The sequence below is a fragment of the Urocitellus parryii genome, chromosome 2, assembly GCF_045843805.1.
Source record: "Urocitellus parryii isolate mUroPar1 chromosome 2, mUroPar1.hap1, whole genome shotgun sequence".
Classification (NCBI taxonomy): domain Eukaryota; kingdom Metazoa; phylum Chordata; class Mammalia; order Rodentia; family Sciuridae; genus Urocitellus; species Urocitellus parryii.
In genome coordinates, this window is record NC_135532.1 from 223790177 (window position 1) to 223932031 (window position 141855).

The 141855-nt window shown below is 48.6% G+C and overlaps 3 protein-coding genes and 2 long non-coding RNA genes across 8 annotated transcripts in view; 3 read left to right on the plus strand and 2 right to left on the minus strand.

Moving 5' to 3' along the window:
- Positions 1 to 12446: 12446 nt before the first annotated feature.
- On the minus strand, positions 12447 to 33734 carry Wdr4 (WDR4 tRNA N7-guanosine methyltransferase non-catalytic subunit). The gene is made up of 11 exons (XM_026410096.2): positions 33547 to 33734; positions 32178 to 32243; positions 30837 to 30980; positions 23669 to 23825; positions 22794 to 22906; positions 21052 to 21112; positions 20146 to 20244; positions 19225 to 19289; positions 18348 to 18531; positions 17632 to 17701; positions 12447 to 16115 (listed from the first exon to the last, which is right to left on the minus strand). The coding sequence occupies exons 1-11, from the start codon at positions 33633 to 33635 to the stop codon at positions 15922 to 15924; spliced, it is 1242 nt and encodes a 413-aa protein (XP_026265881.2). The 5' UTR covers positions 33636 to 33734; the 3' UTR covers positions 12447 to 15921.
- A 153-nt stretch (positions 33735 to 33887) lies between these two features.
- Positions 33888 to 49753, plus strand: LOC113197660 (uncharacterized). The gene is made up of 3 exons (XR_003302735.2): positions 33888 to 33972; positions 36502 to 36613; positions 49634 to 49753. It is a non-coding gene; the product is annotated as an uncharacterized LOC113197660 (long non-coding RNA).
- A 7372-nt stretch (positions 49754 to 57125) lies between these two features.
- Positions 57126 to 68478, plus strand: Ndufv3 (NADH:ubiquinone oxidoreductase subunit V3). 2 transcript variants are annotated; one of them, XM_026410101.2, is made up of 4 exons: positions 57126 to 57301; positions 58464 to 58584; positions 64880 to 65968; positions 68150 to 68478. In XM_026410101.2, exons 1-4 carry the CDS (start codon positions 57254 to 57256, stop codon positions 68311 to 68313), a joined length of 1422 nt encoding a protein of 473 aa, XP_026265886.2. In that variant the 5' UTR covers positions 57126 to 57253; the 3' UTR covers positions 68314 to 68478. The 2 variants fall into 2 exon arrangements, with proteins under 2 accessions (XP_026265886.2, XP_026265889.1); XM_026410104.2 differs by lacking the exon at positions 64880 to 65968 and having other exon boundaries at positions 57161 to 57301.
- A 22508-nt stretch (positions 68479 to 90986) lies between these two features.
- Positions 90987 to 96509, minus strand: LOC113197649 (uncharacterized). The gene is made up of 3 exons (XR_003302734.2): positions 96324 to 96509; positions 92278 to 92456; positions 90987 to 91441 (listed from the first exon to the last, which is right to left on the minus strand). It is a non-coding gene; the product is annotated as an uncharacterized LOC113197649 (long non-coding RNA).
- Positions 96510 to 96828: 319 nt separating this feature from the next.
- Pknox1 (PBX/knotted 1 homeobox 1) overlaps positions 96829 to 141855 on the plus strand; it is a 55695-nt gene continuing 10668 nt past the window's right edge. The window contains exons 1-9 of one of the 3 annotated variants that reach the window (XM_026410074.2): positions 96829 to 96907; positions 116798 to 116990; positions 119174 to 119284; positions 122620 to 122747; positions 126412 to 126583; positions 128505 to 128675; positions 134356 to 134455; positions 135378 to 135475; positions 140599 to 140727. In XM_026410074.2, coding sequence (XP_026265859.1) covers positions 119234 to 119284; positions 122620 to 122747; positions 126412 to 126583; positions 128505 to 128675; positions 134356 to 134455; positions 135378 to 135475; positions 140599 to 140727 — 849 coding nt within the window. In that variant the 5' untranslated portion in view covers positions 96829 to 96907; positions 116798 to 116990; positions 119174 to 119233. Of the gene's footprint in view, positions 96908 to 116797; positions 116991 to 119173; positions 119285 to 120361; positions 120380 to 122619; positions 122748 to 126411; positions 126584 to 128504; positions 128676 to 134355; positions 134456 to 135377; positions 135476 to 140598; positions 140728 to 141855 lie in introns of those variants that run through there. The other 2 variants (XM_077795061.1, XM_077795062.1) reach the window with 2 other exon arrangements.

Here is a 141855-nt window from a genome sequence, read left to right on the forward strand (position 1 = left end):
ATGACAGTCTGAATCTGCTGATATAAACACGAATTGAAAACTGCCCAACTAAAACACAAGTTCTAGGAAACAATAAAAAACTGGGGAATTAGTCATTTGGTAAATCAGATCTTCATAGAACTAGCATTTAGCAACTGGCCCAGAGGAAAGAGTGAGTTAGAACCGAAGTCCAGGTAAAAAGGGAGGGAAGTCATCCTTCCAGTTCCTGGGGGGCTTTCCTTGAGTGGGAGGGTCGGGAGGACCACCCAGCTCTGCACCCTGCAGAATGGTGGAACAAGCTGACCACCCCTGGACTAGAGGATGTAGGGGACACAGGAGGCGCAGGGGATGCAGAGGACTTGGGGAATGCAGGGGTACAGGGGATGCGGGGGAAACAGGGGGTGCAGGGGATGCGGGGGACACAGGGAATGCAGAAGATGCAGGGGGTGCAGAGGACTTGGGGAATGCAGGGGTACGGGGGTGCAGGGGATGTGGGGGATGAGAGGGAGGCAGGGGGATGGGTCCTTTGCATATTCAAAATGTCTCAAGAAGGTGAAGCAGGGGCTGGGGTTGCCTAGCACGCGAGAGGCACTAGGTTTGATTCTCAGCACATGTAAATAAATGAATAAAATAAAGGTCCAGCAACATCTAAAAAATAATTTAAAAATGGTGAAGCAGTAGTAGTATTGGAGGAAGTGCTTTGATAGAGGGAAAGGGCCAGAACACAGGCCTTGAAGGCCACACATGGGTGGTGGCATCTAATCCAGTGCTTCAAAAGGACTGGGAACTGAGACACTCCAGTTTGCGTGCTTCCTTCCCGGGGAAGAGTCCAGCACTCCCCTCTGTCCCTCTGCATCCTGGGTTTTGTCTTCTCTGCTGCTGGGAACGGGTCAGGCGTCCTCTGAGGATCTGCTCCACTCTCACCACGGCCTGGAGGATGTGTGCCGCCCTCCCTAAACCAGGCGGTGATCGATCGCACAACACTGCCAATGCCCTGAATGCCAGAGTGGTCCCCCTCCAAATGGTCAGCTCATGTGGACAGCAAAGCCCCATTCTTGGCTCTAGGCTTGCTTTAGTTTATGTGGCTGCAAAAACCAAGGGGGAGGCTGGGGCTGGGGCTGGGGCTGAGTGGTAGAACGCTCATCAGGCACGTGTGAGGCACTGGGTTTGATCCTCAGCACCACAGAGAAATAGATAGAATAAAGGTAGGTATTGAGACCATCTACAATTAATAAATATATTTTTTAAAAAAACGAGGGGAGGAACAATCTTCCAGCCCACTCGTGACCTAACCCTCCCATCTCGGGCACCAGACTCAGGGGCAACACACCCTCACACACTTCTTCCCTCGGGCCAGGCAGGCTTCCTCAGGGCTTTCTGAAGGGGGACTTGAGCATCTGGGAAACGTGTCCTTGCCATTCTGTCGGCCTGTCCCAAACCCCACACGGCAAGCCATCTAGCCGGGAGCCCCAACTCTGCTTTGAGGCTACAGGGACTCCGACCCAGTGACCAGAGGAGTGGCGAGACTCCAGTGAGACAATGTGCAGGAAGGGCCGGTCCACAGGAAGCAGCCTACACCCAGCAAGAGGATCCCAATTCAGTGGGACACAGAGGCCAGCAGCAGGACGCAGGCCTAAAGCACCTCCCTCTCCCAGGCACAGCGTGGAAGATCACATCCTCCATCAAGCACGGCCCCGATGCTGTTTACAGGCTCACCCCAAGGGGGCCGTGTTCCCAGCAGCAGGGTCTGTCACTCAGCACCCGTCTTCCCACACACCCTCAGGTCAACTCCTTCAGCTGAGTGAGCCGAGCCTCTTGCTCCCTGAGCTCCGTCAGAACTGCACTTCCCGGAGTTACTTGCTGACTTGACAAAGATGCTTCTGACATCCTCACATGACATCCTCACTTTTTTAAACTAATTAACAAAGTTCAAAGCTACTGTCTGGGGCTGAGGGTGCAGCTCAGTGGTAAAGCACTTGCCCAGCAGGCAGGCAGCCTGGCTCAGCTGGCAGCACTGCAAGGCACTCTACACCTATCCCACACGCACACACCTCAGGCCGTTCTAGCTCTGACTGCTCCCTTCTGGGTGCTGCTGTTGCTAAATGTTCTAGTCTACCTTGGTGTGTGGTCTATCATATATATATATATATATATATATATATATATATATATATATATTTTTTTTTTTTTTTTCCTTTTTCAGTAGTTGATGGACCTTTACTTATTTATATGTGGTGCTGAGAGCGGAACCCAGGGCCTCACATTTGCCATGTAAGTGCTCCGCTCCTGAGCCCCATGCTCAGTCTCAGCCCCACCCAATCAGACCTCTCACTTGCTATGGAAGTGCTCTACCCCTGAGCCTCATGCTCAGTCCCACCCAATCAGACCCTCTAAGTGATACTTTGCACATCCACTCTCCAGCTCCTCCTGCACCTCTGCTTCTGCATCTGGACGCCTGACTGAGCTTGCTCTTCTTGGTCCTGCTGTGCAGCTCCCCTCATGGTGAACTTCTGTCTTTATTCCACCCACCATGGTCTGGGTTCAGTTTGAGTGGGGCCCCAAGCTCAGTCCGCAAAGCAGCAATATGAAGGACCTTTAAGATGTGGAGCCTCTGCCTTGGAAGGAGCTAAGCCTGGTCTTGTGGAATGAAGGCACTCTCATGAAAGCGGCTGTTACAAACACATGCTTGGCCCCTTCTGCACAAGGCCAGTTCCCTTTCCATTTCTCTATTATGTTCTGACACACACAGGGGCCCTCACCAAAAGTCAAACAGATGACGCTGATATTGCACTTTCAGCCTCCAAACTGTTAGCTAAATAAACCTCTTTCCTTTATAAAGTACCCAGATTCCAGCAATTTATTATAGCAACAAAAAATGGACAATACACCATCTTAGTCCAAGAAAGGTAAGTTAGCCATGTTTGTGGTTCTAGTTTGGCAGTTATTTTTTTTCCTTTGTATTCTGATTATTCTGTGACCTTATAGTTGCTTCACTGCCACTAGACATCAGCTATTAGTCCTAACTGCCATTTAGCTTCTCTTTCTCTATTTCTCTCGAAGGGATTATTTAAATCCAGGGCCTTGCACACACTAGGCAAGTGCTCCACTAATAAACTACATCCCCAACCCTCGGCTTTTCTCTTTGCTTGCTTTTAGGATTTTATTTTTGTGTCCCCACTAGTAAGTGTGAGATGTGTGAAGACACACACAGGGGACGGAGAGAGGCAGGCAAGAGAAGACCTGAGAGGAACTTATGTTCACAGCTGAAGATGCCCCCAGCACAAGAGAAAAACCCAGAGGTGGTGGGGGAGCCGGGGCAGTGGCGAGCAGCTTCCCTGCCACGCTCCTCACTGTAGCCGGTGAGCCGTGGGCAGGGGCGGACTGGAGACCTCACCGGCTCATGTGGAGCTGAGGACAAAGAAGTTAATATTTCCCAAACACTTCACAAGGCCCAGCACCGTGCTTACCGAGGACTGCCTTCCAGCTCTGTCAGTCTTGGAGCTGAGCCCTGTGGAGCATGGTGGCTGCTGGTGTGCTGGCCAGCATGGCTGCCGAACAGGGAGGAGAACAGGACATTTCCCTCCCTCTGGCCCAGCTGGCACTCGGGACTCCCCCCCTGGGGAGGTCGGCCTTCCTGCGGGCCGAGTCCCATTTCCCCTCAACAACACCCCTGTTCATTTTGCTGTGACCTTGACCCCAGGCCATTTGTCGTTTCCAAGGAGACTGTGCCAATTATCAGGTCTGCTGTCCCATGGCCACATGCTCTCCAGGATGCCCCCAGGAGGCAGTTCCATGGGGCTGTTAGGGCAGCAGAGCAACACGTGCGGTCAGTCCTTGAGTGTGCACAGCTGGCAGGGCAGGTAGGGCGCTCGATGCTGAGCCCAGCCACCTGGCCATCTATCCACACTCAGGGCTCCTGTCTGACAGCAGCATGGCTGGCATCACGCGGTCTACTCATCACCAGGCAGTGGTAGTCACTCCATTGGGGCCGTGCTTCTGTGACAAATGTCCTGTCCATCCGAGAAACAGAACACGCAGCCTACAAAATGGGGAGGCAGGGAAGGAGGAGGACCCAGCAGTAAGAGATGGATGCAGTGAAGACACAAGCTGGCGGAGCTGAGGCCAGACGCACCAGTAATCAGGTTTCACATCCACACAGAGGCTTGTCAACTCAGATTTCTTAGCGCAGAAGACAAACAAGTCCCAGCCATCTGCTGTTTACAGGAGACAACCTCAAATGCCTGCACAACAAAGCCAGAGCTGGGAAATGGCAGAAACATGACCACCTCTGACATGGGGGAGGGTGACTGTAGGCCAGCGAATATGCAGGACACGTGCTCTGCGGGGGTGGGGGTGGGGTTCTCCCAAGGAAAGGCAGTGAGCCACCAAGGGGCACTTCAGAGTGCGTAGGTCCAGGGAGAGCAAATGCGAGCGTTTTCCACTCGCTGCCTTCCTCCTGCTCTCCGCCTCTCACCCCCCCCCCATTCAGTCTAGAAGCCGCCGGCCGGAGTAGAGGTTGGAACCCAGAGGTGTGGGGCCCACGCAGAGGTCGGCAGCATCACAGTGATGAGCTGAATGTCCCCCAGGACTCAGTCGTTGGAGCTGCAACCCCCATGTGGGCGCATCTTTAGACAGGGTTTTTAGGAGGCCACTAAGTGAGGTGTAGGGCTGGGTCACTGTAGGACTTCAATGGCCACATAACACAGTGAGACAGCTGCCATCTACCAGCCAGGCAGAGAGCCCGGACCAGGAACCCACATGATGGCACCTGGGTCTCAGTGCCTCACCCTGGACAGGACAGTAAGTGCCTGGTGCTCAGGCCACGAGGTCTGTGGCCCTCCGTTTGCATGCAGTTTATCAACCTTTCATTATCTCTGGATTTTGAGTCATAAAGACTTTTGTAAAGTGAGAAACTCCCATTTCCCTCCAGTCTTTATGTGGGTTTTGCACTTCCTATTGCCCGTGGACCTCATCTTGTGCGTGGGAAGAGATACAGACCTCATCTTCTCCACAGGCCACCCAGGGGCCCCTGCACTAGTCTGTAAAGACCCATCTTGCCTACTGGCAATCTGAGGTGCCACCTCTGTTGCATACTAAGGTCCCACATTCACTGGGGCTGTTCACGGTTCTCCTCTAGGCTGCTGGCCTACCTCAGTTCCCATCAAGGTGGCCTCATGGAGCATGTCGATGCTATCGGGGTTTTATGTTCCTCCTTTGGCAGGAGCTGCCTTGGATGAACATGCCTTCAAGTCCTGATGCCCCTGGCTCTGACCAATTACTCCATTTCATAGTGACTTGGGCGTTGTCCCAGCGTGGACAGCAAGGGGTGGCTCCAGGAGTAGGCGTCACCCACAGGGGTTGAGCTACACTCACCTGTGCCTCTGTAATCGTACCCCTTTGCCCTTTTGGGGATGGCACATTCACAGAACCTCCCCTTGTGCGTTCCCTATGTAAGAATAAAGATTCTGGTGGCTTTCTTTTTCCACAGACCCTTAAGGTCGCAGAGCTGTCTTGGATTACTGAAAAGGTGTTTCTGTGTGGTTGTATGCTTCCTTTGTCGTTTTCTTGAGTTACTGCAAGGGTCAGATTTTGTGAACCCAGCATTAGGTCACCAGCTAGGATAGATGGCGACACTCCTTGTGTTTGTCCCTGGCTAGGTGCATGTGTGGGTTTCCACTGTTGTTTCTGAGACAGGGTCTGGCGGTGTTGCCAGGTTCCTTGAACTCCTGGGATCAGCGACCGCCCTCCTCAGCCTCCCAGGTGTCCGACTCTGGCAGCACCACAGTGCCTGGCTTCCTGGCTATTTTTGTATGACCGTTTTTTCCACGTGAATTTCAGCATCCACTGGCCTCACTCTGTAAGATAACTCGCTAATATTTTTGAGACAGCTCTAAATTTATAAAGTGGCAGGCTTGTGTTTGCTCTCCAAGAGTAAGGCACATCTTTCCATTGGTTCAACTCAATGTTCAAGACTGTTTAAAGTCCCCCTGTTGAGGTCTGCACCTTTCTCATTAGGTTTATTCCCAAGCAATCTATTCTGCTGCTCGGGCAAGTGGCTTCCCCTCTACCACAGCTTTTGTCTCATTTTGCATCCAGCGATTTCACGGAAGTTGGTCTGGCCACCGATTCTCCAGGGTGGTTCAGAGATGCTGTGTCACCTGCAAGCAGATGCAGCCCTCCTTCCTCTCCAAGTGTTGCCTACGCCCCTGGCTCCTCATCTAACTGCACTGGCTACACCCCTGGCACAGTGGCAAGTGGCTGGTGAGCATTCTTGCTTGTCCATGGTCCTAAGGGAAATGGCACTGGTCTTTAAGAAGGAAGAACTGACTTTGGGGTATACGCAGTCTACTGCATGGAGAACGCAGCCAGCAAGTGCCTAATAGCAAGAGAGTCTCAAATTCGCTCTCTTATGTGATAATGGCTTTTCAAGATATTTTGAACTCTTTAAATTTTATTAAGGTTGGAAGGAAACTGCTGAGAGCCATAGCTGAGTCGGAATGACACATGGCATTTTTGCCAGAACAGAGTGGTTGAGAGGTGAAGCCTCTCGGCAAGCCATTGAGATGATAATGGTTATGTTAAGCTGTGTATTCAATTGCATATTAGACCCCTGCTGGCCACCTTGGCCCTTTGGAGGGGATTCCCAGAGAGTTCCCATTGGTTGGGGAAGTGCCGGAGGAGGGATTTCCGGTTGGTGTGTGGAGTGTGTGGAGTGTCCTGGGGGAAGGCCGCCTGCTTGGTGTTCGTGGGAGTGCGAAGAACAAAGGAGTTCCTGTTTTGAACCTACAAGGCTGTGTGGCGGCTTGGTTATTTTGTGTCCAGCCAGACTGCGGCAGGAAATGACATGCTCGGGGACGAGGTGGCTGCACAGGGGCCTTGACTATACAGTGCCACAGAGCTGGCTGGAGTGGAGTCAAGCTGGTGGCAGGCTAGTGCGTGGCCACCTGCCATCTCCCCTCCTGGAGCCAGATTTGGTCTTAAGACAAAGCAAAGCCAGCCGGGTCTGTCATGGTACAACCCACTGTGACAACAGCACAAGACCTGGACAAGACAGCTGTAAACCCACTCTGTCGTCTTTGACTAGAGCGGTTCCTAAAAGGAGTCCTGAGCTCGGCTGCTGATGGCAGAGGTGCAGCTCCACCTGATCTGTCTGAGTGATGGTCTGGATGACTAGGCTGAACGCACAGGCACTCTCAGCGGCTCTGTGGCCCTCCTGGCTCTCAGGACCCAGCCCATCGCCGGGGAACATGCCCCTGAGGGACCCACAGCTCCGCTGCCAGCTCTTCTGCCTCCCAACAATCCCTGTCCCCGTGTCAAGCCAGCAAAGAACAACTCAGAGGAACCATGAAGACACCTTCATTATTTCAGTTCTTTCCTTTCTTTGCTATGAACTTGGAACCAGCAAAACTCAACACCAAATGTAGAGCTTGCAATTTTCTGTTTCAAAAACTGGCAAAGCTTACTGTGAATCCTCGACAGCCACTCTGCTTCCACAGCACAGGAAAGAAGTCGGGCTTCAGAGAGACTGGGGGGCGGGGGAACCTCACCGGCTTCTGAGGTGGACTCGGTCTTCGCACTCCTCTTCCTGTCTGCCCTCAGCCCCATCAGGATCTTGTTCTGCTCTCAGCCCCACATTCCCGCCTCCTTCCAAACATGCCACTCTAAAGGCAGCTAAGAAAGCCCTTCTAAACACTCTGCGGAGAGATCATGAGGAGAAGTGCTGGCATGCGTGGCTGCGAGAAAGTCTGTATTAAAAAGAAAGTACTGTGGGAGTGCAGCTCAGCTCAAGAGCGCTTGCCCAGCATGTGCAAGGCCCAGGCTCAAGCCCCAGCATCACCAAGAAACAAATAAATAAATGAAAATATTTACAAAGCCAAAAGTCAAACTGGGGAAAAACTGCCAAGTCACAGAAAGGTCACCTTCGAATCAGTCCCCGTGTCCCATAGGCTGTGCCAACTGGACAAAGATGTTCACAGATCCTTGAGAGAAACACGCTGCAGGGTGGGTAGACAGCCACACTATCTCAGGCACCTGGATCACCCTGCACAACCAACTGGACAACGGGCAGCACAGGCCTGTGGTCCCTGAAGACAGGGAGCCACCTGCTCCCAATCTGGTGCCCGGCAGCAGGGGGGGCCCCGAACTGCACCATCCATCAGAGACAGAGACGACTCTCCCAGGCGAGGCGGCCGAGGCTGGGCAGAGCACCTGAACAGAGGGAGCAAGCGGTACAGGAGACGTGCTAGGGGTCTGCAGACCTGGGTCTGAATGCAACCTGCACACAAGGAACCTCCTCCCAGGCCAGAAAGAGCAACTTTAAGAAAAGAACAATTCCCAGGAGCTTAAGGGTCAACTCCCAGAACTACACAGGCCAGGCAGACGTCCCTGAGCATGAGGACATTCAGTGGGGAGCAGCAAGGCCACCCTTGAGAAGGGGACTGACTGTCCCCTGGGAAAGTCTACTCCAGTCCCACCCCAATGAGCTTACACACAAACCCTGCGACCAGACCAAGCACCAAGCATCTCACTGCCTGCCGGGGGGGAGGGGGGAACCACAGGAAACTCCATGTCCTGCGAGAAGCCATCGTCAGACCCCACTCACTCTCAGCAGTGGGAAAGTGCATCCTGGAAACGCAACAGACTAGCAGAAACTGACCTAGATACGACACCGACTACGAGTGAGCAGAAAAGGAGACAATTACCTTATACATGCTCCACGTGCTCAATACGTGGAGGCATGGCCACGACAGGAAGAGAAAGGGACACAAACCAACCTCCCAGGGAAACCCTCAGGCTGAAGATGCAGAAGCGGAATCCACCAAAATGAACACTTGCAGAAAAAAGCCTGAGGAACCTGAGAGATCCATTAACGAGGAAGTAGGTCAGATCAAGCCGTCTACACAGGGGCTGGAACTGTGGGAGTAGGGGGTGGGGGGGCACTGGCAGCCGAATCACTGGAAGTTTTCTAAGTTTCATAAAAATAATAAACTTAACAATTTTCACCAACCCCCAAGTCAGATACACACACACTCAAGGCTTATAGATCAAATCACAGTTAGGCAGGGATGAAGAGAAAAAATCTTAAAAGTGGCCAGGATCAAGGACACGATGACAGAACAAAGAAGGTGTGGGCATCAGAAGGGACGAGTCTGGAGGGAGGACTCTGTGCTGCACCTCTCCGTCAGGGTGTGTGGTGTGCTCACCTCGCTGTGCAGCTGTGCTCCCTAGAACCAGGCCCTCCTGCAGCTCCTCCAGCTCACTCTGGTGACAGACTTGGCAGTGCACCCACAGGCAAAGTGCACCAGGGCTGGCTCCAGGATACCAGAGCAGGGCAAAAAGGACGCACAGGAGCTGAGAGCAAGGCGCTGGCAGAGCAGAGGCTGCTGCAGACACTGAGCAGGGCAGAGGCAGGGGAGCAATGAAATGTCTTGCTGGTCCTGTCTGTCAGAGGACAGACAGAGCCTCAGCACTTACATAAATCAACTCAGGACGGATGGGGGCTTACGTAAGAAATACAAAACGTGAAACTTTAAGAAAAACTATAATAGAACTTCTGTAACAGAACTTCTGTGCCACATAGGGCTAGGAAGAGTCCTTACCCTTGACATCAAAAGCACAACTCATTAAAAGAAAAATTAATGAACTACTGAATCAAAATTCACAATGCATGCTTGGCAAAGACCCTGGGTTAGAAGGGTTACGGAGCAAACTGTTTACTGCCAGAAAACATGTGCACACCAGAGGCCTGACAAAGGGCCTGAAGATGACCCTCAAAACCCAAGAGCAAGGTCCACTCCAGACAGAACACTGCCAGACACGAGGAGACACGAGGAGAACAGACACAGCAAGTAAGCTCCTGAGAACACGGTCCCCGTCGTGCCACCATGGAAACGAGAGTCACCACAGCCACAGGACTCGCGCATCAGAAGGGCCAAATAAAAGGTGATGACCTCGGACCCTGGCCAGGACACAGAGAAGCTGCGACGAGGGCAGGCCATGGGGTGGGGGAAAAGGGTGCAGCTGCTCAGGGCACAGAGTGCGCGCTCAGCACCCACCACCTGAGACGAGGACCTGCTCCCTCACACCCAACCAATGGGCACAGGAACGTCCTCAACTGCTCCACGAGCAGCAGCCAAACCCCGACGCAGCTGGGCGCCACAGCTGCACTGGAACCAATGGAACCAAGTGCTGAGGCTGACCAACGACACAGCACATCCTCACAGACCCCTGCATGCCGCACAGGGCCACTCACAAGGCCACCCTGCAAGGCCCCACTCAGACAGCATCCCTACGGTCGGATCACAGAGAAGGAGAAAGACACTGGCTGTGGGGGCAGGGCAGAGGGAGGGAAGCGTCCGCAGCCCTGTGGCAGAGCCAGGGACCTGTGACGAGCCGCTGTGCATCTTGACGGCGGCAACACCTCACCACTCTACACCGTGAAAACAGCACATGGGACCAGAATCACACACAGGTGCAACCCCGAGAAGCAAGATGGCACAGCCACAATCACTCCCAAGGACACGGGCTCAGAGACACGGCCTTCCGTGCCGTTTCCTATAGCACGTAGAAGCACCAGCACCTCAATGGCTTTACCATCCTAGACAAAGTATTTTTAGAAAGAAAAAAAAAGTCAAGAAGACTTCTAACAGCTGACCTGCACCACAGCAGACACAACACGCTCCCAGACAGGAGAGCCACCCGACAGGGAGGCCCGGGTCCACCAAGGGGAAGGCAGGCGCTGGGAACGGCAATGTGAGGAGGTGTGAATTCTCCCCACTTTCCCCTTTTTAAAGGTCAAAGACTAAGACGTGGCTGTCTAGGAGAACCTTCCGTGATGATCAAAACGTTCTCGCTCCGACTTGGCAGCAGTCACCAGTGTGACATAGAAGCTGAATGTCAAACTCCATTTAAGGGTTCTAACTTGGGCTGGGGCTGTAGCTCAGTGGTAGAGCGCCTGCCTTGCACACATGGGGCGCAGGGTTCCATCCTCAGCACCACATAAAGATGAATAAATAAAAATAAAGATACTGGGCTGGGGATGTGGCTCAAGCGGTAGCGCGCTCGCTTGGCATGCGTGCGGCCTGGGTTCGATCCTCAGCACCACATACAAACAAAGATGTTGTGTCCGCCGAGAACTAAAAAATAAATATTAAAATTCTCTCTCTCTCTCTCTCTCTCTCTTTAAAAAAAATAAAAATAAAAAAAATAAAGATGCTGTGTCCATCTACAACTAAAATTTTAAAAAAATAAATTTTTAAATGTAATCACTAAAAAAAAGTGATTCTAACTTAAACGCCAGGTGTGGCAATGCCTGTGGTCTGGGATGGCACTGGAAACAAGAAACATAACGAGTCCTGAGTCCTAAACCACCTGGCTCCGGGAGGTGCTGGGACTCACAGGGTCCTCAGTCACACACCGCGCCTTTCAGGGAAAGGAGGCGGAACAGCCAGCGGGAAGGGCACACAAGGAGAGCCTGGGGAAACCAGACGGCCCCCAGTGTCCCCTCCTGACGAAGTCAAAGGAAGTGCCAGGTCCCCCAGCGAGGAGTGACCACACAGGTGGGACACGGTCTGCCAGGGAGTGGTCAGGCTGTCACAGGGAGTCCTGGAGTGCTGCAGATTTCATATGTGGCTCAGATTGCCATTCCACTGAAATCCAATACTGGGGACAAAAAAAATGCACTTACCCAAACCAGGAAAAACCACATTAAATACACAGACATGAAAGCAAAGGGATAAAGAGGGAAACCCCCGCTGAGCAAGCACAGGCGAGCTGCAGCGGGGACGCACTCCAGAAGGACATCTGAGCCGAGTCACAGGCTGCTTCATGATGGGTGAGCAGACACACAAGGTTTGTGTGCACCCAATGTCAGGGGAACTGCTCACACGGTGGAACAGCACCCAAATCCAAACCCAGACCAGGACAGTAAGCAAGGGTTCTGTAACTGACAGCTGTGAACACACCAAGCGCCAACCATGTTCTTCAGGCAGATGTGGCCAATCCTACCTTCCCGCTGCTAGAAGCCTCCAGCCGCGACGAGACAGGGGAACCCTCCTCTCACACACTCGTGCAGTGACCAGCGTGGCCAGCCTCCGAGGCTGCCAAGTCTGAACGGAGCACGGGGTGAGGCCCACTCTGAGCTCATAACGCAGACAGAACAGAGAGAAGTGGGAAACCAAACGACTGGCTGGTGAGCCACACCTCCAAAGACCCACACGCCACACACCAAAGAAGCCATAGGGAATCAGGACAGCACGTGCCTGTGCACAGGGGACGGCAGAGAGGCTGTGGGAGACCAACCGCAGGAGCCCCTGCCAACGGTGGCCTCCCAGATGGGTGCCAGCAGGGGCCTCAAATCCTCACACAGCGGCCTCTTTGTAGACCACTGGAGTGTCCTTGTGACCTCGAGGCTGACTTCCCTCAGGTGAGTAACCCAACTGAGTGACACAGCAGAGAACCCAGCTCAGGTCTGGACTCCGCGGGGCCCCGCCCACCAGTCAATAAATCCACATCTGTGCTTTGGTAAAAGAACACTTCAGCACACGGAACTTCAAGGCCCATCTCGCATCATCAACCTCAAAAGCTGAGTGTGAGCATACCTGACTCTACGTTCTGTGGTCAGGATGTGAACTAGCACAGGTGGATTGTCTTCTAAAGCACACACGTGAATGACCACAGCCAGTGAGTCCACTCCTAGGTGCAGTCGTCCTCCACACCCACAGGCTCTGCAGACAGGGTCAGCCAGTGTGCACTCAAAACTACGTGGGGGGAGTGACTGCCAGCAACCCTGCACAGGGTCCTGCCTATCGTCGCTCCCCAACCCACATGGTAGAGCAACTGCATACCTGCACGGGCACTGCACGGGCACTGCACGGGCACTGTGAGTAAGGGAAAGGCGCCTTGAGCACAGGAGGACGTGCGGGGCTGTGTGCAAATACCACCGTACACACAGGATTCGTGCATCTACAGACCGTGGGGTTTTGGTGGGCGGGGGACGGGGTCCTAGAACCAATCTCCCACAGATACCAATGGAAACGCTTATGTGTGCCAAATGACAGGTACTAGAGCGTGCACCACAGCACTTCACCAGACTAAACTGGAAACCGTCCTAACGTCCCTCAACAGAATAGCATCTGCACAAAGCACGACACTTAACTAGCAGGAGGAACGACCCATGACCACTGTGGCATGTGGATGACTCCCAGAGAGGGCCAGCAGAGAAATCAGAGCGGCAGCAGGGGATGACCCACCGGCCACAGGCCTGGCACGTGTCAGGGCAGTGACCAGAGGGGACACGGGGGTCTCAGCATTTGTGTTTCCTGTACACTTTTCAGTTGTACACCCCACACACTCCACAGTCAAAATGAAAACACAAGCCAAGCGTGCAGGGCTCAATATGATAACCACATGTTTTTTAATCCATGAAAGGGGTTGTCCCCAAAAGTAAACACATACCAACTAAAAAACAGAAATGGGCTGGGGCTGGGGCTCAGTGGCAGAGCACTTGTCTCACATGTGTGAGGCACTGGGTTTGATCCTCAGCAACACAAAAAAATAAATAAAATAAAGATCCACTGACAATAAGAACAATTTTTAAAAAAATAGGAACGATGAAACAAGGATAAAATTCTAAGGGAGCGTAAGGGCAAATCTTTACACAAGTAGTGAAACTGATGCAGAAGCGGTCGGGTGGCAGGGCAGGATCTGAGCGAGCTGCCCAGCGAGCAGGCATCGGGGGAGGGAACAGTAGGGGGGTGCTGCTGCGAGGTGAGGGGTTACAGAGAGCATGTGCACTGGGGTGATGCCAACCTACCACAGGAGAAACTCCTGGGACATCTGGGAGCACCTGAGCGCAGGCTCTCAGAGCCAGCTGGAATAAAGCCCCCCATTCTGCTAGGAATTAGGGGCCCTAAAGGCAGGGAGCAAGCCCAGGACCCCACAGGATATGAGGTCCAGCTGGAAGCCACTCCTGGCCATGGGGCCAGGTGAGCCAGAGCCACTGAGCAGACAAGAGGACAGCCCTGTGAGAGGGAAAGGCAGTGCCAAGAGGGCACGTGGCCAATCCACCTGGAAACCAGGCAGCGAGCGCTGGGCAAAGGCGCACTCGGATCCACGTGAGCACGTGGACAGCACCACTCAAGTGTGTGTACAGCAACTTCTGTGAGAGTGACCCAGTGAGTGGACCCTGGGGGTCACTTGGGTGTCGGGCCGGGAATACCACCAAACACCATGGCCTCTGGAGAAAGAAACAAGGTCAGGAACCACGGGAGGGGAGACAGCAGGCCACAGATGCCCGTTGGCCTATCACCTACGGGCATGACTTTGGTAAGGATCAGAGTGATTTAGAGCAACCACTGGGAAGACGGGTGGTCCCGCCCGACTGCAGCCTCTCCTCACATCATGCCCGTGGCTCTGCAGTACTGCCCTGAAGCTGTGTCTGTGAGTCTCCTCACCAGACACCGAAGGGGCCTGGCCACCAACCCGAGCGCTGGCTGGAACAACGTGGACGGAGGACCGTGTCTACTCTGGCTGGGAGGAGGAGCCAGGTGAACAGGAAAGGTGTTTCCCAAGAAGCAAACCAGTTCATTTTTTTAAACACACAACTTAAACAGGATCTCAAGGGGGACGAGAATCGTCCGCTAGCGCTCCTGGTCCTGCCACACCTGCTGCCACAGCACCAAGCAGAGCCCAGGTATTAACAGCCGAGACAGGAGGATCGTAGTCTGAGGCCAGCCTCAGAAACCTGGCAAGACACTGAATCAAAATAAAACGTAAAAGGTGGGGGGCCAGGGAGAAGGGAGGCTGCAAGCTCAGAGGGTTCCCAAAACACCGGCATGGAGGAGACCACACCTGAGTTTCTCCTACACCAAGAACTGCACACCACCACTGAGGACAGGCCTGTTCAGAGGGCCTGCAGCACACAGGACACGGCCCCTCCACACAGCAGCCCCTCCTGCCCGTGAAGGCGAGTGGGCCCAGCCACTCCACAACACTGCTGCTTCCAGGCTGGGGTCCAAGGAGACCAGGGCACTGGGGGAGAAGCCAAAGCTCCGTAACTGCTGGTGCACAGCAGAAATCTGCTTAAATGGCCACGTCCTCACCCACCCACGCTGGGCCTGGGTCTGAGACAGAATCACGGAAAGTGGGCAGAAGCTGGGTTCAGTGGCCAGGCTGGCACAGCCACGACCTGCACTGAGAAACACGACTTCCACACAGCACCCACCTCACACCTGGGCCAGCTCCACACACTGCCCCACACACTTGCAGGAAGCCACAAAAGCTCCCCTTCGTTAGAACCCCCTGCCACTCTGCAGAGTGAGCAGAGTCCAAGTCAAAGGCACAAAAACACACGTCACCAATCACTTCCCTGTGAAATGAGGTCCTCGCCAGGGCCACATCCACAGACGCCTTCAACAAAGTCCCCTCCTGTGCCAGCGCCATCCAGCTCCCCCAGGGACACATCACTGCTGCGCTGCACATAGCCACTCACCACCCAGCTACTGCACACATGAATCAGGGACAGCACCCCAGAGGAGCTGCACGGCAGCACCCACGAGGAGGCACTGTGAGGGCAGAAAGCCAGGCTGTGCCTGATTTCCCAGGAGGAAGACGCACCTGGCAGACAGCACTGAGGACACAGCAACAAAGTAGCCGCCAGCGCCACGGGTAGTATATTTCCTCCAAAAGGAAGACACAGTGCCCAAGGCACTCCCACCACCCTGTGCAGACTCTCCAGCTCAGCTGTCACTGCATGGCTTCCCGGTGGGGAGGAACGGACTCCAGGCAAGAGCCTGCACCCAGCAATGAGGACACTCTAGAGCCTGGCGACCACAGACTGTCCACTGAGCCAGTGGGACCTGGCTGCCACCTCTTCCCTCTAAAGGGAGGTGCTGGGCCAAGAGCTGCTTGTACTGTCAGTGGGGAGCCCCGCCAAGACAGAGGTCAGCAGCCCAAGGCTGCCGGCCCTGAGCGGGCCTTTTTGGTCCCTCCAGGGGGCCCTGGAGGAGGGCTCTTCCGGCGCTGCTGCTTCTCCAGCTGCTGCAGCAGTCTCTCCTCCTTCTTCTTCAGGTAGGAGGTCATGTTGTCAAAGGTGGCCTTGTACAGGCTGCGGAAGCCATCTGCAGCACCAACAGAGCCTGTCATGGGGACAAAAACAGACGCCCGTCAGGACTCAGCAGTTGAATGCAAAGAGTCAGAACTCAGAATTCTGAGAGGGCCACCATGATGCCTGCCTCCTGGTGTCTGTACCCTGGGGACTTGCTTCTAACAGAATGAGGCAAAAAGGAAAGGGATGGACGTGGAAAACCAGGGCACAAAGGCACTTTCCTGAAGGCTGTGTGCTGTCTGGCAAAGGCCAAAGGGCAGGGAACAGTGGGCCACCAGCTGTGAGAACTCAACTCCACTCACAGCAAGGAAGCGAGCAGGGTGGACCTGTTGGGGTAGACTCAAGACAGCGGCTCCTTGACTGTAGCCTACAAGGCCTCTCTTGAGTTGTGCCCAGACCCCTGACCCACAGAAAGACAACTGGGACACATGGTGTTAGGAAGGCAAGTGTGGAATGATCTGCTATGCAGCCACAGATGTCCAAGGCCTGCCGTGGTCCAGAGGCCTGAGGGCAGCCATAGGTGTAGCCTGGCAGGCATGGTCTCTCCTGGCCAGGAGACACCCAGGGCACTCAATGACTGTAACCAGCGGCTGTCCTGCATCACCCTGCACCTAGGCACGGCTGCTAGCATCCTGTGGCAACGCTGCTGCTCTGGGGATGCTCAGGCCGAGGTGGGCCTCCCCAACACCATTCCCACCCCTATCCGGCAAACAGGCCATTTTTGTCTACAGAACACCTTAGAAAGTGATGGCAGGCTTTGGCCTGAGTCCATGTGAGGTGATCCTCAGCAGGACAGGTCTGAGCCAGCTAAGGCCCCTGAATAACAAGAGGGTAAGGGGGCAGTAGGTGCTGGGCGTTGAGCTGCGCCTGGGGGTCCCCACACAGTTAGCCATAGGGCCCATTGAAGATGCTGCTAAAGTAGATCCAGACCACGCCAGGGTCCACACCTCAACTTCCAGCCAGGATGGGAAAGAGCAAAGGAAAGGTGGGGAGGCAGCGCACAAGCCACCCACAAACCCACAAAGCTTCACAGAGGACACTTCAGGGCACTGCCACACAAATACCTCCAAAGCCATGTTTAAGTCCAAACCCTTTAAACTCTAAGGAACCCCAACTCCAACTGGAAAAGACTGATTTTGGAGGATTTCTTCTGAGCAATATAGGCTGGGTCTGAACAGTCCTGCAGACACGGCCACCTTCAGTCTCTGGTCCACAAAAGCATGAGGGAACACCGGCAGGTGAGGCAGCAGGTTCTGCGCCTCAGGGGGCAGACAGAGGTGGCCAACACTGTGGCAGTGTCCTCTACACCTGGGCCCCAGGCCAACCAGCAAATGTGGCCCACAGCCTTGACCGCCCTGCTGCATCTGCAGAGGCATGGGCCAGTGGCCTACAGCCTCTTCACCAGCACAGGGCCTCCTGCTGTCAGCACAGGGCTGCCCCACGCCTGCCTGGTGTGTGGAAGCTGGCCTGCGTGTGGCGTCCACTGCAGTGAGCCTGTCCTGAACTCTGGTCTAGGGCCTGATGAGCAGCCCCCTGCAGGTTCTTACCTTCCAATATGGCCCAGTGTCCACGGAGATGACTGGCCAGCCTCTGTAACACAGCACTTTCAGGAACAGACTAGAGGTGACAAAGGCCCCAATAAGAAGGTGGGAGACACCGGCGACAGCAAGGAGGAGGCCAGGAAGCAGGTGCCAGGAAGCTCCCTGTGAAGCCAGTGGGGCAGGACCTGGGGCTGGGGTGCGGACGGGCCACCCCGGCAGCACTGGGCCTCCCAGTCAGCTTCTGCGGGCTCGTGCTGCCAGCACAGGCCAGGGGCTTGGGCAAAGCGTGGAGTTTGCCAAGGACATGATCCCCCTCCTCCCGGTCCCTGGCATGACGGGGCAAGGAGGCGGCTAGGCCTACTGCCCAAGCCCCGTCCTCTGCCCCAGGGGCTCCACGTGTTCCAAGTGCCCACCAATAGCAATAACTGAGCCTGCACACACAAGGCACAGACAACACTATCCCAGCTTCTTGACTGAAGTACGTGTGGGCCAGGACGTGAAGTCCCAGGGAAAACCCCTGATGGCAACCCCTGCCCCAAGAACATGCCCACACCACAGCGGGGACAGCAGGGCTGGCCCTCTGCTCCCTTCACCCTGGGACACAGCCTGGGACTCAGACATGATCAGGCTCAAAGGGCTCAGGGCAATGAGAAAACCATGGCTGCCCCACAGCCCCAGTCTTACAGGACAGAGGGCCCTGGACACAGGCTGCTCAGTCTCACCTGCCACTGGCCACGCACAGGCCTCCAGAGCACCAGGGGGCTTTCATGGCAGTCCTGCAGAACCCACAGGCCCTGGGTCTCCTCAAACGCCACATCCCACACCCGGTGTGGAAAAGTCAACTGCTGTCTGAACGCCAGCTGCTGTCCACTGGCCTCAAAATGGAAGATGAGGACCACAGGGAGGCTTTCCAGGAGAGAGAGGATGGTTATGACCGCACCGCAGGCCTGTGGGGCCTGACACGGCTGCAGCTCAGCCCTCACCCGACAGCACCACCCTCAAGACCAACACTGGGAGATGCCCCAACCAAGAGCCCCAACTGAGGTACCCGAGCACCTGTGAGGTGACAGGCTTTTGCTGTCCATGCCCCAGAGTTCTGGGGCAACTTCTTACACAGCAAGCACTAACCCACACAGGACAAAGAACAAAGAATGAGGATGGCCACCCCACCCACAGAGCCGTGCACAGAAGCCTGGGCTCTGGGCAGTACCTCCCCCCTCTCCAAACCTACACCCTCATTCCCAAGATGAGCCAGGACTGCCTCCCCAGACTTGTCACAGGGCAAACGTAGAAAGCACCAGAAGACCTGTCCTAGCTCCAAAAGTGTCTGTGATGTCTCCACCCTAGCATGGCAGGCTCCACTGGGACCAGCTCTGAGTGGCGGGGACTGGAGACCACAGAGGCCATGGTGACCTGTAAGCTCCAAGGTGGAAAGCCCACCAAGAGCGCCAGGACTCATGTGCCACAGGGAGCACAAGGGGCGGGGCTGCACCAGCAGCACTGCCCACCCCTCCACAAGGACACAGGCAGGACCACTGAGCAATCCATCTGCCTCCCCTCCTGATGGGCTTGTGGGACGGAGAAGCCACTGTGGCTTACCTGTCACACAGAAGTGCCACACAGCTCTCCTGGGCCCAGAATGCAATCCTGGATGCGGCAAACCTCTGCAGAGAAAAGCGGCTCTGAGTCAGTGCCGCCCCGCAGGCTGCACACTCCCTCACAGGAAGGCAGAGCCCCTAGCGCCACACTCCCCAGCCTCAGCAGGCGAGGCAGGGTGGGCACCCAGAACACTGTGGAAATCAGTGGGAAAGAAGGGAGCAGCTGGCTCCCCCTTCCTCTCAACTCCAAACAAGGGGACAGCAGGAGCTTCTCCTTGGCCTCAGCAGACCCTGCAGGCCTGTGCAATGCCTTCAAAGCCCAAGAACTGCTGCAAAAGCTAGGGGAGGAGGAGCAGGGGACCCGACTCCACACAGGCTCTACTCTCCCAGCATGGGAGACGACAGAAACAAAGACAGAACCCTGAGGTTCGCAAAGCAGGGGACAAGGCTTACTACTCTCCTGGCCAGCAGAGCAGAGGGCAGAGGCCACGCCACCCTGTTCTCACGCAGAGCAACTGGCCTAGTGGGGAACGTGATCTATTTCTCAGGGAGCGCCTGGGTGCAGCCCCGGTGCCAAGACACTCCATAAAGGACAGAGCACTGTGGTGGGCTGCCTGTCCTGCCACAGACGAAGCCAAGGTGAGGCCCCTTACTAAGCACCACAGTCTTCTCCACTTCCAAGTGGGACTAGAGGCTTTTCTCTCATTTGCTGTCTGAATGCACAAAGTAAGACAATTTGTTTTCCACCTATGTGACTGCATGTGTTCAGAATTAGAAATGCTGTACATGATTTCTCCCAAACTGGAAGAACGCTGGCACGGACAGCAAAGATGTGTCTGACAGATAACTCTCTGCACACAATGCAGGCACCTGGAGAGTCGCCCTGCACACACCCAATCACCCAGACAAGTGCTGCAGCTACCTTGGGGCCCTGAGGCTCCACCGGCTCCTGCAGGCTGGCCAGGTCACAGCACTGCAGCTGGCGGCCACTTCTGTACTCCCAGAGCCGCAGGGTGCAATCCTGCAAAAAAAGACAGTTTAGCACACAGGGTCGCAGCAGGCCTCCAGCTCCACAAGAGCCAGTCATGTGTTGGGTGGGGAGGGAGATGGGGATGGGGGGTTACATGACCCTGAAGACAGCTGGGTGTGGTCAGGGGTCAGGGCTGCCCTTGTGAGCTAAAGGTTCTCTGTAAAGATGCAAATGTCCCAGCAGCACTGCCCACCCGTCCTGGGTATGTTGCCTCCTACCACTTGGGAAGCTGAAGCAGGAAGACTGCAAGTTCAAAGCCAACCTCAGCAACTTATCAAGGCCCTACCTCGAGACAAAAATAAAAAGGGCTGGGGATGTGGCTCAGTGTTGAAGTGCCCCTGGGTTCAATCCTTAGTACCAAAAAAGAAAAAGAGGTGAATGTCCACAAGTCACAGCACGATGGGATAGGAATCCAAGGCAGCCAGACGCCATGTGCCAGGAGGTCCTAACCCAGACCTGCTGTGCTGGGGCCAGGTGTGCACACATGCAGACGCTCACACACCACAGCCACATCCACACACACCTCCCACACTACACCAACCAGACTACACACACACATGCACAGACAGCACACACACCACACATGCCACAGACTGCACCCAGCCCCAAATGAGTGACTGTGGGCAAGGAGCAACCCTGGGCAGTTTAAGATGCAGAAAGCAAGTGCCATCTAGTGGACACCATGGGGGAGCAGGGATGCATGGACCACAGACAGAGACAAATTCCTCTGCTCCCAAGGCTCTCCACCTTCCCCAAGCAGCAGCCAGTGGTGGGCACCTGCTGAGCACTGGCACTCACCCCTGAGGAGGACAGCAGCAGCTCAGGATGGCTGGGCACCACGAGGATCCGGCTCACAAACCTACAGTGGGACAAGAGGCCACCTTTCACCTCAGGAAGGGAACCCTCCCTCAGCCCCCACAGGACGGCTAGTGCTGTGGAGAGCCAGGTGATGGCCCCTGGCATCAGGACATGACACCATGTCCTTCGGGGTCCCACAATGCAACGACCTCCACCTCGTGTCCCTCTGCAGCGGCTCTGACTGGCAGCACCCCAACCAGCTCCCTGAGCACCTGCCTCTACCCAAAATGCCTGCACCCTTGGGGGGCCAGACAGCAGAACCACACCACAGATCAGACCCTGAGGGTCCTCGACATAAGCAGCCAGGGATCAGAACCCTGGGCGGCCCGGCCAGTCACCATGCTCACCCTGCACCAGCAGACGACTCACGGCGGCAGCCACTCTCCCATCCAAAGAGCCACAGGGGGCCCTGAGCGACCTGGCTGGCCAGGAAGCCCCTCTGCTGGCAAACACAGGCCGACAGCTCCCTGCCCTTCCCCACCTCTAATGGGGTGCCCTCCAGTGATCGCTGGGGCAAGGGCTCCCAGGCGCTTCCTTGTTCCCATCAGACAAAGCCTCTCCAAGTGTCACCCTGGCCTGGGCCCAGGGGCGCCGTCTGCCAGGGAACTTCGTTCCTAGACTCAGGTCCTCCAAGAAGAAAAAGCCCACTGGCAAGCATCCCATAAGCACTCACGTCCCACCAACAGGCATCCCCCAGGCCCTCGCGTCCCACAGGCACACTTGTCCCACCAACACGCATCCAACAGGCACTCAGCAGCAAAGAGCATGTCCCAACGCACACGTCCCACCAACAGGCATCCCCCAGGCCCTCGCGTCCCACAGGCACACCTGTCCCACCAACACGCATCCGACAGGCACTCAGCAGCAAAGAGCAGGACTGGCTTCCACGGGCTGGAAATCAAGCTCAAGGCCAACTGCTGTTCACTTATTAAGGCACTGAAAACGCACCGAGATCCATCAAGCAGCTCCTGCACACCACACACTGCACTGCAGGCTGGCACCAAGAGGATGCTGGAATATGGGGTGACAATTACCCACGGCCACAGAGCTCGGGAGGGCTCCGTCCAACAGAAAGAACGCAAGCCATCCAGGCAGTCAGCTGAATGCTTTCCTCTCATGAAACTGTACCCAGCCTCTGGCCTGCACTCACTCTGTGTGCCCCAATGAATCCTGGAATTTCCAAATCCAACCCTATTCCACCCACCCCAACCTCCACAACCCCCCACTTCCAGACCACCTACCTTCCTCTCACCTGTCCCCACATCTATGGTACCAAGTCCTAGTGAGTGCCCCTTCACACCCTCCCACAATGTCCTGCTTGGGTCCACCCAAGGCAAGACAGGCTGGTCCTCGGCCCCTAACACACCCAGCTCTTAATGGCCAACATGGGCACTGACCAAGGAAGGAGTTCTCCAAACAAGGCCCCTCACCAGCAGCGTGGACACTGGGTGAGGGACAGCACACAAGGCAGCAGTCAATGCCTCTCACACGTCCCTTCGCTCTGGGCATCCGTGGGCCCCCTCACTGGGTGAGTGCTAGGACAGCCACGAGCTGGGCAGGGCCAGCAGAGGAAGAACTCGTTCCTTTGGCAAAGGGGTTTCGGTGGTTCCAGGTGGGGGGCCCTGCTGTTCTGCCACCAGGTCCCCACTTATCTGCCTTAAGCCCGAAGTCCCTGCACTCACTCTGTGTGCCCCAGGCAGAAGGCCTCAATGCTGTGTGGTGCAGCGGCCCAGCTGACGCGGATCTTCTCATCCCGGTCAGCAGTGAGCACGAAGCGGTCATCAGGACTCACAGCCTTGTGTCACCAGGGGTCAGAGAACAAAGAGACACTCGCTGGCCACTCCGCAGTACCACAGGACCCCCATCTTCTCCCATTAGTCCCCTATGGAAGGCCACCTCTGAGGCCTACATAAAACTGTGCCCCACACCAGGCCTGGAGCTAGACAGGGGGTCCTGCCCCTCCTCTCACCTCTGTGAAATCACTGGGGCTCCCCCTGCCCCCCATGGGTCTCCAGTGTCCCCAGCCCTTCTTCTTCAGCCCAGACAAGGGCAATTAATCCTGGAACATCCAAACCCAACCCTTATTCCACCCACCCCAACCTCTACAACCCCCCACTTCCAGACCACCTACCTTCCTCTCACCTGTCCCCACATCTAGTAGTCACCGAGTCCCAGTGAGTGCCCCTTCACACCCTCCCACAATGTCCCCACTTGGGTCCACCCCAGCTCCACCACTCTCCAGATGGCTGGGAAACACCAGGTTGGGGCTGGGTCCTGGGAGAAGGCCTCAGACACATGGCACTGCTCTGCTTCCCACCTCCCTCCCCTCTGTCATCCCAAGCTGGAGTCCCCAGGAAGCTGTCCTTCACGTCTAGAACCACACAACCCCCTCCTAACTCACCGGTCCCCTTCCATCCTGCTGACCACTCCACCTGCCTCGATTCCATTCTAAGCTCCTCCTGCTCTGGGAGAGCCCCGGCTCCTCCCCTTAGACCCTTCAGCCTCTGCCCTACCAGGGCGTCAGCTGGAGCGGACAAGTCAGCGTGCCCCTACATACCACGTCCAGCAGCATGGACAGGTGCCCGAGCTCCAGCCTGCCACCTCCATGGGGCTCCAGCACCGAGAAGGAGTAGACGTCTCCAGACTTGTCGGCCACCAAGACCCTCTCCTCAGAGGCTGTGAAGGTCAGAGCTGTGCACCTCCTCACCACTACCCTGAAGAGCAGAGACACACGGGTTAGCAGCCACAGGTCAGCTCAGCTGCAGGCCTTCACACCTATGCTGCCGGCCCCCGGCCCAGCTAGCCTGGTTCAGCTTGGAGCTGTCCACTTTACAACTGTGTGGAAGCATACCCATACAGTCACTCTTTGTTTCCTTCTGTAGAATATATTCAATGCCTTACACAGGATGTTCAACACCCTGCAGTAGAACCAGGCTTCAGTGCACGATTTTACCAGCTATAGGCTCAGGAAAGCGTCCTTAGCATTTAAAGCAGGTGAGGCTAACGAGGATGCTCTATAGATTTGGTGTGACACATGTATTTTCAGCCTAAGGAGTTTACTGGGACGTGATCCCATTCTAAGTCCAGGGGCCTCTATGCCCTGTTGCCTATGGCAACACATGTGCCCATCCAGCCAGGGAAGATGATGCCAAAATAACAAAGCAATGCTGAGAACCACATCACAGCCAGTGCCCTAGACTGAGTGCAGCTCAGTGGCAGAGCACTTGCCTGGCACGCACCAGGCCCTGGGTTCCTCCCCAGCGCGCACACACAAAGCCCATGCCTTGGACTAATTTTACTTCAATAATTTTTCCTCAAGAAAATTGCTCCTGGCCAGATGTGGAAGTGTACACCTGTAATCCCAGTGGCTTGGGAGGCTGAGGTAGGAAGATCAAGATTGCAAAGTTCAAAGCCAGCCTCAACAACTTAGCGAGACCCTGACTCAAAGTAAAATATAAAAGGACTGGAGATGTGGCTCACTGATGAAGCATTCCTGGGTTCCATCCCTGGTATCAAAAAAAAAGAAAACAAGGAAGGAAGGAAGGGAGAAAATAAATGATTCTTGGTGATAAGACCGGAGTGGCAGATACAGGAGTATGTGATGTAAAGTCCTCTCAGCTCAGCTGTATGTTTGAAACCTGCCGTGACGTAATGCTGAGGAAACTGCCTGTGGCCCCAGAACCTTTGCCATGCCTGTGCAGGAAATGTGGGTGGGCTTCACCAACATGAGAGGGCCACTACCAGGGACAAAAGCAAAGGCCACCATCTGGGGCCCATGGTCCTTGACTCTCCACACCCACGGGCCCACCTGACCTCCCACTGTTCTCCACAGCCTCCATGAAAAGCTGCTGGTGCTGCTGCATCCCACACATATTGCAGGGGTGTCTCACTCCTGCAGGTGCCAGGGCACCATCCCTCACCCAACACAGGCCAGCAGCGAAAATGGCCCTGAGTCCCCACAAGTCCCTGGCTGGAAGGCCACAGTTCAGCAGGGAGCTCGGGAGCGGGTGGGGCACCACTCAGTTGGCACTGAATTCAGCACACTCATAAAAACCTCTGATCTGGGTTGCCAAGGCCTGCCACATCTGCCAGCTGGTTCTATACGAGACGCAGCTACGTTCAAGCCTCTGCTTAACCAGGGTCAGCACTCTGAGTAGCAAGATGCCCATCACTCTCCAGGCAAGGCATCTGGGGTTCCACCCCCCACAGCACAGGGGGCTCTCCACAGCAGGCTCCACCTGCACTTCATCACAGCCCGCCCTGCTGAGCCCATGCCCCGGAAGGGCGAACTCCAGCAAAACAGGCTCCCTGCAGATGGGCCTCCAGAAGGGGGGGTGTGACGGGGTAAACACAGAGGAAACAAAGAACAACAGAAAGATAATTAGGCTCTGGGGCAGGATTAATCAAAATTCTTTCTCAGAGCACGCCACAATGTCAACAAACAGCCCGCACTGTGCCAACAAGGAGCCAAGCAGGCAGCTCCAACAAAGCCCTACCTGGACACCAGGACACACCTCCCAGGAGTCTCCACCCCAGGACAGCGGCACAGATGCAGCCCCCAGCTCCACAGGATGCTTTGCCTTGTGCCAGCTGGGAGCTCTCTGCCTCTCAGTTAGGTCTGTCCCCACAGTGACTAGGATGCAGCTCAGCTGCAGGGAGTGGACTTAAGACTCCAAGGGAGTTAGGTGGCACAATGGGACAGATGTCACCATTGTTAAATATCCCAGTTCCCAGGACCCCAGAGAACTGAGGCAGCGGCCCCAATAACCGTCTCATCCTGTCGGGGCCTGGTCTGGGCACTTCCCCTTCCATCCACAGAGTCACTGGATTCTTATTAGAGCCCTACACAACAGAGCAAATGCTTGGCTCTGCAGGGTCCCTCAGAGCTAACCTGGCTCAGCCTGAACTGGCACTGCCCCGAGCCTATCTCCAGAGCTGCCATCCCAGGCCCTGCCAGGGCTCCGAGGGCTTCAGATGCCATACCCACACTGGCCCCAGTTCCCCAAACTCACATTCCCAGCCACCAGACTCCCCGCCATCCCAACACCTGCAGGCAGAGCAAACCCAGTTCTGACTTCCTGGGGCTCTGCCCTCTGGGTGCCAGTACCAATCTCTAATGGGTACTCTCTGGAATGAGGTGATTTCATGTTCATAAATGCACATCAAAGAATACAAAAGAGGGCTCGGGTTGTGGCTCAGAGGTAAAGCACTCTTGCCTAGCATGCGTGAAGCACTGGGTTCAATACTCAGCACCACGTAAAAATAAAGATGTTATGTCCATCTATAACTAAAAAATAAAACACAAAAGACAAAAAAAGTAAAAAGCAAATGTGCATGTCAAAATTGAAGGTACCATCTGTCACCCGGTGCCCTCATCTTCAATTCCTTGGCCTCAGTTCCAGGGCAGGAGAGGGTCTCCTGATCTGCCTAGGTCCCAGGTCCTCTGATCTCCTGTCACTCTAAATTGCCACCTGAAGAAGAACCACTGTTGCCCACAATTTCCACCTTGGCTTTGCTTCAAACACCCCCAATGTAAGTCTGAAAGCAGCAGCATGCCAACATGGGAGTGACAGTCTGGTCCCAACTCAATTGAGCCCCCAGCAGCATATGACCTCAGCCAGTCAACTACACATAAACTGCAGGTGTGTGGAACCCCAAAATTAAACTGCACTTCAAATACATTAAAGATAGGCATTTTTACCAGGCACAGCAGCAGCTATTCAAGAAGCTGAAGCATGAGGATTGCAAGTTCTCTGCCAACCTGAGGGACTTTGCTAGGTGCTGTCTCAAAATAAAATAGAAAGGGTTAGGGATGTACAGGTTACATTCAACTTGCACTCAGTACCACCAAAAAAAAAAAAAGATGGACATTCTTTTTTGAGGAGGGGATCCATCAGAAGGGTCTGTGCTCCCAATAAAATGTCACTAGGCAGACCCCCCTCAGTGTGACTGGACTGGCCCCCACACACCAGTCAGCTGCTCACTCCATGCATGTGGTTCTGCGCTCTCATGTCTTAGTGCACGGTAGCTCCCACTGTCTGATGAAACCACCTCATCTTGCTCTCCCTTCTCATCCTCATCCTTGCCCCAGAAATCTCTCCTTAGACCCACAAAGAGAGGGTAAAGACCCAGCACTGGAAATTCACAAACACCAAATTTTAAGGAATTTAAAAAGAAGAAAGCTGAAGAATTTGCCAGTAGGTCTTAGGAGGAAGGTGGCAATGACTACACATCTGTCCACTACCACACACACCCCAAAGGGCCATTCACCCTACAGTTCCATCCAGAGACGGTGACAAAGTGCCTCCTGCTGGGCTCAGGGGAATGCCAGAGAAGAGACCATGTGAGGGCGACCCCAGGCCCTTAATGGCTCAAGGCCGCCAAGCCACAGCACAGGGTACCCAGGGCTCACTAGCTCCCAGGCAGGTGCTTGCACCTGCCCCATGTCCACAGCAGAGCTTGGGCTTTGCCACCCACTGTCCCCACTGCAGCCATCACACCATCTGCCCTCCACACCACCTCATGCCTACATACACAAAGTCACCCACTGGTGTCAGTTCAAAACCAGAAGCACACCTGTAATTAAAGGGAGAAACGATCAGGTGCCAATTGGTGTGCTCTGCCAAGGTAGTACTGCCCACCTCCGAGTTCATCAGGTCTTCAAGGGATCACCGACATACTAACTTCAAAAAGCAGACCCAGAGCACCTCTCCACAGACAACTGCAGGCAGCATGAAGAACGACTGGCCTCATTCCCGTCACTAATGAGATCCACACACTGCCCGCGGGACTGGCTGGCACTGCAGGAGTCCTGCCCCTGAGTTATCCCATCTTATCAGCCCCACAGTCACACAGAACCCCCCTCGAGAATCCTCGTCCCAACACAGGTGCAGGGACCCAGACTCCCAGAGTGGCCCGATCCCTGCGAGGCCCAGGCGCTGGCTCTTTTATCACAGAGTATAGTCCAACAGCAGGGGAGACACATCCCAGATGGCTGTGTGGGGGAGAGGGGGCCCTGGCCCCCCCCGTGCTGAACACAGCAGCACACCCTGTGCAGGCCTCGATCTTGAGAGAAACGGGAGGAGCACACCAGTGTTCCTGCACAGGGACGCCACCAATGCTGAGCTCAAGGGGACCGCTTTCTGTTCCCATCCTGCACTTCTCTGTGGTTTCCAATTGTCTGAATGAACCAAAACCAAAGGGAAAACATGATAAAAGCTATGTGGTAGCCTATAGTCCAGGGGAGCCAGGCAGAATCAAGAACTCACTCTGCATTTCCACAATTAAGCCTACAACTTTACCACAGCTCAGGACTCGGGAGACCATGTTGCTAGGGTCCCACACAGTGCAAAGCAAGTGTACTGAAGACACCATCCAGTCCCCACAGCTATCAGCATATCATACCCTGTGTCGCGCCAGCAATGCCGAAAGGCCCAACAAACCTTCTGTCAGCAAACGCACTGAAACCACCAGGAAAAAAACTGTTTCCTAACACAAACAGGGCTCCTCACTTCCTTGTGTGTGGTGCTGGGAATCAAACCCAGGGCCTTGAATATGCTCAAGTGCAATGCCCTGAACCTGCACCCTGGCCCCAGCGGCACTCTAGACTCTGGAGCTGGGTATAGCTCGCCCATTCACCAGGTCTATGAGACAGCGGGTTGGGGCAATCTGAGCTCTACAACATCCTGCTGCTCAAAGTGTGGCCTGGCAGTGCTGCCATCACCCAGGAGCACCTGAAATCAAACTGGGGGCTGGAGACTGGCTGAGACAGGCTTGGCATGCACCAGGCCCTGCGTTCATGAAAGCCCCAGTGCCAAAATACATACACAAGCAAACCACAGCTGGTCCGGCCCAGACCAGTGCACGTCCAGCCTGCATGATCACAAGGACTAGGTGGCAGCGTCTCCCTTACATAGCCAAAGAACTGCCCTTGGCTTGTTCAGATCATCTCATTTATAATATCTTTTTGAGACCAAAGCCCCTTGGAGACTCCGTAGGGGTCACAAATAAACTTATCAGTATTAGGAAAACAAGATCAACTGTTATGGGCTCAACCTTCCCCACACCCCTGTGTTGAAGCCCTGACCTACCCAGTACCTCAGAATGTGCCTCTATTTGAGCAGGGCCTTTACAGAGCCATACAGATTCAACTGAGCCCTGTTCCAACCTGACTGCCTCCTTATAGGAGCTCGAAACACAGAAACACACAGGACAGATGACCGCGTGAGGACACAGGAAGAAGCTATGTGCAAACCAGGACAGGGGATCCAGGAAGGACCAACCCTGAGACACCTTGATCTCCAACTCCAGCTTCCAGGACGGAGAACAAACGTCCATGGTTTCAGCTGCCTGATGAGAGTCACCTTGCTAAGGAGCACGAGCAGACTGAACACCAACCTTCTGCCTTGCCTCCCAGGTCCCCACAGGTGGTCAGAGACCCAAAGTCAAGACCAGCCAGCTGCAAAGCCCCACCAGGCCGGCAGGAGCCCCGTGGGAGGGGCCAGTTCGCAGTGTTCACCTGGAGACACTTCACTCTGCCACTCTGTGGGAAGGAAGATGAGGGACCCTGGCACATCACTGGATATCTGGGTATCCTTTTGTTTAATTTTGATATGTTGTTAAATTTCCAAATTATGTACACCTACACACAAAAATGTGCATCTGCCACACAAAAACACACACTATGAATACTAACAATGAAGCAATATTCAACAGGCCTGTAGTTTTAATCTGACAAGAAAAGAGGGCAGGGTGAATACTCTTGCTTTTGATGCCACCTGGAATATGGCTTCTTACTCTTACCTTAGAAAATCAGATAAAATAAATATCTAAAAACGTTGAATCCAATAATTTGGTATGAGCCAGTTACAAAGGGAAATCCCTGAACCTTAGTAGCTGAAGCATGGCAACCTACATGTTTACCTCTGATTCTCAAGGGAGTCTCAGGGAGGACAAGGAGGGGCCCAGGCCTGACTCTGTCCATGTGTTTGTGAGTCACAGAAAAAGCAGAATGATACAGCTCTCACTCTCAAGAACAGGCACCAGGAGAAGTCAGAGATCTGCCCATGCACCAGTGACATCCACCTCCTCTCACAAGGACACAGTGGCAGCAAACAATGGTGGTGGCTTGGGAAGCAGATTCACAGCACTGCAGGGTCACCCCCTCACAAGTGGCAAAGATGCTTTGAAGAAGGGGCACAGCTGCACTTAGGCAGGGTGCTCCCGGAGTGGCTTGGCGAGAGCGCACGGCAGCACACTGCACTCCTGCCTGGGGCACGGGCTGCACTGGCCCCTTCGCTCTTCCAGCAAACAGAAAGACCGCTCTGGACCCACCCAGCCCCAAGTGCCCAGCAGGACTCACTCGAAGCCCTGACCCGGCTGAAAGCCTTTGCCTCTAGCAGACACAGGGCTGGGGAATACTGTGTGGGAGGTAGGATGGCACAGTAGCTGGGGCAGCAACACTGCCACAGGAGGACCCAGCAGAGACAGCCCTGCCAAGCCTCCTGACCTGAAAGCAGCCAACTCCTCACCACCGAGACCGTGCCAACCCCACAGGAATCTAGGATCCTATCAGTTAATACCATAAATCCCTGGATCAGTGTCTAACCCACAGCTGGGACGCCATCTTGGTGCTTATTACTATGGTAACTGTCACTATTGCTACTGACATGCAAGAACAAGGTGTGAATAAGACATCTTAATGATTCGACGTTAACATTTCATACCTGACACTCAGACATTGCCATGGTTTTGTACGGAAAAGAATCAGACGCTTACTGTCATCAGTTAAAGCAAAATAGCTGCCAGATGTGGAGAAGGTGGACGCTAGAATCATGTCGCTCCCCTGATCCATGGGCCGGCCATCCTCCCTGGGAAAAAGGAAGAAACAGTCAGCCTTGCTGGGGTTTGGGCGAGGATACCCGAGGAGCAGGTGCTAAAGGCTCGGTCCCACCATGGTGCTACTGGGAGTGGTAGCCCTTAGAGACAGGATCTTGCCGGGATGGTGGCACAAGCCCACAGTCCCAGTACTCGGGGAACTGAGACGGGGTGCTTCAGCTCAAGTTCAAAGCTAGTCTGGGCAACACAGCAAGCCCTGTCTCAAAAAGAAGAAAAAAGAGGTAGGAGGTATTTACATCAACAGAGGGCATGTCCTTTAAGGGGAACGTGGGACCCTGGCCACTTCCTTACTCTCTTTCACTTCCTGGCAACTACATGAATAGTTTGGCTCTGCCATATGCTCCTGCCATAAAGTGCTATCTCAGCACAGGCCCAAAGCAACAGGGCCAACTGCTTTCAGGCTAGAACCTAAAAAACTGTGAACTGAAATAAACCTTTTCTCCTTATAGACTGTTAATTCCAAGGATTTGTTACAGCAACAGAATCCTAGCTAATAAAGGAAAATAAGATTGCATTCCTGGATGGCTAGCCTTGCCAATTTATAAAACAGGCAGAGGCAGAAAATGCTAATAGTTAAGTGGTTCATGTAGTCAGAACATAAAGACATATTAAAGGGACATGAGAAGGTTCAAAAAAAATGCTGTATTGTTACAATAGTTACATCTAACTAACTTGACTGTCTCTTAGCAAACATGCTAGAACCCAGAGAGCTGGACTGGAAAGACCCTCAGAGATCATAGAGCCCACACCCTCGTGCACATGGACTAATCCAAGACAAGACACCTCGGTTAAATCAAACTGAAAATAATTAAGGACAAGTTGACCCAGAAGACCGAGTGAACTAAAGAAAGCCACCATGCAAAACAACTGCACACTCTGCTTTCCTTATCTTTGAATTAGGTGACATTAATGTCCTGCACATGACCTCTACAGATTTCAAACTATTATTTCATAGGAACCAATACTGACAGAAACTAATTAAATTTCCTTAATACCTAATTTGAAAGTTAATTCCATGTTTCTTTCCTAAGGTGAAACTTAAGCTTATCCACAAAACCAGGTGACAGAAGTTAAGAATTCAGCAAGGCAACAATTACTTTTTCATCTAACAGTTCCCCCCCCCCCAACTGAATCCATCAGGCCCTGAACACTCTTCCCCATCACCTCACCCTTTATTTTCTTCTGGCTTCTTTTCTGCAGTACTGCAATCATATGTGAAGAGGCTGTCATCATCACTAAAAAAAAAAAAAAAAAAAAAAAAAACATAATAAACACTTCTAACAAAGATGCAGGGTTTGAGGTGTTTTTACCCTTGGAACAAAAAAGTTTGTACATTTGCATATTCATTAAATTCTGAGTCTTATCAATGAGAAAAAAAAAACTGTACTGGTACTACACAGCACAAGAGACTTCAGGAGCTCTGTTTGTTTAACCTTCTGTTTGGATATGTCATACACAATCCACAAGATTCTGTCCAAAGAAAACCAACCAATTCACTCTAAGTTAAAAACTCAACCAGAATTAATATACTGTTCTTTTAGGCACTAGAAAATCAACAAAACGTGATTACAAGAAGAAATTGTGGGGCTCGGGTTGTGGCTCAGCAGTAGGTAGAGTGCTCGCGTAGCATGTGGGAGGCCCTGGGTTCAATCCTCAGCACCACATAAAAGTGAATAAATAAAGATACTGTGTCCAACTACAACTAAAAAATAAATATTTTTAAAGGAAGAATTGTGTTCTGATACTGCAGTTATTCAGTGTGATTTTGCACCCAAATGTAAAATAGCCATTACTTGTTCAGAAAAATGTCTCCTACCGGAAGAAAGCTGCAGTGCCACCGAAGCACCTACCAATATAGAAATCACCCATCTTCCCTACCAGACCCTGAGCTTTCTTGGGTCCCACCCCCACTCCCGGCACACAGAAGGGATCTTGTACATGCTGATAACGTTTAAAGTGACAGCACCCAAACGATTTGCTCATGGAACACTGCATTGCTGCAGAAAGAGAAACTGTCTTCAAAGTCGAAAACTCTGCCAATCAATAAGATTCCGCCAAAGGCAAGCAGCGGGTCGTGTCTAGCACACCGTCGGTTCACAAAGTCATGTATTTGGGGCTCTGAGCCCCAAACTAACTGGAACACGTCACAGGTTCGTGCGCAAACTTTTTGTGCAATCTAAATGTGGCATCGAACTGCAGAGCGTACACTTTACAGACAAGCTTTCTCTTTCAAGTATAAAAGAATCAAACCCACCCGGGAAAGGACACTGGAGACCCGAACCATAGCACTAAAGCCCCGGGAGCGCATGCCCACGTGACCCGGGCCGGCCCGCCCTCTGGCCGCGCAGCCGCAGCAGAACCCGGAAACAAACGTGCGCGAGGTCCGACGCCGCCCGGCGCTCGCGGCTCCACGTCGGCTGGCGGTGGGCTCGCGGGCCGCGGCAGGGCTCCTGGAGTCACCCCGGCGGACGCACCCACGGAGGCCGGGAAGTAGGGTGTCCAGGGCCGCCGCGCCCGCACTCCCGCCCACTCCCTCACCTGCTCGCAGTGGAGACGGCCAGGAACCGGCTGCCACCCCGCACCACCAGCGCCTGCCCGCACACCGCCAGCGCCGCGCAACTCGCCATGTGCGTGCCCGCCGCTCCGCCACCCACGTGTGCCGCAGGGCGCTCCTTTCTACCGGCGCCGGCCAGTTACATCATGCGCAGACGCCGCGAGCTGACGTAATCCCCGAGCGCCCGTCCTTGAGCGTGCGCAGTAGGTGCGGCCTCCTTCCCAGTGGTGATGAGCCCGCGCCCGGCTCCGCGCAGCTGGCCCGACCTGCTGCGTTCTGGGGTTTTCCTCCAGACCGACAGGGCGATTCTGGACCTTTGATGGGAGCCCGGTACCTACTTGGTGCTGGTTCGAGTTAGTGCCAGCGCCCGGGATGGGGCCGCGGGTGTGGGTGTCGCCATGGATTCGAAGGTACTCCCCCTCCCACAGTCGAAAACAAGCCAAAGACGCCTCAAACTCGACGTCTTAAAACTGAAAGTGATGTTTTAAGTATGAACCGCTATTTCCCAGTGTCCCAAGATGCCTTAAAGTCTCGTCGGATGCCAGCATGAAGCCCAAAATCGGAAATGGCGTGGTCCCTCCTAGGTTGTCTGTGGCTCCTCTGAGGCAGGTCCTCCACGTCCCAAGACCTACCAGACTAAAAAGATGGTCCTCCACACGTCGCTGCTGACCTCACTATGGTGAAGGATAACCACAGTCATACTCACATGGAGAAAGGCAGGGAGTGGAAGCACAGAATCTCTATGCAAAGCAATTCTGGAAGCCCAGGGAAGAGTTTTCAGGCCCCACAGCAGTAGTGTACTCCTTGGCTGTATTAGGTTGTGGTAGGGACTTTCTCAGAACAAAGAAGATATACACCCTCGGTATCAATGTGCACACTCCACAAGCTCAATTCACAATAGCTAAACTATGGAACCAACCTAGGGGCCCTCAACAGATGAACAGATGAAGGAATTGTGGTGTATATACATATTGGAATTTTCCTCATCCATAAAGAAGAATGAAATTATGGCATTTGCCAGTAAATGGGTGGTACTGGAGAATATTATGCTAAACCGAAATAAGCCAGTCCTGAAGAACCAGAGACTGAATATTGTCTCTGATATGCAGATAATAATTCATAATAAGAGGGGTTGGCTAGGGACAAATAGAAGCACTTAGGATTAGACAGAGGGGGGGAGTATGGGGGTAGGAATGAGTAGAATTAATCATACCCTATATGCATATATGATTGCACTACCTGAGTAACTCTACATCATGTACAACCAGAAGAATGAAAAGTTATACTACATTCATGTATGAAAAAGTTTTTTAAAAGAAACACTGTTGCGTAAAAATAGAATGCCAATCAGACTGTGTATGACCTTATATGGGAGACAAAGAGCTGGCAAGTAAAAGAGGAACTAACAAGAGTCCTCAGCTTTTGGATACAAATCCACTGGCACTAATAAACACTGCTTCCTGCTGAACACCCAGTGCCCTGTCTCGGAGAATCCCACAAGGTAGACTCAACCATGAGTGGGTGAGCAAGTAAGGAAATAAGAGACCACTGAAAGCCACAGGGAGCCTTATCTGACAGATAAGCACCTATGGGGGTCCTTGTATGTTAAAACCTATGCCTGCCTGCCTTAAGAAAAATTACCATTTCTGGACCATGTCATCATTTTCTCCTGTAACGAAGTCCCCAGAACCCTACCTTATCACTCTCCAATTGCCCTATTAGCCAAACATCAAGACCCTCATATTTCCTGATCTATTCAAAGGTAATGAGTAGGTTAAGGGGGTAGGAACTTTAGGCAAAAACAGGAGTATTCAGTTTCCATAAAAACTTCTACACTATGAGCACCACACCATGATCTGTTGGATTTTGCTGTCAGTCAAAAGTCAGAAGGTGGGGTTGGGTGGGACTCTGAAAATTTTTCTGGGCTCCCAATAAAAGTAGAAGGTAGGAGAGGCATGCAGCCCCTCACCCCTCTGAGAGCACTCACTCTCTCCTTTGAGAGTGTCCTCTTTTCCCAACCCTTCTGCTCTGAGCCTTCTACTCGTGTCAAATCTTTTTGACTTGATAACAAGAGTCAGGGTTTGAAGGGGAAGCCATTGCACTGCTTCAGTTTCCCAGAAGCCCAGCCCTGTCCCAGTGGGACCAGAAATCTGCCCCAAGGTACATCTTAGCCTGCTTCTTTCTTCTGCCCTCTTGGGTGTCCCTTCTTTCCCAGCTTATGATTGTTACCGGTTCTCTGAGATTTGCACACTTCCTTCACACTCAGCATGTGAAGTGTGTCAATATTCTGAACAGACAATAGGGATGAAATTCTTTTCACATCTTTTGGTGACGGTGCCTATGTTAACTAATACTTGCACTTAAACTGGTTTTCACCCATCTTAAAAACATACATTATATACATTCAAACATGAACAAAAATTTTCTCATAAAATTAACCTGAATAAAATGCTAGATGTATGAAAATTAAAGAGAAAACTTTGTTTTATTTGATTATCATTGTGGATTCATGGCTTTGTCACAGCCTAAAGTGCCTTAATGAACTGTCACTATTATCTCTTCAAGCTCAGGCAGTGGAAGCTCCTTGTGGCTGTCTCCTGAGTCCCACTAACATCCATCTTTTGAAGGATCCCTGCTCCCAGGCAGCAGGAACCCCAGGATCACCTTGATTTCCTGTTCTTCCAACCAAGATAACAGTAATTTTCCAAAGACAGCTGAATTAAAGCCTAAAGTCTAGGAACTGCTCCGCACTCCTGGATACCACTGCTCATAGGACAGGGGTGAAGAGTGCAAAAAGAGATTGTTTCTGAAAGGCTCAGAGCCACATCAGGAGTTCCATTTTACTTTCACCATTATGTGTGACATACTTGCTGAAATTGTTAGTCCTCGATCCACATTGTAATTCCTTTTTAAATTCTTTTTTTCTTGTATCATGTTAGGATTTGAACATCTGTGACCACTCCAAAATTCCTGTTGGAAATGGCCCCCAGTGCAGCAGTACGAACTCATCCAGGAGATGACTAGGCCATGAGAGCTCTGCTCTTTGAACAGGTTGGTGCCTTACCAAGGGGCCTTGGGGGCAGGTCTGTCCCTTCTATCATGTGGGGACACTCGGTCCATCCCCTCCAGAGGATGCTGCACTCAAAGCGCAGCACTGGAAACAGAGAGCAGCCCTCTCCAAACACAGTAGCCATGAGGGGCTCATCTTGGTCTTCCCAACTGCAGAATGGGGGAAGTACGTTTTCATGATGATAAGTGAGCCCGCCATCTGTATTTTACCATGTCAGCTCACATGATCTATGACCCGCTGCGGGGTCGCTCTCTTCCTCCAGCCTCGCTGAGTTGTTATAAATCAGATAAAATCTTTTACCTGAGTGAGTCATTCCAGTGATTTCTAGTACCTTCAAAGTTGTGCTTCCATCACTCCTGCCAATTTCAGAACATTTGTGTCACCCCCAAAGCAACCCTAAGTAGTGACTCTGATCCTCCCCGCCCTCTCCAGCCCCTGGCAACCACTCACCTCTTTTCTGTCCTGCAGACCTTGCTGTTCCAGGCATTTCATTAGACACGGGGCAAATTTTGTGATGACCTCCTTCACAGAGTTGATATTTTCAAGGTCTCACAAGGCACTTCACTCTGTGTGGCTAAATCATAATCCATTGAGTGGGTATAAAACATTGTTAGTTCATCAATGGGTACGTATCTTTGGTATTTCCACTTTGGGTCTATTTTGAATAGTGCTGTTACGAACATTCCTCTAGGGAGACAATTGCAGGGTCTATGGTAACTCTGTTTAACTTCTTGTGGGGTTGAACCCGAGGTTCTTTACCACTAACCCACACCCCCAGCCCTTTTTATTTTATATTTTCAGACAGGGCTTCACTAAGCTGCTGAGGGTCTCACTAAGTTGCCCAGGCTGGCCTTGATCTTGCAGTCCTTTTGCCTTATCTTCCTGAGTGGCTGGTATTACAGCATGCATCACTGGGCCCAGATGTGTTTGAAGTTTAGAGGAACTGACAGACTTTTCCAAAGTTTCTACACAGTTTACATTCTCTGCAGTACTATTTAAGGGTTCAAGTTTCCCACTCCCTCACCCACACTTGCTATTAACTGTTTTTGTGGTTAGTCAGCTTTTTGTTGCTATGACAAACACCTAAGAAAAACAATGTTGTGGAGGGAAGATTTATTTTGGCTTATGATTTTGGAGTTCTCAGTCCATGGTTGGCTGACTCCATTCCTTTGGATGTGAAGTGAGGCAGAACATCACGGTGAAAGGGCATGGCATTTTAGGCCACCCAATTTGGGGTACTTTGTTATGGCAACCCAATCTGACTCCTACAACTTACATTTTCATATGCTAAAACCAAATCCCCAAGGTAAAGGTATTAAGAAGTGGGACCCCTGGGAAATGAGGGAGCCCTCAGGAATGGGATTATGATAGTGTTAGTCGGTCTTCTTTCACTGTCTCCAAAATGCCACTAGGCTATTTTCTTGGTTGATTTGTCTTTCTTCTTACTTAGGAAACCAACTTAGAGGAGGAAAAGTTTCCTCTGATACATGGTTTCAGAAGTTCAGCCCTCTGTCAGCTGAATCCAATGCTCTGGGCCCAAGTGAGGTGGAGCATCATGCAGAAGGGCTGAGAAGGAGAGCTGCCCTCCTTATGGTGGCCCACAAGTAGAGACAGGGGAAGGGGTCACAGGGAAAACGCTCCCTCCAGGGCATACCTCCTCCAGCCTTGTCCCACCTGCCTACAGTTACACTCAGCCAGTCAATTCAAGCTAGGCTGGACCAATTGGGTTACAGCTCTCACAATCCAGTCATTTCACCTCCAAATATTCCTGCATTAACACAGAAGCTTTGAGGGGACACCTCAATGCAAACCACAATATTCTACCCTTGGTCCCCCAAAATGCATATTTATCTCACCATGAAAAAATGCATGTAGTCCATCTGCAAGAGTTCCCATGGTCATAATGCGTGTATCTCCAAGAGTTCCCATGGTCATAACAGTTCCAGCATGCCCCAAAGCCCAAGCACAAAGTCTCCTCTGAGACTCACGTGAGCTCCTATAAAACTCAAAAGCAAGTTACATGTATCTAAACCACATCTTAAGCAATAAACACCCAACAGACCACAGCCCTGAGGGCCCCTCTATTTGGATCTCTCTCCATTCCCCCACAGAGAGCCACTAAGCTATTTTCTTGGTTGATTTGTCTTTCTTCTTACTTAGGAAACCATGTGTTCTTGATACTAATTTCATATTGGTTAATAGTTCCCAGTTTATGGTTTGTCTTTTCAGTTTTTATAGTGCCTTGTGCAGACATTTGGATTTTAACTTCAATAGATATTATAATTGCTATCAGAGTTTGGACTTTTTATGTCCATAATCAATTGCTGTTTTGTTTTAGAACTTTAATTTAGCTAGAAATAATTTTTATGTAAAAGGTATAAGGAAGGAGTTATGTTTTCCATTTTCTTTCTTTCTTTTTTCTTTTTCTTTCTTTCTTTTTTTTTTTTTTTTTTTTTTTTTAGTATTGGGGATTGAGCCAAGTACTTTACCACTGAGCCACATCCCCAGCCCTTTTTATTTTTTATTTTGAGACAGGGTCTTACTAAGTTGCTTAAGGCCTCATTAAATTGCTGAGGATGGCCTCAAACTTTCGATCCTCCTGCCTCAACCTCCTGAGTTGCTGGGATCACAAGTGTGCACCACCACCTGGACTTTCCATTTTCATCATCACTTATATCAACACAACTGACGGAATGGTGTGGCCTTTCCTAAATGATCCATGGTGATCATTTTGGATCTATGACCTCCCATTCTCTTAGAGCCACGACTGTTGACTAAAGAAATACCAGAAACATGTGGGCAATGAAGAATTAAGAAAAACACAAACACACATAGGGAGAAAAAGCTGGGTCCCAGTGGGAAAGCCATGCCTTGGAGAGGCTTGGCTGACCTGAAGCTACTTCAGAAAGTTTATATTGTATAGGTTTCATGATCAAAGGTAAAGTTCTGAAGGACTCGGGTCTGGCGAGAGGTTAGGGCCATCTTGTTTGCTCAGAATTCACTATCCCTGGGAGAAGGTGCTAAACTTAAGGCATCAAATAATAACAGCTCTGTACTTTGCCACAGAGACTTCTCAGGGCAACATTACCATAGCAACTGGGGCATCTGGAGTTGCACCTATGCACAAGCAGCTCCCAGTGCAAGCACAGCCACGAGAGAGTCAGAAGATCTGATTCAAATCACCACTCTCCACAACGTGAGGTTTCCACATGGGTCCCCCTGGACCCTGCTGTGTTCCACTGTCAGACAGTGCATCCCTGAATCACTGGCACCTGACCTAACCACACGAGCAGCATATTGAGTTTGGTATCTACTGAGACAAGGCTTCTCACTCCCCACCCCGTCGGTGCCCTCACTATTCATGGCCTTTGTCCTTCCACATAAATATTATAATTAGATTGTAAAGTTCCCCCCAAAGAAACCCTGTGGGATATTGATCAGAGTGTAATTGAATGCTAAATTGTTTTGAGGAAAATCCAATATCCACCATACTCAAAAGTACCTTGGCTCTTCATTTATTAATAAGCTCCTTCTCATGTCTCTCAAGAAAATTTGTCATGTTTTCACTTAAAGTGCAAAATTTATTTTCAGCAAAAAATGTGGGGTTTACTAATGTATTGGAATCCTTTTAAAATTCTGTTTTACTGAGTTGGGCATAGTGGCATACACCTGTGATCCCAGCTACTCAGGAGGGAAGTGGATCAATATTATGGAGACAATTTTGGCAAATAACAGAAAGGCATTTTTAAAATGAAATTTTAAAAATTTCAAAAGTGGGGGACATGGCTCAATGGTAGAGTAGTTGGCTAGCATGCCTGAGGCCCTGGACTCAATTCCCAGTACTGCAAAAAAAACCACCAACCCTCTGTCTTCTCTGCTTCTCACCTCTTCCACCACAGGGTGCCATGTGGTGTGCACATTCCCACCAAGACTGAAAGAACGATCAAGGCTTGCTGTTGAAGAAAATGCCCGTTTATTGAGGAACAGATCTGAATATTTATGGAGCTGGGGTGGTTTGACAGTTGGCATGGGGTGCTTTTTTATTGGTGGGTAAGGATCAGGTGAGCCAGCAGGGCTAGTTTGTTTGGTGGGTAAGGATCATGTGAGCCAGCAGGGCTCACCATTGGATGGCAGGATCATGTGAGCCAGCAGGGCTCACCACTGGACAGCTCTTCTTGGGGGATGGGGAAGTTAGTCTTTGGAGCCAGGGTGACTCCCAACACTCCCCCTTCTTTGTTATTAAATGAGAGTGGACATCCACTCATTCTGGCTGCTTCCTGCTGTGATGGGGCGGCCTGGGAGAATCAGAGAGAAGGGAAATAAGGAGCCCCACAGGAGGGCAGAGAGGACTGGTATAACTTCAGGAACCAGATCAACGAAGGTTCCTTGCCACCACAGATCCATGATGATGATGTCAGTCCATTTGGCATAGGTCTCAACTGGAGGTATCATCAGTAGCCAGGAGTTGGTAATTCCTGAGGAGAAGCTGATAAAGGCTTGATTACAATTTTTTTATCCACCTGAGTCTGAACAAACTTTATGATAAAGGGAAGGAACAGGCACAGGGAGTTTTTATAGCCCAAATCTAATGGGGTCTCTGGGTCTGCAAGCTGCGTTGTTGGCACAAGGGGGGTTAAGTGTTCAGCCTTGAGCAGGGGCTTGGGCATTTGGGCTTGAAGCAAGCAGGTGATAAAGAACCAGACAGAGGGTTTGAGAAGCCAGGTCATCCTGCAGCTAACTTTGTTTGGCATGACCTGTAGACCAGCCTGTCCTGCACCTAACACCCTCAATTCCGCTCTTTATTCCTAGTCCAATCTAGCTCCCTCCCCTCTCTATTAAGGCTTCTCTTCAAACTTTCTCCTACCTGGGTGTACCAGCTTGCTTCTCTCTTTGCCTTTCTCGAAGGAGGCCAAGGGAGGACAGTGGCCCATTGTTACCATATTTCCCTTTGAGAGCAGTCAGCTCTCTCCAGGTTTTATGTGAAACACCTCAACCTTAAATACTGATACTTGAAATTCTTATGAAACTGGGAAGGTAAACAAAACACACGTTTCTCCTTAGGCCCAGAAGGTACCTGGTAAAGTGCTCTATTAAGATCACACTTATTCAGGGGTCACCATGCACTGGACACCTAAGTGGTTTGTCAGAAGGACAACACACAACGGTCCCACTACGGGCCAGATCCAAGCAAGTGGGGGGGGGTCTGGCTGGAGGGGGCCCTTAGGGTCACTTGCCTTGAATCTTCAGACATAGGGTGAAGAGAGGACCCAAGAAGGGCCAGAAATGAGGGGGAGCATTGACAAGAGTACTCAATGACAGGTGACGATCCTTGGCTCTTCTGATGAAGTTGTAGGAGTGCCGGGATAAAGCCTGGAAATGTGAATCCACGAAGTAAGTTGGTTATTAGACAGCTTGAGTTTGGCCGCCAAGGGAGTGCATATAATCACCTGAGCAGGACCCTCCCATTTTGGTTTTAAAGGGGTGGGCAATAGTAAACAAGTTGACCAGGTGTTAAGGAGGTAGGGTTTTGAGAGAGACTGGGGTCAGGAGGGAGCCAGTCTTGATAGCGCCAGAGTTCAAAGTGTAGATGGAAGAGGAGGGGCAGGGCATCTGTAGGCAATCTGGGAAAAACAAGGGGACATATGACTTTGAAAGGTGAGAGATTAGAAGGCTTCTTTGGCAAGGCCCTAATGTGCAATAAAGCCAAGGGAGCACCTTTACCCAGTCCAGGCTTAATTCCATGGTGGAGCTTGGTGAGGGTCTCTTTAAGGGACCGACTGGTCCTTTCAACCTTTCTGGAAGCCTGGGGGCGGTAAGGGCAATGGAAATGCCAAGGGAGTGATAGCGCGTGAGCCAGTCCCTGAGTTATCCCAGAGGTGAATTCTGGCCCATTGTCTGATTGGATAGAAGTGGGCATCCTGAAGTGGGGGATTTACGTGAGTAAGCAATAGATCAACTATCGTAGAGGCCTGTTTGTTAGAAGTGGGAAAGGCTTCAACCCATCCTGAAAAAGTATCTACCAATACAAGAAGATATTTTATGTTTTTTACTTGGGGCATGTTGGTGAAATCAATCTGCCAGTCTGCAGCTGGGGTATGACCGCGGGCCTGATGAGAAGGGAAAGGTTTAGGTTTTAATGGAGTATTGGTATTGGTTCTCTGGCAGATCTGACAAGCGGAAGTCATCTGTTGTAAGAGGGTCTTATCCCATGGGGAAAGGGTGAAAAGGGAGTGAAGGAAAGTAGTGAGACTCTGTGGACTAGAATGGAATAGAGTGAAGAAAATCAGGAGTGCCTAAGTGGCAGGTTCGAGCTGCAGAGATTGGTCATCACCGAATCCTGACAGTCGAAGCTCTCGTCCTGGATGGAGCCGGAGCTGTGGGAGACCTTGGCCAAGGCTTTTCAGGACTCCTCCTGGAGAGGCTGGATACTCCCAGGGCTGGAAAGATGGGAGAGGAAGGGGAGGGTAAGTGTCTCTCTAGTGGCTGAGTCTTAAGGTGAGAGGACTAGGACTTTCAAATCTATGGTGGCCCAAGGAAGGAGTCCCTGAGGGCCATCATAGCCTTAAAGGCTGTGGTGGGGTGCTTTCCTCCCCGCAGGTGAGCAAAGAGATTTGCCTGACGATAATCAACATATTGCAAGAGGGTGGATTGGGGGCACTGGGGGGTGAAAAGAGTGGAGGTCGGAGGCCAAGGTTTGTCCAAAGAGGTGTGGGCTATCTCGAAATCCCTGAGGAAGGGCAGTCCAGGTTAAAGGCAAAAAGATATCCTTAAATTTATGACTGAGACGTGGGTGGCAGTGTGGGGGATCTGAGACAGCAGAGTGTATGGGATGGGAACCAAAGGATGTATGGGCCTAACGGAGGTGTTGATGAATCGTAGGTAGGACCCGTTGGGCTTTTCTACCGCTAGTATGGAAGTATTGTAAGGAGAATGAGCAGGACGGAGGTACCCCTTGATAAGAAGGTCCTGAATAATAGGTTGTAGGTCCAGAAGAGCTTTTGTGCACAGGGGGTATTGAGCCTGATTGGGGAAGGTGTTGGGATCTTTGAGATGAATGTTAACTGGTGGGCAGGAAACGGTGGAGTGGGTGTGGGTATCCCATACAATTGGGTCACCAGGTTAGTATGGTATTTCATGTCGGCCTCACAAGTGGAGCAGAATGGCCAGTCTTCTGCCAGAAGGGCCAGAAAAGATGAACAGGCCGATTCTGGGGCCTGACTGATGCCAGGAGCCCGGATGTTGATTGTTGTATTGAATTTAGAGAGAATATCTCAGCCGAGCAAAGGAACTGGACCTTGAGGCATAAATAGGAACATCTGAGAGAATGGGAAGTTGTCTATGGAACAGAGTAATAGGGGAGTCTTTCTTGGATAGATGGTCTTTCCTCCTACCCCGACAATAGGGGAGGTGGACGGCACTGTTTGCCCCCAGAGTTCTGTCAGGACTGAGAAGGTAGCCCCAGTGTCAAGGAGAAAATCAATCTGTGTCCATCCACCTGAATTCGCACCCTGGGTTCCTGTCTATTGATCATTATGGCCGGGGACAAGGACCCAAGGCACCGTCAATCAATTGCCATGCCCAGAAGGTCAGAGGGTTCCCTGGCCATAGGCCTCCTCTCCTATGGGATCTAGGATAGTCAGAGCCCCAATGACCTTGTTGTTGACATTTAGGGCATGGGGTAAGTGGAGTGCATGGTGCAGGGCATGCCCTGGTCCAATGTCCCTCCTTGCCACACTTGAAGCAGGCACGGGGGTGGGGGGGGTGGGAGGGGTTCGGTGATGTGCGGCAACCTGAGGAAGCACCCTGCAGGGCCTGAGCGAGCATAAAAACCTTAAAGGCTACCGCCACGATCTCAGTCTGGGGGGTGGCAGGGCCTTGTTTGAGCTTTTTTAGTTTGGCCCAGATGTTGGGGTAGCTCTGCCAGAGGAAATATGTCATAAGGACATGACAGCCATCTGGGGTTTCGGGAGTTTGATCTGTGGCAGCAAGTGGCCCCGGAGGGTGATTGGGATTAACTCAGTGAGTTTCATCCGCATGGGCTCTGGCAAGTTCCCAGACTCTGGTACGTTCCTCAGGAAGAAGAGTATTAGCCAATAACATAGAAGTGTGGCTATAAGCCTGGAGGACCCACTGAAGCTCTCTTATGTAAGTGGTGGGGTCTGTGGGAATGAGCCCAACCTTCGCTCGAGCTGCATGGAGTCATTCATAGAGAATGGGATATGTACTCAGATAATGCCCTCAGGTCCAGCAACCTCTCTTAAAGGGGCCATGGTTTGTGGTACTAGGGACAGGACCTAGTTTGGGGGGAACTTAAGGTATCGGCTGAGTCAGGGGGAGCACCTGAGGGGCTGGATGGAGCCGACAGGGGAGGTCGGTAGGGAGGGGGTTCATCTGCTGGATAGGTAGGGATGAGAATGAAGAAGAGAAAAAGCCTCAACATCTCCTTCCACTTTTTCGAGCACTCACAGAAGTTAAACAGATCTCTGAGAACTGGGGGATCTAGGGATCCTCCTAGGGGCCATTGACTTTGACCGTCTAATTGATAGTAAGGCCAATCTTGTGTGCAGAATTTAATAAGAGGGAGTATGCTGGGAGGGAAGAAAGGCCCCCATAGGTCAGGAGAGGGACAAGGGTGGTTAAGAGGGACAGGGGTGGGGAGAGGGGAGTGCCTGTTCTTCCACCCCTCAGGACCTCCTGCTCATGAACCGGGTTCCAGAGAGTCCACCGTGACCGTGAAGGTCATGGTGGGGTGCGTTCTCTCCTCCAGACTGGGCGTCAGACGTTTGCTAGATGATCACGGTAAAAGCCCCTGTGTAGCCCATCTGAAGTTGGATACCTGATAGGGGAACTCACTGACTGAAGGGCCGGTGTTGTGTGAGTAGTAGCAGCGCTAGAAAGAGTGGATGAGGACAGCAAGCCTTGAGAGAGGGGGCCCTCAAGCAGCGAGGCATTCCTCCTCCCAGGTTTCGGCACCAATGAAAGAATGATCAAGGCTTGCGTCGGAGAAAATGCCCGTTTATTGAGGAAAGCTCTGCATATTTATAGAGCCGGGGGTGATTTGACAGTTGGCATAAGGTGCTTTTTTATTGGTAGGTAAGGATCAGGTGAGCCAGCAGGTCTAGTCTGATTGGTGGGTAAGGATCATGTGAGCCAGGAGGGCTCACCATTGGACAGCTCTTCTTGGGGGATGGGGAAGTTAGTCTTTGGAGCCTGGGTGATTCCCAACAAATACCATATTGAATTGAATCCCCGTTACAAGCTATGAGGAGGTATGACCAGGTGGGACAATTAAGAGGCAAAGGTATGTGAAGGTTCTGCCCCCATGAATGAATTAGGGATTAGATGAGTCTGTTACAAAACCCAAGTTGCCTATGTGTCTTGGATATTCACCTCTCATCCTGGGAGCCCTGAGCTGCCTCTAGACTCTGCAAGTTCTCACCAGCAAGAAGCTCTCACCAGATATAGACCTACCACCTTGGACCTCCCAGCATCCAGAGCTGTGAGCTGAATGGATCTTTATTCTTTGTAACTTTCCCAGTCTCTGGTATTGTATTACAGTAGCAGAAAACAGACTAAAACCATGCTAATAACTTCTTGCACTAAATTCCCTCTGTCATAAATACCTGCAAGGACTTCTATTTTCCTGATTAGCTCTGTCTACTACACCCACCCAATCCCTGTTCAAAGTCCTTCCTCATTTGCAGCAAGTAGGGGAGTTCCTTAGAACCCAGTTCCTTCCAATGAGGTGAAAGCAGAAGATGGGAGTAATAAGACTTCTGTTTTCCTTGCAAAAAGAGATAGCAGGATAGAATGACCTCTGAGAGTTGGCAGCCAGGACGTACTTTGTGAGTGTGTGTGTGTGTGTGTGTGTGTGTGTGTGTTCATTCAAGGCTCTTTGATCTGGACACTCTCATCGTTCTGCTCAGTAGTTCTTCAAATGTGGTCATTCTATCCTGCTCCTGCTGCCCACCCTGACGTGTCAGGTATGAGGACAAAGCCCACATTTGAAGAACTACTGAGCAGAACAATGAGAGTGTCCAGATCAATGATCCTTGAACACACACAGACACACACATACACACACATCCTGGCTGCCAACTCTCAGAGTTCTCACAGCGTGGAACAGAGTAAGCCTTCCTTTTCAGCCATTCTCAGACATGTTTTCTGATACTTGCACCCAAGTCCATTCTCATGGGTAAAGTTACAAACATACCACTGGTGAAAAATAACAGCTTTGTTTCTTCCTTTCTGTTTTAGTCATTTTTTTTTTTTTTTTTTTGCTATTGTGACTAAAAAATGTGACAAGAACAGTTTTAAAGGAGGAAAAGTTTATTTGGGGCCCATAGTTTCAGGTGGCCAACTCCATTGCTCTGTGCCCCAAATGAGGCAGAGCATGATGGTGGAAGAGTGTGGAAGAAAGCAGCTGGGGACGCGGCACCAGGAAGCATGCAGAGAGCGCTCCCCTCGCCAAGACCGAAATGCAAACTGCAAAGGCTCCACCCCACAGGGACCCAGTTCATCCCTATGAGAGGGTTCATGCACTGATTTGGTTGTAACTCTCATACACTTTCTTGCATGGTCTCAGTCTCACACATGAACTTTTAGGGGACACCTAATAAACCCTTACACTTTCTAAATTCTGATAGATTTTTCTTTTCTTTTTCTGTTACCTATGAACTGAAATTTTTCATTCCCCAAATTTGGGGCATTAGTTTTTCAAATATGTATTCTTCTTTATTATCTTTTCCTTCTCCTTCTGGAACTCCAAAGAAATAGGTATTAAAAATTGTATATTTTAAAAATAGGTATTTCAAAATTGTCCTGCTGGTTCCTAAGAGTCTTCTCTTGCTTTCTTCACCCTCTTTCTCTCTAGTCTTCAGAATGAATTATTTCTATTGACCTATTGTCATGTTATCTAACTCTTCCTTCTATTGTCTCCAATCTCTAGTAAACCCATCCAGTGCAGGGTGTGTGTGTGTGTGTGTGTGTGTGTGTGTGTGTGTGTGTGTGTGTGATTTTAGATTTTGTGTTTTTCAGTCCTAGACTTTTCACTTGGTGAGCTTATATTCTGTTTCTTTAATGAGATTTCTTATCTGTTCATTCATTGTGAGCAAAATTTCCTTTACATTCTCTTTTTTTTTTTTTTGGTGGGGGGGTACTGGGGAATGAACTCAGGGCACTCAACCACTGAGCCCATCCCCAGCCCTATTTTATATTTTATTTAGAGTCAGGGTCTCACTGAGTTACTTAGCACCTCATTGTTGATGAGGCTGGCTTTGAACCCCCGATCTTCCTGTCTCAGCTTCTCAAACCACTGGGATTACAGGTGTGAGCCTCCATGCCTGGCCTGCATTCTTTATCTTACTTTATCAAAGTTCTTCTCTGCAACCTGAGAAAGCATCTCACTGACTATGATGAATTTTATGTGTCAACTTGACTGGGCAAAGGGAAGTCCAGAGAACTAGTAAAACATTATTTCTAAATGTGTCCATGAGGCTGTTCCTGGGAAAGATTTAGCACTTGAATTAATTGTGCTGATTTTACTCACTTCTTGGTCATATAGTAGGAAACCTCTTTATTATCTAGAAACAAGAAGTCCCAAAATGAGGCTCATTTGTCCACTATATACACTACATATACAGCAAAGCAAAATGCACAGACACGTGGAAAACTGGTATCTGGGAATGTCCAGGAATGGACGCACTAGCATATCACCTTTTGCAATCACTTGGCCCCCACCTCTTCCCCGGCACTGAACAAGTACAGAAGATATCATCCTGCTTACAGAGGTGGGTCAACATCTCCATTCCCCAAAGACAATTTTCATATGGATTTTAGCAAAAACATATTTACAAGTGGTATTTCACTACCTCTACATTTCACATACATCAGGACTTCGAAACATCTAGATAGGCTAGGTGTTTCAAGTAAAAATGTGATTTGTCCACTGTGTACACGACAATCTTGAACAAACTGCACACATGTAACAATAGTTCTAATTTGAAAATGTCTTCAAAATATGAGTGTTCTGACTCTTCATGAACCTAGTGGTCTACAGTGCTCAAATTTTCAGAGGACAATCTTATCTAAGAAATTTAACACAAAATGTACCAAATTTATGTTTACTAATTCTACTTTTGTCTTACACTGGCAAACTCTAACATCTAGAAACACCAGGTGTTGACTAGGACTCATTTGTCCTTTATGGACACTAGGTTCACAGCAACGCGAAACAGATACGCAGTCGTGAGGCTACTTGTGCCTCTTTGTAAGCTCACTGGTGGGGCACTCCTTGTCTTTCCTCCTCCTCTGGAGAACCAGTGCACAATGTGTACCACTCAACTGAACAGGGATGTAGCTATTTCTCCAAAACAACATTTCATAGGATTTTAATTTTTTTTGCTGTGCTGTGGACAGAACTCAGGACCTCACACCAAGCGCTGTATCACTGAGCTACCTCCCCAGGCCTTCATAGGAGTTTTAACAGAAATTCACAAAATGTGTTACATTTTATTAATTCTACTTTTAACATCTATTAGGTACTTCAAAACATCTAGAAATACCAGATGATTCAAAAAAGCACTTAGCATTGCCAACCTTATACAGCAATGGAGAAAATACACACGCAAAACAATGGCTACAAGGGCAAAACGTCCCTTACACGTGACTCATATGGCACAGGACCTTCTCAAGGCTCCATGTCACCCATTGAACAAGTGTGGAGGAGTGTTATTCCTGGTGCCACTCCTAGAGGGGGTCTCACAACTCCATTTCAAAGTCACCTGCAGAAGACACTTGTGTTCTGTTTTTTTACCAAATGGGCATTTATCTTCTAACTCTATCACACGTTGGCAACCTCTTCACTTCTAGAATGGCCAGATGTAGCAAAAGCTGAAAGCAGCTTTTTCATATTATATACACACAGCTGTGGAGAGCAGGCTGGGCCCTACTCAGGAGTCAGAATGGCGGTTTTACCTTCTTTCTGTTATTTGTGGTTTTAGTCAATTTCTGCATCGCTGTGACCAAAACACCTGACAAGAACAACTTTGAGGAGGAAAAGTTTGCACAGGCTGCACGGTCTCAGAAGTGCAGCCCACAGATGGCCACTCCATTCCTCTGGGCTCCAGGTGAGGCAGCACATCATGGGGGAAGGGCCCAGTGGAAAAAAGTAGTTTAGCTCGTGGTGGGGTCAGAAAGCAGAGAGGGAGAAGGAAACGGGCCCAGGGCAGGTGCACCAGTCCAGGACTCAACTCCCAGTGGCCTGCCTCCTCCAGCCACATGCCCCCTGCCTACAGCTACCACCCAGTCAGTCCAGCCAAATGAGGGTGACCTGATTAGCTCACGGCTCTCCAAATCCAGCCATTTCACCTCTGAACTCTCCTGCATCCACAGGGGCTGTGGGACACACCTTATATCCAAACCCTAACATCTGTATGTTTCTTTTGCCAACCAATCCCTCGTGGGACGAGACCCTGTATATTGTAGGGAATTTGCCTTCCCAGCAATCTTTCACCCTCAATCTGCATGAATCAGAGGGGTGCACGCCTTCTAGCATCCAAGTTGGGTTTCATTCCAAATGATTTGCTCCATGGCATAAGCCAGACCATGGCAGAGTAAGTGTTAAGTCTCTGTTCACAAGTCTTTGGTATGGATGCTGAATTTTATCTATATTGCCAAATGGCTTAATCTATTTGAAAAAAAAATTGTATATGCCCAATTATTTTGCTAATTGTCCTTTTACTCATTGAATTCCTTATTTAATGAATGAATCCTGCTGACTATGCCAATTGTTGTGAGCAAGCTATATCATTAACATAGACCAAACACATCTGTATATTCCACAGTGTCAGAATTTATCAAATAACAGTAAATTTACATACTACACCACTTTCATGGGTGGCAGTCCACAGGACCCTCGTGGGCCACCTGGCAGTCACAGGCTGAGCAAACACAGGCTCTTTCCCTCCAGTCTCCATCTCCAGGATCTATGTCACTTGAGTCACACATCGTACTTTGCACGGTGATATATAAATAGGTCACAGGAGACCAGAAGGTTAAGGCAGTTGGGGTTTGCAGACTCTGAGCCAAGAGCCCAGGCAGAGAGAAAGGTAACTGCAGAGTCAGGGTCCCTACAGGTGGTCAGACTCTAACAAGCCAGTTCCACAGAGTTGTCAAAGCAGAGGGTCTGGGCGGATGGCAGTTTCAGTTTCAGAGCATCAGCTTGGAGGGGGTCCTGTGTGGTTGTCACAGGCAGGAGAAATGGCTCTCTGCTGAAACCCAAGGACAAAGATTCAGAGGTTCGACACTGTGGCAATTTCCTGGGCAAGACCCATGACAAGTGACAAGGTTACATGGTCAGAGTCCTACTGTGTCATCTTGAGGGGTTCCTCCTTTTGTGGGTCTTAGGAGAGGTTGATAAGCACCCGTGTCTGGAGTTCCTGCTATGATTTGGGATGACCACCTGTCCAAGTGCTCCTGATTCAGTTTGATAATTTGGCACATATTAGTTATTTATCAAGTTGTGCCTTTTGGTAGTGCCAGGCAGATGGTGGTTGTTTACTTGTACAAACAAGGTGTGGAGTCACCCTACCTTGGCCCCGATACTCAAGATGGAGTAGCTGATAGCAAACTACTGTTTTACAGAATGGAGTGACTCAGCATTAAGCCCAACCTGAAAATTGCTGTTCTATAGGTTACAGAGTAGCTCAGAGCAGAACCTGGCCTACTATCCACAACAGGCTGCTACAGATGGCCAACAAATCTTCCCATAGGGTGGGGGTACTTCCACTTGGCCAAATGTCATATGTTTCTCTAGCATTTCTCTCTATGGTAGAAGGAAGAGCAGTCCCATGATGGCCACCTGTTGCCAACTGGTCTACCTGTGCTCCTCTGGGCTTTGCTCACCTCCAGTAATAGGGACAGACCGATGCAAGTGGTGGGAGCACGAGGTTAGGGAGTGATTCTATGAAATGGCCCACTGTACTGACCCCATATACTTTCTTTTCCAAGCAGCAACTTACCTGCAGCCCTGTCTGGCTTACGTGGACAGGATATGTCACGTTCCTTAGAAAACTCCCTGTTAGGACTGAGGATGTAGCTCAGTTAGTAGAGTGTTTGCCTCACATGCACAAGGCTCCAGGTTCGATTCTCAATGCCACACACATACATGCACACAAACTACCTGTTATATGCAGCTGGAAATAATGTCAAAATGTCAACAAGAGGAATCCAAGTTACTCTGAATGGGGAGAATTTTGTGACCCTTTTCACAGACCAGATCCTGAAACTCAGGGATATAAGGATAATTCCTCCTAACTGTAAAGCTGTAACAACATATGGTTAAGAATCCACATAGAACCAGACAGCATGGGTCAGCATAACCTAGAGTAATCATGGCAGTGTGGACTTGAGAATCTGATGTCACCTTGCTGTCAGCCAAAAGTCAAGAGGTGGACCTGGGCAGGACTCTCTAGAAACTTTTCTGGGATCCCCCAAAAACTGGAGTGCAGGAAAAGCATATCATCCCTCTCTTCTCTGAGAGTACCCACTCTCTCCCCCGAGAGTGTCCCTTTTCCTTTTTTTTTTTTTTTTTAATATTTCTGACATGGGATTCAGAAGTAAAGATTCTTTTTTTAAGAGAGAGAGAGAGAATTTTAATATTTATTTTTTAGTTCTCGGCGGACACAACATCTTTGTTTGTTCGCGGTGCTGAGGATCGAACCCGGGCCGCACGCATGCCAGACGAGCGCTCCACCGCTTGAGCCACATCCCCAGCCCCTCCCTTTTCCCTTTGATAAAGTCATGCCTGCTACTCTAAGTGACATGTCTGAAACCTTTCTGACTTGACCACAAGCATGGGGTTTGAAGGTGGGGGCGGGCAGTCTTTGTGCTACCTAGGTATCCTAGAAGGCCCCAGCCCCATAACACTGGGCCTTCATTCCTTGCTGTGGGACAAGGTAAGGTCTTGTCTTTGACAGAGCAGACACTACAGGGCCCTGGTCTGCGCAGCTCAGATGTCTAAAATGGCTGGCCTTTGGGCATCCGTGAGCCTTCTGTGTTCACCTGCTATCCTGGTCCATTCTTTGCCCCACACACTGTGGCCACTGGGGGTGCCTTGTTCTTGGCTCCCCCTGGGCCAGAGATCCAGCAGCCTACAGGGTCTGGGCTCCAACATCCTTGTCATGAGGGTCAGGATGGACTGAACTGGGCCTGGTGGGTGAGTAGCCACAGAAACCTAGAGTGTGCAGGCCACCTTCTCCCTGCCCAGCTCCCCAGGAAGCCTAAGGCCAGGGGAGCAGGCCACACTTTCTTACTGTACTCTACCAGGACTCATTCCATGTGTTTTAGAACAGTTTCAGGTACATGGAATTTAACTTTCCTCATTTTAACTTAACCTGAAAAATCTTCTAAATTTGCATTCTCTGCTGAGATACCCATTTAAAAAAAAATGTAGTCGTGGATGGACAACATGTCTTTATTCTGTTTATTTTTATGTGGTGCTAAGGATGGAACCCAGTGCCTTCTATGTGCTAGTCAAGCACTCTGCCACTGAGCCACAATCCCAGCCTGAGACACCCATTTTTATTCTACCTAAAAAAAAAAAATCATACTCAGTAAGGCATAATATATCTAACTACCCTAGCCAATATTCCCCTGACAGTGCTGGGGTCAGGCAAGTCAAGAAAGTACTCTACCACTGAGTTGCACTCACAGCCCAGAGCTGATATCTTAAAATCACAGTGTGATGGAAAGCACTAAAGAGATCTTAATTTAAGATACATAATTAAATGCTTTTCATTTACATAAGATAATGCCATGACATATCTCCTTTGAGGCTTAACAAGAATTCATGCATTTGACGGGTGCAGAACTGAGGCCTGAGGGTAGACAGGGTGATATCTAGTGTTTTTACTTCTCTCTTTGGCTCCACAGCTTGAAGTTAAATGGTCAGGGTATAGACCCAGTGATCCTCCAGTTATACAGTTATTTTAAAAATAAACTTAAGCTGGGCATGATAGTATAAGCCTGTAATCCCAGCTACTTTGGAAGCAAGGCAGGAGGATCTCAAATTCGAGATTAGTCTTAGCAACTAAGCAACGCCCTAAGCAACTTAATGAAACCCTGTCTCAAAATCAAAAATTAAAAGAGGGCTGGGGTTGTGGCTCAGCGCTAGAGTGCTCGTATAGCACATTCGAGGCGCTGGGTTCGATCCTCAGCACCACATTAAATAAATAAATAAATAAATAAATAAATAAAATAGATTGTGTCCAACTACAACTAAAAAATATATATATTAAAAAAATAAAAGAGCTGGTTATGTGGCTCAGTGGTAAAGTGCCCCTGGGGTCAATTCCCAGTACCCCTCCAAATTTTTTTTTTAATTTACCCTTAGGAGACATGAGAAGGTATTTGTGATTTATAAAGCAATGAATATATATATTTTTATCTAAAAATCCTGGGTCCATTGCTTGCTAGTGCTCCAAGAAAAGAAGATGGTGCCTACAGGAGCTCTGGGCAGAGAACTAACAACTGCAGGAGTGCCTCTGGGGCAGCACAATCTCGTCCAGTCTTCTGATGACTGGAACTTACAAAGTCATCCTCCACAAACACTCGTGAACCACCCACTGGCCTCTGCTACTTTGATTTTTCTGCAGTAACTTTAATCTGACTCTTGAAGCTGACCTTGACCTTCCCACTCTCTCTGGCTACTGTGGTTTGGATCTGGAAGGTCTGCAGCAAAACTCACGTGTCAGGAACGCAGTAAGGTCAGAGCTAAGTGAGCAGATCAGGAAGGCATCCCATATCTATCAAGCTGTCCATTTTCTGTTGCTGTTTAAGAAACCTTATGGCTGGATGACTTATATAGAAAGATGTCTGTGCAGCTCCCAGTTTTGGAGGCTGAAACTCTAAGTGGCATGGTGCCAGCTCTGGCAAGGACCCCTCATTATGTCACATCATGGTGGATGGCATCACCATGGGAACACAAGCTAGAGGGCGAGACCACATGGTAAGGCAGGAAACCAGAGAGCAGGGAGGAACCAGTCTCACTCCTTTTAAAAAAAACCCTCTCATGACTAACCAGAGTCATGAGAACTACATTAATTCCCGCCAAGGGCAGCACCCCCCAGTGACCTAATAACTTCCCACTCGGACTCACCCCTTAAAGGTCCCATCACTCCCACATCACCATGCCAGGACAAAGCTTCTAACACACAACCCTCGGGACAAATCACATACAAACCATGCACAATTGCGACAGGCAAAGTGTCGGGGGCCGTCATGCTGAGTGAGCAGCATTTTCCTTCCCGTGATCGGTCACTTTTGTAGTGATCTGGCCACATTCATAGTGGCCCTAGACGGCTGCCCCGATCCTCAAAGTAGCAGAATGTGTCTTCATGCATCCCCATGGATCGAGCTACGCTCACCTGTTCCTTTGTGATATTACCCCCTTGCCCTGTTTGAGATAGAATGTTCCATGGAAACTCCCTTCGTGTGTCCCCTTCTCTTACTCTGCCCTTGGGTGTGGCCTTCCTAGATGTCAGTCCAAGCTGCTAACAGCAGACATCATGAAGCTAGACTCAGCCCCCTGAATCCTCACCCCTTGCCTCATTTGAATGGCTTTTCTTCAATAAAAGGGTCAGCACACACTCCCTCTCTTTTTCTACAGACCCTTAAGGTCAGAGGAGCTGTAGAGAACCCCAAAGAAAAAGGTATATCTGTCTCTGTGCGGTTATTTTGTGCAGCCCAGTTCCCCTGAAGTGACCCTGAGTGTTTTAGTCGCGAGGAATGCGACAGGCAAGGTCTTTATTTGTTCTTGAGTCTTACATCTCTAGAAAGATGTCTAACTGGGGCTGAATGAGTCCTCCTGGTGGTGGTGTGGGAAGTGGGGCCTCCAGTTACCACAGAGAAGGTGATGTGGGTCTTCCAATTCCAGTACAGGTTCCCCAAGTGAAAGCTGTGGCTGTCACCTTCAGGTTTTGTTTATTTTTGGGTACCGGGGACTGAACTCAGGGGCACTCGACCACTGAGCCCCATCCCCCACCCTATTTTGTATTTTATTTAGAGACAGGGTCTCACTGAATTGCTTAGCATCTCGCTATTGCTGAGGTTGGCTTTGAACTCGAGATCCTCCTGCCTCAGATTCACGCCGGCTGCTGGGATCAAAGGCCTGAGTCACCACACCCAGCCTATCACCTTCAGTTTTGTTATTCACTGGTCAAATGAGCACACCACACATAGACAAGCAGGGACTGCCCCTGGTTTTGAGAAAGAGTCAATCCTTGTGTTAGCATGTTTTACTTTGTTCTTAAGAACTAAGGACTGTCTTCTGACGGTGACCCTAAGTTTGTCCTCTTTGCCTTCCAGGATGGCCACTATTGCATTTACTCCAAGCCAGATTCTGCTTGGATGCAGGTCTGGGTAGGGACCTCTGTTTGCCAGTATATCTTGCCACCGGCAAAACAAATCTCCAGCCCTGTCAGCGATCCCTTTTCAATTGAATTGTTGGTGGAAGGGCCTCTTCCCCCGTGGAAGTTGGAGGTGTGACAACATTCATCTTCCGTGAAATATTTATGGGGCACTGGACATGGAGTAGGGGAGATGAGGCAGGAGACCACTACTCAATGAAACATGAAGGAAGCTGATAACTAATAACACCTACTCCACAACTAAACTATGCCCAATGGGTGGTGGGATGTTTGCACTGATAAATTTTTAGGTAAACTAAAGCATCAATTTCCAATCTAATTCTGGTGTTAGCATTGTCTTGGGCCAAAAGCAGGCCTGTTCGTGCAGGATGGACGATGACTGGTGACCACCTTGATGGTGTCTGATCAGACTCCGTAGTTGTAGCTATGGAAGGAGACCAGGCACGTGGTATGGACCCAGAGATATGGTGCTGAGGAGCTTTAAAACCCACAAAACGTTCGACGTGGTGACGTGAACCTGTAATCCCAGCAACTCCAGAGGCTGAAGCAGGAGGATCACAAGTTTAAAGCCAGCCTCCGCAATTTAGCCAGGCCTTAAGCAACTTAGCTAGCCTCTGTCTCAAAATTTAAAATAAAAGGGCTGGGGATGTGGCTCATTGGTTAAGCCCGGCTGTGTTCAATCCCAGTGCCAAATAAATGAGTCCCACAAATCACAAAGGACTTTCAAATAGGACCATTAATGCTATTAAGGGCAGAACTGATGAGGCTGTGCACCTGGGAAAGTTTTCAGATTTAAGATAGGAAATTGGCAACGAAGTGAGATAAAGGGGAAAGCCAGATCCGTTCTCCGCATACAGCGAGAAGAGGGGTGCAACTCCCCCAAAACACTTCGGATCTTCACCGGGCCCCAACAGCTGCGCGAAGGGCACCTTGCACCACGGGAGCCTGCACACTCGATCCTACCAGGTCCATATCTGCCCCGGGCGGGCCGCTTAGCGCTGAGGCCTGCGGTTGGTAGACTCTGGCTGGGGGTGTGGCCTAGCCTGCGGCTGGAGATGCGCGCGCAGGCCCTCGCCCCTCGCCCCGCTCCTCCTGCCCTGGGATTGGCGAGCTCCGGATCCGGGGCGATTTGGGGACGGCGGGTGCGCGCGCGGGGCGTGTCTCCCGTGCGACCTCGGCCTGCGCGTCTCCGCCATGGCTGCTTCGCTGGTGCTGCGGCGAGGACGAGCTGGGCCGCTGAAGGTACGGAGGAGTTCCCCGCTGCGCGGCCCGGAGCGCGCAGGGGCCCGGCGAGGGCGCGCGCCGGCCGCACCCGCGGACCCCTCGTGCCGGGCGGTTTGGGCTCCGACGCCGCCCTGGCAAGGTGGCCCCCTGCGCGGCGCCGCCCCGGCCGGGCCGGGTCACCTGGGGAGCTGCGGGAAGGTGTGCATCTCCCCGGGCGTCCCCGCTGCGCACGGCGTGGAGAACCGCTGTCCGACGGTGACTTGTGCCACCCTCGCGGCTCCCGTAAGGACAGTGCCCATATTTAGCCGAAAACCAACCGTGGTTAAGTGAAATAAGGGCACTGGCTGACCCGGTAACTACCTGGTGGCCACTGAGGAGGAGGTCACCCCTGCGGGCCGTGAAAGGTCGCCTTCTCTGCGAAAAGCTAAGGCCGCTAGTTTCATTTTAAAATGGATCTTATTATGAAAGCGGTATTTGCCTTTCCCCCTCTTGGAGCTGGGATTGAACCCAGGCCTCAAGCGTGCGTTCCCTGTCACTGCGCCACACGCCCAGTCCCCAGAAGCAGTAAGTAGTCACTGCTAAGTAAAGTACAGGTGAGGGAGGAAACCATTGTCGTGTCCACTGTTTATTTACTCCTTTAAGTTCCCAACGTTTTTTTCAGTTTTGCGCGTGCATATACTTTCCCTGCTTACAGTCAGGGTCCAAATGTTTTCACATCTTGTTCTATGGCCAGCATCTAGAGCATCCGACTGTTTAACACGCAGGCCTTATTGATTACCTGCTGAGCGGATTCACATGGTATTTTTCATTTCTGTTGTAAGTACTTCTGAATCAATTATTTATGTACATCATTTTAAATTGCAGATTGTATTTTTGTTTGTAAGTATAGAAAAAGTTTATAAAAAGAACAAAATGTATTTTGAAAGTTAACAGAGTCGGAGATGACAAGAGTGTACATCACAGATGCTAACAGTGATTATCCTTGAACCTGGGCATTTTCTTGTTGCAACTTTTTTGTATTTTCTAATGTTTCCATGATATACATTTATTATGGAAATTGGAATAACCTCTAGTTCCTTGACCATTCATGTGTAGTAGTAATATATAGTATTCATATGTTGTAATAACTGTTTTAAATGATAATACTCTAAATATCCATATTTATTAACTCTCTTGTCAGACTATGCTCCTAGAAGCACGAGTATTTCGAGGATTTGCCTCTACAGCTTCTCTCTGTGCGGAATCAGGGAAGAATGAAAAGGGACATTCACTAAATCCCAAGAAGCAAAGTCCACCAAAAAGTAAGATTTTAATGATAATCATAAGGGACAGAGAATGCCAAGTAAATACCTAGTCAGCCTTCCATGCATGCAAATGAGGTTTATTAGCTACATAACTTATGGCTCTTCATCCTTGCCATGTCCAGATCATAGTCAGATATGAGGGCTGTCACAGATCCAAACACATGAGAAATGGTACTTTGACTCACATCAACCCTGAACTGGTCTTTTTGTTTTCTAAACACCCACCTCCAACAAGTGGTACCAAGCATTAGTCCTCTGAAGTACTTCTATGTCCTCACCATGGACCTCACTAGTGTGAGGTAGAGCAACTACACCCTTATTTTCCTCCCCAGTTTTGATGGACTTTTTTTTTTTTTCAATATATTTATATGCAGTGCTAAGAATCGAACCCAGTGCCTCACACATGCTAAGCAAGCACTCTACCACTGAGCTGCAACTCCAGCCCCTTTCCTTCCCAATTTTGACTTTCTTCTCTCTCTTTGAAACCCTGTGGTGGTTCCCCAGTTTGCTCCGTCACAGACCAGGATTGTGGGTATCATTTTAGGACTGTGGAGAAGGAATTAATAAGAGCAGGCAGTTTTCCACTGTGACTCCTTCTGCTAAGGCATAATGTCTGACCTGTTTCCAGCTCTTTACACAATCCTTTTGACTTTTACCACTAGTTTTTAATTTTGTTTCTTCTCCCTGAGTACCAATGTATCATGTCCTTATTGAAGAGCAAAAGGAAATGCAGCAGTGAATTTTAAATGCTTCTCTTCTGGGATTACTTTTATTTTCTATTCTCTACTCCCCCTCCCCCTCTTTTCCTTTCTGCAGTGCTGGAGTTGGAACCCAGGGCCTCATGGATGCTTGGCAGGCACTCTGCCACTGAGCTATATTCCCAGCCCCTTGTTCATCATTGATGATTGATCATGATCTAGGTCCACTTAATTTAGCTTTTATTGATGAAAACTTAGTTTACTCTAGAAAGACTATGCAGTATTACTATCTTTGCAGGTCTTTTATCCTCATATGGGGTTGTAGAATGATAATTGAATTTGGTCTTCCTTTATCAAAATACCATTTCTTCAGTTTGAGTGTCTGAAAATGTCTAGATTCTTTTGCTTGTGGTCTCCTTGACCTGCTCATAGAACATTGGGGGGTTTTAAAAGTTTGCACCTGTAGAGAGTGCCAGCCCCACTTTCACGCTGCCCACCTAGGCCGGGGAGACTCACCATCTTGGTAGTTTCTGCATGTCCTGTTGACCTGAGGCCTGTATTGCACAGGAACTTTTTAAAATTCTTTTTTATACCAGCCTCATTTTTAAATCTGATGTTCTTTTCCATCTGAATGCATTTTTTAAAATGTATGTTTAAACATAAGAACTCTTCTTTTAGTACAAATAATCTCAATACCAGTACCACGCCTAAAAAATGTTTGTTACGAGTATGTCAGTTATGACACATGCCTGTAATCCCAGCAATTTAAGAGGTTGAGGAAAGAGGACCTCAAGTTCAAGGCCAGCCTGATCAACTTAGTGAGACTCTGTCTCAAGATAAAAAATTAAAAAGGGATAGGGATGTAGTTCAGAGGTGTAGTGCTCCTGGCTTCAATTCTCAGTACTTAAAAAAAGAAAGTTATATTCTGTATTATACTTTTTGTTTGTGCAAACCCAGGGCCTCATGCAACCTGGCACATTTTTTACTTATGTCAGTACCATCATCCTTTCCTTTGGTGAATTTTAACCTTGTGTCAGTAATCCTACCTCATAGATTTATGAATCTGAACTAAGTGAATTTGAAAATATCATGGCAGAGCCCAGAGCCTCCTATTTAGAAATGTGCTTCCACATTGTCAGTGGGAACCGTGTACTCTGTCCTGGGACGGTTGGGGTGCCATCATGGGATGGGAATGCTGAGCTGGGAGCTGGCCTTGGGCCCCTGTGGAGCTTTTGTCGCTAGCTAGCTGTGGCATCCTTGTGGGTGTCTGGGCCTGGGTCCTTCCGGCTTGAGTGTCCAGTGTGCTCCCTCCCTGGGTGGGAGTTATCACATGCTCATGGGCATGTGATAACTGTGAACTTCATAAATGACAGGGGGCTTTTGGGTGGGAAGACAGCTTTCAAATGTTTGGGGTGCATATTACATTTACATCTCATAAAGCAATCTCTGTACAAAGAAAAAGAAAGAATGCTTCTAAACTGGAGCCTGCATTTCCCCGGAAGTGTCAGTGGTAGGAAAGTGTAAGTTTCAGTCATTCTTTTCTCCACCATGGTGCATGGTCATCTTAAACCCTCCTACCCCAAGCTGGCTTTAGCAGCTCTGGTGGAAGTTTTCTGCATGCAGATGGGGACCCTAAGTACTCACCCTGGGGCCACATCTCTAGCCACAGGGTCTGGCTGGGCTTGCCTTGGGCTACAGAAGTTGCTCTGCCTTGTTCTGGAAGTTTCTAGCTTCTTTTTGCACATACTTCCTGAGGGAAGCAGTAGGTGAGTGTCAGTCCAGGGTATCCTCCCAGGGCCACTCTTGGGGAATGTCTGGCTCTGCAGGTTTGTCATCTGCTGGATCCTTTCACCAAGCTGAACTTTGAGTCAGTATAAACCGTTGGCTGGGTAATTTCCATGTGGCTTTTTAAAGAGTATGCTGAGAAACCAAAGTTGATTCCAAGTCCTATCTCAGGTTTAAAAGTGAGGATATTTGGAAATAGAGATTTGATGTATTTATTTTATAGCCATAATACCAAGTGCTCTTCTGAGCACTTTCCCCTTATTATCTGTGTGTCCACAGACAAGCCTGTGTGTGGATGCTGCTGTCACCCTGTGTCACCAGTGAGGCTGAGATGTCACAGAGACAGCGGCAGGGAGTCTAGGTTTGCCCCCAGGCATTATGATTCATAGTCTATATCTTATTTACTATACTATATTGCTGCTGAAAAATCTCCATTCTCATGCGTTTATTAAAAGAAAAACTTTTTATGTCAAACACTATATAATTACCCTATAAAACCTAAGTAACTTCAGCCTTCTATGTCATGTTTAGATGACCTTTGCTTCTGAATGTGCTTTGTATGCTGAATTAGTTTTGTGATCTGTTGAAAAGATTTGGAAGTGTTTTGAGGTGACTAATCTGTTTAAAATACTATAGTCATCCTTGCTTTTGCTAAAAACCTGAAGGTCATTCCCTCACTTTTCAACCAAGCCAAAGAGAATCAAGAAGCTTAAGTTCTGTTTTGAGAAGAGAAGTGTGAGGAGAACTGCTCCCTGGTGACCACAGACCTTTATCTCATGCGGCTTCGTGGTCTTGAGAGTGAGCTATGAGATGGACCTGCCCCGTGAGGCTGATTGAGCAGCCAGGCATTCTGTTACTTTGTCTTTGAGGAAAGCCACTGTCGCATTGTCAGAGGTTATCACAGTCTGTCTCTGGACATTGAATGAGAGCAAGCACTGGGGTGAAATACTTCTGTTCAGAGCAAAGACCACTTTTCCTTGATGTGATAGAACTGCCTTCTAGGCGACATCAGTTCTGTACTGTGAAACTCAGACCTGGTGGGGACCCTGGGCTTGCTAGTTAGTGATGCAGGCAGCTACAGATCAGCAGACAGGTTTCCTATTGAGCCATGCAGAGGAGGCTGGCCTTGTGCTGTGGCAGGGCAGACACACTGGCTCTTGGTAAAAAGCAAAATCGGTTCCTGTCCTCTGTTAGCCTTTCCCTGGGGTGTTCTCAATAGCTAACTCGGACAAAAGGAACTTGAATGCGTTTGTTTCATATAATGAAATTTCCTTTTTTTGTCTTTGGGGTTTTTTTTTTTGTTTTGTTTTGTTTTGTTTTGCAGTGCCAGGGATTAAACCCAGGGCCTTAGGCATACTAGGTGATCACTCTACCACTGAGCTACATCCAAGCCCTTAAGGTTTCCTTCTCAAATAAAATATCTAAGTTGTATCATTGTCAGTCCCATCTGAAATGTTCTTTCCATTTTCTGTAGGTAATAAATCAATTTATAATGTAGGTTGGGTTGTTTTTGCTTTGTTTTGTTTTTTCTGCTAAGGACTGAGCCTAGGACCTTGTGCTAGGCTGGCACTCTTATCACTGAGCTCTACTTTCAGCCCCAGTGGAACCCAAGTTTTGGGATGAAACTTAATTCCCCCCTTCTGCTGGCAGGTGACGCTGGCAGGTGGGGTTTGGGTAAGGCTGCGGTCCTCTGCAGCTCTCAGTGGCTGGCCCCGCCCTCCAGTGTTGCAGCAACCCCAGCAGTGCACTGTCAGTTTCTTCTTTCTGGGTTTTTATCTTGTGAATTCGAAGAATGAAATCCATAGGCCAAGATGAGTGAGTGTAAGAGCAGCATTTTTAGAGAATAGAAACAGGAACAGAACTCTTGCAGTGTCACCATTAGTCTGGTTTAATAACATTACACTTTTTAATATATGCAAGGGATAGGGAAATAGCTCAGTGGTAGAGTACTTTCCTAGCATACACAAGGCCCTGAGTTCAAACCTCAGCACCTCACATACGCACAATGTCTCGGTAGATTTTGAAAGATTCAATCCTTACCATCTTTCTATTCAAAACAGCCCATGTAAGATAGCCTTATTTTTAATTTAATTTTTCATACTTGGAAAATTCATTCAAGTCAAAAGAGAGATGAATCAGTAATCCAGGTGAGTGGCTGGCAGGGTTTGAAGGCTGGAGCATCTTAGACACAGCTGTTAGGAATTTCTGAGCTGGGCAGCTGGGTTCAGAGAGACACAGCAGAAGCCAGTGTGCACTACCCCTTCGCTCACCTTCCGTTCAGCGTGACCTGCAGCTGCGTGTGCACTCTGAAAGTCCCCTGCACCTGCATCAACACCTGCTGGGGTGGGGTTCCGAGTGCAGGGTCTGAGTCCGAGGTTCCTATGTGGCTTGGTGGGCATGGTGGTGGTGGGCTGGGGTGATTACAACAGTCACCCACACTAGCCCTCGGGTCGTTTCTCCTCACAGTGCTGTCCCCCTCTGGCTGGCCCGTGTCCAGTGGCTTGTTCTTTTTTCATTTTTGTTTGTTTGTTTTTAATATTTACCTTGTAGTTGTAGCTGGACACAATACCTTTATCTTATTTACTTATTTTTATGTGGTGCTGAGGATCGAACCCAGGGCCTCACATGGGCCAGGAGAGCGCTCTACCACTGAGCCCCAGCCCCAGCCCTCTTTCTCTTCTTTGATCTCACCATATCAGTCTATTAGTCTTTGGTTCCTGAGCTCAGAAAACTCTGCTGGGTACTGCTAAGCCAGAGTGGTTGGGAGGACAGGTTTTACCCTAGAGAAGTAGGATAGATCTGTTTTCAGTACAAAATAGGTGCCTGGCCTCTAGGAATCTGGATATAAGTCTGCTCACCTGTAATAGTTTTCAAAGTTTTGTTTTAAGTTTGAAAGGTAATTTTAAGAATGTGTCTTATACTTTTCTTCTGATTTATGTGGTTAGAAAACATTTATTACTAGCTGACAAAATTAAATTAAATTAGCTCTAATTAATATATTACTTGATTTCATTTTTTTCATCGATGACCATGAAATATAAGACTACTTTTATTATATTAATACTTATCTTTTTTTTTTTTTTTAGAATTTAAAATCCATTCCAAGTGATACCTATGATATTATATTATTTAGACCTTTTCAGTATCGTAGTACTTTTTTTTTTTTTTGGCTCAAGATATCCCCAAATGACCTGTGTAATGGTAAAGGACTTTTCTTCCTTTTCAGGGCAGTTTTACTTGAACTGCACCATCCTCTCCCACCACCCCCACTCTCACACACATGCATGTGGGGACCCCAGTCCCTACCGGGCTCCTGTATGTACTTTCACTGTTTGGTTGGGGTTTTTTTGTATTTGTTTGTTGTTGTTGTTATTGTTGTTTTTAATATCGGAGAAACACCAAATATTTGCTTGATTTTAGGGATTCAAGGAAATATGCAATTATAAAACTTCAGTAGTCATCTAAAAATATCTTTATTGGATGAAATAGTTTAAAAATAACTATAACCAGAGAAGCCATCAGTGTAGAAAATGCATGCAGTTTGTTATTCCTGTTGGTTTAAAAAAAAAAAATCTCCATCTTTAATGTTTTCAGCAAGAGAGGAAAGTATCTCCAGTTCTTAGCTGCCAAGCACACAGCTTGGTTGTGTCCCTGGAGAGCCTTCCCAGGGGACTTGTCTTCGGTTGGTTACACTGAAGGTGTTATAAGTACTGGGTTGATATGCAGTGAAATGTCGATGACTTTGACTAATGAGTTTAAGTTGTTTCATTAAATAGTAAAAATAACTTCCTCTTTATGCCGTTTCCTAGATGTAGTGGAGCCAAAGGAGAGGGTCAAGCCACTAACCCCCCAAACAGCAGCTGCGCCACCTGACAGCCTGTCTCCACCCCGTTCTCCCCTGCCCTGTGGGAGCAGAGGCGGGACACTAGCTAGCCCCCACCCCAGTGGCAGCAGGCTGCTCTCAGAGGAAGGGCCCCTGCGGCGTTTTTCGAGGAAGACTTTGGTAGAATTTCCTCGAAAGGTCCTGCCTGCATTCCAAGAGCAGGGTTCTGACTCCAAGGTTCATCAGGTTCCTGGGAACCAGAGGGATGACTCGTCCTCCTCCTCCTCCTCCACATCCAGCTCCTCCGATTCAGAGTCTGACGAGGAGGGGGATGTCCCAGAAGTTGGTCCCCCAGGGGTGAGCAAAGGCAAGGGACAGTTTTCAAAGCCAGAGGCCACCCGCCCCTTTGAGAAGAAAGACCCCAAAGCCACAGCATCTGCAAAAGAGAATACTGGGGTGCAGAGGCCACCCGTGGATGTCACCTACCCAGGGCAGCCCCGTCCGCTGAAGAAGACGGGGCCCTCCACCAAGTCAGTAAAGGACAGAAAAGAAGCCAAACCAAAACCCACCACACCCAGCTCACAGGCCAGTGAAGAGATTTTGAAGAAAACTGTAAAGAAAGAAGAATTGCAGAAAATATTTAGTTCCAATGAGACAGATGAAGAAAGCCAAAAGCCATTTGATGTTCAGGACACTTTACCTGGCCACACAAAAGCTGGACCTTCAACACAGCAGAGTGGCGGCCCAGTGTTCGCAGCGCAGACAGAAGAGGCCAGGGCGCAGGATCAGCGGCCAGCTGCCGCCCCTGGGGCCCAAGGCAGACGCCTAGAACCTCAGGTGCCTGGGCCTGGTTGGAAAGCCTCTTCTCCCCTAGCCAGAGAAGAAAACGTGGGGAAACAGGTCACGGAAAGACACTCAAAGGCCAAAGGGGGCATCTTGGAAGATCAGGTACCAGTGAGAGACGTGAAGAAGGCAGACGTCTCTGGAGAGAAGGCCGCAGGACCACAGCCTGAGGAGAGGGGCCAGGCCACCGAAGACACAGCGCCCTGCGGGGAAGCCCAGGGCCACACACAGGGTACACCTCGCCTTGTTAGACTCTTATCCTTTGGGGTGGCTAGACTCTAACACACTATTCTGAATTTCTGCTTGCTTAGAAAGAAATATTATGTTAATCAGCGTCTAGTAGAAACTAGGTCTGCAATGTGTCCAGCTAGGCAGAGAAGGACAGATTAATTACAGATAATGCACATCTTTATACAAAATCCTAAAATATTTTACTTTTTCTGATAACATTTTTAAAATTTTTTATTGATGCATTATAATTATACTTAACAGTGGGATTCATTGTTACATATTTGTACATGCACACAATATGACAGTATCATTTGTTTTTTTTAATGAAAGAGTGTGCCCTTGGCACTCTGGACAACCTCTTAACCAGCATAATTTTTGCAGACTGTCAGTTTAGCATGGCCACCCTTAACCTTCCAGGGCATCCAGATGTCTATTTTGTGACCTGTGAGCATCCTTGGTCTCCCATCTAGCTTGAGTTGGCAGGAGTGAGAGTCATAAGGGAGTGATAGTCTTCAAGTGAACTAAGCCAGCGATTGCCCTGAGCACCCTCAGGCAGGAGGGAAGGTTCACAGTTAGGGGCTGAAGCAGTGAGTGTCACACGAAGACAGCTGGGGACTGCAGGGTTTTCTTTTCACAGGACATTTCCTTTTCTGATTTACCTAAGAAACACAACAGGCTTCCTGAGGAGAGCAGTGCATCCCTTAACTGTTACATTTCGTGAGCATCAGACCTTGTAGGATATGATGTGCTGTGGGGGTGCGGCCAGATGTTAGCAGGGGGGCCTCAGTTTTAGGATCTGTGGTTCATCGGGTTCTTTAAAACAGAGCATCGCTAGCAACGCCTTCTCCTTCCTGTTTCTGTTTCATCCTTCTGGAAGCCTCCCTGCCTCATGTGCATCGCCTGGTGCGCTCCTGATGTGGTCACAGGATGAGTGTTTGCTTCCCTTTCCACCAGCCCTCTTACGTGAGCTCTAGTGCCCTGCTTGCCAGGCTTCTCCCGACCTCAGGCCCTGCCTCTCCTCGCGCTTCTGCTTTCATTCCTCCCCTCTCAGATGGAGGTGCCAAAACCCTCAGGGTGAAAATAGGACGTTGGGATTTTCAGACTGCAAACCAACTTGCCAGCCTGGGGTATAGCTCAGTGGCAGAGTGCCTGCCTAGCACAAGCCTGGGTTCATCTCTAGCAGTGGGGTGGGGGGAATCTCTTTGCCCTCAGAGGCAACTATAACCCAATATCACTGTGGTCATCCCCTTGCGTTAGCCAAAGGTGTGTGTACAGCACACTGAAGGGCTTTGGCTTGTTGAGTTTGGAAGGATGCCAATTCTTTAAGACTTTTTTTGTTTAGTCCAGCAAAATTGTGAGAAACAGTGCTTTTGGCATTGATTAGAATAGTAAAAAGTTTGTGTGCATTATGTTTGGTGAAGCACAAATAGAAGTTGAGATGGCCCAACCTCTGATTCCCAGGAATTTTAGAGTCCATGGAAGTTCCAGCCCAAACCTTGCCCGTTGCCCCATGCAAGGTTTATCCTGTCCTGTTGCATGTGGTGTGGCAGAGGAGCAGTCCCTTCTTGTGCTTCAGCCAACACTTCCAGTTTTAAGGTCACCAAGTGCCAGAATTCTCCTACTCTTCTAACAGAGACTGGCAGGCTCACTTAGTTCTGCTTAGGGAAGTGTTCTTCTACAAATAGTTTATTCCTAGTACAGACAGATTTCTGATAGAGGTAGTATTCTTTCCCATGCATCTTCATGCAAACTGAAAGTCCTTCTGTAATGGTTCTAGGCATTTTTAAACTTAAAATCTGGGGCCTGGAAGTACACAGAGTGAGATGTTAAGTCGTTATTATTTTATTACCAGGACAGAGCAGCGTGGTCCCCTCCTCTAGTGGGCTTGTGATGTAAACCTGGGGCAGTTTTCAATGGGTGAGGTCAGGGAGAGGTGAACATTTTATATGGCCCAGTGACAGCTTTGTCCCCAGGTGGTCGTGTAATAATTATCACTCCTGAATTGTTAGGGCCACAGTTTTCGAATAACTTTTCAGCTAACATCCTTGTCTTGCTTTTGAAGGTCTGGTGCCTCCGCGGACTTTCCTTTCTAAGTAGACAGTTCCTTCGTCACAGGTAGGATTGGTGGAAGCTGCTGGGAAGAGTCTCCGAAAGCCCCTCTTGTCCTGTGCTTCCTCCGCAGAGCCCGCCCAGGCCCCAGCGCCCCCCAAGCTGAATGACACCACCACCTACAAGAACCTGCAGCATCACGACTACAACACGTACACATTCCTCGACCTGAACCGGGACCTCTCCCAGTTCAGGATGCCTCAGCCCTCTTCTGGACGTGAGTCCCCTCGGCACTGAGCCCTCTTCTGGACGTGAGTCCCCTCGGCTCTGAGCCCTCTTCTGGACGTGAGTCCCCTCGGCTCTGAGCCCTCTTCTGGACGTGAGTCCCCTGGGCTCTGAGCCCTCTTCTGTAGTGACCTGGCCTCGTCTTGGCTGCAAAAATAAAAATCACTTGAGTCACAAGCCCAGAGTGTGTCGTTGGTTCCTTTTTAAACTCCCCAGTGAATGGTACACAGACAGCACTGTGCTGGCAACTCATTCCCACGTAGGACATACTCAGGAATGTCCACTGTGTGCAAGGAATTCTTCATTGTAAGGCGAGGGCCAACAGGACAAGTCCACGGAATTAGAGAGTGCTGGGTGAGTTGGCAGTAAGCTGATTGACATGGAGGTGTTGGTAATGGCAGTAGTGACTTCGAAATTTATAGGCCTGGTTTTGATAAATTAGAGATAATCTTAAAATTTAAACTACTGCATTGCTAAGAGCCGTGGTATTAGATTATAGCATCTTATTATCAGAAAAGGAGCAGACTGATTTTGTTCTGTTGGGTATCACGTAGACTCAGGGACGTTTTCAGTAGTTAGATTAGAGCAAGGTGGATGTTTTGTATTGTCCAGGGCAGCTGTGCCCCCAAGTGGCCATGGGCCGGCTCTGAGCTACTGTAGCTCTTCAGGACTCTGCTGCTCGTGAGGCCCTCACTATGCACCAAAAAGCGCTGGTCACCGCTCTCTGGAGGCCAGGTGAGTCACACAGGTGGGCCGCTTGCCCACGTTTTGCTTTGCTTTCCTTTTATGGTCTTGTGTTGAGCCCAAATTGGAGTTTATTTCATTTGGATTCTGATCCTTGGCCTCTAGGCCACCTATAGCAAACTTAGTACAGTGACGTGACTCACAGTCCACATTTCTTTTTTTTTTTTTTTTTTAAAGAGAGAGTGAGAGAGATTTTTTTTTTAATATTTATTTTTTTTTAGTTCTCTGTGGACACGACATCTTTGTTGGTATGTGGTGCTGAGGATCGAACCCGGGCCGCACGCATGCCAGGCGAGCGCGCTACCGCTTGAGCCACATCCCCAGCCCCCACAGTCCACATTTCTGTAATCCTATGTTTCTTAAGGTTAGTCAGGGATTCCAAAATTGAAAGCAGGTATTGAGATCATCTACCTCAGACTTTATGACCATCCTAGAGGCTTAGCAACTCAATAAGTTTGTAATAATCACCTTTTTATTATAAAGTAATAAGACCACATTCCCAAAAGGAAAGCTGACTCTTGATCAGAAGAAGGCTAACTTTGGAACCTGCCTGCTGGCCTGACTGTTGCCGCCCCCCTGCGGTGGCTGCACTGGACGCAACCTCTTAGACATCCAGTCCCTTCTTGGGCTGGATGTGGCTGATTGTGGCTGGCTTAATGGCTTGCTTCCGGGGCCAAGACCCCTGGAATCCTGGCACACGGCGCTTCCCTGGGTACACAACCCTGGGGTGGATGAGGAGGAGGTCTGCACATGCTTGGAAGAGGAAGATTGAGGCTTGAGCAGTTCTCCCCTTGGAACTGGCCCTGGCTCATCCCGGCCTCCCTGGGTCACACCCTCGCAGTTCACCCTCCTGGACGCTCTTGTGGTGGCCCAAGAAGCCTATGTTCCCCAGAAGTGCTGCCAGAAACACCTGTGAAATGCAACTCATTTTGTGTCTTGAATTTTGAGACAGAGTCTCTCTAGATTGTCCAGGCTGACCTCAAACTCAGTCCTCCTGCCTTGGCCTCCTGTCACTGGGATCACATTGGCCTTCATTTAGTGTTGTATTATTTTCTTAAGATGGATTCCGGAAACTGATCTGATGAACCAGAGTGTAGACACTAGTATTTCCTGCTGGATTTTTAAACCACTTTGAACAAGGTCATTATTTTGCCTCTTTGTATATTTCCCTGTCCCGTAGACGTCTGCTCTCATGCCTAGTACAGATGCCCGTGCTCCAGAGGAGGCAAACCTCTGCCAATGACAGTTTCCTGCCCTAGTGACTCCCCAGGCACTGAGAGCCTCAGCATTTTTTTTTTTGGGGGGGGGGAGGCGGGTACCAGGGATTGAACTCAGGGGCACTCAACCACTGAGCCACATCCCCAGCCCTATCTGGTATTTTATTTAGAGACAGAGTCTCACTGAGTTGCTTAGTGCCTTGCCATTGCCAAGGCTGGCTTTGAACTCTCTATCCTCCTGTCTCAGCCTCCCGAGCGCTGGGATCCTAGATGTGCGCCACTGCGCTCGGCCAGCCTCAGCCTTTCTGATCCTGCTTTAAGCCTTGTGTTTGTATACTTTGTTCTGCTGCTGGTCCCAGCTGGGTTCTGAAGCCAGGAGAGGCTCACTGGGTCACAGCGCCCCTGGCAGAATCTGGCCTGGCAGGTGCTGTGCACACAGGAAGCAGGAAAGGTTTGTGAGGTGAGTTCAGCACCACAAAGCTGGTTACCCCAAAGAAATTGTAGAGACTGACTGGTTCTGTTGGAGCTTTCTCTAAGGGCTGGATGGGGAACATCCCTGGCTCTGGGGGCCCTCACAGTCTCAGCTACCTAGTCTTTCCACAACCTTTTAAGAGTGTGAAGACCATCCTTAGCTTCTAAGACAGGGCAGTGGACGAGGCTTGTCTTTGAGGCTAGTGTGTCAACCCCACTAGTAAAGGGGTTGTTGTGGATCATTTAGGGAAAGGGCTGATGGAGGGTGAGGCCGACCAGCAGGCTCTTCCCGTGCTCAGTGCCTCCTGTTACCAGCCTTTTCTCCCCCACCGTCTCCTCTCCCCCTCCCCCTTATTCTAGAAGGAATTAGAAACACTGTGGCATAAAAAGTTAGCGGCTAAAGCACAGCAGTTGTCGCCTTCAAGGCCTTAAGAAACTTCAAGTGGAAGTTCCTTCCGGGTCACGAGAGAAGTGTCAACACCTGGGGCCGGGGGCAGGAGGGGGGACCTCTCTGGTCATCCCTGCAACTTTTTAGGTACACCCCACTTGAGGTGGTTGTGGTTTGGGGGCTGAGTTCCCAGGAAGGCAGCGTGGCTGGCTCCAGGCCTCAGAAGCACCAGGATACATTTAGTTTAAAAAATGACAAGTTTGAAAAGAGTGCTCAGACCAAGTGTTCAATGTCCACAGCACACGGTGAAGGATTACTGCCACAGGAGGCATAGATCACGGGCCTCGGAACGCAAAGTTTGAGCAAAATGTGGAAAGAAAGAAGACATTGTTATTCCATTTAATAAAGATCCAGAAAAGACAGGAAAATTTGAAAATAATGCAGGTTACAACCATATAAGAAACTGCAAAAGCTAAAGTTAAAGAATAGGGAATTTTGACCAACTTTTGCCTTTGAGGGGCTCACAAAAAAATACTGTGACATCCTAATGAAATCAGAAAAAACTATAGAAAAATATGTAAAATATATACATGAACGATATAAATTGTGTAAAATGTTTGGATAATTATCAAACTTTCATCCAGAGTTTCCTTAGAACAAATTTTTTAGGTTGCATATACTAGAATAATATCTGCCAAAACACATATTGATGTATCCTGTTGCAGTTTGTGAGAATTATTTAAAAGAATGTTTTACCTAAATACATAAATGTATTTGTTATCAAAGTAAGCAAGACTCAGAATTGGTGATCATATAAGAACTCTCATGTAAAAATAAGATGATATTATTGTAACTAGTATTAAAAATTAGTAAACAGCCCTCCTGGCAAAAGTCCCTTACTTAAAATTTTTTATTCTAATTTGTTATATATGACAGCAGAATGCAAAAATGCATGGAATTTATATGTCAGTTTGCCAAATAATCATGAGAGTTTTTACACTTACACTGGGATGCAGAAACTGCTGGGACCAGAGGCTTCCCAGGAAGCTCTCCCACATCACAGCTTCATCCTTCTTCCCGGAGTTGGCACGAACCTTCATTTTTTTTTTTTTTTTTGTATCAGAGATTGAACTCAGAGGCACTTGAACACTGAGCCACGTCCCCAGCCCTATTTTGTGTTTTATTATAGACAGGGTCTCAATGAGTTGCTTAGCACCTCAATAAATTCCTGAGGCTGGCTTTGAACTTGAAATCCTCCTGCCTCCACCTCCCAAGCCACTGGAATTATAGGCATGCGCCACTGCACCCAGCTCTAATCTGAATTTTGATAATTATTCACTTTATCATTTTACTACTCCTAAACACTATAAATTCATTTGCCTGATTTTTAAACTTTCCTATCTTTTTATTTTGAAACATCTCAAGCCCACAGAAAGGTAACAAAGTAGTATAACGAACCTTTGCATAGTCTTCACCTAGATTCCAAATGTTAGCATTTTACCATGTTTTCTTTATAGCTCCATAAGTGGGCGTATATTTATTTTTAATTTGCAGAACCACTTGAAAATAAGTGCTTTTGATTTTGAACTTTATATGAACAGACTTGCACTATGCATATTATTTTGTATCTTTTTTCATTTTTTATGGAGTTTGGGAGATTGATTCATGTTGTTACAAAGTTATAATTTGTTCATTTTATATTATTTTATGGAATTACATAGTATAGTTTCTTTATCCTTTCTACGTTAAGACATTTGAGTTAACTCACATTTTTCCTATTGTAAGCAATATTGGTATAAGCACTGTTATATGTGTCTCTTGGTATATATATGCATTTCTGTTAGTATATATCAGTGTAGAAGAAATCAAGTATATGCATGCTCAGTTTTACTATATAGCATGAAACTTTTTCCAGAGGTACAGTTATTCTCCCTTCTCTCAGCAACATATTACTATTTCTGTGCTCTGCATCCTTTCTGATGCTTAGTATCAAAAATTTAAATTCATGCCAATTTCATATGAATATAATAATATCTCCTTGTGTTATGGTTAATTAATATTTCCCAAATTACTAACCCTGATCCCCTTTTTATTAGTGATTTTTTGGTAATAGATAGTGCTAAGAAATAACTTTGTTAAGTGTAATAATGTCATTTTTAAAGAGGTTTATTGAACTGCGTAAAACTGCAGCTGGGGAGGAGGGCAGGGAGGCACGGCACTTCCCTGTCACCCGAGCTCCTGGGACAGTGGCCTCCAGAAAACTCGAAGGGTGCCAGAGTAGCTTCCTGGGCCAGTATTCTGTCCCAAGGTGCCAGGGGACCAACACTTGGAGGGAAAAAGTCACACTTCACAAGTTGGTACTTGCTGGTCTTTTTTCCCCCAGCTCTGAGGTCAGGAAATCCAGACAATGGAGCCCAGGTTAACAAGCATATCTTGATGTTTTAGTTCATCAGACCCTTACCAAGGTCGTTATTAGTTTTTGCAGGCTTGGGGATCGAATCCAGGGCCTAGAGAGTGCAAAGTAGGTGCTCTGCCACGGAGCTACACCCCGTCCAGTTACTATTTGTGAATGTAGAGCTTAACATACATCCTCCTCAGTTCTGAGCCAGCCAGAGGGCCAGAAGGAGGATCCGTCTCCTCAGAATGTGCAGACTGTTGCTGCTGCAGCCATCAAAAGAAATTCTAGAAAGGGCATTCTCATACCAGGGCAAATCTTCTGGTCACCAGAGCCATTTTCAGGGACTGGGGTCCAGCTCAGCAGCCAAACACATATGTAGCAGGCTTGAGGCCCTGGGTTCACCCAAGACAGGACTAAAGCTATATTCAGGAGGATTTTAAACTATGGAATTCACAGAAGAAAATAAAGACAGGAAAGAGGTGTCAGCCCCAGGGGTCTGAGTGTTCCCACCCTGGTGCCCAGGAGGGCAGGGGAGGCAGGGAGGCTGAGCTGGCGGAGGGGTTCGCCAGACACACGGGGCGGCCCTTCTCAGCCTGCGGCCTGGCAAGAAGGGCCTCCTCTTCCCCTGGCGTTTGGTTTCCACCTTCCTCCCTTTCCATTGTGCCACTGGGTCCTTTAAAATGTGGTCAGACACCAAGGACATGTACAGGCAGGAGGCAGCTAATAGAGCGCTTTTAATGTGTTTAAGGTTTATTTTCCAGTATCTAGTGGTGTTTGCTGTAATTTTTTAAAATTAGTTATTTAATCTAAACTGTATAATTTTCTTTCCATGATTTTAACCTTCGGGGGATTCCCACTTCTCTTTCCCCTCGAAGCAAATGATGTGTTTATTAACATTATTGTTAAAGATTTGACAATTGAGTAGAAAATTTTAGGTAGTGTTACTAGATATTCAAAGTTTCAGATTTTTAAATTTATTGTTGAAGTTAGTGTGTCCTTAGAAAAAACACATAAAACAAAAAGGGGCTGTTGGCAGTGTGACTGTGGAGCTCCCAGTTAATACATAATGAATGAGTCTGCGTAATGGATAGTTTTTATTCATCATAAAATTTTTAAGTGACTCACAGATGTGTGGCCTTGCAGCTGTTCCTCCCTGGCTGATTGTGACTCAGAGAGAAGTCTGTGCCAGGGAATCCTGGCAGCAGCCCTGGTCCTTGTGATGCTCCCCTGTGGCAGCCATTCCTTGTTGGGGGCGACGGTGACCAGGCCATAAGAGGCCACAGAGTGAGGCTGGTGGAGAAAGAGCTATCTGCCAGCAGCTGAGAGGGCAACCTCCAGAGCCCTTTCCAAAAGACACGCCCCAGCCTCAGAATTCCTGCTACTTATTGACTTAAGTCCTTCAATTTACAATGACAACCCCAAATAATTCCCCAGCCCATTGTCCACCAGGCCCCGCCCCTGCTAATGTAGAAAGAGTGTTAGCCCTTGTGACTTTCCTGGATCACCCTGGCCTGAAGGGTGCTATTGCTCAAACCTGACCAGGCATAGGAGCCGCCCACTGGCACTAGCTACAGAACTGATCTCTGATTTAGAAGGCCTGGGTCAGGCATGGGGAGCTTTCAGAGACAAAGCCAAGGCCTGGGGTGCACTTCAGGGGTAGAGTGTGTGCTTAGCATGTGCAAGGCCCTGGGGTCCAAACCCCAGCACTCAAAATGCCAAGCCCGAGATTGATTTTATTCATGCCACTACAATAGGGAGAAGCCCCAGAATCGAGATCAGAGGTCTCTACCACACCGGATGGTGTGGTCTTAGCCTGCCCTTGGCCACTGAGTCCATAAGTTTGAGGCCAGCCTGGTCAAAATAGAGACCCGGTCTAAAAACAAACAAATGGATGAAAAGAATTGTTGTTCCCCTGAAACCAGCCAGATCCAGACACAAACATTTCCTGTTCAGTGAGGGGTGGCTCCCTCCGTTGGTCCTAGCATAATCATCCAGGAACAGCTGTGTGTCCCTCCTGTTCAGCCTTCGGAATAGCTGGGACCCCAGGGGCGTGCTCCTGCACCCAGCAGGGGACGAACAATTCCAATCTCAGCAATCATCTGTGGACAAAGAGCGTGAAGGTGCAGGGTCAGGTCTGGCATGTCACAGTGCACAGGGGTGAAGTTGGTGGGGAAGATGGCACGAAAAGGGAGGGCCTGTGGAGGTGGGGCTCTGTGGAGCCCAGGCGCATTCCGTTGCCGGCAGTGCCAGTAACCTGCATTCCTGGCAATGACAAGGCTCAGGAACAGGTGCAGCTGTCACACCTCGAGATGCCCTCCACGGCAGCCTGTGAAGCCGAAGGAACCCTTTGACTCTTTGCAGTGCTGGGGATGGAACCGAGGCCCTTGCTCATGCTGGACATGCACTCTACCACTGAGCTTCACCCGGCCCCACTCCTGGCGTTTCTTGGTTGTATTGCTGTCATGGGATAGATAACCAGATGAACTGAGAGGCTGAGATGTGGCTCAGGCAAGACCAGGACATCGAGGAGCCGCTAGCCCTTCTCCAGCTTTGCTGTCACCTCTGCTCACAGGGCCAATACATTCCAGGATGGGAGAAGAGACTCTTGGCAGATGTCACACAGAGGGCCCATAGCATGGATGGCCCAGCCTGCCCTGTTGAGGGAGCTTGACCTTGGTGACCTTTGCAGGTTCCTGTCCCCTTTCACCTGGAGTTGGTCTGGCTGGAACCACCTGGGACAGCTCCATGTCAAACCCTAGTGCTGAGCAGATGACAGGCAGCTCCCAAGGAAACTGGGCCTCCTCTTCCCTGGCCCAGACTGCCTTCTGCTGCTGTCCCCACCCCGGCTCAGGTCAGGGGCCAGTGAGGTACAGAATGCACATGCAGAACAGGCAACCTGAGGGCACTCTTGCAGGCACTGTCTCCAGGCTACGGCTGAGGGATGTGGCAGTGTCCCTCAGGAGGGGCAGCAGGGGAACGGGGAAAGCTGGGGCTGTGAGCAGAGGGCTACTGCGGCCACGGGAAGCCCACCATGGACCCTGCCTCACCCTCCTCTTACCCTCTGAAATCTGACACCACTGGGCCAGACGCAGTGGGAGCCAGGAAAGGAGGAAGGCTCCGTTTGGGCCTGTGCAGGTGGCCCCTCAGGACATGGGCAGAGGCAGAAGGTCAGGCACAGCCATGAGCAACGCCTGCCTTGGGTCCTCTCTGTGGGAAGCAAAGCCAGCCTCGGAAGGTTGGTGTTCCTTGAAAGAATGGAAAGAACACCTTCCAGAGGACAGTAGTTGCCTCTGGGGACACTGAATGTATGCTCATTTATTGAGTTCTCTGTTTTTACCCATTTACCTCTATAGGGGAGGGAGGACATTTCTCCTCCACCATCTGAAGTTCAGCTGGAATGAATGAACAATTTGTTGAATAGAAGAAAAGGCAAATTTGTTAATGTGCAGAAGGGAAAAGTCCCAGTGAGGGGGAGTGACAGGAGTGTGATCACCCACATCCCTAGTGTGACCTGGAAATGGACACACCCTTTCTTGACAGGGGTGTGAAGAGGAGCAAATGGTTTGGGGGACTCAGTGGGTCTGGAGAGCACACCATGGCCTGGGACAAAGTCTGTTGGAACAGGCAGTGGCCTCTGCAGGAGTCACAGTAGGACAGAGAGCTGGGACAGTGGTGTGTGGCCGAGGCGGTCCAGGGGTGTGACAGACTCCAGCCTTTCTTCCTGCAGTGAGTTCAGTTGTCTCCGGTCAGTGATGTTGCGGAGAGGCCTGGAGGCCACTGTGCTTCTCTTTTGGCAATCCCTGGTCCCTCAGTGGATAGGGGACTTGGCAGAAGTTCTCTTCCCTCCCCTGGTGGGACAGGGAGGCAGGGAGGTGCCAGAGTCCTGGCTTCTAGGAGGTGCCCTGGGCCCCTCTTGGGTAGGGTTTCCTGAACCCGAGAACTTGTGTAGCTGAACTTGAACAATGTTGTGTTGCTCAATAATGAAACCTGACACAACCGTCTGAACTCGTGAGTCAATAAGCCTGGTGACAGGAAGCAGCACCGGAGCGGGCAGCTCAGAAAACCCTCGTGTCCCTGAGAAGGGTGCCTTGGGACCCTGCCTGGCCTGAGTGGTTGAGGGGAGAGGAGCCCAGGTCCTTGGATGCTGGGATGGCACCTGGGGTGGTGGCAGGACTGAGAGGGACCAGGTCACCCAGGAAGGTAACCAACAAGGAAGCTCATCTACGTTCTGCGGCTTGGGGTCCACTTCTAGGCAGGATGGGTGACTTGAAGTAGAACAAAGAGATATAAAGAGACAGGTAGAATCGGGAGGAGAGGACAGACACCTCCACCTGAAACCTCCCACTGAGCTCCCCATCCCTCCACTCCCAGGCCAGTCTTGAATTTCTGGGAAATCTAAAAATCTTCACTAACAATCTTAAGGTTATTGGAAATTTACCCACTTATGAAATTTGCCCTGGGCACTGCTCATTAACCCACTAATGCTTTTTTTTTTTTTTGGAGGGGGGTACCAGGAATTGAACCCAGTGGCACTTAACCACTGAGCCACATCCCCAGCTCTTTTTTATATTTTATTTAGAGACAAGGTCTTGCTGAGTTGCTTAGGGCCTTGCTAAGTTGCTGAGGCTGGCTTTGAACTCAGATCCTCCTGCCTCAGCCTCCCAGTCACCGGCTTAACACCTACATTTTTAAAATGGGTTGAGCAAAGGGGGATATGAAACCTACAGCGTGGTGCTTCCCCAGGCTATCTGACCCTCACCTGAGCACCCTGAGAACTGCAGACCACCACCCATGCCCAGCCCAGGCCCAGCCCTCGCCAAGCTGCCTTTAGAAGAAAAGCCGGGAACCCAAGGTGTCCCTGTCGTGGTGGCCAGGTGCTCCCTGGAAGTGTCCTCCTTGCTTCAATATGCAACATGTGCCGAAATTCTCCTCCATCACCTGCATCAGGGACCCATCATCCTGGGTTGGGGTCCTCCTCTCTGGGACCTCCTAGGACCCCTTCAGCTGAAGGGGCCCCTGACGGAATTCCACCTCCAGCCCCCCTCCTGGGAGCTCACATGATAACACGGGGCTCATGCTCTTTCTCGTGTGACCACCCCATCCTGAAAGCATGGGTCCACCCTGTAACAAGACACCCAGGGCGTCCAGGAACTTAGGGGCTCCCTTGCAGGACAAAAGTGGACAAATATTTTGTTATTCAACAGCCCCCCAGGACAGTGCAAGGGACCAAAGACACCCTCCCCTTCTGCCTCCTCTCCTCTGAGCCACGCAGAGAGCCACACTCTGAGAAGGCCTCTCATGCTGACCTGTCTGCCTGGCCATGTCTCCGACCCTCAAACAAGGGCCCGGAGAAACCCCCAGGAAGCTACAATGCTTTTATGGGGAGGGGACATGTTCACTGAAAGTCATACCACCAGGCGCCACAGGGCCCCATGCAACCGCTAAAAGAACAACCAGGAGCACTTCAGCATCCCAGCCGGCCAGCGGGGCAGGCACTTAGGCCTCACGTCTCCTCGTGTGTGGCTTTTAAAGAACATTCCTACAGGTGGATGTCACTTGGGGCTCCGTTTCCTATTCATTCTTTGAAGGTGAGATAGGATAGGAGGAATAAAATAGGTAGAAAAGAGTCTTAAGGGAAGAGCAGTAACAAGACTGTGATTCAGAAGTCTCTCAGACTTTCCAGGCCTGCTGCCCCTACGCCAGTCTCTAGGCCTCTACTCCCAAATTTCAGGGAGATTTGTAAATCTACCTGTGCACTATTATTTAACGCCCATAAAGAGATTAAGCAAAGGGAAACATTATCTTGAGAAACCTACAACTTAGGGGGTTTTCCAGCACTATCTATTGATCAGATAATGAAAACCATATCCGTCTGAGGATCCTGACCCTGACCAGACCACCCCAATCAGCCTGGGATCACCAGACTCTATACCTTCCAAGATTTCCTTTAAAAGAAGAGCTGAGGACCTCCGAACTGAGTCTCTCGCTCTGGAGATGACCCCTGCTTCCCCTCGAATGTGTCTGCTGCTGTGAGCAGACCATGCTGTCAACATGGACCAAACGCCTCTCCACAGTGTCGAAATGGACTGCATAACAATGGATTCGCAGGCTGCATCACCTTTATCGGTCAGTTCACCAGATACCTGTGAGTCACCCGAGATGGGCAGATAGTCTCCATCTCTCCTATCTATAACACCAAGTCACACAGCACACCACACAGAGATGTCTGTCACAGGAATACAAAGAAAGGTTAAGGCAGGGGACAGGCTGCAGAGCCAAGAGCCCAGGCAGAGGGACATGTGACTTCCGAGTCAGAGTCACTGTAGGTGGTCAGAAAAGAATTCCAACAAACAAAAAGTTCCACAGAGTTGTCAAAGCAGAGGGCCTGGAGGGACGGATGGACAGCAGTTTCAGAAGTCAGCTTAGAGTGTCGGCTCAAGGTGTCAGCTTGGCGTGGGCCTTCATGGCTGTCATGGGCAGAAGGAACCTTGCTCTGCTAAAGCCCAACAGAGCAGGAAAATCCAGGTTCGTCACTGTAGAGATTTCTTGGGGAAAAAAAATACCACTCATGACCTGGGAAATGACCGGGTCCTAGCCCACCAGACAACTCAACGAGATCTCACCTTCGCATGGTTCCCAGAGCAGCCTGGTCCCCCTCTTGGTGCCGTCTCCCTCTCCTGGAGCTAAGCCCCCAACCAAAGCTGGGCCTGCATGTCCTGCTCCTAGGCTCAGTTTCCTTGCCACTGTCATGAGTCAGAAGTCCCTGTACCCAGCATCAAACTCCCAATCTACTTGAACACTCATGACTAAAGCAAATAAATCTGTGTGATTAATGTGTTTGAAAGTCATTGCCACAATTGAATTGTTATAGTATGTGACATGTTTATACATGTAACTGCATAACTAAGTGCTAAAATGGTAATGAAGTAGCTGGGCATGGTGGTACATGCTTGTGATCCAGGCCACTTAGGAACCCGAGGCAGGAGGATGGCAAGATTGAGGGCAGTCTGGGCAACTTAGCAAGACCTTCAGCAACTTTGCAAGACTGTCTCAAAATAAAAAATAAAAAAATAAAAAGGGCTAGGGATGAGGCTCAGTGGCTGAACGTTCCTGGGAACAATCCCCAGTACCATCAAAACAAACAACAACAACAAAAAACAGGTAACTAAGTAAAATATTTTTTAGAGATGTCTTCTTTCTTTTTCTTTGTTTTGCATTGCTGGGGACAGAACCCAGGGCCTCAGATGTGCTAGCCGAGTGTTCTGTCACTAAGCATATCTCCAGCCCGGGGGGGGGGGGGGTGTCTTATACGAGCACCGTATTGGATGGAAAGAAATTCACTTTGACATCTAGTTTTCCTATAGACTCTGTATCATTTCAAGTGAAATTCTTAATTTTTCAGTGCCTATTTTCTCCCCAAATTGAATTAATAATAGGTGTCCCTACTTCAGTAAAATAATGTGATGTCTGGGGTTTGCTTTAAAATACCTGAGGTTTGGACTGGGGCTGTAGCTCAGTGGTAGAGCGCCCACCTTGCACGTTTGAGGCACTGGGTTTGATCCTCAGCACTACATAAAATAAATAAAAGATATTGTGTCCAGCTACAACTAAAAAATAACAATTAAAAAAATACCTAAGGTTTACTAAAAAGAACAAGTAAAAAAAAAAATGTAAATAAAATACCCAAGGCAGGGCAGCTGGGGTGTGCTCAGTGGTCAGGTGCTCCCTGCACATGTGAGGCCCTGATGTGCACTCCAGCAACACGACAAAAAGGGTGGGTGAGGAATAGATATAAGATTGACACATGCTATCATTTGTGCATGTGCATTGGTGATAGAACCCAGGGCCTCGCACATGCTGAACATATACCCTATCTCTGAGCCTCGTCCCTGATTTATAGCTGAATGCTGGGCATGTGGAGTCTCATACCCTGGCCTTCTTTCTACCACCATGCTTGTGAAAATTTCTAAAATAAAATGTTAAAAAAAAATGCCTGGCCTTGCCTAACACATGACATCACCATAGCTTTGAACAGTGTCTCTGAAGCACTTTTTATTTCTTAGAGAAGTCTGCTGCCTGAACACCAGATTAGGTTTTACACAGCAGCCCTAAAATTGTTGCATCACACTGTGAGGTCCTGTCGACAGGGAGACAAAAAACACACTAGAACCCAGGGGAAGCACAGCTGTGCAAGATGAAGAGACAACTTTCAACGATGAGATGCTCTGTGGAAGATCTGACCTAGTGTGAAAACTGGGATCCCATCTGGGAAGACTGGTGATGCAGGAAATAAATGTGCAATACATCAAAAATATGTTGTCCAGTCGCTGACAATTTATTTCTAGAATCCATTTGTGTAACGTTTCCAGTCTCATAAATGATAAATAGTAAGGTTTTACTTATAACTCGTTGGTCCCAGGGGCAGGTGAGCAGGGAATGGAAGGGACTTTGACGAGACGGGTTAACCCTCACCCTGGTCCTGCTGACGCTCGGCTCTGTGGGTCGAGGGAGTTTGCGTGACAGCAGGAGCATCCAATAAATGTAGGAAGCCAAGCCTATTAAAACACAGATGTGACTGTGAGATGCGCAGTGTGGGCCATGCAGAAGGAAAAGCATTGACATCCGTTCTGTAACAAATTATCAAAAATCATTAACATGGAGGGAAGTTATACTTGAGAACAAATTATTGTTGGCTCTTTTGAAACCCCTGAGTTTTCTGTTATCATACAAAGAGAATTTTCTAGAGACAAGTAATAAGTCTACTTTGAAACCTGGGAGGGAAGCCTGCCTGCTCTTGCACCAGAGATCAGGTGTCTGTTGGTCCACACCATGAACTGGGCAAGCTGGGAGCAGGGAACTCCAGGTCTCCCGGATGGCGAGGAACCCTAACTATTCTGAGACGACAAACATGAAGCAAGGCAACATGCATCTTGCTGAAATTGAAAAAAAAAAAGGACCCCAAATTACTCAGTAGCAGCTCCATGGCTGGATGCTGTGAGCCCATCTCAGTGAGCGCAAAGCAGCTCGGCTGGTCCAGGAGATGCAGCAGCAGAGAGGTTTATTACTTGTCTCAAGCAAGACGCACACTGGAGTTAATTTGCAAAGCAGTGTTCTCTCCACACAAAGACAGCCCGGGATTTTAGTGGGGAGACTTACACATTGTCACATGTCCAGGCAGACACATTCCTGAGCACTTTCAGTTCAAGGTCAGAGTCACATGTTCACACAGAGTTGGTGGGCACATTCCTTGAGCATAGAATTTAGTCCTTGTCAGTTTTCCAAAGAGCCTTAGCTGAAACAAAAAGGAAAACAACTTTGAAAACCCATTAGCAGTCTTTAAACTGGGCAGCAGCTTCCCCCGTAAGTATCAGAGCCTGTCCCCACACAGTGTCAACCTTGCCTAGCTAGCTGTTCAAAGTTGCCCCAATTTTTTAAATCATTAAACACCCCCATCACTGCCAAAACAAAAACAAACAAACAAACAAAAACCCCACAAAACAAAGGCAATACAGGATCACTGATGGTCCAAAGAGTTGTCTCCAAATGAGACAGAAGTTGTTTATTGTTTAGCAAATCCTTTGGTCCTAGGAAAAGAATAGTATAGAGAAGGCCTGTGGGAGAATCTGAGTAAGGTTCTTAAGGGACTTTGATAACTTTTACATAACCTTAGCCAACACGAAGTTAATTATACACTATTTCCATCTAGCTGATAAGAAAGTACACATCTTTTAAAAATATTTTTCTAGTTGTGGATGGACATAATGCCTTTATTTATTTATTAATAATTTATTAATTGTATCTGATGGACCTTCATATGTGGTGCTGAGAATCGAACTCAGTGCCTCACAAATGCTAGGCAAGCACTCTACCACTGAGCCACAACCCCAGCCCTATTTTGTGTTTTATTTACAGACAGGATGTCACTGAGTTGCTTAGCACCTTGCTTTCGCTGAGGCTGGCTTTGAACTCATGGTCCTCCTGCCTCAGCCTCCTAAGCCACTGGGATTACAGGTATGTGCCACCATGGCCAGCTAAGATTTCTTATTTGAATTGAAAGTAGTGAAGAAAGCCAGGCATGGTAGTGCACCCCTGCAATCCCAGTAGCTCAGGAAGCTTAGGCAGGAGGAATGCAAGTTTGAGACCAGCCTCAGCAACTTAGCAAGACCCTGTCTCAAAATAAAAAAATAAAAAGGGCTGGGGATGTGGCTCAGTGGTTAGGCACCCCTGGGTTCAATGCCTGGTACCAGGAAAAAAAAAAAAAAGTGAAAGAGACACCCATTTGCAGGACATCAGAATATATCATCCAAATGTGCCTCGTGGGTATAAGCTGATTATTTTGAAAGCCAGCAGACATTAAAGCAGTTCTGAAAAGGGAGCACAGGGTATTTTGTAAGGGAAATGCACATTCATCAAAGAAACCGTCATTTGTAGGAGTGGACTCTCTCTCTCTGAAAGATGACTACATCACAGGAGACCGAGAGCTGCAGAAGGAGTGCTACCTAGGTTTACCTGGCCACCTCCCCCTCCCGCCTCCCACAGCCTCCCTTCCTTTACCTGAAGGAGGTATCTAGGCTCAGTTCTGCAGCCTCTTGGAGTTCACTCATCCCTGAGTTCCTCCTCCTACGTAGAAGAGACACATGTTACCACACCCACATTGGTCTGTCCCTTGTTTATATCCCTTTTCTAACAGGGGCCCAGGGAGACCTAGAAGGGAAGAAGGAAAAGAGAGATTTTTCTGAGTGTGAAGAGCCCTGGGCAGGAGGAGGCCAGCGGGGTCTGGAGCCAGCCTCCAGTTTGTCCAATAGTGTCCTCCTGTAGAAGGACAGGGCAAGGGCCCTCCCGGGCTTGGAACTGCATGAGCGTGTTCTCTTCCCGTTTAACAATGCTGATCACTGATCTTCCACTGATGCTGACTGATACTTACACACTTACAGAGGTGCCTTTATTCGCAGGTGTGCAAGGTACGTGGAAACAGCCTGAGAAGAGAGCTGCCCCGACGCGGAGGCAGGGGAGAGGCGCTCGCCCAGCCATGGAGGAGGGCCACCTTGCGCTGAGGTCTTTCTTTGTTACTGCCATTGGAAATATGTTGCAGATGCAGAAACTGTGTTCTTTGATGTCTCAGGACCTCCAACGGCAGATGCTCATTTCAGCACCACGAGGAGGACAGGCAAGAAGTAAAAACCCTTTTTTCAGTTTGATGCTCCCTTTTGTGCAGACTGTGCCATCCTGGGCCCAGGAAGGTGGTGGGCCAGTCACCTCCCTCTCCCCTCAGGGGGTTTACCCTCAGCCTCCCCAGATGTGCCACGGCAGTCTGAGCCCCTGGAAAGGTCAGCTCTGGGCAAGGAGGTGGGCAGGGCCTTCAGCCAGGCGGTCACTCTTCCTCCCCTCCCTTCGTCCCTCCCTCTCCGCTCCATTCTCCCCACTGATGGCCCAGGCGGAGAGGAGCCCGAGCTCCTCCAGCTAAGGGTGTCTGCGCCTGGGGCTCTGTGCCGGCAGAAGAGCAGCTGCCCAGGCGACCCTGCTGTGGCCAGAGAGGAGAGGAAATGGGAGTCCAAAAGCATCTTTCTGTGGCTGGTCCTCAGCTGCACCATCCCTCAGGAAAGTCCGAGGGAGAGTGGCCAGCCAGGACCATGGGCCTTCCAGGGTCTTCCTCTGTGGCCTTGACCATCCAGAGGTCCAGGGAGAATGTGCAACAGACCTGTGAAGCCTGTGCTGCTTATCACCCAGGGGCCCTGCAGAGAGGCGGAACCACCAGGACAGATGGCTGCAGCTCTATGTCTGTCTCTATCAATGGAGAGAGACGGATTTTAAGGAATCAGGGACTGGCACGTCTGCAGTCTGCAGGCGTAGGGAGGTTCAGACTTGCCCTGTGCAGTTTTGGTAACTAAAGTGTGCTGAATCAGATGGACCCAGACCGTCAGCAGCAGGAAGGATTTCTGCACGTTCACCTGTGCCCAGGAGCCTCACTGAGTAGTAAGCTCCAAGGAGGGCCAGGGGAGAAGACCAAGCACCCTCTTCATGGAGTTGGGAAAGGGGGGCCTGGAGCCCGTTTTAGAGGGCAATGCTTTCTTAGAGAAATCAGTGGGTCTGAAGGACAGCAGCCGGAGACAGTGTTCCCCTGGGAGAGGAGGCAGCAACAAGTAGGAAGGGGAGGTGAGACTGTGCTGGAACAAAGGTGCTTTCCTGCAGGAGGAGGACCTGTGTGTCCCCAGGGAGATGACCAGCACAGGACAAACTGGTGTGCGCCTCCTAGCCTCCTTTGCTGGGAGTTCAGGGAGGGAACTAGCCAATCACACTTTTTTGGAGGACCTTTCTTCAGTCAGCAAAGGGGGCTTCATGGAGCCTTCCCCATCCCTGTGCCAGAGTGGGGAAGTCCCTGGTTTCCTCTAGTTCTAAACGTTCTGAAGCCTCATTTTCCAAGTTTGGATACAGGGCAAGCCGCAGGCGGGAATTCTAGCAAGATGTGAGGTTGTAGCGGGAGACCCAGGGCAGTCTGGAGGCAGGGGCCCTTCCTTACTGGGCCCTCGGGCTCCTCTCTGAGGCCTTAACATGTGAAAGAGAGCCCTCAACGTTGTGGAGGGTCATCTCCTTCACTCAGATCTCCTTATCAAAGTGTCAGCCTTGCTGGGCATGGTGGTGCCCAGCTGTAAGTCAGCCAGCTACTTGGGTGGCTGGGCAGGAAGATCTTAAGTTTAAGGCCAGCCTAGAAAACTTGGCAAGACCCTGTCTCAAAACAAAAACCAAAAATGGTTGAGGGTGTATCTCAGTGGTAAGGTATCCCTGATTCAATCTCCTGTACCAAAAAATAAAATAATTGAATTTTTAAAGTCTAAAATAGAAAATGTTAGCCTTATCTAAAACTGCTCCTTCACAGAGAGGCAAACCGACCAGGCTGTCCCTCGGAGGAGAGCAGCAGCCTGTGGCACTCACAGAGCAGCTCCATAGCCCGCAGGAAACTGCTTAGGAGCCCGTAAACTGCTTAGGAGCCTAAGCTGGAGGGGTCAATCCTTAGGCAGGCACATGTCTTACGGGAAGTTGGAAGTTACGCAGTTTTGCCTCAGAATCCAAAGTTTGGAACCTCTAGGTAAAATGGCTCCCGACCTCAAATGGTGAATCTGATGCCAATAGCCAGGCTATATGGACAAGGACCAAGCCAACTCCATTTTTCCCTGAGATTCCACGTCATGTAAGAAATGCTTCTGTCATGGAAAGCCCACCTCTGTGCCCATCAACAGTTGCTTAGCATAGCAAGGTTGGCAACACAAAATGGCAATTCTTATACAATGTGAAAGTGTTCTCTCTTTGGTTTCTGCTTTTCTTGGACAATGTATCCAATCTCTGAGTGTCTAGATGTTAGTAACCATTCTGTAACTTATACACACGTTTGTTTGTGCTTTTGAATCATAGCAACAGCCACTTGTGCTTTAATATGGTTTTGGACTATAAAAGGTGTACTCAACAGGAGGGGGTCAAAGGATGTAGACTTGCAGCCTCCCTCTTAGCCCACCAGCTGATGGATCTGGACCGCCAACTGGTGAATAAATTTGTCTCCTGTTTTAAGATTGACTCGGTGATTTATTGCTATCTTGCCTTAACACTGTCATAGGCACCTGTCCTTATGTAGCAGAGACAGTGCTGGGTGGGTGCACTGGTGACTTTCACAGTGTTTTCTCAGTGAGCTTGCTCCTGCTGTGGTCTGTTACCTTCCTGGAAACAGAAAGCACACTGGGCTCAGGCACAGTCCACTGTCTGTCCAGGAGCCCATTTTTGTCTGTAATCCTAGGTTTCCAGGAGGCTGAAGCCAGAATATTGCTTGAGTCCAAGAGTCTGGGGCCAGCCTGGACAATGTGATGAGAAAAAAAATTTTTTTAATTGAGCAAAGCAGGCTTGTCACTTCAACCATGATGTCATTTGCCATGAGGGATAGAATCAATGTTTTCAAGCTGAAGTTAGAATTCTGGAGAGCTTATGTTCGTCATTATAAACTTGACCATGTTCCAAAACTAACTGATTTTTTTCTGTGTCTGTGTCAGTGTGTGTGTGTACACTAAGGATTGAATCCAGGGGTGCTCTACCACTGAGCTCTACCCCCAGTGCTTTCTGGTTTTTTTTGAGAACTTGCCTTAAAAAAACCTGCAACCCTCCTGCCTCAGCCTCCCTAGTAGCACAGATATGTGCCAGCATGCCCAGCACTTACTGACTTGTCTGATGAGGCTGAAAGTAATATTTTTATTTATTTATTTTTTAATTTTTATTTTATTTTATTTTTTTGAGTTGTTGATAGACCTTTTATTTTATTTTACATGGTGCTGAGAATTGAACCCAGTGCTTCACACATGCCAGGCAAGTGTGATACCGCTGAGCCCCAGCCCCAGCCTCTGAAAGTAATATTATCAACTGTGATTTTTAAATTTTGTTTGGAGAAATGGACCAACATTTGGAAGAGCCACATAACTCAGTGAATTAATATTTTCCAAAAGGTCATGTTACAAAATCACTTGTGGGTAGTGACCCATTAGATGTGCCAGGAAGAACAATGGCTTTCGGTCTAAGAGAGCAACAGTTCATTGATGTGGAACCTGCATCCACACCAACAGTCCTGTAAGAAGGTCCATGTGTCCAGCTTAGCTAAGTACCACATTACCTGCAAAGGCTGCAGGAAAACCCCTCTGTTCTCCAAGTATAAACCTCCGCAAGTTCAAATTTTCTTCACACAACCTCTCATGTTGGGCGCAATATCACATGCCTATAATCCCAGTATTCAGGAGGCTGAAGCAGGAGGATTACAAGTTCCAGGCCAGCCTCAGCAATTTAACAAGACCATCTCAGAAAAAATAAAAAGAGATGGGGGTGTGGCTCAGTGGTAAAGCACCCCTGGGTTCAATCCCTGGAACAACCTCCCGCCCCCCAAAAAAACCCCACAAAAGAAACATTACAAGTCACTGAATTCAAAGACAGACAAAAGCACTCTAGTATTCTTTGGTCCAGTCAGACGTAAAGGAGATTCCTAAAAACATAAAACAGTAACTCCCTTTTCATTCTTTTTCCCTTTTTTCTTTTGGGAAATAGTTATTTTTCACAAACATAGTAGCACAGATATGTGCCAGCATGCCCAGCACTTACTGAGCTGTCTGATGAGGCTGAAAGTAATATTTTTATTTATTTATTTTTTAATTTTTATTTTATTTTAGTTTAGGTCATCACAGAATAACATGGAATAGGCTTCTTTTTCATAGGTTAATAACCTTTTAAAAAAGCCACTTGATTTACCTTCTAGTGTCACCTGCTTTCATGAGCTCAAAGGCTCCTGTGAAGGGACACCTCTCAGCCTCTGGCCAGGAGAGTTTGGACTGGTGTGAGCGGACCCACCCCAAAGGCTCTGTGGAATTTACATTTAGCGTCTTAGTTCCTTTACACAAGTTAAACTTCTTGCACATTTGAGAAGATGAGAGGGGGGAGAGAGGGCATTAGAGAGATTTGGTAACAAAGGGACCTTAAAAATCACCATACCACCCATACCTGTTAGCACAGCTACAACCAGAAAGCCAGAAAATGGGAAGTGTTGGTGAGGACTGGAGAGAGCACACCTCTCCTGCAGGGCTGATGGGAAGGCAGAAGGGGTGGCCTCGCAGAGAGCAAGGGGCTTCTCCTCGCCACCCGCAGCCCCTCCCAGGACTATGCCCCAAGCACTTAGAGCAGGGTCTGCAAGAGGTACCTGCACATCATGATCATAACAGCCTGTTTACAGCAGCACACAGAAGGACCCGCCCAAGCGTCCATCGACAGAAGAGGACCAGCACCAGGTGGCCATCTGTACAATGGAACTTTGGTCAACCTTGAAAAGAAGGACCTTTTGGCACCTGCTCCAACAGGAACCTAAGCCTGGGGCTCTGAGGAATGGTTAAAATGGATCAGAATTCATAGCAAACACAGACAGAAGCTCGACTACTTACTGATTCTGATTCTTAGACCAGTGAGCGGGCCCACCAGGCTGCAGGCTGCAAGCAGAGGGTGACTTTGACCACCCTGACACTGGGTGGCGGGAAACAGAGCAAAGTCTCGGTGGCCCTGTGAGCTGTAATTTCCATGAGAAAAACATCCACAATCTCCATGACTGTAGATCTGATTTAGAAACGGGCCCAGTCTTAAAAGAAATTGAAGCTACGGCCTGTTTCACAAGGTTGCTGCTTTCTAGAAAGCAGAGGGGGCCCTTAGCCGTGGCCTGGGGAGACCTGCCCTGTCTGGCCCAAAACAAAATCTCCACTCCTGCCCCACTTCCTCCACGGAGCATCAGAGTGTCACAGCCCAGCTTCCGGAGCCTGTCCTCTAAGGGAGGTTTGGACAGCCATGGTGGGTGTGATCTGGGGTTGGGGCCAGGAAGGTATGGGAGACCCAGAGAAGTTTCCAGTGTCAGCGCAGATGTTCCAGGACAAGCAGTGGGGCAAGGGCCTGGAAAGCTGTCCAAAGCCTCATGTCATCAAGGAAACACAGGGACTCTAGAAGCAGAGCCCTGTGTTGTCTGTGTGACTGATTAAAATTCCAGGTAGGTAGGCCCTGAGACTAGTGGCCACCACAGGACTCTCGCCAGGGTGGACTTTCTGCACACTTTTAAGTGATGAACAGGTTTTACGTAACCCACCAAGACGGGAAGGCATGCCCATGAGTAAGAAGTGTCACTGTGGTGCCAGGGTTGGAGCTCATTGTATGGTGGACCTTGGATGTGGACAGGTGTGATCAGTTATGGCTGTGTGGTGTCCAGCCATGAAACAGGTGATGGGATCCTGATGACCCCTCAATAGCGAAGGGACGGGATGAGAACCCTCACAGAGCAGGGTCTTGGTGCCACCGATGCAGCCGTCAGCGCTCAGGTCCCAGCCTCCCAACAGCTCTGCCTGGACAGTTTGCAGGTTGGGGTTTCCTGATGGTGGGTGACATGTCCCGAGGAGAAAGAGCAGCACACAGCCACTGTTTGTCCTACCACACATGCTGGAAGCAGAGCACTTCCATGACCTTGCAAATGGACTCTTCTCAGTCAGCAGATCCCTGGTGGACAACTTGGCTTGGTTTTGACACTGTCCACCTGGAGACAGTATCAGATCCTATAAGTCAAGGGCTCAGTCCCTGAGACAACCCCTCCTCAGACACCAGTCTCAAGTTGATTGGGATCTGTGCTTCTGACTGACCCTCTGTGAACTGGAGGTTCCCCCGTACCCCACCCACCTGCCCCAGACCAGGTTTGACCATTTGCTGGCAAGACTCACAGAACTCTGAAAGACTCACAGAAACACTGTCCTCATGTTTACCCACTTTTATGAAGGGTACAACTTGGGTTGTGGCCAGCCCCCATCCAGGAGCCCACCAGGAACCACCTCACTGGGACAAAAGATGATCCTGTCACTCTGGAAACTCCCAGGGATTAGGCACTCTGGACTGAACAAGGGTCAAAGGACAAATATTAAGACAAAAGATGTTACCAGCACCCCTATTGCTCAGGAAACAGCAAGGATTTTAAGGAGTTCGGTGCCAGTCACCAAAGACAAAGATCAAAGTGTATATTTTTTACTATGAATCACAATTTCACAAATTATGTCCCCCCCAAATTCATAGGTTGATGTCCTAATCCATGGTACCTGAGAATGTGTCCTCACCTGTAGATTTTTAACTTTACCAAGTTAAAATGAGGTTTTAGGTTGGGCTCTAATCCAACATGACAAAAATTGATACACATTTATGGGACACACAGACACAGGTGCAGGGAGAGGACTGTGTGACCTCACAGGGTAATATTGTGGTGATACTTCTACAAACCAAGGGACATCAGAGATGGTCAACAAGCTACCAGAAGCTGGGCAATGCCAAATTCTGCCTCACAGTCTCTAGGGAATGTGGCACATCTTGAGACTGGACCTCTGGCCTCTTGCACTGTAAGAGAAAACATGTCTGTTATTTAAGCCACTCAGTTTGCAGTACTTGGTGACAGCAGCCCTATGAAATGGACACTCCTGATGTAAAGAGACTTGGAATCAGCAAAAGTAAAAAAATAACTGACCCCACTGGGAAACTACACATTCTGTCTAGCTCTCCCTTCTGGGTTACCCCAGGCTAGTTTTTTATTGCCTTTGGACTATTTTCAAGTTTGAGTTCTAGATGAGGAATGACAATAGAAATGACTTTTTTTTTTCCCTTTGGTACTAGAGATTGAACCCAGGGGTTAAACTCTGAGCCATATCCCCATCCCTTTTTATATTTCAGAGACAGGATCTTGCTAATTTGCTTAGGGCCTTGCTATGTTGCTGGGGCTGGCTTTGAACTCACAATCCTCCCACCTCAGCCTCCTGAGCTGCTGGGATTACAAGTGTGCACCACTGCACACCACTGGAAATGATTTTTGTCTGTGTACAAGCTAATGCATTCTGTGTAGTGGAGGGACAACCCTGAGTCCCCCAAACTGTTCCACTCAAAAGCACAATTTAGAGCTCATTTAAATACACCTAAACATTAAATGTGTATGTTCTTCACATTCTCCTTTGAACTGGTTCTAACATGTTACCAGTTCCCTATTCAATTAACAAATTCAAAAGCATATTTGGCACATGCCCAGGGCATAGCTATATGACAATATGGTTCTTCTTTTTTTGGTCAAAATTATTATTTTTTTAACATTGGAAAGCCTCAAATTGGGCTGTGGCTAGCATTTCTCTGCTGCATTTTGCTGGGATCTTTGTGGGGGAAGTGAGTGGTGGGGACAGCAGCCCTACCCTGATCTCTTTAGGACTTCATTGTGGGAATTGCTTTCTTGAGAAAATGTGAGGCTTGGGAATGGAGAACTGAGGGTCCTCAGAGCCCCACTGCTCTTCATTCTTCTCAGCTCAGAGGCCTTACGATGCAGGAAGTGCTGGTTTCCTCTTCTGCACTCCATGAGAGACCCACTGTTGTCCTGCTGGAAGATAGAGGGAACTGGATCCCAGAAGTGGTTCACTCCGTTTAAACCACAAGGCAAGTGGCAAAGCCACTGAACATCCAGGACTCCAAGGATGACACCATTCCTGCCTCCTGTGGGCAGGCCTGAGATCGTCCCCAAAGATCCTCTCTCCCCTTGAGTATGGGCAGGACTTCACCTTGCTTCTGTTCTGCGAAGGGGATGGGATGTCACCATTTTCATGATTACATAAGATTGTAAATTCTGTCTTCCAAGCAGAAGTTTTGACACCCCAGCTGCCATGGGTGAGCTGCCTATGGCAAGATCCACATGGCCAGAAATCAGGGGAACTCTAGCCAACACTCAGCAAGGAGCTGAGGCCCTCAGTCCATCCATCCACACAGAAGAACTTCAGCCTGCCAACATCCAGACCCTTCCCCAAGGGACCTTCAGATGAGACCCTGCCCTGGCTGATACTCCTACTGCAGAGAGAGGCAAGGAAGCAGAGGACACACTGCGCCATGCCCAGACTCCCGACTCACAGAAACGGAGAGCATGATGGGCACTGTTTTAAGCCACTACGTTTGAAATGATTTCTAGGCCAGCAGTAGATAGTGAAGCAGCATGCTCTAGAAACATTCACCCACCATTCACCATCTCAGGTGTGCGATGTAAAAGAAATAGAGCAAAATTCCTGCTCTGATGGATCATGGATTCTAGAGTTGGATGTGTGCGTGTTAGGCAACAGACGTAAGAAATAAGTGATACAGGGCGTTAGCCAGGGTTCTCCCCAGAGACAGAACCAATAGGCTACCCAGCTGGAGACAGGATGCCCAGAGTGAATGTACTGGCTTGCATGGTATCGCAGCAGTGAGAGCCTCACAGCAGGCTGTGTGCCGGCTGGCGACTCTGGGATGGCTCCTCCATCCTCCTCCTCAGGCCTCCAAACCAGGGAAGCTGATGGTGTAACTTCCAGTTAAAGGACGGAGACCTGGAATTCTGGTGCCCAAGCAGGAGGTGGACATGTCCCAGCTCTGTGAGGTGAGGGGACTCCATTTCGCCTTCTGTGTTTGTTCTCCTTGAGGGCCCTCGGCTGATTGGGTGGTGCTCACCCATACAGAGGGTGGATCTTCCCCACTTGGTCCACATGCTAAGCTCTGGAAACACCCCAGCATCCACACCCAAAGAAATGCCTTGCCAGATTTCTGGGGATTCCTTTCTCCAGCCAAGGTGGCATGTAAAATTGGCCATCACAAGTGTCCTAGTCTGTTCAGGCTGTTAGAACACCGCAGACCAGTGACGTATCAACTCATTTTTTCTTCGCAGTTTTGGAAGTTGAGAGTCTGACATAAGCTGGCCAGCGTGGCTGGGTCCCTGGCGAGGGCTCTTCTGATTTGGGGATGGCTGCCTCCATGCTGTGTCCTCACATGGTGGCAACAGGGAGCTCTGGTTCCTTCCTCTCCTTGGAAGGGCACTAATCCCATCATGGGGCACACCCATGATCTCATCTAAGCCTAATCACTTTGGAGGCTGCACATTGGGGATTAGGGCTCAATATCACCAATGCTACTTAACATAGCACATGCTATTGTTCAATGGTTACAAAGTGTGTTAGAAGTGCCTACACAACACAGGAAGGCAGTGTGAGGAAGGTGGGGAGTGGGCTGGGTGGGAGTCTGCTAGTTTAAGCCTCTCCTGGGAGAGTGATTGGAGCAAAGACTGCAGGAGGGAGATGGCCATGCAGGTACATTGGGGAGGAGCACTTCATGCAGAGGAACACTTCATACAAAGGCCCTGAGACTGACTCACCCCTGGAGTGACAGAGGAGAAGCCAGAGGCCCTGACTAGAGCAGATGAAGGGCAGAGTGGGTGGAGTGCAGGTCAGAGGTACAAGGGCAGAGGGAAGATCTTGCATGTCCTCAGGGGTCACTGCAAGAACTTTGCTTTTACCCTTGGAGGAGTGGCATGCTCTAACCACTAAATGCTGGTCACTCCACCTCCTGCCCACTCTTGCAAATTGGAGAATTTATAAATCAGCCAAACTGAGCACCTTAATAAGCAAGATACCTGCCCTGTTCTGAGATAGTTTGTTGATGAAGACTTTCCAGAATCCTAGACATCCTTTGAGGACACCCAAAGCCCTGCCTTCTCCCACCTCCTCTGGCTGTATTCTCAGATCCCAGCAGGGTGGGCTGCATCCATCTGGCTTTGTGCCCTGGGCAGGAAGCTGTTCTGCGCAGGGCCTACATCCTACCTTTCTGTTAGGTCCCCTGCTGGTGTGTGCCCAGGAGCTCTCTCCTTCTGGCTTCTCAGCTTCTCTGTTTTGGCAGAGTTCTGCCATTCCTGTGGCTTTCCACCAAGTGCTGCTCCACCAGCCTGCCCTGCAGCTACCATACCTTTTCCTTGCTGCTCCAAGGGGCACAGTCCATGAGTGCCTGTGACCATCTGGCCCTCCCCTTCCCTGTTTCCCCAATGGGGTTTATATATGCTGCAGCCACCAACACTCCAAGGATTAAAATGCCCTATTAATGAGAATGATAGATGAATTTTAAGGAAAGCAATGAGTAAGGGTGTTGGTTTTCTAAATAAGTTCATGTCCAAGTGAAAAAGAGAAAAGCAGATTGCATATTTAAATTCCGGTGTTCTTTTAACATTACAAGTTTTACCCAGTGTCCCTGGCAGTACAAGTGTCCCAGTGTTGTGTTTCTATAAAGAATAACTGTATATGTGGCTTTTAATTTTATATACCTAAACAATATCTTTCGGAAAATAGTAACAAATCTTTGGGAAACATACATAAATTCAGATTCTTTCCCTTAAGGAAAGTCTCCTAATGTACGAGTTTCAAGGCCCCTGATGTGTGGGCCCCTCTTTGGAGGTGAATTGGTGGCAGATCCCAGCAGGAAAGGAACAGTGGGACAGACAGAGAAGGCTCAGCTGCTGAGACCGGTTGGAAGGTGGGCAGGTCTCTCATCTGCTTCTGGACTTTGGGACAGCAGCTTGTACTAGGGGGTGCCAGGTGACTCCTGCTGCCTCTCAGACTGGATGGGACCAAATGAAAGCTTCAATCAGAGGCCCAGTCTAGGTGAGGGTAGCAAGGCCAGGGGCCCTTCATGGGTGTGAACCAGTATCAATTTCAGGGCCTGCTTAGAAAACCCAGTCTTGGTTCACTTTCTGCTGGTGTTGCCCAGAAATTCTTGATAATTTTTAAGATCTTACACTTCCACTTTGCACTAGGCCCTGCAAATTTTGTAGTGGTCTTGATTACTGAACTTTCTGGCCTCCCCCTAGTGCCTGCTGGAAGCCTTTCCACCCCAGCTACCCTCCAGCCCTGAGTTCTGGCCCTAGGTCTGGTTTCCTCCTGGGGGAGCATGGGGTCAGCAAAGCTGGCCTGCCTCCTTCAAGCTGTGTGTGGACTCAGTGCCCGACCTCACGCGGTGAGCCACTGCATAAGTGAATGTAGCAACTGCGTGTGACCTGTCAGACCAACCACGCACTTCCTTGAGCGCTGTTCCTACGTCTTCGAGTGAAACCACGGGTGGGACCCGTGGGTACACTGCGACAGATGATCTGATTAGGACGATTTTCTTAAGTGCAGCAAGAAATGGAGACAATGTCCAACCCTCCTTAGGCTGACATTTCCTGGAGCTGGGGTCACCTGGGCAGGAGGGTGCACTCCAGGGGGACCAGGCGGACTAAAAGGCAGTCCGCAGTCACAAGTGAACTTCACGGTTGGGGCGCGCCTTGGTGTGGAGTCCTCATACCAAGGGGAGAGAGGGCGCACGGGATTAGGTCCATGGGCAGAGACCCAGGCTTGGGGTACACCCGCCGCCAAAGATTGTGGTGCACATTTGCATCCCCCGCACTGTCCTAGCCCGCACCCACCTGGGCGGCAGAACTCCGGCAGCAAGGCGGCGGGAAGGGCGGGAGTCTGCACCCAAAGAGCGTCTAACCGCGCGTGGACAGTCTGCGCCTGACGCCCTGCGCGGCCGGGGCCTCAGATGGTACATTCCTCAGGCCCTGCCTAGACCACAGATGGTTCCGACCGGTTCCGCGCACTTCTCCCCGGTCGCCGCGGAGCGCGCAGAGGGACGTGGCCACGCCTCACTGAATAGTCATGAGGTGGGAAGCTCGGCCTCCGGGGCGGGGCAGGCCACTCCTCGCGCCCCGACGCGACCGGCCGGGGCGGGGCCTGGCTGCGGACGCGAGGGGCGGGGCCGGGGTCCGCTCCGCCCCCGCGCAGGCCCCACCCCGCGCCCGCCGCCGCGCAGGGCGGGGGCGGGGCCCGTCGGCAGCAGGCCCCGCCCCCGCGGTGAATATTGATGCGGCGCGCGTCGGCGTCGCCCTCCTCCCATTGAGCGAGGCTGTGTCGCGTGGCCCGGCGTCGGCGTGACGGTTGGACGCGGGCGCGGCACTGCGGGTCCCGATTGCTGCAGCCGCTTGTCAGTGTGATGAAGATTGGCACCCAGGTAAGCTGTCACTCAACCGCTCCGCCGCCGCCGCCGCCGCTCTCGCCGCCGCCGTCCCTATCAATCACACCGGCCGCGGCGGCCACTGCCGCACCGCTGCGCCGCCTCGGGTCGGGCGGGCGGCGCCCGGGCCCGCACTGGCCCCGCCGCCCGGGGCTGGGGGCGGGCGCGGGGGAGGGGAGCGCGGCCGGGGGAGGGGGCGCAGTCCGCCCGCGGCGCGGGGGCGCGCCCGGCCTGTTTTCCTCTGTGGGCTCAGGGACGCGGAAATTTCTGGAAGGCGCCGCGGCCGCCGCGCAGGGCCCGCTCGAGGCGCGCGCGGCTAACCGTCCCTTTCGGAGTGCGGCGCGCGCCCCTGCGCGGGCGGCGGGGGTGGCGGGGGCGCGCCGAGCCGCGGGCCGGGTGCGGGCGGGGGCGCGCGGGCCGGGGCGGGCCGAGGGTCGGAGCGGGTGTGGCGGGCCGGGCCCGGCCCGGGGACGCGGCGGAAGATGGCGGCGGGGTCCCGGTGCGGGGTCCCGGTGCGGTGCGGGGTGGCGCGGCGAGGTCCCGGTGCGGTGCGGGGTGGCGCGGCGAGGTCCCGGCCGGTGCTGGGTGGCGGGTCCCGGGCCGCGGCGCGGGGTCGGGCGGGGCGGGCGGGTCGCGGTGTCGGGCGGCGCGGGGCCCGGGCGCGGCGGAGGGGTCCCGCGGGCGGCCGGTGGGGGTTCCGGGAGGGGTTCCAGTGTGCGCTAGACACAGCCCGTCCGAGTAGCTCCTGGGGAAGAGTTTGGCACGGGTGTCCCCGCGGTGGACCGCACGTTCCTTGTGAGAGAACTCGCCTGCTGGGTTCCGCGGTGCCCTGCGATGCCCGGCTTGGAGAGTGGCCCCGGAGCGACCGCCGGGCCCCGCCGAGGACGCTCGGATCCTCTACCCCGTAGACGGTGCTGCGCGTAGAGCGGTACGAGCCGGGAGCGGCGCCTGCACTTCGCTAAATTGATGGCCGACTTGGAGCAGTTCAAGATGGATTTGTCATAGACCAGGGGCTCTAACGTCATCATTTAGGTAGCTTGTGAGAGTGGCTTATTGTAAAAGTCACCGATTTTTCCTGAAGATGTTGGTACTTTTCGTCAAAGGATAGAAGAAAACCCCAGCTTTAGGCCTCATCTCATGATGCTGAAAAAAGGAGTGTTCTGTTGGTAATATAAAGATGAGTTTAAGTGAACTGCCAACGTGTTTGCCAGTACAATTACTGGCGATGCGGTTGAATCTGGTTGACTTGGAAGGTGGCACACTGACTCTCATCTTCTTCATCTCTTGTTCTTTAATGTATTTAGAGTGGAGAGTGATGTGTGGATCATCTAGCTGCAATAGTTGATGGATCTAAAATGTACCCTTGTGTTAGGTACCACTGCTCACAATTCCTATGGATGCACTGCTTTCTTAGCCGGCCAGTTGAAGTATTGAAAAGTTAAGTGTGCTTTAAAACTGAGTAAACTTGTCCCGTGGAGGATGGCCAGTTCTAAAGATTAACAATCTCTGTTTATAATTTTAAGTGTCAGCGAGTTACCTGGTTAATGATCTGAGGTTCCTGTTCTCTAGCTTACATTTAGTTACATTTCTGTGACAGTGTAACCTAATTTTAGGGAAGTCCTAATTGTGAGTAGCAGAAATGGTCGTTACTTGAGTAGTAACATTTCTGTTTACAATTTTCATTTTTGTTTCTAATTGTTAACTGTCTGAAACTTTAAAAGAAAAGCCTGAAGGTGAGAAAGTGATGCAGAGTGTAGACCTCAGGGACCTTGACTCTCCCAGGCCAAAATAAAAATTTCAAGAATAGAACCAATGATTTTGAAATAGTCATCAAAACATTGAACCAAATTATTGATAGAGTCCAATCTGAGCCTTCTGTTAACACAGTACATCACCCATCAGTGGCTCTGGTAAGTCTTTTGGAGTAGTAGTGAGATTTCCCTGATAACCTGTGCTTTGTGAACATGTCTGTCACTGACCTGCTGAAACTCCAGGGCTTATTATCTGCTTTCATCATTGAAGAAGTGCTAAATTTCAGCTAGAAGTTATTGCAGATAAATATTTTTCCCCTTAGGTTCACATAGCAAGTTCTTCAATAGAAGTTCATGAACGCTGAGCCCCTCCTTTATTAGGACTATGGATGGATGTGTTCTTTTTCCCACTTCCTGACACAGTTTTGTTGATGGCAGAGGTGACTAGGAATTCAAATAGCAGGGCAAGGGAAACAGCTTAGCTGTGTAGGCTCATGGTGAGGCAAGTCTGTGAGGGTGAGAGAAGTAGCCACGGCTGCAGGAAAGGCTATCTCCCACTGGTTGTACTGACTGAGCAGCTGTTATGGGTCTGTCCTCAGCTGTTTTAAGAAGAAATGTAAAGTGGATGTATGGTGTGCAAAAAGTTCAGTCTGGAGATGGATGAACATTTGAGGACTAGAAGGCATGGTCATTTGTTGAGAAGTGTCTGTAGGTCTGGCCACCAAAGGTGGCCAAGTGTCCTGCAGATGAGAGTGAGTGCCAGTTACCTAGCTTGCTGCCTGCACTCTGCAGGTAGGTGTTAGACTTTGTCAGTCGCTGCCAGTTTATTGTTTCTGAAAAATTCACAAAGAGAGCAAGCAGTGTGATATTATAGCAAATAAGTTGTTAAATCTGTATTTAAAAACTGTTGTTCCTTTGAAGCTGTGTGAGTCTAAGGACATGCCTTAGGGACTTGCGAAGAAGATGGAGCAGCCTCTTAATTCTAAGAAATTTTTGGGATAAAGGTCTACAGCTTAATCTTGAAAACTGCCAATCTGCCAGGTTGAGAGACTGAGGGTCTGTGAACTAGTACAGCATTTGGATTTATTGTGCCAGGGGTGTTGCTTGGTGGCAGAGTGCATGCTCAGCAGGCGCAAAGCCCCAGATTTGATCCCTGCATTTACACATACATACTCAAATGGGATTCATTTTACCATCTGAGGCCTTTCCCTAAAATGATATGGGGTGATCATGCTGACAGGGCAAGCCATGAGGCTGTACCTTTCTTCCCTCCTTGGGTTAAGCTGCTCAGCATGAATTGTTAGTGTCCCTGCCTGAGGGAGATTATTTGTGCCCAGGATGATATTGCTACTCTAAAGGTCTGTGTTCCTTAGCTTATCCTCTAGCAAGCATAAAGCTGTCTCTAGGTGAGGCTGCAGAGGGAGGTCTGCTGTGGTCACCAGGAGTAAGCATAAAGAAATCTAGTGGGACCCCTGGAATCAACATATTGCTGAATGTCTGGGCAAGTGGAGCCATGGTTCAGCTCTGTGTTAGCTTTTCATCACTGTGACCAAAATACCTTACGACAACTTAGAGGTGGAAAAGTATTTGGGGTTCACAGTTTCAGAGGTTCAGTCCATGGTTGGCAAATTCCTTTGCCCCGGACCTGAGGTGAGGCAGACCTTATGGTGAAAGAGTGTGGGAGGCAAGCTGCTTAACTCTTGACAGCCAGGAAACAGAGTTGTGGGGTGGGGAGAAGATATGCTAGGGACAAAATATAAACCCCAAAGGCACACCCCTACTTCCTCAAGCCATGTACCACCTATCTATAGTTGCCACCCTATTAGTCCATTCAAATTATTAATCCACCAGATAGATTAATCCACCAAAAGGATTAATCCACTGTTAGATTACAGCTTTCATAATTTAATCATTTCTCTGCTGAACATTCCTGCATTAACACAGCAGGAGCTTTGGGGAACACCTTATACAAGTCATAATAGGCTCTGATGGGATCCACCTGCCCACCAGGGATCTTGGCTGCCTTCAGGAAATTAGACTATTACGCTCAGCTCTGTCCTCCTTTCTGCACACTTGACTTCCTCTAGCTTGGGCCCCACCCAGCTCTACCTTGCAGCCTCTCAGTCCCCAGTGCTACCTGTCTGATCCTCTTCCCTTTCCCAGCACACCTCAGAGAGAGACTGACCAAGCTCTTTTCTCTAACACCCCACACTCGGGCGCTGACCTGTGAGCAGGGGGCTGCCTGGTGCAGTGAGGAATGTTGGGCTTCTGCATCTGCACAGTGCCCCTCCTTACAACAGGGCCTACAGTTGGGGTGGGTCGCTCAGGTTGTGGATTGCTAGGTACCATGATTGCAATTTCTAAAACAGTCTGATCAGATTTGTGCAAAAATAATGCCTTTATGAGAGCTTAGTAGACTCTCAATATATTTAGTTATATCTTCTCCAAGATGTCTTATTAAGATTTGCATTTTTGTGTGTGTGCTAGAAGAAATTAAGGTTATAACTATAGGAAAAAGGAAAATTATAAACATTAAATTGTCAAACTTCACATTTAAAAAAATTCAGTTATATGTTTATGGGTACTTTCCCCAAACTTTTATTGTAGAGCTCTATTTGTATAGTTATATATACAGATTTTACTGTCTTAATTAATTTTAAGTGCACTGCTCAATGGCATTTAGTTCATTCATGTTCTGCATCCATCTACCTCCAGAACTGTTTTCATCTTCTTAAACTGAAACTCCTCATGGTTAAACAAACTCCTCTTTCACCCTCTCCCCAGCCCCTTGGCAACCACCATTCTACTGTCTCTCGGAATTTGCCTGTTGTAGGTACTTCAGATAAGTGTAATCACATAATACTTGTCTTTTTGTGATTAACTGTTTCATTTAGCAAATGTTCATCCATATTTCAGCATGTGTCAGAATTTCCACATTTTTAAAAGCTGACCAATCTTCCATTATATGTACCACATTTTGTTTATTCATCCATTTTCTGGGTACTTGAGTTCTTTCACTGTTTGGTTATTGTGAATAATGTGGCTACAAACACAGGTGTGCAAATAACTAAGTTCCTCTGGGTGTAGATCAAGAATTAGAATTCTATATCATATATTAGTTCTATGTTTAACTTATTCCCTGCCGTGCCCTCCCCACACCCTCCCACCCCCAGTACTGGGGATTGAACCCAGGGTGCTCTACCACTGAGCTCCATCCCCACCCCTTTTTATTTTATTTCAAGACTGGGTCTTGCTAAGTTGCTGAGGCTGGCCTTGAACTTGGCTTTCTTACCTCAGTCTCCTGAGTTGCCAGAATTACAGGTATGTGCCACTACACATTGCTCTATTTAATTTTTTGAGGAACTACCATACTGTTTTCCTATAGTGTTTGTTCCATTTTATATTCTTATCAACAATGCATGGAGGTTCCAGTTTGTTCAGATCCTTGACATCACCATTACCATCATCATCATCATCATCATTTATGGTGCTTGTGGTCAAACCTAGGTCTCCTGCAGTCTAGGCAGGTGATCTACTATTGAGCTATATCCCCAGCTCCAATTTTCTATTTTTTGATAGTAGCCATCCTAGTGGGTATGAAATTGTTTTGATTTGCATTTCCCTATGATCAGTGTGATGTTGAGCATCAAGTCCTTTGTCCATTTTTGAGGCCAGTGGTTTATGTGCATACATTTTGCAAATTGATCTGTTAAGGTATTTCATGTTGTATTACTAGTCCACGTTATGTTTTTCTGTGTATATTTACATAAATATTTCTCATTAAACATTTAAGATCTTAACAATTTTGCAATTTTTTTATGTATGTGTATACACACACATATATTTTATTTATAGTCATGTCCAGTATCTCAAAGTCTTTAGCATTTAGGTTTTTTTACATTGTCTGTTTTGCCATCTGAAAGCTGACTTGCTGCTAGTCAGGTTGAAAGGGAGTGTGAACCTGAAGGGCAGCAACTGCTGGAAAGAGGGCCCGATAGGGCCATTTCTGCACTACTGCATCCCTGAGCACAGGCAATGCAATGGGAGAAAGACTGCCTTTGGGAAAGGGTTCCTTGATTGAAAGGTTAAGGTTCCTATTTTCTTTCCTTTTTGGTGGTGGGGATTGAACTTAGGGCTTCATGCCTGCTAAGCACGTGCTGTACCACTGAGCCATATCCCCAGCTCCCTAGTTCTCATAAAAAACTCATGCATTAATCCTTAATAATTAGGACGTATGAAAGTGTTGCATGCCAGTTTGTAATGATGTGAGAGTCAAGTTTTGATGTGAATGTAAATTTACCATAATAGGTGTCATCTAAAACAAATTATAAAACCAATAAAATGTTTTTGTTAAATTTTGCTTTGTCTTCACTGGACATATATGGACTTTTGGATTAGAGATACTTTTTTTGTACAAGTTTTCAAACAATTTAGTATCTGTGATTTTATTTGGTATTAAATTTCAGGTGGGACCTCTCCAAGCCTTGTTTGAAAAATAAAATGATTTCTTGGCAAATGTTTTTCCTTGAATGAATTATTTGATTGAACATCTCTCTGGGGTGGGAAATGAAGGGCTTTTGTCTTTTGAACCCTGATTGGCAAAAACTTGTAAAAGACATGAAAACTCCCTGAACTGTAATGATGGATAATTAATGTCCCGAAAGATAGGTTAGAGAAGGTGTCCTTTATGAGTATGGAATTTGGGCAATTTTCTTGGTGCCTTGATAGTTTCTGTAGGTTTGTTAATAGACAGTTTGGAAAAAGATCATCAATTAAGTGTTTTAGGGAAAAATAGTGAGAAAAAAAATCTAGAGAAGTAGCCCCAGAACTCTTGCCCTTGTTTCTAGTCCTTTTCTGGTTCCATAACTATCTGACTTAATAATGCCTTTGATCTCTGCAGATACTAGAACTGAGCAACCCTAGAATCTCCAGTCCTTCTGTGTTGAGATTTTGCCTGCTGGCTTTCAACAGCAGCAGGGAGGTGCACTGCTAGAGTGGTAGTCCTTCCCTGGGTGTGGCAGCTGGAGAGGGGCACAGATGCTTGGACTTATCAGGTGGCAATGCTGACTATTGCAGTGCATGAGATATGTCATCAGAATGAGTAGAGAGCCTTTCCAAAGGGCTGAAAGAAGTCCATTTGATGGTTTTTTTTTTTGTTTTTTTTTTTTTTTTTTTTAAGACTTGTTTTTAAATAGCCATACTTGAGGCCAGGGATTGGCAGATGGCAGGCCTGTGGATTCAATCTCGGTGCTCTCTGGTTTTATATGCTTACAGCTGAGAATGGCTCATATGTTTTTAAAGAGCTATAAAGAAAGAGAAAGAATATGTAATAGAAGTAGTATGTGGTCCACAAACTTACAATACTCACTATCTAGCTCTTTTAGAACTAGTTCTCAGGACTACTCCATGCCCCACCCCTACCCTGGCCATAGATCTCAATGGAAATACATCAAAGTTGTCTGGATCGAAATGAAATCAAATAGCATTATTGTTGGGGAAATATGAATTAACTAATGAGGAATAGGCAAGATGTTTCCCCTCACTGGACTCCTGACTTTTTTATGGTGGGTTTATAGGTCATCTGTAAAAAGAGAGCATAAAGAAATAGCCCTTAAATCATTTAGGATCATAAAAGTACATGTTACTAGGTGCTAGGACTTGACTCCAGAACTCTGCCTTAGTGACCAGTTCCCTTTGAGCATGGGAACACTTTGCTTATGTGTAGTTGATGATACACAGTTATGGAAACCAGTTGGGATGGGGTGTTCCTATTGATTTGGGGTGGTATGAAAATAACTACTAGATGCCTGAAGATCGGATGTGTAACTCCCAAAGTGCAGAGGGGGAAAATACAACAAAGAAAAACTTTAACAAAAGACACTAAAGGGAAAAATCCCAAGGAAGCATGCTTAGGATATTTTTTAGAAAACAAAACTAAGATGATGTGGATATGCCAGATATATCAGGAACCACAGCTAATGTTGAAAGGGTAAATCTCAGGTGATAAAACTCCAGATTTAGTACAAAAAAGACATCTAGCCAAGTTTTCTACACAAGTCAGACATCTAAAACTAACAAGTAGAAGAGAAATAAGGGATGGAGAACTGTATCAGTGCAATGAGAAAAGGAGCACTGTCACCATCAGACGAGGCTGAGGTCATGCACAGGAGGGAGGAGCAGTCGAGGGTTATTAACGTCATAACGGAGCCCTCACTGCACGGTTGATCCTGATGGGACGGGGGCTTGACAGCTCTGCACACAGGGAGGGACTTCCGTAACCCAGGGTCGAAATGGAGTTCTCAGCCTGGTACCAGGAACATGGGCCACATCACGCTCCATCGAGATCGCCCTCAGAGTAATCTCCAGAAATGCTTCCATCTGAGAACTGCTGATATGAGGGATTTAAGTAATATTAATATGGTGGCTATGTGGAACTAATGGACATATGCAGAAATTTGTGCCCAATAAACATAAAATGTCGATTCTCATCAGTCTCAGAAGACACTGAACAAAATCGGCTGTATTTTAGGCCATAAAGAAAAATTATCCCAAGTTTTCAAAAGTAAATCCTGCAGGTCAGAATCTCAGACTGCAGTGACACAAGCTGTTTGGAATTTCAGAGTAAAAGGATAGCTTGCAGGGTGCGGTGGCCATGCCTATTAAGAGACTTGGAGTCTGAGGCAGGCTGGCAACTTAGCAAGATCCTGTCTCAATAATTGAAAAGGGGCTGAGGATGTAGCCCAGTGGTAGAGCACACCTGGCTTCAATCCCCAGTACCACAAAGAGTGAACAGACATCTAAAGGTGTCTATTCTACCTGGACATTTTAAGATCTGTCTATCTCTGGATTGAGAGGGAACTATCACAAACTGTTTTCTGACTATAAGTGGATGACAGTAAAGGTTTTATATCCTGACCAGTGGGGTGAGGCACAAACCGCTTTCAGGAGAAAGAAACTCTAGAGCCTAGAGTGCATTTATTAGAGAACAAGAAAGTAAGTGAATTGAGTGTTCAGCATAAAACACTAGAAAAATAAAATCACCCCCAAAAGAAGATAGGCAAATAGATGAAGAAGGAGCAAGGACACAGTATTTTTAAAGGAATGTAATGGCAGATTGGAAGGTACACGTAAGAACGTGCCGTGTATGGGCTGGGGCTGGGGCTCAGCGGTAGACCGTTCACCTAGCACCACATAAAAATAAAATAAAGGTATTGTGTCCAACTACAACTAAAAATCAAAATATATAAAAAAGAAGTGCCTTGTACAGTTTGATGACTTAAGGAGTTCTGGGTAGTTTATGACTGGGCTATAATTAGAGTTGACCTTGAGGTAGAACACCTGTATAGACCAGAAGTTTGAGACAGAATTGAGAAGGGGTTCAAGACGTAGCTCCTCCAGAAGTCTCTAGGCACAGATGGGTGAGTGAGATTGAATTTTCATGAAACAGGTAATTCCTGTGTTGTACAGATTGTAGCAAGGATTTGCTAAACCAAAAATCTTGAGTACCTGCTAAATTTGAGCACCCCACATTGTGATAGTGGCTGGGTATAATGGTAAACAAAAACAGGGATAAGGTTTCTGCCTGGTCAGAGATCCCTCAGAATAATGGTTGTTCATAGCTGTGCTGAGGACTAAAAGGGAGGCCAGTTTGCAGTGAGCTGTGGGTCAGAGGTCAAGGGTGTTTCCTCCTTGGGATGGGGGGAGTGAAGCCATTCCAGAGAGAGGTGGGAGCTGGAGCTCAGAGGGACCCCAAGAGGCTGGTGTGACTATGGTGCCGAAGGGGCTGCTATTCCTGCATAGGGGACTGGCTAGGTAGACAGTGGTCAGTTTAGGGGCAGCTGAGCTCGCTGCAGCTCTAAGCAGGTGTGAAGGTGATCTCCACCTGCCAAGAGGCATCCATCCATAGGCCAGGTGAGGAGCTCAAGGCCAGGGTGTGAGGACTATGCCCTTTACCTAGAGGCCCCAGGCCAGTCAACACAAGGTCCTTGCAGAGGAGGCAGCTGGGGTGGTTTTCCTCCTTCCCACTGTAGGATTACTGCTGGGTCCCCTGGAATCAAGAATAGCAAGGAAAAGGCACACAATTTATTTGATCTAAGTTTTGTGTGACATGGGAACCTTCTCAAGGAAATGAGGACCCAGCGGAGTGTTTAAACCTGAGTGTTTTGGGCTAAGTTTGATTAAGAGTGGGAAGCTGTGGAGAAACACGAGAGGACCAAGGGACTCAATTGTGATCCACTGGGTAAACTGAGCAGGGGCAGTGTACCCAGGTTCCTCTCTGTGTCCCTGCTGTGGGGATAAGGCTGTGCTCTTCCTCCAGTTTAGGCAGGGCACCACTCACTGCCCTAGGGGAGACGTGGGGAGGACAGTCAGTAGACTCCCTTGCGTGCATTTTCTCAAATTGCTCAGCTTAAAAAAGTCAATATGCTAGGGTGCCACATTTAGGATAGCATAGCATGTCCTGAGCTCTATCAAAGCCATATGATATTTATGTATGGTTCTTTTTTTTTAATATTTATTTATTTATTTTTAGTTGTACTTGGACACAATACTTTTATTTTATTTATTTTTACGTGGTGCTGAGAATCGAACCCAGGGCCTTGCATATGCTAGGTGAGCACTCTACCTCTGAGCCACAACTCCAGCCCTATGTATGTATGGTTCTTTAAAAATCAGAACAAAAAGAACCTAGGCAGTTTTTTAGTACTTATATTTTTAGTAATAATGTTTGTTTTAGTTTGAAACTATATATCATACGATAAATCATTATGTTGCTGTCATTAGGAAATAAGAGTTCAAGGTTGGGAGAAAAGACATACAGATATGAAGTTGAAGCAAGAAAATAAATACCCTGTAATCCCAAGTTTGAATTGGAGATATCAGTGTTAACTAATTTTAAAGAATTTTTTATGAGAAATATTTTCTGTCTCTGTTCACTAGAAGCTACTCTAAAGGGGGATATGCTTGGGAATAGTGGCCACCCAGTAGCAAGGAGATTAAATTTATCCACTAAGCCACATCCCCAGCCCTTTTTATTTCTTATTTTGAGACAGGGTCTTGGTAAGTTGTTTAGGGCCTTGTTAAGTTGCTGAGGCTGGCCTTGTACTTGAGATTGTCCTGTCTCAGCCTCCTGAGATGCTAGGATTACAGGTGTGCGCCACTGTGCCCAACAAGGGACAGAATCTTTAACAAGCATTTTCTCAAGTTTGGCAGTTGATGGCTATAAGCTGGAAGATGAGTGGGCATGTTGAACAGAGCAACTACCTGTAGATGCTCCACGCGACTTGAGTTTCTCACAGCCTTGGGATCCTTCTTAAGCATTTGGGAATTCCTCAGGGCTTGGGGTATTCCTCAGGGCTTGGGGTCTCCCTCACAGCCTTGGGGGTCTGCATCATAGCCTGGGGATCTCCCTCACAGCCAAGGGGGTCTCCCTCCCAGCCAAGGGGGTCTCCCTTATAGCCTGGGGGTCTCCTTCACAGCCTGGGGGGTCTCCTTCACAGCATGGGGGTCTCCCTCCCAGCCTGGGGGTCTCCCTCCCAGCCTGGGGGTCTTCCTCATAGTCAAGGGCTCTCCCTTACAGCCTGGGGGTCTCCCTCACAGCCTAGTGGGTCTTCCTCACAGCCTAGGGGTCTTCCTTACAGCCAGGGGGTCTTCCTCATAGCCTGGGGGTCTCTCTCACAGCCTGGGGGTCTCCCTGACAGCCTGGGGGTCTCTCTCACAGCCTGGGGGGTCTTCCTCATAGTCAAGGGCTCTCCCTTATAGCCTGAGGGTCTCTCTCACCATCTGGGGGTCTCCCTCACAGCCTAGGGGTCTTCCTCACAGCCTGGGGGTCTTCCTCAAAGCATGGGGGTCTCCTCATAACCAAGGGGTCTCCCTCATAGCCAAGGGGTCTCCCTGACAGCCTAGGGGTCTCCCTCACAGCCTGGGGTCTTCCTTACAGCCCTGGTCTACCTCACAGCATTCTGGGCCTGCTGGCCACTCGATGCCCTCCTCACACTGTACGGCCTGCGTGTGGTCAGCCTTCTTTCCAGGGGTCAAGAAGTGAGTCCTCTTGCTAATAAGGAGCTGCATCCCCATGTGGCCCAGGCTGGAGTCTTGGCTTGGCCTGGCTTCTGCCGTAGCTGAGTGCCACTGAGCTGGTTTGGAGGAGTGATGTCCTCCAGGGTTCCCACATTGACGACTTGGTGCTCAGTGCATCTGGGCTCCTGGTGAGTCTTTGGGAATCATTGGATTGTGTGGATTCTGATCCCCTGGATGGAGTGCCGGAGAAAGGGGGCCTATACAGTAGGCACTCCAACACAGCTCTCCCCCTGCTCCCCTCCTCCACTCCCTTCACTAAGCCCCCTTCTCCTGACACAGGACACGAAGATGTGGCCTCTTGGGAAACTCCTCTCTGAGTCTGTCATCCACATGAGCTGTGTCACCAACACTGTGCTGGAGGCCTTTGAGACACGTTCCTTCCGAGCCTCAGGAGTTCACTTCTCGGGCGCCTGTGCTGTGCACAGCCGAGGCTAGGACATGGCCGGTATCCATGATTAAAGAGAGGAAGTGGGCCTGGCCTGCTTGGTGCAGGTGCAGACAGCACCAGACCTGTCTCACCAGAGCCTTAGTTGTGCTGGAATTGGTTGCATTCAATGGGATTTTTTTCTAGGGGATGGGGTAGACTGGGGATTGAACTCAGGGCACTTGACCACTGAGCCCCATCCCCAGCCCTGTTTTGTATTTTATTTACAGACAGGGTCTCACTGAGTTGCTTACTGCCTTGGCATTGCTGAGGCTGGCTTTGAACTTGTGATCCTCCTGCCTCAGCCTACCAAACTGCTGGGTCAATGGGATTTTTTGTAAAAACAAAAATTTCAAAGTTGTGTGTATTTTAAATACTTATAAAAGCTCTCCCAAGTCCAGTGTCTCATTTCTTCAGTTCTCTTGACTTTTTCTCTGTTCTTATGCTATTACTCACTCTTTTTTGTTGTTACTATGGTCTTATGTTTTGAAATCTGTTTTTTTTTAAACTGTTTTTTTTAGCAATTTATCTACTCATGGATCTTTGCTCTGTTTACATTTGAGAATAGTTGGAGTTTGTCAAATACAACAGGATTTTTGGGGTAGGGGAGCAGTGCTAGGATGGAGCCAGGTTCCTGGGCATCTTAGGCCAGGACTCTTAGCTCTGAGCTAGGCCCTGAGCCCAGCAGCAGGAGTGTTGATGGGGATCACATCTGCATGGCTTACAGATGATGATATCTACTGAGAAAAACCAGCGGAATGTCCACCTACTGTTAGGATTAAAGGAGAGTCCAGCAAAATTGACACTGCCAAAAAGTGACATATCTCATTAGTAACCCATCAAAAAGTGTCATCTCACTGAGGTACTTAAGACAGCCACAAGAAAACCCATAGGTGTTGAGGGACTGAGCATCTCGAAGGCCTCCCTACAGAAGACCTCGGACTTCACAAGGGGAGGTGGTGGCCCTGAGTAACAGAGAGGACTCTGCGCTCTTGGGGAAGCCGACTGGGGTCAAAGACGCCTCTTCTCCCCATGACCCATAAGTAAGTCTGCAGTGATGCTGTTTCTTGAAGCAGGGACTGCGTCTGTCTGCTGCTCCACGTCAGCACTAGGATGGACCCTGGCAAGGAGAGAGCTGCAAGAGAGCGGTGGCGCTGACGAGGGCACAGACATGCTCGTGGGGCTACGCACCTGCCTTTCACTTGCAGGCCACCACTTGCTTCTTGGTGCCGCCTGGGGTCTGGCCCTCGCGTGTCAAGATGGCGTGACGATGGTCATTGCTGACTTCACTGTTCCCCCGAGGAGGGGGTCTGCAGGCTCTGGTTCCATTCTTTATTACTGTGAATTAAAAGGTATCTGGCATCCAGCTTTTCTTGTCATGGTGTTTCTTGTTTTGCTTTTGGTGCTAAGGATGGAGCCCAGGGCTTCCAGTGAGCTAAGCACATGCTCTACCACCGAGCTCCACCCCAGCCCTGGCCATGATTTTTAAATGCCCTTTGGAATGAGGCTTTTAAGCACAGAAAAGATTGCTCTACTTTCAAATCAGTATTTCTTAGGGGTACACTTACAGGCCTGGTTTTTCCCTATGTTTTTATGTAGGTTTTATAAGTTTTATAATTTTTGCAAATTCAATAAGTGAACTTTTAAGATGACCTTTGAATAACAAGTTGATCATATTAGATACTCTCTTTAGAGTATCATCAGAAAATGATCACTTCCCTTTACAACTTGAACTGTTTTTTAATAGAGATTGAGAATTTTATAATATTTATTTTTTTCTTAGTTTTTGGCGGACACAACATCTTTGTTTTTTGTATGTGGTGCTGAGGATCGAACCCCGGCCGTATGCATACCAGGCGAGTGCGCTACCGCTTGAGCCACATCCCCAGCCCGAACTTTACACATTTTGAACTATAGTTTTTTTGTTTGTTTGTTTGTTTTGGTATCAGGAATTGAATTCAGGGGCACTTAACCACTGAGCCACATCCCCAGCCCTATTCTGTATTTTATTTAGAGACAGGGTCTCACTGAGTTGCTTAGTGCCTCACCATTGCTGAGGCTGGTTTTGAATTCTCGATCCTCCTGCCTCAGGCTTCCCAAGCCACTGGGATTACAGGTGTGCACCATGGTGCCCATCTTGAACTATAGTTTTAAGTTTAGTAATCCTAATTGTTTTAAAAAAAAACACCTTAGTATCTGACTAAAGAAAAGTGGATATAATAATTTGGAAATACACGTACAGTGGATCTCAATCCTCAGACTTTGTAAACCCATTTACCAGAAAGTGAGCTCTGTGGAGCCACTTCCTGGCCCTGCCCTCTGGGCACCCCCAGTTTGAGAGGAGTGCTTGTCAGTCTTATCAGCTTGGAAAAGTGAGGGGAAGTAAGCAGTCTTGGTAAGTTTCTCTCAAATCTTTTGACTGAAAAAGAGCTAATTTCTAAAATTTAGTAATACAAGTAAGTTCTCTTAGTCTTTTTTTCTATTGCTAAAACAAAGTGCCTGAGATCAGGTAATTTATGAAGAATAGAGGGGTTTCTTTGCTTACAGTTCTGAAGGTTAGGAAGTCCAGAGTGTGGCACCTGCCTCAGCTGGGCACTGGCGGGCCCTTCTTGCTGCATCATGACATGGCAGAGGGCGTCACATGGGAGATAGCAGGTGGGCCAACTTGGGTCTCTTCCTCTTCCTATAGAGTCACTGACGCCATTATGGTGCCATCTTCATGACCTCATCTAATCCTAATGGCCTCCCAAATTCCCTCTCCATATACCATGAAAATATGGATTAGGGATTACTTATAATACATGGACTTTGGGGGGACACATTCAAACCGGAGTATACCTGCAATACCAAATACATTGACTATTCTGAAACTAAAGACTAAAATGTTGAAATTGAAACCTTCCATCAGAGTTAAAGACACCACCAAGATAATTACTAAATCATTCAGACAAGTAGAGGTTCCCGTCCAAGACTCCCAGCAGGCCCCGTGGTGTAGGGATGAGCAGGGATGGGGCACTACCACGTCCAGCCTTCCCACCCCAGTTGGGCTTCATCTCTCTGGGACTTTATTGAGTCAAACCTGAGCAAAGGGCAGACCTCATGGCTGGACTAAATCAGTCTGGTCACATTTCAGTTCTGGAAAACTTGCTGTGTGCTTCCAGTTGGCCGGACTAGCATGCTTAAAAACAGTAAATGGCAGCCTGCTAGAGCCGGCCTGCATTCCACGTTTCTGTCAGCCTTGAAGGTCACGACCCCAGAGCTCTGTTCTTGGGTGGATTATGAGACGTGCAACATTTTCCATGGCTAAGCATGTAGGTGGTCAGTCTGCTTTCCAAACCAGTGCACCGTATGACCTGGGGCCAACTCCCTTGAGTTCCAGGTTTTACTTCAACTTTGCTTTAAACGTATTAATTGGCAGATGAAAAAGGACATGTCTGTATCTATATCTGTAGCACTCTTCCGCTGAATTGTATCCCCAGTCCCCCGATTCATTCATATTCTCTTTCTCTTTGGGGGTACTGGGGATTGAACCCAGGGATGCTTCACCATTGAGCTTCATCCCTAGTCCTGTTTTTTGAGTCTGGGTCTCTCTAAGTTGCTGAGATCCTCCAGTCTCCCAAATCTCTGAGATTACAGATGTGTACCACTGCACCTGGCCTCGATTGTCTCTTAATCAGAAATCAGCATTGAGTTTGTTTTTTTAAATGAGCATGAGATACTCTTTATATATGTGGTGGTGAGGATCTAACCCAGTGCCTCATACGTGCTAGGCAAGTGCGCTACAACTGAGCCACAACCCAGCCCAGCACTGGGTTTTGACGTAATGCCTGATAGAATGGTTTTTGGTGAAGGTGAGCCGGCTTTCCACCTTTGTAGGTTGGGTGCTTTTAGTCCTTTCCCAGTTAGTGATAGGTTTCACTTCATGACTCAGGTTCTGTGTTGGGTCCTGCCCTGAGTTGATGGACAGAGGTGATGGCCTGAGCTTAATTAAGATCACAGCCTCTTACAGACTAAGAAGGGGAGCTGCAGCAAGAACTGGGATTCTGCGGGAGCTGTTGGCGCCCGATTGGAGGATGGAGGAACAGGCAGCACTACTACCAAAAGGTGGTGTGTCATTCTGCTGGGGAGTGGGGTTTAGTGAGCAGTTCCACAAATGATGAACAACTTTGCAAATGGCTTTTATGAGTGGGGCCATCTTGAGTGGGAGGTGCCATCTGCAGGCACTTTCTCTCTGGCTTCTTTCTTGGTGTCTAGCAGGAGTGTTGTCCATCTTGGTGCTCTGCTCCTCTGTATTTACTCACAATATTTGTTATAAGGAGTTGCCTTTAAAAAAAAATTCTTTGCATGGTCTTCTGATGTAGGGAGAACACATACTTTCAGAGCTTTTGACACAAATTTCAAAATTTTGCTTTAGAATATTTTAATAACTATATCAAATTTATAAAATTTTTTAAATATTTATTTTTTAGTTATAGTTGGACACAACATCTTTATTTATTTACTTTTATGTGGTGCTGAGAATTGAACCCAGGGCCTTGTACATGCTAGGCGAGCACTCTACCACTGAGCTATAATCCCAGCCCCAAATTTAGAAATTTTTAACCAGTTTTAAAAGAGAGGATCACAAATATTTAAGCTTTAGAAATAAAATTCTGACTTTCCCTTAATATTTATTATGAACATTTGGAAACAAAACGTTGAAAGAGAAGAAGTGTGATTCCCTGCCACCTGGAGTCCACCGTGGTTGATGTCTGGCCCAAGTGTACTTAGTTATGTGTGTATTTTTGTTGACCCAGATGAAATAAGTTGTGGCTATCATAACCTAAATCGACATGCCTCAGCCCAACCTCTCAGAGTTAGAGGATCATGCAGTGAGCACACAGCATTATCAAACTGTCAAGGTAACACTCACTCTCTAATACCGACTTTATTTCATATCTCCCCAAATGTCCTTAAATTGTCTTTTACAGCATTTTCCTCTCCTTCCTTTTCTTTTGTTATGGTGGGTTGTGTGTGTTTGGATTTTTGAGACAGGGTCTTATTATGTTGCCCAGACTGTTGTCCAACTTCTGGACTCAAGTGATCCTCCCTCAGCCTCCTATTAGCAGGGACAGGAGGCATGCACCACTGTTTCTGGTCAGCTTTTGTTTTGTTTCTTTAGTTTCTTTTAACCCCAGACACTTCCCATACCTTTTATAGAATTTTAAACTTTAAAAAGCTCTGTTTTGAATTTCAGACACACAAAGAAGTCGCAGAAATCATACAAAGATTTCCTGTATGCTTTCTCCAAATTGCAGCGTTACCAAACTCTAGCTTTATTGTGCTTGCTTTCTCCATCTCTGATATTCTCTCTCTCTGTATAAACACACTTTGTCTCTCCCTCTCCAACATTTGAGAAAGTAAGGCACAGGCATGATGCCCGTCTTGGCTACATACTTGACCATGCATCCCCAAACCAGAAGACTCCACTAACTGACCCTAGTACGGTGGTCAGGTAAGGAAAGTAGCACTAATACAGTACTAAAATCCACTCTGACTTTGGGGATTCTGCCATTTGTTTTACTAATGAGCTTTACAGAAAGAAAAGGACATTGGGGGCCCAGACCCAGTTCAGAGTCACACTGTGGTGGTATTTCTCTCTGACCTTTTGTGATCTTGACTTCTCAGGCCCCTGGCTGTCTACTTTGTAAAATGCCCTTGCTTTCATCAGCTTCTTCACTGCCACGATCAACAGACCTGACAAGAACAGTTTAAGGCAGAATACATCAGACACTAGAAAGGCAATATGTCAATCAATGGAAGGGAAACTGATGTGATACAGCAATTTGTATACGGGGTAAAAGCGGGAGTTCATAATCCACTTGAATCAACCGTGTAATATGATGTATTAAGAACTATGTAATGTTATGAACGACCAATAAAAAAAAAAAGAAAAAAGAAATCAATAAAAAAAAAAAAAAAGAACAGTTTAAGGAGGAAAAGTACTTGGGGCCTGAGGAGGTGAGATGGATGTGGTGGAGGAAGGCAGTGAAGACAGGGTGCTGGGAGGAAGAGAGACTAAGCTCAGCTGGCACAGTCGTGCCCAAAGGCACACCCGCAGTGACCCGCTCCTCTAGGCACATCCCACCTGTCTGCAGCCACCTGTCAGTAACCCTGTCCTGCAGCTTGGGGTCCCAGATGATGAGGGTCTCAGGGGTGATGCTGGGCTGGAGTCCACAGGGGTCAGAGGGGCAGGTGGAAGTGAAGTTGGAGAGAAGACAGGATTTGAAGGAGGGCCAAGTTTTGATCAAGGAGAAACCGGTAAGAGACACTCAGGGACAAGTTTGCACATGTGTGGTGTCTCTGCCCTGAGAGTGGGATTGAGGGTGGGTGGAGCACAGCGTGGTGACCACACAGTCCGTGGTGCATGAGCCTTTCCCTGTGTCTTCACCGTTACACACACTGCTCCCTAGTGTGAGCGGCTCTTGCTGTTGGTAGGGTTGTTCCCAGGGGCAGAGTTTCAGGTGACAGCGCTGCTTCCCGCCCTGCTCCCGGGGGCTTTGCACTCCCCAGCTGTGGTGCTCAGCGGCCTTCTCCTTGACCCTCAGCTGTTCTTTGTGTGATTGGTATCCCGCCTCCACGGCTTCAGTGGCGCTGCCCCGTTCTTCTCTTGTCCCACTGGCTGCTGGGTCCCGTCCTCCTGACCTCCAGACTGACCTGGCACAGCTGCCTCCCGACTCTTCCTGGTGGTCTCCTCTCGTCTGGGGGCTTCACACACTGCATTTGTTGGCAAGGGCAGCTGTGACAAACTGCCACAAACTGGAAGGCTGAAGCAGTGTGCTCTCCTGGCAAACGCGAGGCCTCGGTGCCATCGCAGGCCCCGTGAAACCAAACCAAACCAGGATACAGTTCTGGAGACCGGAGTTCGGGGCTCTGCCGCCCCTGCAGTCTCCAAGGGAGCGTCCTTCCTTCCCTCTTTGACCTTCTGGTGGCGCCAGTCATCTTTAGGCTCGTGTTGCTTGCAGATGCCACCACAGTCCCTGCTTCTGTCTTCTGTGGGGTCCCTGGGGTACCTCAGATCTCCTCCTCTCTTCTAAGGACGGCCAATCCCTGGGCTCTAAACCTGGGATGCTCTCTCCTCGAGACCCAAAGTCATCCCATTTGTAGTCCATCTCTTTTTTTTCAGGTGTTTATTTTTTAGTTGTAGTTGGACACAATATCTTTATTTATTTTTACGTGGTGCTGAGGATCAAACCCAGGGCCTTGTACGTGCTAGGCGAGCTCTCTACCGCTGAGCCCCAGCCCCAGCCCTATAGTGCATTTCTTTTTTTTTTTTTTAATGTTTTTTAAAAATGTTTATTTTTTAGTTTTAGGTGGGCACAATATCTTTATTTTATTTTTATGTGGTGCTGAGGATCGAACCCAGTGTGTCACGCATGCCAGACAAATGCGCTACCACTTGAGCCATTTCCCAAGCCCCCTATAGTTCATTTCTAAATCAGGTCCCACATGCAGTTCCTGGGTGTAGGGAGTTAGACATGTCCACACATACTAGCTGTACCCTGATGGTGACCAAGTGTGTTTCCAGCCCAGATGCCTGTGTGGTTCTGAGAAGCCTCTCCAACCTGAAATGTCTCATCTTGTTTTCCTTCCCAGGCTAAGAAGCTGCTCTTTACCTGTCTACTTGTCCTGGGATCTACATCTCTGCTCCTCCAGGTGCTCAGGTGGGAAGCTCAGCCTGTTCTGGTCCCTTCCTTCCATACTCCGGACTGCCCACAGGCCCCTTGGCTCACCTCTGTCTGGATTCCCAGTGCCTACACCCCAACCCCAGCTCTCCTGGGCTCCAAAGGTACACAGTCTGTTTTGCTCATGAAGTCAGAGCTTGAGTCACATCATCAGCTGTGTTTTCCATCCTGTGTGGGACACCGGCATCCTCACTGTGGCCATAGTCACCTCTCATGCACCTCCCTGCTTCCTCCTCTGCTCTGTCCAGTCACCCTGTTTCCTGCCTTCCTTTGGCCCTGTCACTTCCTGAGTGTACTTGCGTGCATATCAAGGCCTGTCTTGCCATCAGTTTGTGCCTGTGCCCCTGCCTGTGTCTTGTTGGCCTATTTGTTTCTGTGCCCCAGTGCCCAGAACTGCCCAACACAGCAAGCATTTGCTGAAGGAGGGAAGGAGTGGCCTCATGTGCCCCATGGTTTTCATGAAGTCATGTCTTAGCCCTTCCACACACTAGCTCCTCAGCCTGGGACAAGCCCTGTCCCTGTGATAGCTGCAGAGCCATGCTGCTGAGGCTGAGACCGGCAAACCTTTGGCTAGCTCTGTGGGCCTGGCCACATTACTCGGTGCTCAGCTGTAAGTGGGCATTATGTGAAGAATCCCTCCTGGGGTAGCATGTCAGGAGGTGGCCTGGCTGCAGCGTTAGTGGTCAGGAGACAGACACCTGTCAACTGTCTCCATTAAGGCTGCTGCTGATTCCTTCCCTGGCTGGCTTGGCTCACACTTAGCACCGTCCCTGAAGTGCTGCTGGACTTCCCCTAGTGACTTTGTGGTCCTGCTAGTGCAAGACAAGTGGCATGACTATGCTTGACTTGCGTGTGGCCTTCTTGGCAAGCCCTAGCCCGCCCGACTCTCAGTGGCCACACTGTACCCGAGCAGGTCTCGCTGGCTGGTTGGACCCACACTCCTGCGCAGCTCTGCAGTGCCTCTCGCAGCCCCACTGCAGGTGCTTCTTACAGCCACACATCCTTCCAGCTCATCAGGGTGGAGGTTTTAAGTATCTTGAGGCAAGTGGCCATTATTTACGTATTTGTGTTACATGTGCAGCTTTATAGCAGTGCCGTTTTGGCCACCTTCATCCTGTCCTTTCATTCCTTGTTCACTGTTCCTCTTTGGAGCACCCATCTCCCTTTCTCAGGGTATCAGGGCTGGTTTAAATGGCCTTCCCTGGGGCCTGCATGAGCCCATGGCTATGAGCCACTCCCACCTCTGTGCTTCACCCTGTGCTGCCCTCCTGTTGCTCTTCTCCTCCACACCTGTCTACTCCCAGAAGAAAAGGGCTCTCGAGCCAACTTGCTCCTTGCTGCATCTCAGGCCTCCTGTGTTAGTTGGCTTTTGGTCACTGTGACTGAAATACCCGATTAGAACAACTTAGAGGAGGAAACTTTATTTTGGCTCCCAGTTTCAGAGGTTTGCTCCTTAGCTCTGGACTCAAGATGAGGTAGCACATCATGACGGAAGGGCATGGTAGAGAAAAGCAACCCAGGACAGGGCGGCCAAGAGGGAAGAGAGAGAGAGAGGGAGAAAGAAGGCAGGTTGGGGGAGGAGGGAGAAGAGAGAGAGACAGGGAGATTATAAACCCAAAGATATATCCCCAGGCTCTACCTGCCTATAGTTACTGCCCAGTTAATCTATCAGTGGATCATCCTCTTATTAGGTCAAGCATCTCATAATCTAATCATTTCACTTCTGAAAATTCCTGCATTATCTCACACATGAGCTTTTGGGGGACACCTCATATCTAAACCATAATAGCCCCCAACACTTGTCTTGCATACGAGGCAAGTGCTGGTATCTTTGGGTGGTGGGCCAGCTGGTTGACAATGCAAGGGCAAATCAGGGAGCAGTGCAGGTTGTTGATGGCTCATCAAGTGAAGTGCTATCCAGGAGGGTCTTGGTCATAGCAGGGTGTCAGGGTCAGGGTGTTTTTTCTATATAAAAATATGTGTGCACAGGTGGTGTAGAATAAAGAACATTAGCCAGGTGTAGTGGCACATGCCTGTAATCCTAGCGGCTTTGGGGGCTGAGGCAGGAGGATCACAAGTTCAAAGCCAGCCTCAGCAAAAGTGAGGTGCTAAGCAACTCAGACCTTATTTCTAAATAAAATACAAAATAGGGCTGGGGATATGGCTCAGTGACCAACTGCCCCTAAGTTCAATCAATCCCTGGTACCAAAATAAAAAACAAAAACAAAAAAACATGTTGTATAACTGTTAGTGCTCTTCTAATGCTCTTCTCCTTTTGTTTTCCCAGATATCATTTGCTTCTGTCTCAAGATGATTTGATGTCTTAAATAAAACTCTTTTGTCAACCATGATGGCCACACAGACGTTGAGTATAGACAGCTATCAAGATGGGCAGCAAGTGAGAGCTTGAGCTTTATTCTGCATTCTGATTATTGCCAGTCATTCAGTTTCTGTGAGGTTGCACATTCAGTTTTAAATATATTATGCATTTATTATATATTGGTGTTCAGAAAGATAAGCCATAGAATTATTCACATTATATCCTTAAGTGATACATTTGGAGTCTCCCTCCATCATATGAATTCTTTGGGAATTTACTTTTTTAAGGTCAGTGTTAATTATGTGACTTTTAAAGAAAAGCTGGGTGTTTGCCTAGCATATGTGAGGCCTCCACCAGCTCCACAAAAATAAAAATAAAAAGAGAGCTGGATGTGCTGGCATGTACCTATAATCCCAGCCACTCAGGAGGCTGAGGTAGGAGGATTCCAAGTTCCAGGCCAGCTTCAGCAACTTAGCGAGGCTGTGAGTAACTTAGTGAGACTCTGTCTCAAAATATATTAAAATAAAAGGGCTAGAGATATGGCTCAGTGGCAAAGTGCCCCTGGCTTCAATCCCTGGTACCAAAAAATAAAATAATATTAATTTAAAAAAAAAGAAAAAAGAAAACCCAGGTGTTTTTTTTTTTTTTTTTTTTGTTTGTTTATAATTCTGGGGATCAAACCCAGGGTCTTCTGAATGTTAGGCAGCTGCTCTGCCATCAAGCTACAGATCTATTTTGACAGCCAGATTCCTACATTGACAGTCACTAATCTGAGTCTCACTGGATTAACTTCCCTAGTTTCATCTCCCCACTTACAAGTATGGGAGGGCACTGACCCAGTAACCAGCCCTCCCAGCAGAGCTTCAGAGCAGACCCACGGGCGCTTCTCGACTGTCCTCCCAGTTGGAGGAGTCTTCCCCTTGGAGCTGCAGTATATGTGTTTGTGTATCTGGTGGTGTGTGCTCTGTGACCAGCAAGGGTTGGGGAGGGGAAGGAGGCCAGCTGAGGCATAGGCTGAGAACTTCCCAAGTGCCCTGCATGCTCCACATCCTGCTGGGGTTTGGCGCATTCTCCATGGCGTTTCTGCCCATCAGAGGGGAAATGGAATACACGCCCTGGATGCCCCTGCTCCCCATGAGGCTCCATGCAGCTGGGGAGGCTTCTGGCAGTGAGGTGAGTCGTGTCTCCCTTACCCTGGTGGCCAGTTTTGTACCATTCTTATTTGGTTCCTGTTGCAGAGACTTTGTTTTTTTTGTTTGTTTTTGTTTTTGTTTTTTTAAAGAGAGAGAAAAGAGAGAGAGAATTTTTAATATTTATTTTTCAGTTTTCGGTGGACACAACATCTTTATTTTATGTGGTGCTGAGGATCGAACCCAGTGCCCCGTGCACGCCCGGCGAGCTCGTTACCGCCTGAGCCACACCCCCAGTCCAAGAGACTTTGTTTTTTGTTGCATGTTTTTGCATCTTGCAGGCATCGAGAGAGGGTCATCCTGGATAGAGTTTCAGCCTGCTTAATCTTGACCTGGAAGTCCTTGGATATTTCCACTTGATTTTTTTCCCCCCTGAAGTGCAAATCTGACAATATGCTCCCTTCTTAACCCCTCCAGGGACTCCCCATGGATTTTAGGTAAAGTCCAAGCTGCCCCCGACCCACATGGCCTGGTTTCCGTGGACCCTCAGGTCACCCTCAGCCCCTTATCCACACTCACCTCTGCCAGGCCCACCTTGGCACCTCTTGCCGGCCGGGGGGCTGGCCCTGGCTGTTCCTGGCAGTCTTCCCTTCTCGTGCTTCAGTTTGGGCTCAGATGAGCCTTGCCACCTGCCTCCCATTGTGTGTTCTGTCAGAAGGAGCAGTGATGGTCCCCTGGCCTGGCCTGGGCACCCTGCTTCATCCTGCCACCACGTGTGGTGCTCCTTCAGTAGCTGAAAGTATCCCCAGGACTTGAGGGGCCTGTCATGAGCATTATTTTAAATAAACATTTCGTGGTTTCTAGTATAGACGTATCATAATTACTTAGCCATTTCTTTAAGGTCAAACTCTTAGATTTCTCTTTTTTCATTCATTAATAAGAAAATACTGAGGGCTGGGGTTGTGGTTTACTGGTAGAGCACTTGCCCAGCATGTGTTGAGTGCTGGGTTTGATTCTCAGCACCACATAAAAATAAATAAATAAAATAAAGGTATTGTGTTCAACTACAACTAAAAAAACAAAAGGAAGAAAAAAAAGGGCTGGGGCTGGGGCTCAGTGGAATTGCACTTGCCTGGCATGTGTGAGGTTCTGGGTCTGATTCTCAGCACCAGTGTAAATAATAAAGGTCTATCAACAACTAAAAAAATTTAAAAAAAGAAAAAAATATTGAAATAAACCTTGTAAGGCTTTTTATACTACTGTGAGATTGCCCTCCAGAAGGATTGTATTTGATTGTACTTTAGTTGCTTTTTTTTTTTTTTTTTAAGAGAGAAAAATACATTCTCAAGATGTAAACTTATCTTAAAGGCAGCAGAATGGACATCCTAGAGCACCTTTCTGGACTGAGAGAAGAGAGCAAAGGGCCAAAGAGGATTCCATGGGGTGGGCATGCCTGGCTACCTTGGAGGGGCAGAAGCCTGGCAGGCTCCTCAGAATTTCTCAGACCCCTGGTCATGAAGAAGTTAGGTTGGGTAGTCCAAAGTTTACTGCAGCAATTTTGTTTTTTTTTGTAACGTGGAATTCTTTGAGGATTTAACTATATTTTACGCAAGTGACAAACACATGGCTTGTCTAAAGCAATCTATGTCTCTAAGCTTTCAGTAAGCATGGCTGGTCTTTACTTTCTAAATGCATGACATTTTATAAATTTGCATCGTGTGTGTGTGTGTATGTGTGTGTGTGTGTGTATGTGTGTGTGTATGTGTGTACGTGCTCAGGGATCAAGCATGTGCTCTACCATGGAGCTATACCCAGAGCTTGGGTTAAATTTTCATAGTTATATATTCCTGAGGGATAGGGTGGACATGAGAAAATTTAGTCCTTTCACAAATATGTAGCATATTGAGTCTGAGTCATTCTTGTGAGAAGATAAGAACTTGTACTATTTGTTTATCCCTCTCATTATTTTATTAAATATGGTGATATATATAGTAAGAAGTTACAGAAGAGTAAGGTTGCATATGTACAATTACTTCAGTTGTACGTGGTCATTATGATTTTTTTAAATCCTAAGCCTTTCACAGATTTAGAAAATCTCAGTTCTTAGGCACTTTGGAAATTTGGCTTTTATGTTATTCACTTTTAAAGCATTTTAAATTAAAAGGAGTTTTCTTGATGGTATTCTTTATGTATAATTTACCAGTCTGAAAGCATTCCTGTTTGACAATAGAATACTTGGTAGCAGTGTGTTTTGTGTTTAATAACAAAATTCTCCTTTTATAGATGCAAGTGGTAACAGAATTAAAGACGGAGCAAGATCCAAACTGCTCTGAACCCGATGCAGAAGGAGTGAGCCCTCCTCCTGTAGAGTCGCAGACCCCAATGGACGCAGACAAGCAGGCCATTTACAGGTAGCACCTGGGCATGGAGGGGTAGGTTTCCAGAGGACTGTCAGAACACAAACCTGTGAGGTGGAACACCAGAAGTGGTAGCTGGGCAAAGTGGGGGGCACCATCCTGTTGCTATCACTGCATCAGGAGTGAAATCTTTTCAGTTTAAGATGTCATTTCTTAAAATTAAAAGAGAACATTTTGTACTATAAATCATTTTGGGTAATCTTGCAAAAAGAAATCTTCAAGCCCAGATGATTTTTGGTAGTCTGTGTATACCATATGTTGTTTATCTGTCTGTCAGTGGATACCTGGGTTGCACCTGTAGTTTGACTGTTATTTTGGGAGATTTTTGTTCTTTTGTGGTGCTTGGGATGGAACCTAGAGCCTTACATGCCAGGCAAGCGCTCTACCACTGAGCACATCCCCAGTTGCTAAACACAGGTGTACAAATACCTGTTCAACTCTATGCTGATGTAAATAGAGTCTTTATTCACAATTGTCAGAAACTATAAGCAGCCTAGGAGTTTCTTGGCTGATGAACTGATAGACACACAATGATATATCCATATCATGGAATGTTATTGCAACTGGAAGGAAGGGATATGGGTATTGAACAGCTAAGTCAGTCTAGCTGCAGTGTGCTGAGTGAATGAAGCCTCACAAGGTCACATACGGTATGAAATATGATTTCATTTGCTTTAATATGGATATAACACTGGTGATGATGACCAGGTCAGTCATCTGGGGGTAGGGGCTGGGCTGAATAAAATTATGTAACAGCCAGGTGTGGAGGATCACAGGGTTGAGTCCAGCCTCAGCAACTTAGCAAGACCCTGTCTCAAAAAATAAAAAGGTCTAGGGATGGGGATGTACCTCAGTGGTAGAGCATTCCTGAGTTCAATCCTTAGTATTAAAAAAAGAAAGAAAGAAGTAAATAAGAAGTTTGGAGAAAACCTAGAAAGGTATGGGAGTAATCTTCAGTCCAGGATACCTTCTTAAATAAGCATAAACTCAGAAGACAAAGCAAAAAAGACTGATAAATTTAATCACCACAAATCAAACCCTGTATGTGAACAAAGATGGCATAATAAATAAGAAAAAGACAAACAGCTGAAAGTAAAAATGACAAAGTAGGCAGATTCCTAAAGGGGTCAGCAGATGATGAATGTGAAAACAGCACAACAGTGAGATTTGTCTTTTGGCTCTTGGGTTTACAAATGGAAAGCTGAGTAGCCAGTGGTGACAGCAGGTCTGGGGCGCTGATGTTGCCTTGTCACCCCTAGTGAGCAGGTAATTAGGATACTACTTTTTGGAAATTAGTTGGCCCTTGAATAACTTCTTTTTATGGTTAATTACTGACTTGACTTTTTAAGATTGTAGTTAAAAAAAGAAACCAAATACATAACATACAATTCATTTGTTTTTTGTGTGTGGTGCTGGGAATTGGACTCATACCAAGCACATGCTCTACCACTGAGCTTCGTCCTAAGCCCCTACAGTTTATTTATCATCTTAATTTTTAAGTGTATGGTTTGGTAGTGTGAAGTATATTTGCATTGTTGGGAAACAGATCTTCAGAAATTTTTCATCTTCCAAATCTGAGACTCTACCCATTAAATAACAAATCATCTTTCCCCTGTCTTTGCTTTCAGTCTGGTGATCACCATTCTCCTTTGTTTTTATGAATTTACTTTTGTAAATAACTTATATAATGCTTGGTAAATAACTTACATAATGATGGTAATAGTAACTTTCACAGTGTTAGTGCAGTTCCATTCTAGGCAGCTTCCTCACAGGTGAATGCAAGTACACCTTAAGGCTCTCCTACACTGCAGATACTGTTAACTGCAGACAACCTAAATGGTCAGCAGGCAAGTGGCCACACTGTTGAGATTTCATATTACAGGTTACCATCTATCATTTAAAGAATAACAAGATTACCATACACTGACATGGATGGTATCTCTTTTAATTAATTTAATTTTAAAATTATTACTATTATTATTACTTTTTTGCAGGACTAGGAATGAAACCCAGGGCCTTGTTCACACTAGACAAGCACTCCACCACTGAGCTACATTCCCAGCCCAGCCCATGGACAGTCTCTTAAGCAACATTGGCTGCATAATTTGTGAAGCTCAGTAAAAAAGAAAACACAGGGCTCCTTGTGTTGGTCATCTTTTTGTCACTGTAATTGTAACACCTGACAAGGACAATTTAGATAGGAAAATTTATTTTGGCTCATAGTTTCAGAGGTTCAGTACATGGTGGGAAAACCTATTATTCTGGACCCAGGTGAGACAGAACCTCATGGTGGAAGGTGGCGGAGGAGCCTCTCTCTATTCATGGTGGCCAGGAAGCAGAGAGAGAGAGAGAGAGACAGACAGACAGATGGCAGGAGGCCACAGGGAAGAAGTGCCCTTCCAGGGTATGCCTGCAGTGATCCAGCCATGCCCCAGCTACCTGTAGTTACCACCCTGTTAGCCCAGGGAAATCAGAAGGCATGATCAGGCTACATCTCTCATAATCTCATAGTTCCACCTCGGTAGATCTCTGCGTTAACATAGGAGTTTGGGGGCACCTCATATCCAAACCACAGCATTCCTTGTTCCAACTAAGAGTTTTAATCTAGCACTAGCAGGGCATTGAACTAATGGGGCCCTGGGCAGCTGTCCAAACCATATACCCTTGTAGCATTTCTGTTTGTGTGACAGATTTCAGAGGTCAAAGCAAGTTTCCAGAACCATGTGAGGGTACAGTGTACTCTGAAGAAGGGTACACACCAAAATGTCAACACCTTTGGGGAGAGCAAGGAAGGATCACAGTGTGGTATCCCAGAGGGCTACGGTTGATCAGGTGGTCTGAATTTTTTTCCAAGAGGTATTTATTCAGTTATTATGTAATTAAAAATAAATACCAGAGGTACACACTTTGCACCCATTAGGATGACTATGATTAAAAAGAAAAACAGAAACTAGAAGGTATTGATGAGAAGGTAGAGAAATTAGAATCCTCTTACGTTGCTGTCATGTATGCGGTGCAGCCGCTTTGGAAAACTTCGACAATTCCTCAGAATGTTGAACATAGAGTTCCATTTGACCCAGAAATTTCACTCTGTGCATATTCCCAAGAGAAATGACAGTGTATGTTCCCACAAAAACCTGTACATGAATGTTCATGGCAGCATTATCCATAATAGTCAAAAGGAAGAAACAACCAGATGTCCATCAACTGGAAAAACTAAGTGTGGTATCACCTTACAATGGGATACTATTCAGCTGTGAAGGAATGAAGGACCGATACTTGTTACAACATTGGTAAGTCCTTGAAACATGCCAAGTGACAGACACCAGAGACTTCATGAGTCCCTTTATGTGAAATGTCTAGAATAAGCATAGAGATAGAAAGTAGGTTTGTGGTGGGCTGAGGTTTGTAGAAATGGAGCGACTGCTAGTGGGCATCAGATTTCTTTTGGGGATGGTGATGCTCTAAAATTGTGGTGATGGTTGTCCTACTCTAGAATATACTAAACCCCACTGAATGGTACACTTTAAACAGCAACTTCTGTGGCATGTGGATTAGGCTCCCCAGAGTCACTCTCTGAGGCTGTGCACCCTGAGAGCCCAAGCATTCTTGTGGAGATGGAGAACGTACCTGTATTCTTTGTTCTTTTCTCCCCTAGGCATCCACTGTTTCCACTATTAGCTTTGTTGTTTGAAAAATGTGAGCAGTCCACACAGGGCTCAGAAGGCACAACTTCTGCCAGTTTTGATGTGGACATTGAGAACTTCGTCAGAAAGCAAGAGAAGGAAGGGAAACCCTTCTTTTGTGAAGATCCAGAAACTGACAACTTAGTAAGTAAAGTGACTGCTTTTTTAAAATTTATTTTTAATAATTTAAAATCAGATCGTGAAATTTTAAACTTCTTATTATAGCTTTAAGCTGCTAGTGGTTCCACTGAAGGGGAGAATGGTGTAACTGTGAAGTAGCTTGTCTTCCAGTGTGTGTAACTTGAATGTCCCCAGGTCTTCCCCTCTAGTTACATTTCCTTTAACAAGCCAGTGAAGCGATCCCTGCCTCTGTCCTAAATGCCTGGGGGCCAGTTCTCTCCTGAAGGTCTAAAGACTCCCCAGAGCTAGGGTGTTCCCTGACAAGTCTGTGTCCAACTTCTACTCTTGGCATACTCCTAATCATGGATACAGGACTTGGACTATATTCTTAAGACAACTTTGAGTCTTGAGGCTCATGCCAACTTCCTCCTGTTTCCAGGGCTCCAAAATCCAGGAATTTCCATACACTGTAGAGGAAGTGAAGAAGTTCTTGTGGCTGATGTCCCTGGTGCACCCACAGCCAGCCATCCCTTACAGGACTTGGGTGGTTCTGGCAGTCTTTGTTAGGCTCTTGCTCCCTTTGCCTTCTCACCTTAGCATGCTACTTGTTTTCATCCCTCCCAGATTCAGTTTGACATGGATCTGGCATCAGGGTACCATTGCTGGGTCACAGATGCCTTCTAGGACCTGTATCAAACCTTAGTCAGGCTCTGAGCATAGAAGGGTCTTTGGAAAACTGCTTCTTTCCTGGGTAAATTGCCCATTCATAGCTTTCCTAAGGTTTTCATTGTGTGTTTCCTCTTTACCACCTCATAGATTCTGTAAGTGGTCAGGCTTTGACCTTTGACCCTGCCTGCTCAACTCTGAAAGGAGACCCATGCCCTTTTGGGTAAGGGTCGCAGCTCTCTGCTCCTGGGACTGGGATGCAGTCATCCCTCTGGCCTGGCTCAGTGAGTGGGGGAGTGGGCATCCTCCACACCCGCCTGGCTGCAGGGAACACAGTCTCCCACCCTGTCTTTAGCACTGGTAGAGCTTGTTGCTTGGTAATTACTGGTATTAGTTGATTGATTCTTTTGTTCCATGAATATGTATGAATTATTTTATGTTAGCTTAGCACTGAACTTTGGAGTTGTTGATTCACAGGCAGATAGTACTAATGAAAACAGATTCATTATTGGCATTAATGATCTATTGTGACTTAGTGACTTCATATAAAACTACAAAACTCTTGGAAAAGTCACAAGAGGAAATCTTTGGGATTTAGGGATAGGAAAGCATTCTTAGACTTGACCCCGGAAATATGATCCAGAAAAGATGGAGTTGATAAGTCTAACTTCATCAAAATTAAAAACTGCTGCTGGGTGTGGTGGCACATGCCTGTAATCCCAGTGACTCAGGAGGCTGAGGCAAGAGGATTGCAAGTTCACGCCCAGCCTTAGTAACTTAGCAAGACCTTAAGCAACTTTATGAGACCCCTGTCTTAAAATTGAAAAATAAGAAAGAAAAAGGGCTGGGGATATGGCTCAGTGGTAAAAGTGCCCCTGGGTTCAATCCCTAGTACCAAAAAAAGAAAAAGAAAAAAAAATTAAACCACCTGTATAGATTTGTCCCTACTTATAGAAATAGAGTGAGGGTAAGAAACCTCCTAGGCCACAGAGTGATCTGGTGGCTTGTGAGACAGCCCAGCCATCTTCAGGCAGAGCTTCACTGCCAACACAGCCTCACTAGTGCCGGTCCAGGGCTCCCCTGTCCCTATACACCAGGATGGCCAAAGCCCAGGTTAGCAGTGCTGTGGCAGTCACCTCTTTGTATGATTTCTGATGTCATTTCACTTCTCTTGCTGTCACTGAAGAGGTTTCTGATAACTAGGAACCAAATATGTATGATAATGATGACTATACTAGTACCTTTTTCTTATATAAGTCTTCATTTTCTCTGTTTCTAGATGGTGAAAGCAATCCAGGTCTTGCGTATTCATCTTCTTGAGCTGGAAAAAGTTAACGAACTTTGCAAAGATTTCTGTAGTCGATACATTGCTTGTTTGAAGACGAAAATGAACAGTGAGACTCTGTTGAGTGGAGAGCCTGGAAGTCCATACTCGCCCGTGCAATCCCAGGTACCTGCCTTTGGGGGGTCATTATGCCTTTGGCATCAACCCCAGATCACCAACCCTTTAAGAATGCTGGGTCTGTCTCGATGGCTGTCTTGCTTGAAGGACCTTCTAGGTCTCTGAAGCTGGCTTATTTTAGGAGTAAATTCAGGCCAGAAAAGAATCTTTCTGGACTTCATGTAGGGAATGGGTGAGTCCTCAGTCTGCATTCTGGCTCCCGCCGACCCCACCCCATGTTTATGGAGAGTAGAGTACCACTCATTCCTTTTTTTTTATTGGGGGAAAAACACACAGTATTTTTTTTATAAGTTATAGATGGACACAATGCCTGTATTTTGCTGTATTTTGTTTATTTGTTTTTATGTGGTGCTGAGGATTGAACCCAGTGACTCACGTGTGCTAGGCAAGCTCTCTACCACTGAGCCACAACCCTAGCCCAACACATTCTTTTTTGGGGGGTGGGGATAACTGGAAATTGAACTCAGGGGCACTCGACCATTGAGTCATATCCCTAGTCCTATTTTGAATTAGTGACAGGGTCTCACTGAGTTGCTTAGCACCTTGCTTTTGCTGAGGCTGGCTTTGAACTCACAACCCTCCTGTCTCAGCTTCCCGAGCCGCTGGGATTATATGCATGTACCACTGCACCTGGCTCAGCTCAATACACTTTAAAAAATTGAATAACATATACATTAATTTTACCATCTTAACCATGTTTTTTAATTGCAACCAGTTTAAAATGCACATTGCAGTGGTTTAGTTCATTTCATTGTTGTGCATCCCTCAGCACCATCCACCTCCAGAATTTCCTCATGTTCCCACCTGAGCTCTGTCCTCAGGAAACGTATCCCTCGTTCTCCTTCCTAGCCCTGGCACCCACCAGCCCACACTTTGTCTCCATGACTTAGACTTCTCTGGGGACCTTGTATCAGTAGAATCATGTAGTATTTTGTCCTTTGTGCCTGGCTCGTTCACTGGGTACAGTGCTCTGAAGGTCTGTGTGTGATGAAGCAGTGTTCTATTTCAGCCATTCTAATGACGTGTAGTGGTAATCCATTGGGGTTTTTATTCCGTGTCCCTGCTAACTAACGGTGTTGATCTGTGTATGTCCACCACCTGTTTATCAGCTTTGGTGAAAATGTCTGTTTGTGTCTTTTGCCTGTTTTCTAATTTGATTTTCTTTAAACTGCTGTGTTTTGAGAGTCCGGCCCTATTCTAGATACTAGTCCTTTTTTGGATATAGAGTTTGCAAATATATTTTCCAAAACTGTAGCTAAGTGTCCTCTTAACATCCTCTTAACATGTCTTTTGTAGAGCAAACATTTTTAATTTGGATGAAGTTTAATTTTTCAGTACTTCCTTGTATGGATTGTGCTTTGGGTATCCAGTCTAAGAACTCTGCCTACCTTTAGATCCCAAAGATGTTGTCTTTCTTTCTTTTTTTATTTCTGAATGTTTTGTAGTCTTATATTTTACATTTAAATTCATTGTCAGTTTTGAGTTAGCTTGTGCAGAAAGTGGGAGATTTAATTGAGGTTTTTTTGGCGATGATGTTTGTCGGCACCAGGACCTTTGGTTGTAGAGCTTTCCTACTTCCACTACATTGCTTTTTGCACCTGTGTCAAACATCAGTTGGGCATGTTGGGGGGCCTGTCTCCTGTGTTTTCTGTTCTGCTCCATTGATCTGTGTGTCAACTACTACATAGTTTTGATTGCCATATCATATGATAAATCTCCAACTTGAGCAGATAGTTTCCTTCCACTTCAGTGTTTCTTCTCAAGATTGTTTTAGTTGTTCTGGTTCCTTTGCCTTTTCATATAAATTTTAGAATGATTTTGTCTAGGTCCATTTTTAAAAAATCTTACTGGGATTTTGATAGGAATTTCATCAAATCTGTATATTGATTTGGGAAGAATTGACAGCTTTACTATGTTGAGTCCTCAACCCACACATATGGTTATGTCTCTCCATTTATTTTACATCTTCTATGGTTTTTTCCCACCAGTTTTCAAATACAGGTCCTGAGCGTGTGCTTTTAGAGTTAAGCCCAAGTGTAACCATTTTTTGAGTGATTGTGAATAGATTATTTTTTTAGTTTTTGTTTCCATGTGTTCATTGCTGGTCTACAGAAATACAGTTGATTTCTGTATGTTTATTGTATGTGCTGTGACCTTGCTGAACTCATTTGTTAGTTCTAGGAGCTTTGCTTTTGTGGGCTATTTGGATTTTCTACCTGTTGAGCAAGTGGCACACCAGCAGGGACAGTGCTATTGCCTCCTTTCTGACCCCCTGTCTTTTACTTCCTGTCCTTGTGTCACTGCATTGACTGGACCATCTAGCGCCGTCTTTGAGGGTATGGAGAGCAGACTCCCGAGCCTTTCTCCAGCCTTAGGGAACCTGTCAGTCAGTACCTTGCTCATATTGGTTGAGGTATTTAAAGATGCTCTTACCTGTTGGAGGACACTCCCCTCTGAGAGTTGTTTGGCTTTTTGGGGGGATGGAATTCAGGGGAACTCGACCACGGAGCCACATCCCCAGTCCTATTTTATATTTTATTTAGAGACAGGGTCTCACTGAGTTCCTTAGTGCCTCGCTGTGCTGAGGCTGGCTTTGAACTCACGATCCTCCTGCCTCAGCCTCCCAAGCTGCTGGGATTTCAGGCGTGCACCACTATGCCTGGCTGGGTTTTTTTTTTTTTTTCTTTCCCCGGTACTGGGGATTGAATCTAGGAGTGCTTAACCACTGAGCCACTTTCCCAGCCCTTTTTATTTTTTATTTTGAGACAGGGTCTTGCTAAGTTTCTTAAGGCCTCAGTAAGTTGCTGAGGATGTCTCCAACTTGTGATCCTCCTGCCTCAATCTCCTAAGTTGCTGGAATTACAGGAATGTGCCACCTTGCCTGGCATTCTGAGAGAAAATTTTTATTAGGTTGAACTTTGTCAGATGCTTTCTCTGTATCAGTTAGTCTGGTCGTATGATTTTCCTTATTGGTCTTTTTGGGAAATTACATGGGTTGGTTTTTCTAATATTATAACAAATCTTGCATTCTTGGAATCAATTCCATTGGCTGTGGCACATAATTATATATATTCCTCAATTGTGTTTGCTAGTATTTTGTAAAGCATTTTTGTGTCTATTCATAAGGGATTATGGTGTGAGTTTTGTTTCTGTAGTTTCTTTGGCTTTGGTGTCAGGGAAATACAGGATTCATCAAATGGATTGGGGAGTGTTTGTGGCTCTTGTTTTCTGGGAGACTATAGAAGAGGTGTGGATTTTTCTTTAGATATTTGATAGATAGAAGTCCTTATTGAAAATGCACAAACCTCTAGAATTCTTTTCTGGGAGATTTAAATTACAAGTTTAGTTTCCTTAATAGGTGCAGGGCTGCTCAGAAGGTCCCATCCATGCTGGGTGAGCTGTGGTGGCTGAGCTTTGGGCTGCCGGGCTGCCTCCCTTGCACCAGGCTTAGGTGTGAGGCTGTGTTTACTTCTTCTGACCTCTGGCATCTGCAGGATTGTAGCTATCCCATTGTTGGGAATCTGGGTCTCCCCTCCCTTTCCCCCACCCCCTTCTCTCCTTCTCCCTCTCCCTTTTTGTGTCTTACTAGAGGTTTGTTTGCTCTTTTTAATAAGCAAGCATTTCATTTCTTTGATTTTTTTTTTTTTTTTGGTGGAGGTGGGTGTCACGATGGCAAAAGGTGCGACTTGCACAGTCGAGGGGAGAGATAAAGAATGTCTATGTGCTTCTGCCCTAGTCCATGCTTTGTTCACTCAAGTCACTCAGTACAATTTCACACTATAGGTTCTTAATCAAGAAAATGACAATCCTTAACTCTGGGCATGGCAACAGACATAACCAATTCACAGCAAACAATTCTAGATTAATTCCGAGCACTGCAAACACACTTCATCACGACAGGCTCGTGACAGGCATTCCCTCTGCATGCTAAGCTCAGGTGTCTGATCAGAAGTCTCAAGTCTTAGGCTCTGAGTCCAGCAGATGCACAGTCAGACCACGGTGATCAGGTCAGGCTTCTCCTGGGATGGAGCCAACGGCTGGTTAAGGAGAGGGTTGTGGGGAGAAGTTGTGTTCTCACAGGGTCAATATGTGGCTGTAGAGTTTGAGAGTGGTGAGGAAGATGCCGAGGATCAGGCAGATGGGAAGAGCTGGGATGTCAGTCCAGGTCCTCATCAGGCTCTCAGGGTCGTGTGCGTCAGTGTCGGCTGGCTGAATGTCTGCTCATCTGCTCCATCATTTATACTAAATTTGGGGGCTTTTGACCACCTTTCAGTCCCTGTGAGCTGCCACTCGGTTCTCAGTGAGGTCATTTACCCTGGGGTTAAAGCATCTGGTCTGGTGGTCCCCACCCTGATTTTCTTGCCTTTCCCCCTTATGGGGAGAGGGCAACATGCCAGAAACTTCACTCTGAGTTTGTCAGGGTGAGGAGAAGTGACTTGTTTGTGCCTGAAGGCCACAATGGAGGGCTCCACTAGGTGGTGAGACTGCAGGTTAAGGCCTAAGGCCATCCTTACAGTGGGGGTGTGCCAGGGATTGAACTCAGGAGCACTCACCCCTGGGCCACATCCGCAGCCCTATTTTGTGTTTTATTTAGAGATAGGATCTCACTGAGTTGCTTAGTGCCTCATTGTTGCTGAGGCTGGCCTTGAAATCTCAATCCTCCTGCCTCAGCCTCCTGAGCCTCTGGGATTACAGGTGTGTGCTATCTTGCCTGGTGGGAGCTTGGGTTATTGATTTTTTTTTTTTTTTTTTTAGAATTTTTTAATATTTATTTTTTAGTTCTCGGCGGACACAACATCTTTGTTGGTATGTGGTGCTGGGAATCGAACCCGGGCCACACGCATGCCAGGCGAGCGCACTACCGCTTGAGCCACATCCCCAGCCCGGGTTATTGATTTTTTAAAAAAATATTTATTTGTTAGTTGTAGTTGGACACAATACCTTTATTTTATTTATTTTTAAGTGATGCTGAGGATTGAACCCAGGGCCTTACACGTGCTAGACAAGTGCTCTACCGCTGAGCCACAACCCCAGCCCTTGTTTTTGTTTTTAATATTTATTTTTTAGTTTTTTAGGTGGATACAATATCTTTTTTTTTTTTTTTTTTTTTAATTTTCATGTGGGGCTGAGGATCGAACCCAGGGCCTTGCACGTGCTAGGCAAGCACTCTATCACTGAGCCACAACCCCAGCCCTAGGTTATTGATTTGGATGGCTTAACTTCTGTTAGGACAAAATTAATGTGTCTATCTTTTAAGTGTACCTACCAGTTGCTTCCAGTCACCTCTAAGGCCATGGTATATTCTGATGTGTGTGTCCTGTCCAGGAGGCTTTAGTTTGTGGAGAACTTAGTTATCTTAGCAAGATCTAAGGGAAAAGGTGTGTGATTAGGTAGCAGGGTTTTCCTGGTCCCTCCTGGGCTTTAGGGAATGTAGATAAAGGTGATCTTTTGGAAAGCACATTGCTACCTAACGTCTCAGCCTCGGTCTTGTGTCGAGCAGTCAGCCTTGCCTCTCTTGGTTTCTGTCTGTGAAAGCCTTGGCATCTGACTGTACTCTGGGCCCACCCTCCCTTTCCTTTCCCGAGATGTCATCGTGCTGCTGGCTTTGAGTTTTCACAGGGGTTCCCGTTTTCTAATAATTCCCACAACATGTGTGTTCTGATTTCAGCAGATTCAAAGTGCCATCACAGGCACACTCAGCCCACAGGGGATCGTGGTTCCTGCCTCCGCCCTGCAACAGGGAAATGTGACCATGGCGACGGTGGCAGGTAGGGCCATGGCAAAGCAGGTGCTTTCTACACGAGCTTGTGCAGAAAACAGGTCTATTGTATTAGAATGAGTATATAATTTTTAAATGTTTAATTTTGTTCTTGATTTCATAGTATTTTAACTAATGTTGGTTCCTGATTTGGTAGTGTTAGAATATAGAGCTTCTTGAATGCCTATTTCTTGTTAATTCTCCACAAATTCATTATGCAAAATGTGCTTTGGAAAGGAAAAAGGTTTTATATCAGAGTTGGAAACATAAGGAAAAACCCACTATGATTTCCGGATAAATAGTTTTTAATTGTGCTTGTAGCAGCACCTGGAAAATCCTAAGTTATAGCATGAATTGATGACAGTCAAGTGAAAATTTAGCCTTGATCTCAGTATTATTTGTAACAAAAGCATTACAGGAGGGTGCAGATTCCAGCGTTCCCTGGTATGTGTAGAATATTAGAAAAACAAAACATCATGAACATGAAAAGGGCATATAGAAAGAGAGCATTGTACTCACAATGGTCTTGTGGAAAACTTCACAACGCCATTGGTGGGAACCTCCGGAGCAGAGCTAGGATGACAATGTGTTATCGGCACCTTTGGCCAGGTCCTTAATACGTGCAGTTATAGGAGAAAGCAGAAAGCCACGGCCGCCCGGCAGAGGGAAAGGGTGCCTATCTGTTCCTCAGCCAGTGCTTCCCGACACTGCAGGACCCAAGGCACCTGAGCGTGGCCTGTCAGTGAACTTGGGTGATCATGTATAGTGACAAGTCAACTTGCAAAGTATTTTTGACTGTTTGAAATGATTACAACCTCCTCAAACTAAAGATTTTATTCCATAAGTTATATTCCATAAGCATATCAATAAAAATGTTTTAAATCCTTAAGACTTGAAAGTAGTTTAACTTAAATTTTCTTCTCCCTTTTGAGGAGGCACAGTGTACCAGCCTGTCACAGTCGTGACTCCACAAGGCCAAGTGGTCACACAGGCCTTGTCACCTGGGACAATTAGGATCCAGAACTCCCAGGTATGTCTGCTCTCCTCTGGAGGGTTTGGGGGTGGGTGCTGCCCTGTGTGCCGCCTGGTACAGCAGGCTGCGCTGGCCCTTCTGGGTGAGCATCATCCTCCTGGAGCCCTCTCTAGTTGGTCTGCGTGTCAGTGTTTCTTTTCATTCCTCATCTCCCTCAGAGGAAAATTTGCAGAACTCAGGAGAGTCTAAAGAAGCAAGAAAGTCATTCATGACCCCAGAAGCAGCCGTGGCCCCGTGCCGAGGCAGGCTTGTGTGCAGGTTTACTTTGCATGTCTATCTGGGTCCGAGGCCCAGCAGGTGCATAAGAGCTGGGCCAGGTTTTCACCCCTGCAGGGCGTGGCCTACACCTCCAGCAGGGGACCTCCAGTAGGAGGCTGCGAGGCTGCTCATGTGGTCCCAAGCACAGGAGTTCTTCAGGCCTCTCTGTTGTACATCTTCAGTGTGTCTGATGAGAGATGGAGGGGGCTTCTCGGGTGGCTCTCAACCCCTGCTCTCCCAAGGCTCCTGCCTTCGAGTGTTCAGCTCCCAGAACACTGAAGGTGACTGTGCAAGCAGCGGGGTCAGAGCAGAGATGACTCTGACATAGTGTGACCTTGGGTCATGCTGCCTTTTCCTGTGCCTTTGTGGTAAAGTAAGGAGTTTAGATCTACTAGGCTGAAGTATCCCTTTAAATTCTGGCAATGCATACACATTTTTTACTTTGCTCAAGTTAGGTAATCAGAAAGACCAAGTTTAATTTACAGTTCTTATTTTAAGAGCATTGATTCTTTCTTTGTGTTAGATCTTTATCTATGACCTGCATGGACATTTTCACATCCTTGTTAAGAGCTATCTGTGTTAGGGATGTTAGTGTTTTACTGAATGCACAAAAGCAAATCTGAGCAGCCCTGGGCAGCACCCAGCAGTGTAGGCAGTCTGGGGCTGCCTTCTTGAACTTAACTGGTCTTGTTGGACAGAGTGGACTAGAGCCATAGGCCATGAGACAGGGACCACTGTGAGGCTGGGGGACTTCAGGGACCATCTAGGCTGAGGTGGCTGCCCTGGCCCAGAGCTGCCTAGGGGAGGAGCTAGATCCCACTGGGGCTGCTCCTTGATTCTCTGGCCAGTCCTCTTTCCCTCTGGTTTTCTTTAAGATGTCTGTGACAATAAAACTGTGTCTGTTTGCAGAATAGTTTCCTAGGATCACATTATTATTTTTTTATTTGTAGATGGACACATTTCCTTTATTTTATGTGTTTTTATGTGGTGCTGAGGATCAAACCCAGTGCCTCACACATGCTAAGCGAGCGCACTATCGTTGAGCCCCAGCCCCCCTGGATCATATTATTTTTTAGAGGAAAACATTTTCAGGTCCAGTGCCTTGTCTTGTTATTTAAGAAGGATGTTTTCTATTTAACTGAGTTTTTTCAGCAACAGTTTAAATAGCAAACTGCACAGTGTGTAGTGCTTCAGTAGAACTCTCCCATCTTTCAGCTAGACGTTGGGGACTGTGACTCCCTTTTAGTCCCAGTTGCAGAGCCCCTCTGTCCATGACATTGCTTGTCCTGTACTTCTGCTTACACCCCCTTGTTAGTTTCCACCACTGTGACCAAATACCCAATGAGACCAACTTGAAGGAGGAAAGGTTTATTTTGGTTTGTGGTTTCAGAGATTTTGGTCCATTGTTTGGGCCCCTCACTGAGGGTTTGTGGTGAGGCAGAACATCATGGCAGGGAGGGCGTTGAAGAGCTCAGCTGCTTATCTCCTGGCACAGGAAGTACAGAGAGAGACAGGAAGGGGGGCTGAGGACATAGCATAGTCACAAAAGGCATGCCCCCAGGACCCACTTCCTTCAGCTGGGCCCCGCCATCTGCCAGGAGTCCATTTGGTTAGCAGTCCATCCATGGATTAATTCATTGATGAGCCTCCAGCCCCCATGATCCAGGCACTTCCCCCAAAGCCCCACCTCTCAACATGGCTGCACTGGGGACTGGTCTTCAACACCTTTGGAGTCTTTGGGTTGGGGGACATTCCACGTCAGAACTATAACATTCTAACCCTGACCCCAAGACTCATTCCTCTCATAATGCAGAATATATTTGATCCATCTCCAAGAGTCCCCAAGTTTCCAGAACAGTTCCAACATTTCTCAAAGTCCAAGTTTCAAATCTCCTCTAAGGCTTACAGCAACCTCTTAGCTGTGAACCCCTGTAAAAATCAAAAAGCCAGCTACATGCATCCAGTATACAATGTCACAGTGTAATCATCCTTATTTTGAAAAGTAGGAATAGAATACCTAGGAAACATCAGACCAAGGTAAGAGTGAAACCCAGCGGAACAAACATTAAATCCTCTAGTTCCATCCTGTAGCCAGAGCATGTGTTGGTGTAATATTCTCTCCAAAGGGCTTAGGGAGGCCTGCCCTGTGGCCTTCCCAGGGCAGTTCACATGCTCTCTCTCTTGAATTGGGTCTGCTCACTGCCTGCCGCTTTGCTTGACAGATGCTGCATGCTCTTGGCATTTTTTATCTTCTGGGGTCTCCATTGCAGCTCTGACTTTACTCTCATGGCTTTATGCACCATTCTCTCAGGAGCTTACGATAGGGATTCTTACCCTGCCACACATCACTTGTCCCCCAGACATCCCTTTAAAGTCTCAATGGAAGCCTCTGTGATCCCACAACTTGTATTTTATATGCCTGCAAATCCAGCACCACACGGGCAGTGCCAAAGACTGCTGCCAGTGAGAGCACTAGCCAGTCCCACTGGCCCGTAGCTGCAGTGGCCTCTGAGTGCCAGGATGGCTGAACAGGGGAGACAACTTCCTCTGTGGCGCTCTGAGAGCCGGATGCGTTGGATATCTCCTCTCAGAGGAAGGTCCTTCTGGTCACTTTATACTTTCATGTCCTTTAGCCTGCAGAGGTTGGGGCCTGGCCAATTCTGAAAGGCCTTCAAGGCCTCTTTCCTACAGGCTCTTGATTTTTCTTTATGGTACTAATGTCTTTAATGGCAACCACATCTTCCTTGGCTCCAATTTTTCATGGATTTTGTGGCTAAACTGTAAGTTTTCCACCTATTTCCACTCTGCTTCTTGTTCCTGATTCTTACTACAAACCTGGCTAAAAGCTGCCACCAATACATGTGCCACATCCTAGATGCTGTGCAGATGACCCTGTGACCCTCTTTCCACATTGGTGTCCACTGTCGTACAGGGCTCCCTGTCTGGGGCAGCCTGTCCAGGCTTAGGTGGTCTAACATCCTCTGCTCATGTGAGGAGCTGGTGATGTGCGGTGCTGGTCCCCAGGCGGGAGTCATCGCCGGGCAGGACATGCTGGCCTGTTGACACAGGGCCTAGTAGGCAGGCTGCAGTTGGATCTGTCCTTGGGTGGTGTGTTCACTGAAATCCTTCCATTGTGCTGCTCACAAGGACCCACCTAAGGACATGCTTGATAAAGGGAGGAGTGGTTGGGACGAGGTTGTTGTCCGCCCTCCCTTTCTACTGCAGGGTTATTTGCACAGCTCCACTTATCTGCAGGGTTGCCCCTTGCCCTCTCGGTTACTTTCAGTGTTTCTGTGGGTCGCAGCTCAGGCCATCCTGCCCCGTAGGTCACCTGCAAACCCTTTGTAGTTTCTTCTGCTGTTTTCTTCTGTTTCTAAGTAAAATCCTATCACGCAACATCCTTTCGAATGCCTGGCTTTGCCTTTCGTCCGGGAAGGGGCCTCATTCTCGTGCCCTCTTCCTCACCTGTCCTCGTGGTCTTTGGCATTGTCCGTGTGGTGCTGGATCTGCAGGCACATAAAATACACGGTTGCCCAAGTCCATGTCAGGGTCAGTGTTGTCAGGACTGGTCCTGCAGAGGTAAGTTGGTGGCCATGGTCACAGTACTGCCATGGTCACAGGCTGTTCTGGTTTGTCCCCTGAGTGTCTGGATCGGTGCTGCTAAGACCTCCCTGGAGCTCTGTGGCTGAGGGGCTGTCTCCCAGGCCTGGGCCTCTTCTGCCGTGTGGGCCATTGTGGCTCCCCCTCTGCTCAGCCCGCACATTCCTCTCAAGTGGTGCTTTGTGGCATCCCTCTCCCTTCTTATTGGTGGCCCGGAATCTCTCCTGGGCCGGGCAGTGGGGTGTTGTCGCTGTTCCCCTGCAGGAGGCACAGGTGGGAACAGGGGTTGTGTGTGGTAGCCCTGGGCTTCTCCTGCCTGAGGAACACTGGCTCAGGCTCAAAGGCCCCCTTAGCCTCTACCCCCTCTGCCTTCTCAGGCCAGGGGTCCCTGCCGAGCCGAGTCCCCACGTGGAGTGAGGATGTGGAGAACCACGTCCTGGAGACAGAGAAACCAGCTGCTTTCGCTCGGCACTCACAACATAGCAGTCGACACAGGAGGTTCTGGGAGCTCGCAGCAGGGGGTCCTCTCCCCGCCAGCAGGCAGTTGATGCCAGCTGGGCATCCTCTTGTTCAGTGTAGCTCGGACACAGTCTACCTAGATAGTGGCGTCAGACCCCACAGGTCCCCAAGGTGGCCAATCACAGGCTCCATGTTGTGACCTAGGCTTCTGACCAAGCAGCTGTAGATTGGGGTGCCCATGACCCCTCCTCAGATTGAATCATGTTGAGTGGCTCCCAGAACTCGGGGGAAAACCTGGGGCTTATCAGGTTATCATAAAGGCCATGAGGAGGTGCCACAGATGAAGGCTTCCTGGTGCAGGCTGAGGGAGGGAGCAGCTCCCATGCCCTCTCGGGCACAGCCCCTTCCAGGAGCCTCCATGCACTCGGCAACCTGGAAGGACGCTGAGCCCTGTCTTTGGGGTTTCACGCAGGCCTCATTCCATAGGCATAGTTGTTGAATCGTTGGCCACTGGCCATCAGCTTCACCTTCTGCCCATGCCCTCCCCCATCCTGAAGTCCCCCGGGGGCTGCCAGCCAGCAGTCAGCTCACTAGTACACAGAAAGTCTTCACTCACCCCTTGGGAGATGCCAGGGAGGGAGATTGCATCACAACCCCACACAATCCCAGCATGAATCCTGTTAGAGCGCCCCATCACACAACCTGGAAGACCTCAGCTGTCTCTCCAGCTGAAGTCGTAGCGTAGCCTGCTTGCGTGTGTCATTGCTTGGTGTCTCTAACATCAGCTTTCAATTGTGCAAAAGCTTCAGTTACAGTTGAACCAAGACCTCAGCATCCTGCACCAAGATGATAGCTCATCCAAGAGCAAGAGAGGTGTCCTGCCAAAGCACGCCACCAGCGTGATGCGGTCCTGGCTCTTTCAGCACATAGGGGTAAGATCTGTGGGCTGGCGCTTGGGCAGCTCTCTGAAATCCTTCCTCCTGGCTGTGTGTCATGGAAAAATTCATGTATGTGTCTCGAAGGCCTGATCCTAAGTATCAGTGTTTTGTTGAGTGTCATAATGGGTTGAGCATAGGACAGGGGTTCCCAAACAAATGGCTCCAAGAAACTTAAAATACAGTAAGGATCTCATTGGTGGACAGGAAATCGAGTACACTTGGGCTGGTTATGTATGTGATGTAGAACTCAACCCACAAGAGGGACGGAGGTGAATGGGTGGAGAAGTGGGGTGAGAAGAGATGCCAGTAGGCCAAACCTCTGGAAGTGGCAGTGCTTTTATGTTGGATTTGGGAGGAAGGCAGACAAGGTTGAGGAGAAGAGTCTACTGACAAGGCAGCAGCGCAGGGGCTGGTGTACCTGGATGTGAGCTGACCCAGCAGGGAGCACAGCTTGTCCAGTGTTACGTGTGCACTCATTGCCTCCGAGTCCCCAGGACATCTCGGGAAGCACGGTGACACACCTGTCCAGCTGGCAACATAATGGGTTCTGGCCAGTCACCTACCCAGGGAGCAGCCCTGGTCGAGTGCCAGGGGCAGGAGTGATCAGGCTCGGCTCTCTGAGGAGAGTGCTTGAGGGCCCCTGTCCTGTGAGGGGTGCATATGGCCAGCACACACAGGGAGGAGGGCCAGAGGCGGTGGACACCTGGGGAACAGCAGCAAGTGAGGAAGCGCGCCCTGGGGTCCCCACAGCCAGGGTGCGGGCTGGCAACAGCAGCCACACTCGGCAGAAGTGGGGGCTGGCACCTTCTTTCCTCAGCACTTGCCCTGCTCCTGGGAGCCATTAGGGTGATGTTTTGGCTTGCACTGCCTTTCCTGCCCCTTGCCCCCGTTTCTATGGGACGCCTCCTCCCTTGAGCAGCAGTGGGTGCTCTTTGTTTATGGCTGTGTGCTCATGTTTTCTGCCTCATTTCTGTGTCATGAGCTTTTTAAAAAACAAAAAGAATGTTTGTCTCCACAACCTTGAACTCAGAGCCTTGAACTCATCTGTTGAATCAGCTTGAATTATCCTACTGATCAGTTTCCAGAAATAAGCTGGCTGCCGAGTGAGTCTGATGTGGATTC

What these genes read in the sequence shown, in the direction of transcription:
- Wdr4 (XM_026410096.2), bottom strand. Translation starts at nt 33,635, where the DNA reads ATGGCGAGTTGCGCGGCGCTGGCGGTGTGCGGGCAGGCGCTGGTGGTG. An exon ending in TTCTGCCTGGGGCACACAGA is followed by an intron (nt 21,113 to 22,793) that starts GTGAGTGCAGGG and finishes GTCCCACTGTAG; the next exon opens with GTTTGTGAGCCGGATCCTCG. An exon ending in ACACTGGGCCATATTGGAAG is followed by an intron (nt 16,116 to 17,631) that starts GTAAGAACCTGC and finishes TCCCCATGACAG; the next exon opens with GCTCTGTTGGTGCTGCAGAT.
- Ndufv3 (XM_026410101.2), top strand. Translation starts at nt 57,254, where the DNA reads ATGGCTGCTTCGCTGGTGCTGCGGCGAGGACGAGCTGGGCCGCTGAAG. An exon ending in GACGAGCTGGGCCGCTGAAG is followed by an intron (nt 57,302 to 58,463) that starts GTACGGAGGAGT and finishes CTCTCTTGTCAG; the next exon opens with ACTATGCTCCTAGAAGCACG. An exon ending in GAAGCAAAGTCCACCAAAAA is followed by an intron (nt 58,585 to 64,879) that starts GTAAGATTTTAA and finishes GCCGTTTCCTAG; the next exon opens with ATGTAGTGGAGCCAAAGGAG.